General features: G+C 36.6%; 8 protein-coding genes across 10 annotated transcripts; 6 read left to right on the top strand and 2 right to left on the bottom strand.

Annotated features, from left to right (window-relative positions):
- The first annotated feature begins 4,050 nt into the window (after window positions 1-4,050).
- On the top strand, window positions 4,051-8,738 carry LOC100891507. Its single transcript, XM_003725300.3, has 4 exons — window positions 4,051-4,961; window positions 5,789-5,983; window positions 6,594-7,019; window positions 7,434-8,738. The coding sequence occupies exons 2-4, from the start codon at window positions 5,806-5,808 to the stop codon at window positions 7,463-7,465; spliced, it is 636 nt and encodes a 211-aa protein (XP_003725348.2). The 5' UTR covers window positions 4,051-4,961; window positions 5,789-5,805; the 3' UTR covers window positions 7,466-8,738.
- A 3,171-nt stretch (window positions 8,739-11,909) lies between these two features.
- On the top strand, window positions 11,910-14,285 carry LOC105441671. The gene is made up of 2 exons (XM_011673031.1): window positions 11,910-12,115; window positions 13,521-14,285. The coding sequence occupies exons 1-2, from the start codon at window positions 11,914-11,916 to the stop codon at window positions 13,964-13,966; spliced, it is 648 nt and encodes a 215-aa protein (XP_011671333.1). The 5' UTR covers window positions 11,910-11,913; the 3' UTR covers window positions 13,967-14,285.
- A 2,771-nt stretch (window positions 14,286-17,056) lies between these two features.
- On the bottom strand, window positions 17,057-32,521 carry LOC589522 (tetratricopeptide repeat protein 30A). Of its 2 annotated transcripts, XM_030984616.1 has the most exons (16): window positions 32,424-32,521; window positions 32,308-32,386; window positions 30,175-30,240; window positions 29,497-29,706; window positions 28,583-28,639; window positions 27,971-28,106; window positions 26,161-26,265; window positions 25,409-25,537; window positions 24,927-24,976; window positions 24,106-24,258; window positions 22,934-23,196; window positions 22,085-22,292; window positions 21,582-21,653; window positions 20,775-20,957; window positions 19,643-19,772; window positions 17,057-18,797 (listed from the first exon to the last, which is right to left on the bottom strand). In XM_030984616.1, exons 2-16 carry the CDS (start codon window positions 32,359-32,361, stop codon window positions 18,673-18,675), a joined length of 1,941 nt encoding a protein of 646 aa, XP_030840476.1. In that variant the 5' UTR covers window positions 32,362-32,386; window positions 32,424-32,521; the 3' UTR covers window positions 17,057-18,672. The 2 variants fall into 2 exon arrangements, with proteins under 2 accessions (XP_030840476.1, XP_030840475.1); XM_030984615.1 differs by having other exon boundaries at window positions 32,308-32,507.
- Window positions 32,522-74,446: 41,925 nt separating this feature from the next.
- Window positions 74,447-75,304, top strand: LOC115923827 (histidine-rich glycoprotein-like). The gene has a single exon (XM_030985182.1). The coding sequence runs from the start codon at window positions 74,447-74,449 to the stop codon at window positions 75,302-75,304; it is 858 nt and encodes a 285-aa protein (XP_030841042.1).
- Window positions 75,305-77,592: 2,288 nt separating this feature from the next.
- Window positions 77,593-90,672, top strand: LOC115918164 (aqualysin-1-like). The gene is made up of 9 exons (XM_030984614.1): window positions 77,593-77,615; window positions 78,188-78,325; window positions 79,393-79,509; window positions 80,789-80,930; window positions 85,079-85,188; window positions 85,785-85,926; window positions 87,993-88,177; window positions 89,510-89,681; window positions 90,083-90,672. Exons 2-9 carry the CDS (start codon window positions 78,218-78,220, stop codon window positions 90,220-90,222), a joined length of 1,116 nt encoding a protein of 371 aa, XP_030840474.1. The 5' UTR covers window positions 77,593-77,615; window positions 78,188-78,217; the 3' UTR covers window positions 90,223-90,672.
- A 4,434-nt stretch (window positions 90,673-95,106) lies between these two features.
- On the top strand, window positions 95,107-106,665 carry LOC115918193 (aqualysin-1-like). The gene is made up of 9 exons (XM_030984612.1): window positions 95,107-95,157; window positions 95,847-95,972; window positions 96,764-96,880; window positions 98,494-98,635; window positions 100,527-100,636; window positions 101,489-101,630; window positions 104,362-104,546; window positions 105,539-105,710; window positions 106,134-106,665. Exons 2-9 carry the CDS (start codon window positions 95,865-95,867, stop codon window positions 106,271-106,273), a joined length of 1,116 nt encoding a protein of 371 aa, XP_030840472.1. The 5' UTR covers window positions 95,107-95,157; window positions 95,847-95,864; the 3' UTR covers window positions 106,274-106,665.
- A 9,871-nt stretch (window positions 106,666-116,536) lies between these two features.
- On the top strand, window positions 116,537-125,613 carry LOC756278 (aqualysin-1). The gene is made up of 9 exons (XM_030984611.1): window positions 116,537-116,559; window positions 117,266-117,391; window positions 118,194-118,310; window positions 119,091-119,232; window positions 120,422-120,531; window positions 121,393-121,534; window positions 122,661-122,845; window positions 124,027-124,198; window positions 125,025-125,613. The coding sequence occupies exons 2-9, from the start codon at window positions 117,284-117,286 to the stop codon at window positions 125,162-125,164; spliced, it is 1,116 nt and encodes a 371-aa protein (XP_030840471.1). The 5' UTR covers window positions 116,537-116,559; window positions 117,266-117,283; the 3' UTR covers window positions 125,165-125,613.
- A 7,814-nt stretch (window positions 125,614-133,427) lies between these two features.
- Window positions 133,428-143,813, bottom strand: LOC577139 (aqualysin-1). Of its 2 annotated transcripts, none has more exons than XM_011678411.2 (9): window positions 143,785-143,813; window positions 142,685-142,810; window positions 141,943-142,059; window positions 140,329-140,470; window positions 139,176-139,285; window positions 138,146-138,287; window positions 135,580-135,764; window positions 134,785-134,956; window positions 133,428-134,013 (listed from the first exon to the last, which is right to left on the bottom strand). In XM_011678411.2, exons 2-9 carry the CDS (start codon window positions 142,790-142,792, stop codon window positions 133,874-133,876), a joined length of 1,116 nt encoding a protein of 371 aa, XP_011676713.1. In that variant the 5' UTR covers window positions 142,793-142,810; window positions 143,785-143,813; the 3' UTR covers window positions 133,428-133,873. The 2 variants fall into 2 exon arrangements, with proteins under 2 accessions (XP_011676713.1, XP_782481.2); XM_777388.5 differs by lacking the exon at window positions 143,785-143,813 and adding an exon at window positions 143,697-143,758.
- Window positions 143,814-144,179: the final 366 nt, after the last annotated feature.

The following is a 144,179-nucleotide window of genomic DNA, read 5'->3' as shown; positions in this document are numbered from 1 at the left end:
TAATAAGTAGTTTTATATACTTCGTGGCAATATATTTACAAATCATTCAATTCTTACAGAATTGTTCAATTCTTTGTAACATTATTATATAGGGTGTATTGCTCTGTGCTGTGGAGATTACTAGAAGAAAAAGAAGAAGAAGGAGAAGAAGAAATGGTTTTGATGATTGATTAAACTTTCCCTTGTACTCCTTGTAATTATGTAAATTGCGGCTTAATTGAAATTTGAGACTTTAGGAAAGATTGATGAAAGCTAAAGTTTTTGAAAAGGCCTCCAAGAAATCCCAAGGTTCATGCATGCTTTTGACCTTGCAGCCGCCATACGTTTGCACGTAAAACAGGTTCTTTGAGATTGATTATAATTTTAAATTTTGTAAAATGTGAGTCACATAAGATTTCAAGACTTTAAAACGTTTTATTGAGGCTCAATGAGTTCAATAGACCCCGCATAAATCCCAGGTAATATGTATGCTTTTGACCAAAACGTTTGGTTTTTCTTTATGACGGAATGTTAGCCTGTACATAGCATAATACCACTATGTTCGCGTACTTATTTTCTGGATCAGCCACTCTTTGATCTACGTAAACTGACGCACCCTTTTTCTAATTCTATTGGTATTTTTTTTAAACGTCTGATATTGCCACCAAACACTATACAAATACCAGTCCCATTGGTATCTTGATACAACGCAAAAAATCCCCAAACTACTACTGCATTGCGAAATGCCTCTCTGTAAATTCCCGATTAGGCAATGTTATATGGTCTGATATTCATATAGACCATTGCGTAAGGATCTTAAAATAAAACAACTTACTTTTCACAGATGAATAAATGATGGGGTGACCTTGCGATTGTTCCATTCACGAGATCGTTTACCACGCTAGAGCAATGATTCCAGGAAACGTTGTGGTAGCCAGCATCATGTTATAGGCATCATATAGGTTACATAGGTTACATGTACATGTAAGTTACCCGCACTGAGCAAGCTGTTGACATGGAATTCGGAACTTGAACGAGCTCAGAATATACCCGTTAAAGGGGCGATGTGTTATACACGATACCACGAGCAATGGTCTTTTGCACGACAAGATGGGTGTAATCATTTTTGTTGGTTGTCAGATTTGAAATTTATTTTGTACAATAAAGAAATACATCTTGGCTTCAATTGCTGATGCAGTGTTTATGGAGCTTTTTCATTGCTGTTTATTAAAGGTTGTTGAGTTGGTATATATATATATATATATGTAGATATTTTTCTCATGTTGTAATTTTATAGTTTAGAGTTCGGAAAAAAACTTGCTCAAATGTTATACAAAAAAGGGAGAAAATGGTAATCAACTTTTGCGATTTACCAACACGACTGGAAAAAAGGGCCGAATTGACCGATGAAAAAAAAAATAATTGGGATACATTGAGATGACACAATAAAATTGTTTAAAGTCTATTCCAAATTCAATCTGCCTAAATTGCACTTTATGAAATATCTACATTTGATTGATATAAAAAATGAAGATAATCACATTTGCATCACATAAACACTGAATATGTAAATGGTATGTAAATAATCGTATTGTAGATATGTTATTAGTTTATAAGACCCTAAGCTGCTGGTCACTATTTATGTACCAACAAAAAAAATAAATAAATAAATGACTAACAGGGGAACAACGAATTGAGTATGGATAATGTTTCGAACTGAATGTATAATGTATACTATGATGCATTACTTTGGTCTTGCAAGCCCTTAAAAACTTATCTCAAAATCGATCTGTAGCAGCAAGAATTAATATGTGCAAAAATTTCATATTTAAAACTCCGTGTTTTCTCTCTAAGATTGAATATTTTAACGGCTCATTTTGGACACAACAAATGCGGTGAATAAAACACTGTCAGTTGCGAAATTCAAATTTTAAAATAAACATGACCGCAATTTCATTAAATTTTTTGCCACCATACTTTTCAGGACAGTTTTCAATTAAGTTTATTTTACAACATGTTGGCCATTTTACAAGTTTTTATATTCCTACCGTGTAAATCCCTGCAACGCCCTTTAACCATTTGTTCATGACACGACCCGTGGTAATGGCCTACGTACGTGTGTAGTCTAGATACATTGGATGATTCGGAATAATAGCGCGCAAGTGAACAAAGAATATCGAATATCTGAATAAACAACCTGTAGTAAAAGAGTGCATACCTGCTGAGATCAAAGGTCATGACCGGAGGCGGCGCACCCGGGGAGGGGCGGGGCGGCACATTGCCCCCCCCCCCCGCCCAATTTTCAAGTACATCAAAAGTGCTCTTTTTTTACTTAACATAAGTGGCCCCTTTTCTTCTTAACCATATACCCCTTCCCCTCTTTTAAGTGCCCCTTTTCCTTTAGTATTAAGTGCATTTCTCCTTTCTTTTAACTGCCCCTTTTTCGTCTCTGACGAGTGCTCATTTTCACATTCTCATATGTGTCCCTTTTCCTTTAATAATTAGTGCCATTGCCCTTTCTTTTAAGTGACTTTTTTCACCTCTGACCTGTGCCCCTTGCAGGTATGAGAAGTGCCTCTTTTCATTTGATAATTGCCATTTTTCCTGTAATGTTGTGATAAATAAGTGTCCGTTTTTCACTTCTCGGATAATTATGCACCTATCTAAATCTGATAGTTGACAAGTGCAATAAATGCGTATTTTTCCTTTGGACTGGACATTAGTGTCTATTCTTATTTCTCCTTTAAGTGTCCCCTTTTGGCCTCTGACGAGTGCTCCTTGTCAGGTACAAGAAATGGCCCTTTTCTCCTCAGATTACTGCTTCTCTTTAAGTTTAAAGTGCCCATTTTCACCTGTTAAAGAAGCCTTTTTTTAAAAAGTTGACACCTATCTTTTTTTCTTTTTTAATAAGTACCCATTCCCAGTTGCTTCACCACTTATAGATGCTCCTTTTCCGATTCTGATACGTGCCAATTTCAAATATGAAATCTTTCCTTTATCAAAAATGTCCTTTTTCATTCAAATAATTGGCTTTTGATGAGTGCCCCTTTTTACCTCCATTTCCCACATTCGCTTACAAACCATATCCAGGTAAAGAATCGGAGCAACATTGTGATTGTAACAGGTACCCTATTTCTACCACCACTATGAAAGGCAGTATCCCGGGGGGCAAAGGGCCCAATGCCATACATTTTAAACAAACCAACTATACGCCCATTTTTGGAATATAACCGCGCTCTTTCCAGGGCTATCCCTTAAGTCATTTCAATTATATAATTATTGCTATGGCACATTCTACTAAACTGCTGAAAAGGGCATTTTCCAACCTTCAAATCTTCCTTTAACCCTAATAAGACAGGGGGCCATAAGGTCCCCCCCCCCCGTCGATTTTTTGCCGCTGCATCAAAACCCTGAACCTTTGGCGCTGCAATTTCATGAGTTTTTTCCCCTCACGTCTCCCGCACATTTTTATACCAAATTTATTATGGGCGGACCTATGGTTCGGGTGTTAGGTGACAAAATATTATCACATGTTCATCAAAATATGTAATTCTCACAAATGTGAGTGTGTAAGTATATTCCCCCCCCCCCAAAAAAAAAAAAAAAAATATATATATATATATATATATATATATATGTATTCTTGCCTGACTGCACATGAGTGTTTTTAACTTCGCCATGATTGTATTATGTATTTAGTTACTAATGAGCCTTCTGGCGAAACAGTCTGTATAACTCGTACCAATAAAGTGTAACCTTCCAACTCCTATATCTACATTTGCTCCTACAGTTGAGCACTGTCAGAAATTGCAGTTTCACTTAACTTGCTTATATATATATATATATATATATATATATATATATATAATAATAATAATAATTGCATATTGTCATAAAAAATATTAATACAAAATAAATAAATAAACATAAAAGAAAATAAACATTACCATCTTATTCAATATACTTCAATCTATTACCATTATAATGTTCAAATTAATTGGAACTTCCTAGGCCGAGATCTAAGGGGGAGGGGCATAATGGCCGTATTAAGACCTCAAATAATCCGGCCTTTTTAGGGTTAAAACCTCATGCCCAAGGTATTCAATTGACCTTTGCTCAATAACTAGGTTTAACAAAGAAGAGTTTTCAAACTCGAGGCCACTGTATTTGAATTACCAAATATCATTTATGTTATTAAAAAAGGAGACATAATAACCATATACTATGAAAAGCAGTAGAAGTATCATTGCTTCCCTAACATGCCTCTCATTTAAAGCGACTGAGTGCATTTTTGTTTCTCGAATAAAAGAAATAAAAAACCCTCTATCGCTAGGATATTTACATCATTATCATTATTAAAATTATTATTATTTTAATCGTCATTGTTGTTGTTCTTCTTCTTGTCGTTCTTGTTCCTTTTATTCTCTCCCTGACTTCACGCTCCTCTTAGTTTTGTAAGGGAGAAAATATACGTGAGTTCAAAAATTTACGTTATAAATTCTTATATTCCATTTTTTAAAGCTTTTAATATTAATTCTTGTCTTTAATTTAACTCCCCTTGATATATTACGCAACGTATACAAAAAAAGTCCCTTGGATCAAGGCCAACAAATCCAAAATAGTCAACCACCTACCCACAAAAAGTATTATTTCCTATCTATTGTTGAAGATAAAAGGTGTAAATAAAAGCAAGATATGGTATTCGGGTGGGGCAAGTGATGAGTCATTAGTGGTAAATTCCATCGCGTAATGGGGGATTCCCCCTGAAGTCACTGTCCGTGTCTAAAGCGGCTAGAGGGATCGTAGCAAATCATTTCACGAAAAGACCTTGCCCGAGAAGGAACTTTTTAAAAACGGCTCTACTGTCGGCTCTACCTTATCGGGGATTTCAATTTGTGGTGTTGTTCAAATGCAGATTGTGTATACTTTATACTACAGGTTCTATTTTTCAAGAGTGAGCTAATCGTAAACTTATCATTTGGGTAAGTAAATTCTATATTAATTTCAAACAATATTTCCTTCGACATGTACTTTTCTGATACACCCAAACATAAACCCACTCACACACACACACACACACACGCACATAACTAACATCGAAACTTATCCAAATGAAACGGTATGTAAGACCTTTTAAAATTTGGAGTGGACTATTAGGTTATTATTATTATTATTATTATTAATTGATAATTATAAGTAAAGCTCACTTGTGCTTTTAAAGAAAAATGTACAAAACCATTCAGGGCAAATGATTTACATTTGGTGCGGTACATTTTTAAATAAAAGTGCAAACAATTTAACTGGAAATAATACTGATACCATCAGTAAAGTGTGAACCAGTGCCATTGATTGGGAGAGTTTGCCCAACCCGCTTCGAGTTGGGCAAAACAATGGTGAACTCTGCTTTGTTGGGCAAGCACAAAACAAAAGAATACCATGTATACGCCATGTTGAGTCCCACTGAAACCAAATTGTCAAAACTCGATGTATAGGTGGCTCCAATGGGAACTATAATCTGACCCCTTTACAGTTGCAAGTCTGTCTCTATACGATATTTACATTAAAAGATATTTATTTGCCAGTGGTATAAAAATGTATTGAAAGTATCCGCGGGTGGCCCGATGGGGGCGATTTTTTTTAAACGTTTGGTTTTTAGCAATTCAAATCAAGAGGTTGGCTTGGGATCTTAATAAAATAATAAGACACCTTGTCATGAGTATTATACACAAGTCCATGGCATCATACATAATGCATTCCAAATTCAGTACCTTTTATATAAAATCATCTTAAACCTTTTTCATTTATTCAGAACACGGATAATTAAGCATGCGGGAAATAACGACGCCCATCGGGCTTATTGTTATGCTATGGTGTTCGCAATCTAGAGCAGGATCAAATGATCAATGCCTGGGCAAGTGTGACCCGTACGAAAACTACGATTGCAACCCATTCTTTGGGATTTGTGAGCCCTGTGTATCGGAAGATGACTCGCCAAAGTGTAAAGGTGAGTGTGATTGAACAACACCAAGCTTTCTCTGGTCGAAGGTGGAAGGGGGAGGACAAAAGTACAGTTATCTCAAAGTGCTTAAAAGTTGGAAAGGATCTCACATATTTACAAATCATCTCTGGCAAGCAAATAAAAAGCTAAGCAAAGCCAAACAAAAACGAACACTATGGGAAATATTTTTCTCGCTGCGGGAGATGGGGACCAGATATATATTTTTGGACGTTTCTACTTTGGCTAATGTTACAATGATGCAGTTTAGCCAAGGAGGCACGTACATAATTTTCCCACTTAATAATATTACTTATTTTAATAAGATTATACTCAGATGAATACTATTTCTTATTGGAGAATTAATTTATATTACTATTTTTATGCGACGTTAGTTTCTACATTGAAATTCTCTCCTTTCATCTACGTGATTATCATTATTTTTGTGGTCTTATCTCATGGAATTGTGTTTAAATTCTGAGCACAAGACAATAGTGATAACTTGTAACAAGGCATCATGGCCATCGTGCACACTTATCTGACATAATATGGAATATATATAATTGAATATAGATAAAAAAGAAACAATAACAGTAATTCTTGTGACATACACTAACAGAATATTTCGACAGCATGAGAAAGGAACCAACAAAAAGTACACCGCAAGAACCTACCGAAACCACTACGCAACAAATCAACGATACAGTCCTCCCAGAGCTCATGGCCGTAACGGAATCGAATCCTGACGAGACAGCGGAGATCCGTGACGGGGGACGAAACCATCTGGGTCAAAATGAACGGGGACGAAACCATCTTGACCAAAAAGACCAGCAAATTGATCTCAAAAAAGATGGAGGCGGCAAGGAGGAAAAACATACTAATGTCATCATCATAGTAGCCACTGCTTGCATGGTAACACTCTGCGTAGTAGGCACTGTCTTCCGATTGCATCGTCGGTACCGTTCACCTCCTGGACGAGGCACGACAACTGTGATGGAGTCTGGCGAGAACGAACTACTGGATGTAGTCGTCCATCCAATAAATGGTATGAAATGAGACTGGCATGTTAAATCGTGTTTCATATTGTGTTCTATTGTGTTGTGTAGTGTTGTTTTGTTTTGTTTTGTTCGAAATATATATATATATATAATATATTTGTTTATTTGATAATTTTGGTCTTAATTTTAGCATCAGTAGGCCTGTGGCTCTGCTTGGGACAGGATCTTTACGTATATCACGATTTCATTGTGTAAATTCAAGTTAATGTTTTATTTCAAACATAATTTTGTTATCGCTGCTTCGTAATAAATTTTCTCATTATTGAAAATCCTTTGTAAATAAAGAGGATCTGTTCATGATTAATTATTATTCAGTATTTTATGTGTGTTTATCGTAGTTTTATTCTTAATAATAAGCCATTCCAAACCTTATTATTGTTTCTCTTGTCTTTATTACACAGGAGCAGAACCCGAGGAAGAGACGACCCTGTAAAGATATCTGTCTTCCTCTCTGTTCCTTACTCTGACAGTATAGGTCTAAATTCTACATGCTACATTTCCCCAAAGATATGCAAGACAGTATTTAAGTGTATATAGAAACAGTATAAACAGTAAATCGTTCAACTGCTATTTTTTTTTTTTACAAATAATGCAGGAGCATTTAGTTCAGTTATAACTGATAACACATTGCTGGTAATTTTACTTTGAATTCAAGATTGTATATCTATATGATGTTTATTATGTTGGGGAATTATCCAGTGATGGTTCTAAAGTATGTGGGAGCACAGGGTGCACCCCCTTTGCCAAATTCGGATTGTATTTGATACTTGCTGTGCTCAGCCCCCCTTCTCACATTTCAATTCAAAATGTCCCTCGCTTAGATGAGAACTTCAAATTTGCTAGTCTGACATTTTTAAAGCAAATTACTTGCCCCCTCCCCCTCCCCAGAGTCAGGGAATCTTGGATCCGCCACTGATAACACAATTGGTTAATTTTCTAACTAGCTCTGCTAACCAAAATACTGTTGAAGCTACTGCAAGACTTACTGTTGTTATATTCAGTATTCACTAAACGCTCCACTTGCTCCTTTTATTTGCTCAAACAGTAGGCCTACGCTATTCTCACCAGCTACGATAGGCTCTCACCATGGCCATTCCAGGCACAACGGTTCCTTATAATATAGAAAATAAATAATTGTACAAAGTAATACTTACACCGGACTGCCTGCAAGAGTCGCTTCGACATAGCAACCAGAACATTTCAATATCGGATAAACCCACACTGCTATGATTTTAATAGGTCGAACATAGAACTAAACGACAACCGTTCATTATTTCGCGGTATCCTAGTAACCACGTGACCAATGGATGAGTCATAATGGGAGATTAATATCTTTGAATCAAAAATTCATGGATCGATGATCACTCGAAATATGACAGTCACGTGATACTTCTTTTGTCCATATTGTACGATCTGATCATGATATTTTTCGTGCGTCTGGCACTAATTTAGAGTGTAGTCTTATTAGTGCCTATACACAGACTGCTATAAATAACTTTCGAATTTGGTAAAGTGTAGACGTAAATAGGTTTAAAACTTGTTTTTAGGATACAGGGAGTACAGGGAATATTTTTATTCGATTTGATTTAATGTTTATTTATTTCGAATGTTCCATACATATCATCATCGCTGGTTTATAAAGACTCATGAATTTTGATGTATGTTTTTTTACTTGAATATATTATTTATATATCTGTATATATATTTTGTTTTAAATGTACTGTGACAATTATAGTGAATACAAAATGTATTAAAACAAAAATTGTTCCGAACTGCCGTGAATTTATCTGTAATGTAATTATATTGCAACAAGCAGGAGATAGGCCTACATAGAAAAGGAGAGAGAGAGAGACAGACAAAAATTGGAGAGAGAGAGAGAGAGAGAGAGGGGGGTGAGGGAGAGAGGTAGAAAGAGAAAGACGGGTGAGATAGATGGATGAGAGAGAGAGATATATATATATAGAGAGAGAGAAAGGTGAGAATGAGAGAGATGAGGGAGATAATGAGAGATAGAGAGAGAGAGAGAGAGACGGATGAGACAGACGGTGAGAGAGAGAGAGAGAGAGAAAGAGAAAGAGAGAGATCAAGGGAGAGAAGGGGGAGAGGGGGAACACGATAAAGACAAATCTTACTAAAAGTAAATGTAATCTTAATAAACTTTTCAAAATTTTGCAATATTACACATTTCAGTTGATGAAGATTGTCACACTTCTGAGCAATACACGCCATGTCATGTATACCAAGAATTTTCTACATTATATCATCATTTACAATATTCTTACTCAAAACGCCAAAATACATGAAAAAGGGTCGCTGGTAGCAAGAGTACGAAGTGATGTAAACGTAATGCGGATAACCAGGCTTGCTGCTGTGATTGGGCTTGAACACACGAAAACCGGGCGAAACTTCTTGACCACGACTTATTGAGCACCGAAGTGTGAAGTTTTCAAGGGTGCTAGTTTCACACAACAGGGACTTTTAGATTTGCACGTCGACAGCTTTGACTGCAACGTGTGACGTCATTTTAAGGCACTGCGCATGTGTCACGTCGTTTCAGTCGGCGATCGAGATTGCGTCAACCTTGATTTTCCTAAATCTGGTACGGTACTAGTATGCCGCGTGCGCATAAAATATACAGTTCCTCAGGTAGACAAAGGGACATCGATCCCTTCCCTGCTATTATTTAAAAATGTGTAGAACAGGTGTCACATGCATATTCACCTGTTCTACACATTTTTACATAATGATTAGCAGTGAAGGGGTGTTCTTTTGTCCTTCATGTTCATAGTGTTACTTCCTGCATGCATGTTTATCGTCGAGTGCAATCTAAGATTTCTAATTGTAGTCAACATGGGCAGTTGAGTACGTTGACACGCATGATCAGTCGGCGTTCGTCGTATTCTCGTCCACTCAATCTAAAAGTCCCTAATCTTGTGCTAGTGGTGAACACACCAGCGCCAAACATTGAATTCGCCCTTCTCCAGTCCGTTGCTTGAATGGTGTGGCGGTGAACCTTATGCGTAGGCTCTGTTGTTTGGAACCAGTAACCTGAACAACAAGCAATTATATGACGTTAGCACTTCGGCACCCACACATGAGAGTGGAACATACTGAAATTAGAATCATTATCAAAACAATTTGTATGTGAACACACCATGTGAACATTACATTTGTGTGAGAGATGTGACAGCCTTTCTTACGAAAATGTATTATTATGTATCTACACAGTGAATTAGAATTAAAATTGCGTAGAAAGAATTGCAAAAAAAAACAAAAATTCAGTGTTCAAGATCTCTCCTCAAAAAAGGAGAACATTATATATTAAAAATATTGATAGGTACATTTTTAAAGCAGTTTTGATCACCTAACTCAAATTTTTATCTAAGCAGTGAATTCGAATTGCGTAGAACATTAGCGGAAAAGTTTAAAACTGATAAAGTAACCTTGTGGTAGCCTTCGGTACATAGCTAGAGCTTGCAAAACATGACACTGCCCATAATTGAGATACAATGGACAATTGACCTGTAGATGAAAGCAGTGAAGAAATCTCTAAGGATAGCCCTTTTGAAAAACTAGTGGCGTTAGTGAAAATGCCCTTGCAGTGCGATTAGCATCAGCAAAAGGGCACTAGCTGATATTGTTTCCATAGTCTGGCCCCCTTCGTCATGAAGGGACTTCCCTTCTTGTATTGCGCAATGAAACCATCGTCATATAATTATGGGTCTCTAGCGCTGTCAATAGGGTCAACCGAGCTTGGTATCGTTTGTGTTCATCACACGGGGACCTGGAATAACATTGCTGCAAACTCTTTCACTTTTTCGGGCAGATCGAGAAACGTCATGATGAATAAATACCTACCAGGTAAGGGAACTACTTATTTCATTATTATATTTTCTTCAGAAATGCTTAGCATGTAGCTTGATAATTATCTAGACATATAGCAGGCAGTTCGTTACATCTTATTTAATGTCGTCATGATCGACCTTACATTAACACCAAGTTTGATATTTTAACAAGATAATTATTTTGTTCAAGAAATAATTGCTATTACGGTGACATATTGTTTGAATTCATAATCTAGCTAATTCTATCCCACCTTATTTCTTTTGTATTCTACCACCGAAATGGCCGGCATGACAAAATAAAATGGGCGAACCAACACTATTTAGGCAACCATCACCTCGTATTCGCGCAGAAAGGTTGTCGTCATTTTTACTAACAAAGTGACAAAAGGATATGACCTTCAGTGCATTATGCCTATTATAATGTCAACACATTTTTCTATCTCGCTTCGCTCGCTCGCTGCAAAATTTAGAAACTGGAAATATGTGATACTCGGGCACGGAACCTCAGATCCCTGTAGACATGATGCACTCAGCAATGAAATTTGTATCGACAAAATTAAAGATAATAATGTTGAGTACTGATCATGTGATCATGATTTGAAAGAAACTAAAAAACAAATGGAAAGGCTGATTACGTAGCACATACAAATTGGTGTATATACTGAGAGATTTGGAATCATCAATACGGAAAGAAATCTTGACCCAATCTTCCTGAAATCACATGCACTGTATACACAGAAATGGGCACATTGGACTACACAAACACCAATTTTAAGTCAAACTTTTAAGGTATTTTTTCATATTTCGAACACATTGAATGAGGGCATACGGAGAGCATTCAAAGGGATATTTAGAACATGATATGCTTCCAAACTTACTTTAAACAATGAGAAAGCTCACGAATCAATTTATGTCACCTTCACTACTATTCAATCTTCTTTAAGGTAAAACAGTCAATGGCTGCAATTAATTTGTTGATGAGAGATTCAATTTGTAGCGTTTTTTCGATACTTTTCTTACCGCAGTCCTTATTCTCATGATACCCATCATGATCGAAGCGGGAATCGACAAGGAGAGCGTCCAGGTTGATAAACCTAATGAAGCTGGAGACGGATGTCGAGGATTTTGCGACTATCTTGATGGATATTTCTGCCTGGATTTCTTTGGAATCTGTGAGCCTTGTAGCCAAGCAGACTGTGAGTCTCGCGACAAGTCATTCTGTCCACCGAAGTGCGAAGGTTAGTTTTCAATTTATTTGATGACTTGTTCACGTCATAGCAGAACACTGTCCAGCAATTGATTAGTCTATTACCATGGAAACCCATTGTTTGTCTTTCAGAGAGTTTGAGTTGAATGGAGTGGTTCCCTTTCATACATTAATTATATTTTATTAAAGGAAAACTCATCCCAAATAATAAGTATAGGTATTCTGTAAAAAGAAGATGTATTCCTGCCCTTGGGTGTAAAATATTCCGTACTAAAGTGTACAAGAGATATATATATTAAAATGAAGATATTCTTGGCATGATGTAATGCCTTTTAGTATGACATTGGCGCAGCCATTATCAAGATAATATATACAGAGTAAAAAAGTTGTATTGTTTGAAGTATGAATATTTAATCATGGGTTTCATGATATGTCTTGATAGAGTTATCCTCCCAGTACATTTAGGTACCATTTTCATTTGAATCTCTGCATGCATGACTGAACATCAGACAATCTTTACAAGACTGTCAGATCTCACTTGCGCCAAGTTGCTGGGTGAGGAATAACATAGTGTTTTGAACAAAGACAGTCACACAGACAAAAACATACACACTCTCTCAGAATAAATGAAGTTATTTCTTGCATATGGGGTGAGGTTTCCTTTAAATTTACTGTAGACAAACATTTGTGAATTACGAAATGAGTGCCAATTAGGCCCATGCCATTTCATTTATCTTTCATCTCGCACTTGATCTGTAGATACGAATTAAAGGGACTTGGTAACATTGTTCAGATGAGAGATAGTGGTTCTAAGGTAGTGACTTCAATGCTAGATATACAATTATAAAGATAATCTGAAAATTTGAGTGAAAACGGACCATTATTCATGGTACAAATTGGGAAAAACTGATCTGATCGATTCCTTAATTCTCCCAACTAGGTCTAGATCTAGATCTATAGAACAATTTTATTACATTTTAGGTGAATGGAAATCTCACAAAGCAATAAAATGGCTCTACATTCCTTTCCAGACATTTAAGTGTTGACAGATTTTTTTTATAGCCTGTTTTATGTCTTTTTTTCATGGAAAAACGATTGGGAAAATTCAAAAATGGTTGGGAGAATTTACTGTTAATCACTGTTAGAGGGTGCCTCACATCGACGCCTTCAAAGAAAACCATAGATATCTTCGTGGTTTGAGAATTTTTTTCAGGATTTTTTGCCTGTCAGAGGGTTAGTACAGTAGAAGGAATATAGTAAGTAACATTTTATACAAAAATTAAGCAATTTTTTTTCATCAACCTTCAACAATGTTACCGAGTCACTTTAAATGTAAATGTTTTAGATCACGAAAGTGAACATTGCATTAAGATATTATTAAATATTGCTCCCTTTTTTTTCTTCTTAATTCTTATCATATGGTCATCTCACTCTAGATTACTTGAAAAGACAACAACCCACCTATACTTCACCTACAAGAACGGCGTCCAAATCGACAACACCAGACTTTCCTCAGGGATCGCTATCCTCCACAGCTTCGTTTCAGCATTCCTCTTCATCAGATTCGTTAACCATGTTAACTGATGAACTTACGCAGCCACACTTACGATTCACAAACATCTTTGTCCCAGTAATAGCCACTGGGGCCATTCTTATCCTGATACTTTTATGTACATGTATGATATGTGTATACCCCCGGGCGATGTTTTTTCTCCTGAGTACTATGAGGATGAGGCAAACACGACGCGATGCCTCACCAGCAGTCACGGCGAAGATGAAAGTCAGATCAACGTTTACTCCTGCGAGTCCTAACCCTTGCACATCCGTCGCTATGCCATGTTTGCCGCCTGATCTTATTAACTCACTTTCAACGAATGTGTGACTTCTCTATAATTCCACCTTCGACATGAATGTCACTGGGATACATGATTAGCGGATAATTCTTTTCTTCGAAGAACTGAAGTTTGTCATCACTGAGCTTAATTAGGTATCTCGCTAGGCTGCGACAGATAGCGACTAGTTTCAGACACAGAATTGCGAGAAAATACGCGAATTGGCGACGATTTCACTTGGAATCACACTGAATTGGTACTTTCGGTACATCTGTTGCACGAACTCTCAGCAAATCGTTTAGAGTTCGCATACATGTCGTGCGATATTTGCACATCAGTCGAGTGACATTCGTGCAAATATCGTTCAAATTAGTGACTTTGGTATGTTACAATTTTTTCTCAAGTTATATTCTCAATTGATTCACAGTTTTCGCGGGCTCCGGGGGTCCCGGGGCATTTCGCGCTGTCTCAAGCCCGGAATATCAGATTACCATTGTCTCTATTAGTCACAAGTTAGTTTCATATAGGTCGCCAACCCCTCACAAATCTCTCTCAGATATCTCGCGCTTTCCTACTCACGGAAACTTGATTGAGAAGGGTTCGATGCACCCGCAACGTCTCCGAGAAAATGTGGGGAGAAAATTTGTCGCCCAAATTTTTTGAGCATGTTCAAAATTCAAAAGCGACACGAGAGCACTGCGACTCACGTGAAGAAATTGAGAACCCACGTAAAGGTTTCGAGACATTTTGGCATTGCCCCGCGAATGCCGCTATAGTAATTTGTCGCCAACAGTCGCAGCCAAGTGAGATAAAAGCTGTATATGTGTATATTTATTCAAATACGATTTGTCATGGCCGTCACTTTTATCATGGACCTATTACGGATGGACATTCATCGTTTTCTTAACGAATTCATTGGGATTGTCTCTGTCAATGTCATCTCAATAAAATTCCGTACATGTTTCGTCACTTTGATCTCATTTGGTCACCGCCAAAAAGCCGGGACAGAATCAAGATAGTGATTTTACACATGTTAATCTACATGCGCAGAAGATAATAACTAGCCTAAATCATGGAAAATCGATGTGCAGTTCTGACTTATAATCGGAAATTGTTGTTCCGTGTACTACTGTACACGTATTTTATTTTGAAAAACATGTTGATATTACAAGATAGAGGTTATTTTTGGATTTTGGGGTTATGATTTAAAATCCCATTTCCCCCTATTTCCTCATAATATTCCAGAGTTACAAAGCACATTGCTTATAAAGATCATGGCCTTCTAACTGTTTTATAAGGTCATGGGTGTGTGCGAAAGTGTGCGAATCAGGAATAATACATTTCATATCACCAAAATCGTCTGCTTTTCAACTTTACTGCTCCCCATTGGGGATGCTTTTATTTAAGACACACTCTTACAGAGCACACCATCCAAACAAAACCCAAGAGAGGGAAACTGCTCCTTTGTCAATGACCGAAAATGCTTACACAGTCGTTACTGTTAAAACAGCTGAATGTTCTCATTAAGATGCACATAATCAGAAGGCGGCGACTATCATTGGATCAAAGAAAGAATCACGTTGAATGTCCAGCCGTAATAGGTCCATGCTTTTATAAACGGTTCTGGAGGCGACGCATAGATGCATATATTGGTCTCGAGAAAATTGGTATTTTTGTTGTCTCGTGGACCTTCTAATGCGTGGAATGTCTTCGGGGGATAACATTGAAGTGAACATTGCACTTAATTGGAACAAACTCTCATGAACCTTCTTTGCTTTCCTATAATTCTATCTCCACCACAAGAGCATGTCTTGTAATTAGCTGGTAAATCTGTACAATTCGATTAAAAAAATAAAAGCAGTGGAAGAGCATTTTTATCCTCTGAATTGATTTATTTGAGTTAAATATCATCTTTGAAGTTAAGTTCATGAACATCATAAAAAGAGGTGGTACTCTTTTGAATCAAAGGAACAAAAAAATAGCATAGTGTACAAGCGTGACCGTGAAAGCTGAACTTGGTACCAAGAAACCAACTTTTATAATTATTTTTATTTCCAAACGTAAATACATTTATCGTAAAATATCGTTTGGTTATAGATTGCCTCATCATAAAGGTAATGATTTCACAAGAAACGGAGACCCTAAACTTGTAGTCACGGATTCAGAATGTTTATCAAGTTACAATTAAGCATACACGCTTTTATAGTTTTTCATTCACTCTTCTTGATTTGAAAAATCCAGATGAAACATTCACAAAAAGTGTGTGTGGGTGTGTCTCTTTCTACCTCTCTATCTTTCTTTCTCTCGTTTTATCGTATCATTTCGCTCTAAATTTGTCCATCTCTCTCCACCAATTAACCCACCATTTTCTTTCCACCTTTTCAAAAAAATCTCTCTCTCTCTTTGCCACACTCACTTTTGTCTTTGTCCTATTTTGTGTGGGCTATGGTAATTTTTGGTAATTTAAAAACATAAAACAAATATGCTAAAACTCTCCCCTTTCTTTCTCTCTCTGTCTTTAGCTCTCTCTTCATCCTCCGTCTATATATCACCCCTCCCTCACTCACTCTTTCTCTCTCACTGACTCCCTATCTTTCCACCTGCACTCTCTTTATCGCCCTCTCTCTTCCTTCTATGCTAAAAAACCTACTTAATTTGTCTCCACCTATTGTTACCTCGTAGTACTATACTCTGAAATGTAATGTATTGGCTGTCATCACAGGGCGTCCTTGTAAGCCTTATAATTAGCCTAAATGATTAAAACAAATATGTTAACACTTTCTACCACTTTGATTCAGATTTCGCACAAGTGTCTGTCGAGCCTATATCTTCACAGATTTTGGTAAAAACTAACTTCGTTATTCCATTGCCGTAATCATGGAATTGCCCAACTGAAACATTAATAATCTAGGCCTTTTTGAAACTCACAAAGGTAGAATAGATGGCAAGTTCCAGGAAAATTTACAGACAGAGGCAGAAGGTGAAACATGATAAGAAAGATAAAGAGCAAATAGGTACATGTACAAGAATATGAAAAAACCAGAGAGTCGTGGCAAGCATAATAAATTGTACACATAACTTACCAGTAATGAATTCATGCCATAATTAATACTGGGAGAGAATACACAAATAAAGATGTAGTTTTTCAGCAAAATATACTTTTATTATGAAAAATTGTAGTGATGCGTTTTATATATTCATTTATATTGATGCATTATTTAAAGTGACTATACCAGATTAATCATGCATTAAGCTTCTTCTTTGTTTTTTTTTGTTTGACAATCAGACAAAAAAAATCGACAAAAATTTACAGTACATGTAGTCCATGGAGATATGCTTTGATTCTGATCACTGATTTCTCACTCTAAAAAGTAGCATTAGTTCAAGGTTTAAATTCTGCTCACTACTTCGGTACGGCTAAAACTTGCAGATACATTAAAACATTATTGACATTAATAAAATTACTTTACTAGGAAATTCTGCTTAATAAATTAGACTTAATAAATATAATGAATTCTAAAGAAAGAATATTTTTGGAAAATGTGTTAGAAAATGTATCAATTCTCATCTAGGGAATCTTTATTTTTTAATTGGGGAGAGGTGTACAAAACTTATACATCTACCATATAACTTATTTTAATTTGATTCATTCAGCAATTCATAAGAGCATATATACTACATGTAAACAATGATATCACAAGTAAGTTGAACATCCCTCACTTATGCTCAAGTATAACTGAAAGTCAATGAGATTACCTCGAGGGATATCTGTACTAGTCTATGCTTAACACGTCAGTTAAATATATATGTAAAGCACTTAGAGACATTTCAGATGTATTAAGCGCTATATAAAAGTGAAATATTATTATTATTAGAGTTAAAACTAACATTGTAACAAGATATTCAATTAGAAATTTGAATATGAATGACATAATAAAACTAAATATGATCTTCATAAAAATCTGCCCCTCAATGATTGATTTGGGGATAAGGATTTCAACACACTCTTTTTACACTTCACAACTTTGTACCAGTACAAAGCCCTTTCTTATACTCCCCCTGCCTGGGGCATATACCCTCACGACCCTTAATTAATAACTACGGATCCTATGGAGTGTATGCTTCTGATTGAAATGCCCCCACTTCACATACAGTCTTTACTGAATAACACTAGTAAATAACATTAGTGAAAGAGTACTACAATTGACTTGGACTGGGATTGACATTGATTCAGAAAAGAGCCGCTCAGATTTAGCAATCCATCTCTTTCAGCAATAGCAGAACATACCCTTAATATTAGACAGAACATTGGACGGGATGATGCCCACATTATTGACTTTGAAACTCACTTCTGGTCAAGAAAGGTGAAGAAAGAATCCATCTGGATAAAAAAGATTAATGCATCACTGAATAGGAACTCTGGCTAGTCAATGTCTCTTATCTTCGCTCCAGTGATCTCAAGGCAGCAGACAGCAAGAAACTGTGTTAATAATCACTTAGTTTGAGAAAGTCCACACGAGTGGGCCAAAGCTTGCCCGTCTAAATGTTAAGGTTTGTAAAAGTTAACACTACCTGTAGTTCTAGGATTTCTTATATTCATAAAATTGATGCAATATTCATAAAATTAAAAGGTCATTGACCACTCTAACCTTTGAATGGGGGGGGGGGGGGGGGGGTAAGAGATATTTTTGTATGATCAATTTCATCCCCCAAGGATCACCAATGTTCAGTACATGTACATGAATTGAGTGCAAGTCTATATGACTTCTTGAAGGAGATGCTTAAGAAGCCTTGCTTCATAGGTGACTGTGTTCTTTCCTTCGTGCAGGGGGTCTTCCTCAAGGGGCTGTTCAACAATGGCCACTACATCTCGTCCGTACACTGGATGGGAAATACAATGATGAAAAAATAAAGAAAACATAATAATCCAAAATAGTTTCATCAAAGAAGACAGGGTATTTTACTGACATTGCTACTACTGCAGCTGTAATGTATTTTTAACTGTTCCATCTTTTGGTGACGGCTTAAATACAGTGATTTCTGGTTCTTGTACTCAAGCAGCATCATCATGCGCTCGTCATGCAGTTGGTGATAAATTGTGGAACGTGGCTTTCGACACATCTAGACATTGTGAGTAGCAGTATTCGTCAATCAGAAGTAGTGTCATTAGAATACCCTATCTGTAAGAAGTTGGATGTCACAGGCTCTAAACATACTGACTGAAAATACTGCCCACTCTTTCCATGCAAACATCGTTGTCCTGCACATCTACCTTTACATATTCTTTCTTCCATTTATGACACTACTATACTTGTAATTCCAAGATGGAAATCTTTCTACTACTGCAAGAAGATTTAATAATAGTAATTGCTTCTAGATTCTTGAACCATGTTTTTGTTATTTTCTTTCTTATTTTCCCCTATTGTCTTTAATGGAGGCAGTAAATAAATACATGACATATATGTTCAGTGTTTAGCCTTATGAGCCAAAGGAAGAAGGATCCCTTTTTAACAATCAAAATGGCCAATGAATAATACTTCTATGAGCTTGATGGAACAAAACAAAAAAGAAACCAAAATGTTATTATGCAGAACCAAATTTGTAACATTCATTACAGTCATTATTTATTAAAAAAACTAAAAATAACAAACATAAGGAAAAAGGCAAGTGGCATAAAAGAAAAACGGGCAAGGCCACAATGCATTAATGTGTCAAATTGTCCTTACCTTCGCAGTGTTCTAAAAAGTGAATGCATTCCTCTATGACAGCATCCCTCAGCATGATCATGTGCTTAGCCATGTTCTCTAGAAGACTCAGGAAACAACGCTTGGCGTAGAACCAGGTGTCCGTACCCAACTGTAGAATGTGAATGAATAGTAACGATGATTACAATTATTATTATCACGTTTTTGGCATCTAATGTGCATAGGAGAAATTATTTAGGTTAATTGAATCATTGTGACCCTCGGGTATAACCGGTATAACTGATTGGGGATGCGCAGGGATGACTACACCAGGGTTCCCCCTACTCTTATACAAATAGTGCAGTGGGTTCTTAACAGTAGTAATTCCCCTTTACATTAGGCTGCCATTTAACATCCTATCCACGGGACAGTGTTTTCCACTGTAATGTAGCCTGCTCCTATGGAACAGGTAAGGGCACATTAGCACTCGACACAGACTCCTGATGATGAAGGAAGGTACAACAGAAAGGGAGGATGGGTAAGGATTAGGGACCAAGAATAGAGTAGACAAGAACAACAGCAAAAGGGAAAAAAAGAAGAAAAAAAAGATAATTCTACAAGCTCAATGGGTATTTTGAAGTTATGTTATTAAGTTGCTAAAAATGCGGTTTGATGTGTGCAAATGCAATGAAAAAGTGGTAGATAGATTGCCTTTGGTGTGGATTGGAACTAGCACTGATGATTACAGTAATTATAGTTACGACCTTGTGTTTTGACAACCCTTGAACATTCCAACAATCTATCAATGAAAATATAGTAAAATAGCACTGAAAATGGGCCTGCAAACTAAGTATGACCAGTATCCTGCAAAAATGTGCAGTTTCATAGTGATTACTTGCCGCCCCCCCCCCCCCCACTAACCCCACCTTTAGTCTACAACTTACAGTTTATAAATTTGTATATTTCTTATTCATAAGTACCTGCAGTCTGTGATCGTAATTAACATTTTGATACATTGTTAATCTATTTCCAACTTATTTCCATTTCGTACCTTTCATATCATCATGTTTAGTCTAAATCTTATGTTCATGTATAAACAAATTTGAATTTCCCTCTAGCACAAAATGTTGGCAGATATTTGGTAAACACGTTTTGAAAATATTCAGTTAAGTACCTTCTTCTGATAAGGTTCCAAGCTCTTCATGACCCTTGAGATGCCAAACTCATAGTTGCCCTTGGCACAGTACAGGGTTCCAATCACCAGGTTGACGATGCACAAGTGGTAGATCTTTTTGTCGGGTTCATCATACGCTATCTGCTCTTCCTCCTTCTCAATCTTCCTCATTAGCTCTTCAGCCTGTTTCATGAGAAATAAAGGTGTTTTAAGGTCATGTACATGCAGTAATTGCAAGAATCACAATATTAAGTTAATACAGTACTTTAATCTTAAAGATACACATACCAATTTAAAGAAAAAATACTAATTTGAAAGATAATTCCCTCCACTGGTGGCATTTTCACTGTCTTGTAACTGTTTCATGTTATATGCTCTGTGCTGTCATTTCTATTCTATTTATACCTTGAAATTAAATAATTTCTAAAAATCTGACGATGAGTACAAAGCCAGAGGAGGTGGGTTGATAATAGTGATATAAAAACTTGAAATGCTCATATCCGCCATGCACTGGGTGCTAATAGTGCTCCAGTATAGACCAGCTTTACATAGGCGACCATCAGAAGTTCAAAGCATCCACGGCACTCATGCACTACACCTTGGTGATGAGCAACACATGATGATTACTGTCTTGCCAAAGGACCTTGGACTGGTATGAGCCTGAGGCTAGGACCCTAAACCCATATCTCCTGACACAAATTGAATAAACCACTATACCATTACACTGATACAAGTATTTTTTGTCAATATCCTACATTTATTGTACTATCTAACACAATTTGTAGGAGTAATTATATGAATACATACCTCTTCGTTTGTGGTGTTCATGATGTAGGAGACGCAGATGTTGGCTAGAACAATGGCACTCACACTCAAAATCTGAAAAGAGAAGCAAAATGTTTAACAGAATTACTTCAACTGCAAAAGAATATAAGTAGACACTTAAGAAATGGGCAAATTTACTTCACATAAAAATGTACAAAATATCATTCAGAGCACCATCTTATTAACAGTTGGCTTTGACCCAAATTGATCTAAGAACAACTTAAGTTTGATATCAATTGCAACTCCTAACATAAGAAATGAGTAATTGTAACTTTATTATTAATTGGAGGATTTGGATTCGGATCAATTGCAGTTCTTTTAAAACAGAGGCCCTGATGGTACTTCTCTACCCAAGATATATTTCATATCAGATGGCTAAAGAAGTTCATATTCCCGTCTCTAATCAATACTTGTTAAAATCACAAATCACATCATCCCATCTGATCAAAATAAAAATAAAAGTAATATCATACTGCAAAACTCACGTTGTCATAGTTCTTCTTGACGATAGGCTCGTAGAACCCGATGGCCTCCTTGTACTTGCCCTGCATGAAGAGCACATGGGAGACATTGAGTTTCCAAACCTCATGCTCGTTGCAGAACTCCACCGACTTGCGGAAGATCTTCTCCACCTGGGTGTAGTTCTCCATGTCCCAGTAGATCTTAGCCTGCTGCATCAGGACAGGGATGTACCTGAAGAAACAGAGGACAATAATTATAGTTGACTAGTAAAGGGTATTTTATTTGACACAAAAGCATGATAACATCATTTGTGTAATATTCAACTAGAATGGACTCACAGGTACTTTGGGAGATGGCATTTTCTATCATTTTGGTATCATCAAGATTCTACTCCTCTGACTGGTTGAAGTTGCAGGTATATAATTGGATATTGAATGCTATGTCACAATATCAAATGGCCCTAAGTGGGATACACAGGTATCTCCCATGAGCTCACAAGTAAAGTTGATGAGTGGGCAGACATACATGTCAAATGCAAAAGACACTATAACATACTGGATAACAATGTGCAACATACAACATGCACACTATGCATACTCATTGATCAGCAAATATTCCAAAGCAATATTTTTACAGGCATAACTTTATAGAATTAAATTGAGGGATGCAATATATAAAACAAGGTTTAAACATAACACCTCTACCCCTGTGTGATGTTAAAACTGTACTACGCCGCCGCCCCCCCCCCCCCCCCCCCGCCCCCTTCATCTCAAGCATATGACAGTTTTCAAACCACCTTGGCAATTAAAAGAATAAGTAGGTGTGTAATCAACATTGGTACAGTGCTACACATTTATTGAATCAATGCCTACCTCTCCAAGCCCTCATCGTACTCAATGACCGTCTTCTTGACGGTATCGTCGTCCCGGACTTGCCGCGATTCCTGCACCTGCTTGGTAAGCTTACGCAGCTGTTCAGTGTGACGTGTCGCCATCTCATCCAGCTTACGATAGGCCTCTTCCTTGGATGTCTGCATGGTGATGACGGCATCTAGGAAGTCATAGAGGTACTGGCTGAGGTACTTGAAGGTGAGATGGGCGTTCTCTGCTAGCACATCGGCAGCCAGGTCATAGTACTGTAAAAAGGATGGATCATAACAAAAGGTGGATTGTGCCAATCAGGGCCCCGTCTTTTAATAAAGTGTTACGATTTATCCAAAAGTGTTACGATTTATCCAAATCAATCGTAAGCTCGCCAATCAATTGCAACTTTGCAGTCTCCTATCTCTTATGTACATAGTTGCGGTTGATATCAATTGCAAATAAGTTGCGATTGAAATCAACTCTTTATAAGTTGCGATTGATATCAACCCTTTACAAGTTGCGATTGATATCAACTCTTTATAAGATGGGGCCCAGGACTAAACGCATAGAAGCTTAAATCATTACTAATACTTTATTTGGGGGACATATAGTAAAGAGTGTGAGTAGGGCACTACACAGACTGATTTATAAGCTGGTCATTTGAAGGCTATAAAAAGAAAAAGGAAAGGATCATTCTAAAGTCCTATATGTTATTTTTAAATTTGCCATCAGTTTGATTTCTAAAGGCTTGTTTACACATGTGGCAGTTTATCGAAGAGACATGTAAAAGTGTGTTGTGCTTCACATTTTTTTAATCTCCTAAAACTCAAATAAGTGATTATGTGCAAGACTTTTGTTCTATGCAGCATATACTTGCCTTTCAACTAGTACACACAAAAAAACACTATGGTACATCCTAGTGGTTTACTGCAACAGTTGTGAGCGAGCGTAAAGAGGTCATAATGCAAAATAATTGAATCAAAAGTGAAACAGCCATCAATTTTTGCACTTTAAAAGCCATAAATTCCTTGCTGCAAAATACTGTTGTCTACAAGTCGCAAAAGTTCAAGGTCATCAAATTTCCTGGATCTTCAATAACTTTCTCATCAGAACATTAGAATGCAAGATGCTACACTGATTTCCTCCATTTTAACAAACTAAAATCTGATGAAATATTTTACCTCATATTTCACATAAAGCAGGAGCAGGTTGCCAAACGTCTCTGGAGGGAATGGATTTTGTTGAAGAAGGAACTGAAGTTTCTCAAATCCTTGTGTTGGTTGAGCCTCCATGTTCATTAGGGCCTGGTTGTGTAAGGTCACAGGGTCAAGTTCCTGTTACAAGAGAAAAGATAAAAATACAATGACATATTGAATCAACATAGGTACATGTGAATAATCAGGAGAGAAGCTTTGATGTTTATCTTGATTTCTAATGTTACAAAAATTTCTATAATTACAAAATAAAATTGAATTAACAAATTACAAAATAAAATTGAATTAACAATTTACAATTAGTAGCTGACAAACATTTATTGAGTGGACTATGGATGTACATTTCTAGGAGAATGCATACCAAACCTTCATCTACACAACCCATCATAGTCTCATTGTCTAAATTGTTAAGACAGTTCATTACCTCAGTGATCTAAAATTGTTTAGAAATTTGACCTACAAAATGCCTTTCAATCAAAGTTTAAATGAACCTTTATGAATACCTACTAACGTAGCTTCACACTTCCAATTTTATTTTCATCATTGACAATATATATTTGAAATTTTCTATCTTTCTTTATTCACTTTTGTTTACTGATTGCAATGTGTTTATATATGAATTTTATTTTGTTTTGTTTGTATTCTGTATGTGCTGGTTCACTGTTATGATCGTAAGGGGGGCCACTGTGTGTTTTGCAAACCATTGGGTTTTTAATGAAACTAATATATAATTGAGTTTTATATGTTGAAGAAAAAAAAGAACCTATGAATGATCTTGTCATGATTACCTCTTCTGCTCTAGGTGGCATATCTGTCAATGCTTCTTGAGACGCTTCCACTGTAAGCAAATTAAATACATAACAAATATGAAATACTAAATCATATAAGCTTACATTTCTTCTCTTCCATAACTCATTAATTTGCTCTGATATATTCTCTCTCCCAAAATTACTGGAGAAACGACAGAAAATGAATAACTCACAGAATCAAACAAAACTGACACTTAAAGCTGATGTAACTGTAGTGGGACCTAACATATCCATCTATGTATGTAAAAATAGTAACATTAAAATTGGAAAGAATCTGATAGAAGAAGAAGATGCATTAGTGTGCATGCATTTCTAAAACTCATCAAAGTAACTCAAATAAATCCAGATTTATCTTGCAATCAGAGATCTCAGCAACCACATAGAAAATAAAGCTGTTGAATACATTTATGCCATATTTACACTTAAAATAAGAGAATAATTAATGCGATATGTACGCTTACAGTTTTTAAGTTGGTACTCTATGGCAGCCTTGAGGTTAAAGGCCTCTATCAGAGCAGTCTCATGGAGTATCAGGGTGTTACCAACACTCCGCACATCAATGCCTTCAGTCGTCATCCCCACACTCAGTTCTGTGCAAAGGATAGAATGGAAAAATTAGCTCAGTACACCTTTTATGAATCAGTAATATCAATGAAAAGACAATGTTTAGGTTTCTGAACGAGTATAAAACCCAAAGACGTAATATTTTCAAAACATTTATATGAGCCATTAAATTGTATTTTTTCGTCAATCCCAGCTCCACACTTTTAGATTCTGTATGTACAGGGCCAATGTAAAAAAAAAAAGAAGATAATTTGGAGGGTCTGGACGGAGATTTTCAGCACATGTTTCCTGAGCATAACATTTCCAGGTTTTCTTCCCACAGATGTTCTATATTTGTATAAAAAGTAATCTATTATCTGCATATAGTGTCAAATTTGCATATCAGTGAAACAGATAAGAAGACAACAATTTAGTCTCCACTGATAAAGCATCTGAAGACTTAATTCATTTGAAACTCTACAAATTATGGGTCGAGACTAAATTGTTAGCCAAACATACGTGCAGAAACAAAACAGAACATAAAATGTAATTTAGTAAAAAATCTCTTCTTTTTTTCACTACCTGTACAGCAGATATATAATAATGCAAAAAAAGCAAAAAAGTTCTTTAATTAAAAATAAGCATTTTAACAGCATCATCTAAATCTCACCTGGATGTTCTCGTATGCCACGCTCAATGATTTCTGCAATGTTGCGAAGAGCTGGAGCATACTGCTTCATACTGTAGTAGCACAGGGCAATATTATATGCCAAATCTGGTATTGAAGAAAGGATGGAAAAATCACTTCAACTAGGGAGCACTTATTATGATATGTTCAAAAGAGCAATGGTGCTTTCAAACAGACAGTAGTAGTCATTATTACATGAATGTTTGTTCCTTCAAAAGTATTTTTATTCAACTTGTGATTGTTTTCAAAGTTAGAGAGTCTGCAAAACAGCTACGATATTAAGAAATGGCTGCATATAATAACAGACTAACTGACATTATTGCTGGACTTTATAAAATATGCAAGTACAGCATTTAGATATACAGTATAGATTTATTCTTAGATGGGGTATATTCAATATACCCTATCTAAGAATAAATATTGACAAGTTTGTGAAAGTCCCATTTTTACTTGCATCACAAAATAAGTAGTAATACATAATAACTGCAGAATACCCAAGTAAAACAGTATACCCATCACATCAAACTTCCAAATAATCAATCCAACTTAATTTATAAGTAGAAGAAAGAATTCACCAAAAGAGAAACACAAAATTATACCAAAAATTGCATTCTCAGTTGTTCAATTTAATGACATATTTGAACCTAAATTCAGAGTTTCCCTGAGTGATGTTATTTTGCCGAGGCCAGATGCTGAGGTTGAAATATAATGGCACGAGGGAAATTCTGAATATAGAGGTGAATATATATATATCATATTGAACTAAAAAATGCATGCAATATTTGTTATGTAAATTTTAGGGTATTTCTGGTCTCATCCATTCCTCATAATGGGCACAGCTAAGACAATGACAACAATGGATGTGCGCAATTTTGAATGCATTACAGTGCCAAAAAGGTTGCTTTATCGCAAGGTTGTGCACATAAAAACAAAGGAGTCCAGTGTCAAGTGATAGCTTCTCAGCATTCTCTCAAACAAATAACTTATTTCATATGTTCAGATATGGGCTGTCATTTGCCCAAATCAATTGAAGTAGAAGCTATGGAGAGTCTTGGAGACATAGTGCACCCAAATGATACAGGATTGTTTACCAGGATAGAAGGAAGGTACACAGAACCAAAATCTTTGCTGTCACATCATCCATAAACTTACCAATGCCCTCTTCTAATAATTGTGAATAAAAGAAAGTTTAAATGTATGATATCAGAGACTTATAAATTTTTAAATAAAACTATGATCAGGCTGACAAACTTGTTACTTCACAGATTAGAATTAGGATAGATATTTTTGATTTAATTGCTTCCATAGTATAAACTATAAAAAAAAACTAAACCCTAAAGGCATCCAATAGTTCAGTCACAGATATGAGAATTTCTGCAACGTGGAAGCCGATATATTTTCAAACCGGACAGGCAACTAATTTTTACATTAAAATGGCATCTCAATATTGGGTCAGGAAAAAAAAAATATGTTGTTTTGTTTTTATTTTTTTACCACTGGAATGATGCAAACCCTCGTTAGTTTAATCTATTTCATTAATTCATGATAAATAAAAGATGGTGACAAATGTTAGGAATCAAAAGAGATTGCATCATTTCCAGTACAAAAAAAAATGTTTGATTTTTGTTCAAGCATACACATGCTTTCTTAGCAATTGGGTAAAACAAACCATCATTCCTATTCATCCTAGCTAGTGTCTATATGTATCCCATTTTCCCATGTTCACCGTGAAGGTACTTAGCTCAACAATTTCAGGGTACATTATTATTTCTAATAAATGCGATGATCTTACCTGCTCTATAACCCATTATCTGCATGGCAGTAGTGAACTTCTGACATGCTTGCTCATAGCGACCCTCTTTGAAGAGAAGACAACCAAGGTTGACCTCTGTGTCAGGGTCATCGTTGGGACACTGCTCAACTAGACTCTGATGTCATACAGAAAACAATACATTTGATTACATACAGTGTGGTTGAACCACAGCTGAATCAAATGAAGTTCTATTCAAATACATTTGTCAATACATTAGAGAAAATGCAACAATATGGTTTCTTTGTAGTAATGGTCAACAGGACAACTCTTTGTTAAATCTGTTTTACACTTATTATGACAATACTAAGTGCACAGCAATTCATGAATGCCCAAACTGCAACTTAATTTTCATCTCACGGAAGTATTTCATGTTTTGGCCACAAACGTGGCAAGAAAATTGCAGTCGATACTACCTTTAGCTGTTACTTGTCATATTTGGAATATGTGGGCATTTGAAGAGATATCCCTTCAGGGACATATTTTTCTATGAGATTCTTCCACACTAGCATACAAAGAAAGATAAAGGTCACAAATTTTTTGTTCATCTTTCCAAGAACTCAACCTTCTCTTTAAGACCAAACTAATACATACCTTTGCTCCAGGCAAGTCTTCTTCTCCATACTTGATTGCAGCTTGTAGCTTTGTGATCTGGTCATATCAAATGTAAAGAAATGAAAGAAAAGATCTTTTAGAAACGTCATAAAGACAAAGAATATTAGAAACACAGTAGAATCAATACACAAGTAAATAAAAAAAACTTTAAAAAAACTACCGATACATAATGATATTTTTCATGGAGGACACAATCACAATGTATACATCTGGCAAGTCTGAATAGAATATCAAGCATTGTGCTTGATGAAATCTCATTGCAAGGTGAAGTTGGTGCCAGAATCGACTGCCTGGAGAAAGAATCTTTGGAAAAAATAGAAAAGATAAAAGCTTCAGAACTCACACATATCACCTCTATGACAATATTTCAGTTTAAAATATATTTAATGTACCAATTAGCTGCATAGCACCTGTTCCCATGGAGGAAATTAATTATTAAACAGAAAAAGAGAATGAAATCTTTAAAGATTAAATTCTAAAATTTAATTTGTGATAGTTCTCCATAGGCATGGATAAATAGAATTCCAAATCCTCAATGAACTGACTCATGGTCTAGTCTGTGCTTTATTTTGTCAAAGGTATAAGGTTAGAGCGGCAATTGCAACTATTTTTAGGATTAAGATTTAAGCCACATGTACATGTATGTGTTGTGCTAAGTCCAGGGTTAAATTTAAGAATATGGTTAATGAATAAAAGGATTGTTGAGTAATTGTTCACATGCCCATGCATCACATCATCGTTATCTTCATTTAACAACCACTTTCCCCATTTTGTTCATATTAATGGCCTAATTCCTCTAGGGCTTCCAACCTTCTGAATCCACCAGGCTGAGGCCAAATACTCTCATATCAAATATGATCCCCATGAGGGCTATAATGTCCTATGGTGCATACCTTGGGCTGGTACTCCTGGTTTTCCACCTGGAACGTGGCCTTCATGGCCTCTGGGTAGGCGCAAGCATGGTAGAGTGCCTGGGCGTAGTACAGCCGATAGGTGTCCACCTCTGGGAAGAACTGACTCAGCTGCTCATAGCACTCGGCGGCGTTAGCATAGTCTTGGACATGAAAGTAACAGTAGCCGAGCAGAGACAGAGCTGCACGGGACTGCAGAGTAAACAAGCACAGAAATGCCAGCATCAGTTTACATCGAAGTTTAAGAGGGTCAAGATTTTGTCAGCATGCAGATGCTATCTAAACTAGTAATAGCACATATTGAATTGTTTGTTGTGCCCACAATAACATTCTCATTACTAGAAGCTCTCTTAACACTGGTAATTATTTGATTACAAATTCACTCAAAGACAATTTAAACTTTTAAATAAAACCAAAGCATAACAAATTTGGACCTTAAAGACAGAGTTCCAATAATACATATGGAAATATTTCTTCCACCCTCAAGCAGGAGGAGAAGAAGAACAAAGAGGAGGAAGAAGAGGAAGAACAACAAAGAAGAAGAAGAAGAAGAAGAAGAAGAAGAAGAAGAAGAAGAAGAAGAAGAAGAAGAAGAAGAAGAAGAAAAAAGAAGAAAAAAGAAGAAAAAGAAAAGAAGAGGGGAAGGAGAAGAAATCTTACTCTTGGATGATTCTGTAATTCCTGGGAGAGGATGTGTATGGCATCAATGTACTTCCCTTCTTTGATCTAAACATACAAAGGAAAGAAGTCAAGAATATTAAACAGACAAATAAGACTATTAGAAAAATTCTTAAATCACATTTCCATCTCCCTTCTTTGATCACAAACTAATCTGACAGAGTTAAAATCAGAATCCAATTTTTCAATATTGCACTGGTTACCTTGCCTTTCATAAAGGAGATGGTGGCAGCAGAAAGCAAAGGACTAGGGATGAGTCATGTCGGGACTTTTATAAACCGGGTCCCGACGGCCTCGCACCGATCGGGACCCGGTGTCCCGAAATCAGCTAGCAGGATTTGTCACTTGCCTCTATAAAAAAGCGCATATCATCATCAGTATGTCCCTTAAAAGTGACCTTTTTATCAATCAAATAAATCAACACATGCATACCTTGGCTCAGATTGGTATATTTTCCCATTTGACATTATTTTCATTCATGTTTGGCGATGTTTAATGCCATTATCATGCCTCTAAAATTTTGATTCATGCAGGTTGAATAAATCGGGTCAAAAAATATGAATGTTAGAATTATAAAACGGTCCTACAAAGGACCATAATATAGTATAAACACCATGAAAACTTTCAGATCAAAGACATAACCTAGACTAGACTCTAGGCCTAATTAGATCTAAATACAAATCTAAGATTGCAATCGATGGATCATAGATCTATATTGAAAATGATTACTCTATGTACATGTGATGTACTGATCATCAGGCCTGAAGACAAAATCCATATTTTTGTTACTCTTTGTTCCACAGTTATTGAAATAATAAAAATACATTTTGTTACTTTTTTGAAAAATCCAAAAGAGAAATAAAAATTGCCATGGCAAATCAATTTCATTTCTGAAGACTGAAGTTTCAGTGGTGGTTTTTCGGCATAGCGGCAGTGGTTTTATCAGCTACATGTACTGGGTCAATTACCTGACCAAACACCCAGCATTGAGCCTGCAACAAATGCAGAATGGAATTCTGCTGAGGAGTGAGGGGACCCGGAGGCAGAAGGTCGCATAACCTGCAGAATTCCATTTCTGCGGTGGCAAACCCGGACTTTAGTGCCCAGCTGAAAATCTCAGTTTATTATGGATTTAATATCAATAATATTAATTATGCTAATATATGCAAATATAAACATACCAAAACTTGATGATTTTTAATCATTTGACGTCATAAAAAGCAATTTTAAGCCAAAAATAGCAGCGAAGTAGGGGATCTCCTCTTTGCTTGATGCGAGATACTAGCGAACTGAAATAACCGAATAAAAACTATGGTGAACTAAAAAAAGAAAAGAAAAAATCAAACCACCTCTGAAATTACCTTTGAAATGTTTATTAATTTTTTCTTCCGATATGCGCACATGATAGGGGCAGGTTGGGATGGCCAGTTGCCCTTTTACCCCAAATTTGGCGACTATTGAGCACCCCCCCCATCCCATCCCAACCTGCCCCTATCATGTGCGCATATCGGAAGAAAAAATTAATAAACATTTCAAAGGTAATTTCAGAGGTGGTTTGATTTTTTCTTTTCTTTTTTTAGTTCACCATAAGTCTAGTTTTTATTCGGTTATTTCAGTTCGCTAGTATCTCGCATCAAGCAAAGAGGAGATCCCCTACTTCGCTGCTATTTTTGGCTTAAAATTGCTTTTTATGACGTCAAATGATTAAAAATCATCAAGTTTTGGTATGTTTATATTTGCATATATTAGCATAGGTCTAATTAATATTATTGATATTAAATCCATAATAAACTGAGATTTTCAGCTGGGCACTAAAGTCCGGGTTTGCCTCTGCGGTTTCACAAAATGACATCACAATACAAACAGAGCTATCGAGTGTGTGTCTCACAAGTTGATTGCTACCACTGTACCAGTTCTAGAGATAGATATTAATAACTTAGGTCTTTCTAGTTAAATTTTATACCCGACCCCATGCCCCACCACCACCACCACCAGCAATCTAGCGGTCCGAGTCCGCTCCCCTCTCCACGGCCACTCGCCTCCGACCAGTAGGCCTACCCGACCCGGTAACCTTTTTGGACGACTCAGTCAAGTGTGCAATTTCAGCTCTCTTACCATCGTATATATTGAGGCCGTATATTCTCCGTCTTTAATGTTTTGGGCTGCCATCTTTCCTCAGTATGATCTTGGCCAACTTCAAATGAATCCACTCCTTTTTAACTAATTATAAACTGAGATATAAACAAAGGAATATGTCTGTAGTCGCACGGTCACGGCGTCATTTCACCAAGACGACGAGATAAAAATGAGAAGGAATTTACCTCGTGCGCATGCGCAGTGCACGCAGAGCTGGCTAGCTAGAGGGCGCTAGCGCATTTACATAGAAATCGTGCATCACTGCACTGCATGCATTTATTTTAGGAACATTCATTCTTAGTATACAGTTCATTTGTATCTTCCCAGATCATTCAACTCGGATGTTGACATTTTTTCCCACAAATTTCTATAAGCTGTCATTTTAATACACTCACGCAGTGTCATTCCGCTTCAAGTTTTTAAGTTCTCCTCGAAGATGGTTTTCGGCTTCCCTCGACAGTATCTTAATTCTACTATAATAGTTCCTATAATTCTAACGAATCTCTCAGATCGAGAGACTCTTGTGACCAGGCGCGGATCCAGGGGGGGGGGGGGGTGGGGCCGAGCGGGCCTTGCCCCCCCCCCCCCCCGCAAAAAAAAAAGGAGAGAGAGAGAGAAGGAAAAGAAGGGAAAGGGAAAAAAAAGAAGATGAGGAAAAAAGAAGATGAGGAAAAAAGAAAAGAGGGAAGAAGGAGATCGGGGGGGGGGGGGGCAAAAGGACTTGCCTCCCGGGCTGTTGCCTCCCCCCTCCCCCCTCAATCAACAAATAAAAGAGAAGGAAGGAAAGGGAAAGAAAAAGAAAAAGAGGAGATAAAGGGAAGGACAAAAGAGGAAGAAGAAAAGAAAAGAAGGGGGATATCAGTTGCAATTTTCCCGCCAACAAGTTGTGGATCCGGGGGGGGGGGGCAAAAGGCCCTAGCCTCCCCCCCCCCCCCGTCCCCGCTAAAAAAAAAAGAAAGAAGGAAGGAAAAGGAAAAGAGGAGAGCTAAAAGGGAACACTAAAAGAGGAAGAAAAAAAAAAGAAAAGGGAGAAAAGAAGCGGAGATCAGTTGCAGTTAATCCCGCCAACAATGTGTGGAGCGGGGTGGGGACAAAAATGACCTTGCCCCTCCCCCCTCCCCCCAGCAAACCTAAAAGAGAGATAAGGAAGGGAAGGGAAAGGGAAAGAGGAGAGAAAGGGAAAGAAAAAAAAAGAGAATGAAGAAAGGTAATTAGGGATATCAGTTGTAATTTTCCCGCCAACAAGGTGTAGATCGGATGGGGGGGGGGGGGGGTGCACTGGCGTACTGATAGGGGAGGGGGGAGCTATGGAGAAATAGAATTCAAACGTGGTTTATTTCTAATTCCATAACGGTGGTTTACAAATAATGCTGAAATGAGATAATTTTCCGAGATTTTTCCTCACTTTATGCGTTTGTTGGAAAATGACAAATTCCTAAATTTACAGCCAGGCAAGAACATGCTTCTTGAGATGCCTTCATATCAGGGCCCACATTTCTGGGGGCTCTGCCCCCTGGTCCCAACCAAGAGCCCTTAGGCGGGCCCCTTGATACTCATCTGACCGTAATTGAGTGCCTAAAACCCTTGAGATTCCGGGGCTCTGCCTCCTGAACCCCAAGCCAATTAGTGACCTGCCACTGTAACAATTAGGTATCAAAATAATGTTCATCTGACCGTAATTAAATGCCTAAAACTCCTGAACTTCCGGGGCTCTGCCCCCTGGACCCCGCCTAGGGCCCTAAGGCGGACTCCTGAATGCTAATCTGACCGTAAATTAAAACCTTAAACCCCTGAGCTTCCGGGGCGGACAAGGTATCAACATATGTTCATCTGACCGCAGGCGCGTAGCCAGGGGGGCGGTGGGGTGGTCCCCCCCATAAACACCGGCCATAAAAAGAGAGGAGTGAAAAGGAAAAGGACGTAGGAAGAAAAGGGAATAGACAAAGAACATTTTTGAAATTCAGACAAGGATTAAGAGTCGAGAACGGTACAACGAATCGTCTTCTTTCTCTAATGAATTAATGAAACGTCAAAGCTTCCGCACTTCGCGCGGGAGGGGGAAACTGAAATGAGACGAGGATTAAAAGTCATAACGGTATACGAATCGTCTTCCGTCTCTAATGATTTAATGAAACGTAAAAGCTTTCGCGCTTCTCGTGAGATGGGGGGAAACGTCTTCTTTCTCTCATAATTTATTGAAATGTCAAAGCTTCCGCGCTTCGCGGAGGAGGGAGGGGAAAAATCGCCCCTCCCGGCACCCACCCACCCCTAATTACGTCACTGCTGGTCACCATTACGTACCAATATTTGGCTCGCATAATTTCAAATTTGGGCCTTCCCCCCCCCCCCCCCCTAAGAAATCTTGGATCCGCGCCTGCTTGTGACTGTCTTAATTACGACCAAAAGTTTTACCTTTCTTTCTTAAACTATTCCTATGAGGATATTTTGTTTAATTAAGCCCTGTCTTATGCAATATTTCTCTGTTAGTTTACAAATCTTTCCATGATATTCTCATTCTCTCGTACACCCAATTTTCGAATGATGGGATTTTTGCATTTTTCTCATAGTTGGGCATGCCTATAGGCTTGGTTATAATAATCATGTCCATGTTTCTGCTTCATGATACCATGACCATTAATTTTAATTAATTGAACAGACCAGACATAGCCATTCATCATTCCCATTCTAGGGCCAAATTTCACTTCATTGCCAAGAATGTATTCCGTATTCCCTTCTTTTCACAGATGCGTCGCACCCCTGCGCCTGCCATCATCAAGTCAGCTACAATATTTGTGCTAGATCGGTCATAAGTATAAACAGGATTAAGAGTCGAGAACGGTACAACGAATCGTCTTCTTTCTCTAATGAATTAATGAAACGTCAAAGCTTCCGCACTTCGCGCGGGAGGGGGAAACTGAAATGAGACGAGGATTAAAAGTCATAACGGTATACGAATCGTCTTCCGTCTCTAATGATTTAATGAAACGTAAAAGCTTTCGCGCTTCTCGTGAGATGGGGGGAAACGTCTTCTTTCTCTCATAATTTATTGAAATGTCAAAGCTTCCGCGCTTCGCGGAGGAGGGAGGGGAAAAATCGCCCCTCCCGGCACCCACCCACCCCTAATTACGTCACTGCTGGTCACCATTACGTACCAATATTTGGCTCGCATAATTTCAAATTTGGGCCTTCCCCCCCCCCCCTAAGAAATCTTGGATCCGCGCCTGCTTGTGACTGTCTTAATTACGACCAAAAGTTTTACCTTTCTTTCTTAAACTATTCCTATGAGGATATTTTGTTTAATTAAGCCCTGTCTTATGCAATATTTCTCTGTTAGTTTACAAATCTTTCCATGATATTCTCATTCTCTCGTACACCCAATTTTCGAATGATGGGATTTTTGCATTTTTCTCATAGTTGGGCATGCCTATAGGCTTGGTTATAATAATCATGTCCATGTTTCTGCTTCATGATACCATGACCATTAATTTTAATTAATTGAACAGACCAGACATAGCCATTCATCATTCCCATTCTAGGGCCAAATTTCACTTCATTGCCAAGAATGTATTCCGTATTCCCTTCTTTTCACAGATGCGTCGCACCCCTGCGCCTGCCATCATCAAGTCAGCTACAATATTTGTGCTAGATCGGTCATAAGTATAAACAAATAGTGGCATATCAAATATTTGTTCTAGAAATTGAATTGAATATAAATCAGGATCGAGTATGGACCGGGGTGGCAAATTGGCCATCAAGTTACAACAACACGAATCAGAAGTTTTGGTATGGGGTCATGAATTGGAAGCATATGCGATCCTACTTAACGGGAGGTTTTTTCATAAACCGGGATATTCTCGAAGCGGGAGGAAGCTAGGGCGTGGCCGGTCCACCACCATGGTGGCGGGAGGCCGCTATACGAGCTGCAGTGGGACGGCGAGAGGATGAGCGTGGTGGTGTTAGATTCCCTCCCAAAATTAATGCGGGAGTAGAGGGTTGACAGCCTGATATAGCTCAGCGACCTGACTATATTGACCTATACCTAGCTCTTCTTTCAGGAAAAGCTCAGGTAAATTGTTATTCGTTTTCATCTTCAAGTTATCATATCGCTACAAGAGTACAGCTACAGATAGATAGATACAAGACAAATACAACGGTTAACGGCCACCTTCTCGTGAGTATTTCCTCAGTTGTAATCATAGGCGCCGGAAGTGGGGGGGGGGGGGGGGCAGGGGGGGCAGGGGGGGCAGTTGCCCCCCAGTCAAAAAAGTTGGGGGGGGGGGGGCAAAACGCATTTTTGCCCCCCCCCCCAAAAAAAAAAAAAAAAGAATAAAAAAAAAAAAAACAGTAAAGAAGTAAACATGGTTTGTATTTTTAATCCAAAAGAACGTAACAATAATAAAAACCTGAATTAAATCACATATACAATTCCATTCAAAGAAAAAGGAAAGTTCACAGGAATTAAATTTCATAAACATTGCGCATGCCACCTATACGGTATTTAAAATGGAGGTCTCTATAATAGCGATACGCGCATATCGTGGACATATTTGTGCGAGAATGGGAAAGCGTGTCCGTTTTTTTTGTTATAGGGGTGAGAAGACATGAGCCCCTGAACGCTGGCGTACTGATGGGGAGGGGGGGGGGTATAGTACAGGCGCGGATCCAGGATTTCTTAGGGGGGGCCCAAATTTGAAATTATGCGAGCCAAATATTGGTACAGAATGGTGACCAGCAGTGATGTAATTAGGGGGGTGGGTGCAGGGAGGAGCGTGTTTCCACCCACCCTCCTCCGCGAAGTGCGGAAGCTTTGACATTTCAATAAATTATTAGAGAAAGAAGACGATTCGTTTTACCGTTCCCAAAAATAATCCTCGTCTGAATTATGTCCCCCCCCCCCCCCCCTCGCGCGGAAGCTTTAACGTTTCATTCAATCATTAGAGAAAGAAGACAATTCGTTGTGTCGTGTTATCGACTCCTAATCTTCGTCTAAATTCAGTTTCCCCCCTCCCGCGCGAAGCGCGAAAAATTTTTTAGAGAAAGAATACCAATCGTTGTAACGTTCTCGACTCTTAATCCTTGTCTGAATATCAAAAATGTTCTTTGTCTACACCCTTTTCTTCATACGTCCTCTTCCTTTTCACTCCTCTATTTTTTTGGCCGGCGGTTTTTGGGGGACCATACTGCCCCCCTGGCTACGCGCCCGCGGTCAGATGAACATAATATGTTGATACCTTGTCCGCCCCCGGAAGGTCAGGGGTTTAAGGCAATAATTTACGGTCAGATTAGCACTCAGGGGTCCGCCTTAGGGCCCTAGGCGGGGTCCAGAGGGCAGAGCCCCGGAAGTTCAGGGGTTTTAGGCATTTAATTACGGTCAGATGAGCATTATTTTGATACCTAATTGTGTCACTGGCAGGTCCCTAATTGGCGTGGGGTTCAGGGGTCGGAGCCCTTGGAAGCCCAAGGGTTTTAGGCACTCAATTACTCTACCTCATCGTATGGGAAATGTTGTTTCCACAGAGTTTTTGGATAATCTAATTACACAAATAATGATAGCATTCAAGAGAGTGCGCTTCTATCTACTAGTGGGTGTTTTTAAAGTTTTTAATTTAGGCACAGGCTTTGGAGTTATAGTTTAATGGATTTTGTCTGACAATTTTTCTTGGGTTATGTAAAATGGATTTCAAGTTTAAAGATAATAGTCACGTTTGTATAGAGCTCCTATGTGTCTAAACGCCTTACATATTACCCCGGTCATTGGATTCCATTGCTAACAAAAAGTCGTGTATAGGTTTACTAGGAGATCCTCTCCGAAGCCGCTATCAATGTTATTGGAGACAGTCGAGTTATGGTACGTTGTTCCTTAATCATGGTCTATATAGCTTTTTGAGCAAATGCTGAACCGTGTATAATATTTTGATTATGATCTACGCGTAAAAACACATACACATATCAACATATAATTTAATTCGTGATTAAAAATGTGGATTTTCTATACCTTCACATTTTGTTTCATTTACATATAGATAGAACTTTTCTTGGCCACAGAAACATACTCTCCTTTAGACACAAGTGCCATATGGTATTACTTTATCTCCCATGTAAATGAGACAAAATGTGAAGGTATAGAAAATCCACATTTTTAATCACGAGTTAAATTATATACACATATCAACATATAATTTAACTCGTGGTAAAAAATGTGGATTTTCTATACCTTCACATTTTGTCTCATTTACATATAGATAGAACTTTTCTTGGCCACAGAAACATACTCTCCTTTAAACACAAGTGCCATATGGTATTATTTTATCTCCCATGTAAATGAGACAAAATGTGAAGGTATAGAAAATCCACATTTTTAATCACGAGTTAAATTATATACACATATCAACATATAATTAAACTCGTGATTAAAAATGTGGATTTTCTATACCTTCACATTTTGTCTCATTTACATATATATAGAACTTTTCTTGGCCACAGAAACATACTCTCCTTTAAACACAAGTGCCATATGGTATTACTTTATCTCCCACGTCATTGATGGCTATTAGGTGGTTATTTTACCTGACTGCTTAAAAAGCATAAATGCTTGTAAGTAAGCAACCAGACGGCCGACCAGGCGCGGATCCAGGATTTCTTGGGGGGGGGGGCCCAAATTTGAAATTATGCAAGCCAAATATTGGTACGTAATGGTGACCAGCAGTGATGTAATTGGGGAGGGGGGTGGGTGCAGGGAGGGACGAGTTTTCCCCCTCCCTCCTTCGCGAAGCGCGGAAGCTTTGACATTTCAATAAATTATTAGAGATGGGAGACGATTCGTTTGTACCGTTCCCAAAAATAATCCTCGTCTGAATTATGTTCCCCCCCCCCCCCTCCTCACGCGGAAGCTTTTACGTTTCATTAAATCATTAGAGAAAGAAGACGATTCGTTGTGTCGTTATCGACTCTTAATCTTCGTCTAAATTCAGGTTCCCCCTTCGCGCGAAGCGCGGAAGATTTTACGTTTCATTAAATTATTAGAGAAAGAAGACGAATCGTTGTAACGTTTTCGACTCTTAATCCTTGTCTGAATTTCAAAATGTTCTTTGTCTACTCCCTTTTCCTTTTCACTCCTCTCTTTTTTTATTACGGTCAGATAAGCATTATTTTGATACCTAATTGTGACACTGGCAGGTTACTAATTGGCGTGAGGTTCAGGGGTCGGAGCCCCCGGAAGCCCAAGGGTTTTAGGCACTCAATTACGGTCAGATGAGTATCAAGGGGCCCGACTTAGGGCTCTTTGTCGGGTCCAGGGGGCAGAGCCCCCGGAAGTTCAGGGGTTTTAGGTGTTTAATTACGGTCAGATGAGCATTTTTTGATACCTTATTATTTTGTGACACAGGCAGGAAACTATTTGGCGTGCGGTCCAGGCGGCAAAGCCCACAGAAATCAGGGGTTTTAGTCATTAAATTACCAACAGATGAGCATCTAAGGGCCCGCCTTAGGGCCCTAGGTGGAATCCAGGGGGCAGAGCCCTCGGGGTTTTAGGCATTTAATCATGGTGAGATGAGCATATTTTGATACCTCATTATAATGTGACACTGGCAGTTAACTATTTTTTTTCTTTCTTGCTCTCTTTCTTTCTTTTTCTCTTTAATATACTTTTTCAAAAAAGTGGGTGGTGGGGGGGGGGGGGGTGGGGGTTCGAGGATCCCGATCCCCGCCGTTCCTCGAGCCCTGACATGTAGGCATCTCAAGAAGCATTTCCTTGCCTGGCTGTAAATTCAGGAGTTTGTCATTTTCCAACAAACGCATAAAAACAGTATAATATACTTAAAATTATGTCATTTCAGCATTAGTTGTAAATCACCGTTATGGAATTAGAAATAAACCACGTTTGAATTTTATTTCCCCCCCCCCCCGATCTACACCTTGTTGGCGGGAAAATTGCAACTGATATCCCTTACCTTTCTTCATTCTCTTTCTTTTTCTTTCCCTTTCTCTCCTTTTTTCCTTTCCCTTCCCTTCCTTCTTTCTCTTTTATGTTTGCTGGAGGAGGGCAAGGTCATTTTGGCCCCACCCCGCTCCACAATCTGTTGGCGGGAAAATTGCAACTGATATCCCCCTTCTTTTGTTTTCTTCTTCCTCTTTTTTCCTTCCCTTTATCTCCTCTTCTTTTTTTATCTTTCCCTTTCCTTCCTTCTATTTTTATTTTTTGATTGGGGGGAGGCAACAGCCTGGGAGGCAAGTCCTTTTGCCCAACCTCCCCGATCTCCTTCATCCCTCTTTTCCTTTCTTCTTCGTCTTCTTTTTCCCCTTTCTCTCCTCTTTCCCTTTCCCTTCTTTTCCCTCTCTCTGTCTCATTTTTTTTGCGGGGGGGGGGGGGGGGGGCAAGGCCCGCTCGGCCCCCCTTCTGGATCCGCGCCTGGTAAAGTATTTCTTATTCGAAAAAGTGATTTACACATGTTGATGTTGTGACATGATTTTCCGGCATTTTTTCTCCATTTTTTGTGTAAGTCATACCTTTTTATGCGTTTGTTGGAAAATAAGAAATTCCCACATTACAGTCAGGCGAAATGTAACGTGTAAGACTGGTGGTGAAGCAGATTTTTCGTCTGCCCCCCCCCCCCTTCCGAACTTTTTTTCTCATCACGTCACTGCCCCTGGAAAGTGAGCCCCCTGGAGTGTTTGCCCCCCCCCCCCCCCAATTCCAAACTGCTTCCGGCGCGCCTGTGCCTGCATACACCTTCATTGAAAAAATAATGTTAAATTTAAGGAGTTTATTGTAAGCCTAAAGACATTGCAAGCATTAAAGTCAGCCATAACCTGAGAAAAGTCTTTTCAGCAGCTAAATTGAGTAGATGGTTACCGGTATGTATTCCTAAACTAAGATTTCTTTCCTTTGAACAATTTGTATTGATGTCTGTAATTGGCTCTGCTGCCTTACAGATTGTTAAGCACATGGATGCATTTGAACACTATAGAGCTTGTAAAATTTTGTAGCAGCTTTTTAACTTGTTGGCAAGTCGTACATGAAGCTATTTTGTGTTATACGTTTCACCAAAAACATCAAGAATTTTAGTATATAGCCCTACTAGAGGTAATTCAGACAAAACACCAAATAAAATGGTATTTTTGTTTTAACTAACACTGCTTCGGATTTCGTATACTGCCATCTGCTGCTCATAATTTCCCGATGTGTCCACAGCCATGGCATACAATGCTTCACCAACTTAATTCATCTACATAATACTTGATAACGTATGGGGCATACCTTGGACCACCTTCCCATGTCAATTTATTTTGTTAACATTTTGCATTTCATTTCGTTTACAGGTATGACTATACTCTTGGTATTTGAAATAATACATGAAAACGATTCTAGAAAAGCTGTGATTAAGTTGTTTGTCATGTGATTATTTTTCTCATCCCTTTTCCATTGTACATTTTGTAGAAAGTACCTTCAAGGTAGAATAAGTTCCCTTTTTGTAATTAAATTCTTGATGGTGAAAAACAAAAATCTAAATTAATGTTTCTTGTTTTTCATTCCTTTCTAGCTGGGCAGAAGTTGTGACATTCTGCACACTGCTTTCCCAACATTAGTAAGATGACATATTGTGGGAATGATAGAAATACAGTCTTGGTGACTATTTTAATTAAGAGAGAGAGAAAAAAGGGGGGGGGGGTTGGGAGGGGGAGACTATTGAACTAATATATATATAGACAGACAGAGAGACTAAGGAGAAATAGAGAAAAAGCTAGTGTATGGATGAGTGAGAGTGGGGGGGGGGGTAAGATTGAACAGGGGAGAGAGGTCTAATATAGATAGAGAAAGGGGAGGGGCGCGCTTAGAAACAGAGAGAGAGACAGAGAGAGAGAGAGACTAAGGAGAAATAGAGAAAAAGCTAGTGTATGGGTGAGTGAGAGTGGGGGGGGGGGGTAAGATTGAACAGGGGAGAGAGGTCTAATATAGATAGAGAAAGGGGGAGGGGCGCGCTCAGAAACAGAGAGAGAGAGAGAGAGAGAGAGACTAAGGAGAAATAGAGAAAAAGCTAGTGTATGGGTGAGTGAGAGTGGGGGGGGGGTAAGATTGAACAGGGGAGAGAGGTCTAATATAGATAGAGAAAGGGGAGGGGCGCGCTTAGAAACAGAGAGAGAGACAGAGAGAGAGAGAGACTAAGGAGAAATAGAGAAAAAGCTAGTGTATGGGTGAGTGAGAGTGGGGGGGGGGGGTGTAAGATTGAACAGGGGAGAGAGGTCTAATATAGATAGAGAAAGGGGAGGGGCGCGCTTAGATACAGAGAGAGAGACTAAGGAGAAATAGAGAAAAAGCTAGTGTATGGATGAGTGAGAGTGGGGGGGGGGGGGGGTAAGATTGAACAGGGGAGAGAGGTCTGATATAGATAGAGAAAGGGGGAGGGGCGCGCTTAGATACAGAGAGAGAGAGACTAAGGAGAAATAGAGAAAAAGCTAGTGTATGGGTGAGTGAGAGTGGGGGGGGGGGTGTAAGATTGAACAGGGGAGAGAGGTCTGATATAGATAGAGAAAGGGGGAGGGCGCGCTTAGAAACAGAGAGAGAGAGAGAGAGAGAAATAGAGAAAAGCTAGTGTATGGATGAGTGAGAGTGGGGGGGGGGGGGGGGGGGGTAAGATTGAACAGGGGCGAGAGGTCTAATATAGATAGAGAAAGGGGGAGGGGCGCGCTTAGAAACAGAGAGAGAGAGAGATAGAGAAAAAAAGCTAGTGTATGGATGAGTGAGAGTGGGGGGGGGGGGTAAGATTGAACAGGGGAGAGAGGTCTAATATAGATAGAGAAAGGGGGAGGGGCGCGCTTAGAAACAGAGAGAGAGAGAGATAGAGAAAAAGCTAGTGTATGGATGAGTGAGAGTGGGGGGGGGGGGGTAAGATTGAACAGGGGAGAGAGGTCTGATATAGATAGAGAAAGGGGGAGGGGCGCGCTTAGATACAGAGAGAGAGAGAGAGAGAGACTAAGGAGAAATAGAGAAAAAGCTAGTGTATGGGTGAGTGAGAGTGGGGGGGGGGTGTAAGATTGAACAGGGGAGAGAGGTCTGATATAGATAGAGAAAGGGGAGGGGCACGCTTAGAAACAGAGAGAGAGAGAGAAATAGAGAAAAAGCTAGTGTATGGATGAGTGAGAGTGGGGGGGGGGTAAGATTGAACAGGGGAGAGAGGTCTAATATAGATAGAGAAAGGGGGAGGGGCGCACTTAGAAACAGAGAGAGAGAGAGAGAGAGATAGAGAAAAAGCTAGTGTATGGATGAGTGAGAGTGGGGGGGGGGGTAAGATTGAACAGGGGAGAGAGGTCTAATATAGATAGAGAAAGGGGGAGGGGCACGCTTAGAAACAGAGAGAGAGAGAGAGAGAGAGAGATAGAGAAAAAGCTAGTGTATGGATGAGTGAGAGTGGGGGGGGGGGGTAAGATTGAACAGGGGAGAGAGGTCTAATATAGATAGAGAAAAGAGAGAGAGAGAGAGAGAGAAAGAGAAAAAGCTAGTGTATGGATGAGTGAGAGTGGGGGGGGGGGGTAAGATTGAACAGGGGAGAGAGGTCTGATATAGATAGAGAAAGGGGGAGGGCGCGCTTAGAAACAGAGAGAGAGAGAGAGAGAGAGAGAGAAAAATAGAGAAAAAGCTAGTGTATGGACGAGTGAGAGTGGGGGGGGGGGGGTAAGATTGAACAGGGGAGAGAGGTCTAATATAGATAGAGAAAGGGGGAGGGGCGCGCTTAGAAACAGAGAGAGAGAGAGAGAGAGAGAGAGAGAAGAATGAAATTAAAAGAGAGGAGAGCGTAATGATAATGTACATACATGTAAAACAACCATGAAAACAATTTAGTCAGGGGTATAATATATTGTCAATATCGAAAAACGTATGTTTTCGTTTTTACTATAATTGTGGATGAGTATAAGTAATGGTATGAGGCTGTTTTCACTCTGTTTGTTCGGCAACGTAGTTCAGGTTATTTCTTAGTATGCTAAAAACTCTTTTTGAGTAGTCTGAGGTAAGATGTTTTTTAACTGGTTACTAGAAATCCATTTTCCAATGAAAGATGTGCAATCGGCTAAGTACACCTTGATTGAAATTCAAAACTAAAATTAGTTGCGAATTGTTCAGGATCATGATTCCATGACATGGACCAATTGATATTGTTGATAATCTACCTGCGCACAGATCTTGAGACGTATGTGACCTGATTGATTTGATTTGATTGATTAATATAGTTTACAATCTATTTGTAATTTAACTTGATAAACCGATTACAAAATTGGACACAACTAATACGACTGATTATCAAAGTGAAATAATTACATTAAAGCGTTAAGGAAAGTAAATCATCAAGAAGCATTGTCACATAGTCGGAGTTTGATGGCGTAAAAATCTTTTACAAAACATAGGAATTACTACATGTATTTACATAGGAGGGATATCAGGAAAAGGTGTTATGGGACGTGCTCTCAGTAAAAAAAATAATCAGTTATGTCGGAGAAGATTTCAAGGGCAGATGGTAAATATAATGATAAATGTGATAACTGTGTAGAACAGACGGCAGATAAAATTTAGAAATTAAGTAAAGAAAGAAAGTGCGGGTATCAACTGGACTCGTTGCAAAAAGCTGTGGTTGCAATCTGATTACAACTTTGATTGTCAAAAGTATGGATACAAAAATCATTCTGCTAGATCGAAGCCTATCATTCGGGCAAGAGTAATATCAGCATCCAAGTCGGATCTCTCATCTCCTCCGATAGAGAACTACTAAAAGTCGCCAATCTACACTATAAGGTAAGCTATTTCTCTACGATGAAATATACATTGAGATTTTTTTTTTTAAACAAGGTGATTCCATTTGGGTATTTTTATTACTTTTGGAATTTTAAAGAAAATACACATTGTAAACTGATCATGTTGATCCAGCTTTTCTTTGTTTCTATTCACCTCATTTTTTTTCTCCATTCAACCTACTTTTAAAATTTCAATTGAAAATATATATCTTCTCGGAGCTTAACGGTAAGCAAGAATTTTGATTTGATATTTGAACTCTATCCTCTTGCCTTGAGCAGAGTCCAGCTCTGCCAATCCTTGGATGTGTACAACAGATTTGTCAGAAGCAGCTTAAATACACTATGGAGTGCAGTAGACAGTGCAATGTTTTTTAAAATTCTTATTTCGTTTATTACCTGCAAACTACAATAGCTATAATAGTCCCAATCAATCGAGGCAAGCGTATACCATAGTAATGATATCGTTCCCTTTCAAAGGAAAAATTGATCAAACTGGGTTAGCATAACTTAAATAGACGGATGACCAGGAAATCAAGCATCAAATGAAATATGTAATTTCTTTGAACATGAAATTTGACTCTGATTCTAGCAATTTTGGCTATGTACGATGAGTATGATACAAGAAATAATCAGTTTTATAATTGTTTTTATCAGATATCAATGGAAAAGGTTTTTGTATTTTATATTTAGCAAAGCAATCTCACATACAAAGTCACTATCAAGTGTCGTTTGATCCGCCGCTTGCCGTCTGCTATATACGTTCTATAGACGGCGAACTAGCTCCGGAGCAATATGAGAATGTAACTAGTGAATGATGGCTCTAATTGGAAAAATATGTTTAGATACTGATCAGATATACTAGGGGATTCATAACTTTGTTTACAGTCCAATTATAATATACAAGATATGAATTTATTATGCTCTAAACATTATTTGCCAGAATTTTAGGTAGATCTTTCTTGTATACTTGGTCAGAACTAAGATTCGTTGACAATTCATTGGAAAAAGGTAATATTACCTTTAAGAAAAAATATGGTTTTATCGAGAATGGCAAGATTAATTAATAAAAAAGTGAACCGACTCACAACAGCTCTTACTTGATTTTAAATATACAAAGTTTAAAAAAACATTTCCGCAGTGTTAGATAGATTAAGTGATGTCAATGACTTTTAAGATGCATGTGATATTTCGAATCTTATAGAAATATAAACAGGGGATAAAGTAAATGCTTTTGTTATGAAAGTGAAAGATTACTATTGTTTGTTGATACGGAAGAAGCCAAGAGAACCAATTGTCATTTATATTTGTAATTCCTTTCTAGATTTAGATAATGACTCTGTTTGGAAGGATGTATTTTCCTTTAAAATAAAGCAAATTCGTAATAATAAAGTTAAACAATTTTATTTCAAGATGATTCACAACATTATTGTCTCAAAAGAAAATGTATGATAAATTGTGAACGATAATTATGCAAAACCTGTGGGCAAGTTGATTCAACGTTTCACTTCATGTCATATTGCAATTGCAAGGATGTGATTATGTTTTGGAAAATGATATGTAATTTGATATTTCACTCATTCATTGTAGGTAACTACAAAGGAAACGAGAGTTCCTGAACATTATTTTGAATTATGCGCAATATGCAACTTATAAATGTTACGTTAAAAAAACTGTCAATGGTTCTGTTATTTACCCGCATGCTTGTTGTTGTTGTAATTCAAGTCGTTGCTTAGGTTTTTGTTAAGGTATAAATGTGTCAGCTAAGAAAATACGACTAAGCTAGAACATTTGTGAATATACTTTAATTTTTAGCTATTTTTTAAAAAATTCAATCATTGAATTTAAGGAAATACAAATCTTACTTGAGGAAAAGAGAAAGAAAAAAATAAACCTAGTGAATGTAGTTTCACTCAATTACATGTCAAGTTACATAAGTTCTTCCCTTTAAGTTCACTTATTATTTTAGTTTTTTAACATATTTTTGTTGTTGGTGTTCTGGTTCTTGTAGAAGTTCTCGCCTTTTTACTTTTGTTATAGTCTGATTGTTTGATCACATGTATATTATCAACCGTATGGAATACCCATACATTTACCAATTATCTGAATCAATTCTTAGGACCCCAGTTGAAACTTTATATTTTTACTTCTTATATTTCTACACCGACAGTCCCACCTACCCATGAATAGTTAAATCAAAAGTCAATCAATCAAGTATAGAAGGTGGGTGAATATGAACAAAACTGAGAGGAAACATGATTTGAATATACTTTTCTCCCGGGGATGAGTAGACCCTCATTTTGGTTATAATTAAATGAGAAACGTGGAATAGCTCTGCTCACTCGATCGCTGAAACATATCAATTTATTTTGTCGAAAACACTTTTCAGTTCATTGTTCCTAATTACCCTGTATCCCAGTATTTGCACTTGGACACGGTTGACTGCACTTTTTAGCACATATTGAAATATCTGTAACATAAAAATGTAATTTACGTCAGGTTTCCGTGATTTTTCACGGATAAGAATTACACACTCGAAACATAGAAGGATTAAACTTCGCCTGCATTATGACAACTGTAAAGAATTATTCTAGAGGCTAACAGTTGGAGCTCATTACAATCATTTTCCCTTTCGTTTAAGGTTAGCTCATTATGGCATCGAAGACCACCACCGCCCTGCTCCTTCTCATCGCTCTCATTGGCGTGGCGAGTGCTTCTGTAAGCTCTGAAAGTGAACGTGATAACGAGTTAAACATCGAGTCTCTCACAAGTGATGATGATATGATGAATGTAGCTGAGGAATTTTGCGAATTTGAAGGCAAAATGTGCACAGCCTGCTTACCTGGCCATGCAATAGGTTGTGAGTAAAGAGAGTAAGTATTACTCTCATGATGTTCTTGCAGTGACTCTAAGTCCTCATGAGCGATAGGAATCAATAATCAACCCATAAATGACATTTGCAATGAGACAAAAGTTGTGTTGGTATTATATGGCGATGTGACTTTTTAATGATATGAATTAAATGGAGTCATACATTTCAAGCCATAACGATTTTGCTATAAAGCCCCACAAATTAGATTTATTTCACGATTAGTTGATAAATAAATATATAGTAAGCTAAATAGTAGAGAAATGAATGTATTGTAGGTTTTGCTGTTTGCTTACATTTAACAAGTGAGAGATGTAAAACTAGTTTACAATGTAGGCCCTGGAAATTGTCTCGTGCGACAACCATGCACGTGGTAATCATATAGGGGGTAGGGAGCACTAATTTCTTTGGGGGCCCTCGAAAATTTGAAAAATCGCACACACACACACCCCCCCCTTGAGCGCCAGGAGAGGGGGCCCATCTCCCATAAAAGGTAAAATTAACGTGTTTTTACACGTTTTTTTCCCCCAGGCCCCCCTGGATCCGCCACTGGTGTCAGGCATACAATACTACACTTAGTAAGTAGCATAAATATCGAGGATTTTAGTGCCCGGAGCAAGCAATTGACCCCCTGCCAAAACATATGTACTAATGACCATTTACATATGACCCGTTGGGCACATCACATGTGATTGACCTGTCATGTATCTGGTCGGGCAAACGACTCCAAATCATTTTGCTTATGTTACGTGAGTTTCAAATTTAAAAAAAGCATCCAATATCCCTCTTTTCTTCCACAAAAATAACGTACCGTATCTTAAAAATTATTTTCGTCTTTATAATATCCTTATTCATAATAATTCTTTTGCCAAGTTATGTGGATTCATTTGAATTTGTGTGAGCAGAGAAAAACAATACCAATGCCGACAAAAATTAACACATCACATGTAATTGACCTTCTAAAATTAGAAAAGTAATGCCTTTTTTTTTCTCGATCGTTAAAGCATGATTTTTTTTTACAACTCCGCTCACTTTGTTCGCTCTATTAAAAATTTAATCTAAACTATTAAATTGAAATATTTCGGTTAAAAAAAAGAAAACCTGATCACCAATGGTAAGTAGGCCTACTTCGAGACTTAAAGGTACTATGTCCCATTTGCAGGCCAAACAAATGAAAAAGTTAAATTCCAACTGCATTTGAAAGATAATACTAATTTAGAACTTCCCTAAAAAAGGTGGGGCTTGAAAATGTCTTCAAGTGGAAAAATAACGACTATTAGTTGTCAAATCGACTTTAGGGCTATAGAGCCCAAAATTAATAGTCTTGATTTTCAGACAATTGTACCGAATGGTCATACGTTTTATGCTGCGCAGAGATTCAATCAGTTTAATCTTGGCAATCACAAGAAGTGGGTTATAGTAGAAAAATGCGCATGTACCCTTTACATCTTTTTTCATGTATGTTATTACCAAAGAAGAAAAAAGCCATTCAGTCACTCAATAGTGTCTGACAGTGAAGTCTAGCAATTAAACGGGTTTCCTTGCATAATTTGAATATGAGGACACTGCTATCGTTTAAATTTCACAGATAGGACATACATGACATATTCATAATTCCAGCAAAGTTCTACAGCATTTGAGGTTGGCTGCAAAAGGGACATAGTACCTTTAATGGTGAAAGCTTCTTCATACAAAAAAAAATGACAAATAGTTATTTGAAATAATGTTATTAATGAATCACTACGATGTGAATAATGTCCCGAGTACCAATGAGTATGGAATGGAGACAAGATTGTCGTGACACGATAACCGATATACATCTTCCTTATCTTACAGGAACGTGGCATCTTGTGTTGGAGATTCAAAAGCAAACACGTACTTGCACACCCGGGATTGAATGGGCTTACTCAATCATCTGACTTCGCAAATCAATTTCATAATTATTATTCTTGTCATGAATAGATGGTTTAGGTACATGTGTATGATATTTTTCACAATCTCTTATCTCTCGTAGATATTGCCTAAGGGTATGATTGACTATTCAAATTTCAACCATTGTAATCGTTGTGTCACCCTTTAATATACCTTTAAAAATAAAACATCTAATTTCCAATGTAAACATTGATATAATATACTTTCATATACGACTATAATCATACGGTAACATTTGTTTGTATCTTATTGGAGGTATTGTCCGAGGAGACATGTTATTTGTTTCCGGCCCGCAAAGGAAGGGTTATAAAGATTAAATACATCATACATTAATGTTGGTCTGTTAAATCCATCAGGCCTTGGCGGGTGGGGGAGGGAGGATGGACGTCTTAGTTTATCACATATATCTATATTTGCGGGTTAAATGCTTATCAACGAATTTCACACATTAAAAATATATATATATATCATCCAGTGTTATGCATTGCCTAATCCTCCCTAATAAAATCAAGTAATATGACATCTAGCAGCTCAAATGTCCCGTTTCTGTATCTTTTTATTTCTTAAGATTATAACTGCATGGCTTTCTTTCTAATATTCAATCCCTTTTTCTCTCTCCTTCCCTAAGACTTTCCCTCTCTCTCTCTCTCTTCATCTCACTCTCGCCTATATTTTCATCCCCCACCCCCTGCTTATTCACAGGCTGGCTGAGTCGTTGCGAAATTTTCGGCGCGATTTTCAGATTTTAAAACCCCACCTTGGAAAATATCCTGCGTACGCCCCTGTAAGTTGGTATAACGCTTATACCATTTAGTGCCCTGTTGGTTGGTATATAACGCTTATACCATTTAGTGCTCTGTAGATTGGTATAACGCTTATAGCATTTAGTACTCCTTAGATTGGTATAACGCTTATACCATTTAGTGCTCTGTAGTATACAAATATACACTGTCTTGGGAGGTTCTGGTTAAACCTATGCGCAAGAGGTGACTCCAATAGTACTATTTGCTCAAGGGTATCATGCATTACAAATCTATTTATTTTTTTTTATTTTTTTTTAATCCTATTTTTTGGAAAAAAAATAAAATTTAGAATTAGGTTGGTATAACGCTTATACCATTAGTGCTATGTAGATTGGTATAACGCTTATACCATTTAGTGGACTGTAGGTTGGTATAACGCTTATACTATTTAGTTCTCTGTTGTTTGGTATATTGCTTTATATACCATTTAGTACTCAGTTAATAGATGTAGCATTTATCATATCCCATCAATGTTACTATATTAATAAGAGTCATATGTCTTGTAATTTTCTTTTTGTGTTTGTATTTCTGACATTATTATGTTATTTGCACTAAGCATTTTTTAAAATACTGAATGTTTTGCCTTACAAATCAAAATAAAATTACCAACACAAATGATTGAATGCCTGTTTTATTATTTGTGGCTTCTGTAATGCATTAACAATTCATGTGTAATTTATTAATTGATGATTTTACAATTCATGAACTTATTTAAGATTAAGCAGAACCATCACTAAAAGGGTAACAATAAATTGATTCTGGCTACTGGTATCTTTCACATAGCCTTGAAGAAAAGTAAAAGAGAAACCCAGAACCTGAAAATTAAACAATTTTGGTGTAAATCTGGATCTCTGCTGTCCAGATTGAAATACTTTGTTGTTTATTATACATCTACATGTATGTCGATTATCTACATTTTTATTTCCATTTCTTCATCCATCAAGTAGGTCGAAAGAGATGGAGCGAGAGAAAGAGGGAGAGAGGAAGAGAGAGAGAGAAAGAGGAAGAGAGAGAGAGAGAGAGAGAGAGAGACAAAAAAGTTTTTAATATTATGAGAGCAAGGGGAAAATATAGAGATCGGTTAAGAGACGGGAAGTGGAAGAAGAGAGAGAGAGAGAGAGAGAAAAAGAAGGGGTTGGGAGGGAGAGACTACTTAACTAAGAGAGACAGAGAGAGAGAGAGAGAGTTGTAGAACCCATCTAGAAAGGCTACTTGTCTACAGGGGCCACTTTCTCCGTTTCCCTTGGATGGCCTTAATATACAGGTTTGACTGTACGTGTAGACATTTTGATCAAATATTTATTTCTTTCGTGTGTAATACGTTAGCAAAGAACTTCCAAGAAATTAACCAAATGCAACTCTCGTGTGAAATAATGTTTGGATGACGTCATTGTATTATCTGCGCGAAATTATTATTTTTGTAACTTCTTATTTTCTGTCTTTTGCGACTCTTACGATTGATTAAAGCAATCACACGCATACAATTTTGTCTTTAAAGGTAAACATACTTTATTTCGATAAAATCCATTCTTATTTTACCTCACGATTTACAAAGGTTCATGTTCAGGTCGTGACTAAGATGTGCTCTACGTTTCACACATATCGGTAAAGTCGGTAGAAAAAGGAGATGGTACACATTTCTAAGGAATTATGTAAACTTTGCAAAATATACACTGTACAATAGTTGACATAACTTCTATCACTAACAGAGCCAATGGTGTTTTATTTAATAAAGAGAGCAAGTAGAAAATACGCAAATTACATTAAGGGTGAAATATATATTTTGCCAGCAATAATTAAGGTATAGGTTTAGTCCGGCCAATAATTGTATTGTTCATTGTATACACTGTTGGTCATAATGGTGGAATAATTTTGTCTAAATAGTGATAATAATGATATGATGATGATGATTATAATGATAATAATAAGCCGGAGAAACACTAGCGTACGGGGGGGGGGGGGGGGGGCACGGGGCAGAATGCGGATAGGGAGGCAGACTGCACCCATAATGGGTGGCCAGTGAAGAAACAAAAGAGAGGGAGAAAAGAGAGAGAAAGAGAAGAGAGGGAGGAAAAGAGATAAACAGGAGCAAGAGAAAATATTTTTTCTTTGGAGAGGGCTTTATACCAAGTACAAAGAAAAAAAATATTTAAAACCTTCCGTAAAAGTGTTTTGCCTCTATGTTTTGCCTAAATGACAATGGAATAGCATAGTCTCCAAACAAGAATTCATGAATCAACACATTGGCTTTATGGCCAGCACGCAATTGTTTATACCGGCGAGAGAGAAAAACAAACACTAGTCTTTAATATTTCCATGAATTGCTGGAGAATTAAATTTGAATGGGTCTCCCATAACCCGTGTGTCTAGATTGACACCTCCAAGTTACCTCCCCGAAAAAAATCTACTTTTTAAATATTCATTCGGTTATTTATACACAGATAAAACGTTGTTTCAAATGCTAACAGTTCATTACAATACAACAGCTTGTTGAATTTTTTAAACAGGTCTTATTATTTGTAAACAACCCCTTTAAACTGTGTTTTGATTGTGCATAATGATCCATTCCAAACATACAGAATACAGTGCTAATTAGACACGAACTCAAGCTAAGATAAAATAACGTAGTATAGCCGCAGAGGGAGCTAAACAAGTATGACGAATCTTTCAATAGGTTGAAAATTAATCGCGGTTTTTCTGGCTTGAAAAAGACGTCACGGTCTTCGGACACACACAATGCGGCATTTCGTGGGCAAATCGCGCATCCGGGTTAACTCAATACAGTTTTCATACATGCGCTCTCAGGTTAAAAGGCTGCAGCTTCTCGCACATGAGAATTAATCCAATGCGCCTTAAATAAAATGAATAGATCTTATTCACCTGAATGTCGATTTAAATCATACAGGTTATCATACGTTATACATAACTTTTTTAACTGTTTCAATGTCCAAGAAGAGAAGGACCATTTGCCTATGATCCGTTACATGCGAGGCGTCATTTTCCCGACGTAAGCCTGTGTAATCAACTGACATGTTATTTGACGCGCTGTGTAATGGTGGAAAACGTACACAAGTTAAATGCACCATATACTAAGGGCAGGATTAGCTGGAGAGACAAACACATAGACAGAATCGGCGAGAGAGACACGTCAACATGAAGGCAGACAGAGACAGTGTGTGTTATGTGATTGAGAGAGAGAGAGAGAGACAGACATGCAGACATATAGAGACAGAGAGAGAGAGACACACACACACACACGCATACGCGCACACACACACTTACACAGAGGCAGATAGAGAGAGTAAGAGAGAGAGAGAGAGACAGACAGAGATACAAACAGAGAGACACACACACACACAGAGTGAGAGACAGAGAGAAAGAAAGCTGTATGTATTTTTAAATGAAAACAATTCAGATCTTCGTAATATAAAAAAAATAATGGCGTTCCACAAGTAGTATATTGGGCCCACTCTTATTTATTTTATATATTAATGACTTTTGTAGATCATCTAATATTTTGTCTTTCGTGCTGAGGACACAATATTTTTGTCTTACAAAGACTCGCACAGATTAGTTGAAATAATTAATATTGAAATGTGTAATTAGGTGGTCTGTCGATGACAGATCACCTATTGATTTCGTTAGAATTTTCTTTCTTTATTCTTTATTCTTTATTCTTTATTCTTTATTTATTTTTATTTATTCCGTACACTTTTTTTGTGTATACGTTTACTCGAACTCGACCTGGTCAATTTCCTTCAAATTTCTGCTAGTCATCAGGCCCTATGATATGAAGTTCCCGAAACCTTTTTTAAGTTCATGGGGTCATCGTGACGTCATCCAGGCGCCATTTTGTAAAAATCAAGTCATTATCATATCTCGATAACGAGTCTTCAAAAATAAACCATATTTGGTATACATCAACTTCAGGTCAAAGTTCAACTAAAAATGTCAACAAAATTTGCGCGCGCACCTCGACGCGCACGTACGCGCGCATTAAAATTTTAAAATGCTCAAATTCGTCCCAAATTTTTTTTGCACACGTTTCAGGCCATTGTAAGCATTTTCAAGATTTTGCGCGAGAGCACTTTTTTGCGCGCGTTTCCGCGCGTAAGTGCGCGTACTGACATTTTACAACATGGAAACGCCAAATTTTCTCTATCATATCAACCACATTTTTCCAAGCATTTTGATACCTTGTTCACCTTTTTCTGACCAGTGATAACGCAATGAGCGTCCGTCAAAGTTTACAGCACACGCGGATCTGCATTATCCCTATCCACATTACATGTGCAAAAACAAGCCTATACAAAATTCATTTTAACTCTTCAGAATGGATAGATACCCCCAATTTTTTTCATATTTAGATAGATCATGAGTCGGAGATATGATTTCATGTCTCATTTGACCTTCAATTAACTCATGACGTCATCATAATGGCCTCCGAACTTAAAATTTCAATTTGCATATTATGACGTTAGCAGATTTTTGGAAAATTGATTGTATCTCTGTAAATATTGATCAATTTTCTTTCAAATTTTGATATGTTTTAGCTGAGAATATTCTCTACGAATGTATTCTCCACGATATTTCATTTGAACAATGGCATCATGGCGTATTTTTGCGATTAAAGGAGGCATGTCAATTTTTCACATTTTGCGTGTATTCTCTATGGGACATGACTTTTTCTCAAAACTGGTTTCTACATTCTTGTCTTTCGCGAGCAATATCTCCGTCGTTTTATCTTCGTTTACGCTGAGCTTTGAGTATGTTGTAGCTGAGTCAATATGCTATCGTAAGTGTGCCCTTTAATTTTCGATCAGATGCCGGGATCATGCTCATATTTCACTTACAAAGTGGGATTTGATAATTCCATTTTCCGTTTACGTGTAATCTCTATGGGAAATATTTTGGTACATCGGTAACGCACTTGACTTCCGACCTCGAGGTCCCTGGTTCGAGTCCGGGCGTCTCCAACAATTTTTTTCTTCACTTTTTTTTTCTTTTTGACCTTTCACTGTACCTTTTCCTTTGCTTATTAAAACACGTAGAATCACAAATAATGTTATAAACAACCATGTTTACTTTATTATTCCCCTATTATCACTTGATCCATTACTTTTTGAGTGTAGTCCCTATGGGAGATGACTTTTTCTCAAATCTGGATTCTACATTCCTGTCTTTTGCGAGCAATATCGCCGTTATTTCCGTTTGGTTTTTGTTGATTTTGGAGTATGTTGTAGCTGAGACTATATGCTATCTAAATGTTCCCTCATTTTTTTCAATCAGATGTCATCATGGTCTGTTGATGATCATCATCAACATCATCATGATCATCATCATCATCATCAACATCGTCATCTACATTACTATCAAGATCATCATGATGATCATCATTGTTTACATGTCTATATAACTTCTCCCTTTCTCAATATAGTAAGTATTATAATCTATCATAAGACTTGAAGACAGACCACCTTAATCGTCCTCGTGACGATTTAAATTCTAGTTCTTTATTCTTTCTTTATTAGGTGGTCTGTCGATGACAGATCACCTATTGATTTCGTTAGAATTTTCTTTCTTTATTCTTTATTCTTTCTTTATTAGGTGGTCTGTCGATGACAGATCACCTATTGATTTCGTTAGAATTTTCTTTCTTTATTCTTTATTCTTTATTCTTTATTTATTAGGTGGTCTGTCGATGACAGATCACCTATTGATTTCGTTAGAATTTTCTTTCTTTCTTCTTTATTCTTTATTTATTTTTATTTCTTCCGTACACTTTTTTTGTGTATACGTTTACTCGAAATCGACTTGGTCAATTTCCTTCAAATTTCTGATAGTCATTAGGCCCTATAATATCAAGTTCCCGAAACCTTTTTCAAGTTCATGGGGTCATCGTGACGTCATCCAGGCGCCATTTTGTAAAAATCAAGTCATTATCATATCTCGATAACGAGTCTTCAAAAATAAACCATATTTGGTATACATCAACTTCAGGTCAAAGTTCAACTAAAAATGTCAACAAAATTTGCGCGCGCACCTGGACGCGCACGTACGCGCGCATTAAAATTTTAAAATGCTCAAATTCGTTCCAAATTTTTTTTTGCACACGTTTCAGGCCATTGTAAGCATTTTCAAGATTTTGCGCGAGAGCACTTTTTTGCGCGCGTTTCCGCGCGTAAGTGCGCGTACTGACATTTTACAACATGGAAACGCCAAATTTTCTCTATCATATCAACCACATTTTTCCAAGCATTTTGATACCTTGTTCACCTTTTTCTGACCAGTGATAACGCAATGAGCGTCCGTCAAAGTTTACAGCACACGCGGATCTGCATTATCCCTATCCACATTACATGTGCAAAAACAAGCCTATACAAAATTCATTTTAACTCTTCAGAATGGATAGATACCCCCAATTTTTTTCATATTTAGATAGATCATGAGTCGGAGATATGATTTCATGTCTCATTTGACCTTCAATTAACTCATGACGTCATCATAATGGCCTCCGAACTTAAAATTTCAATTTGCATATTATGACGTTAGCAGATTTTTGGAAAATTGATTGTATCTCTGTAAATATTGATCAATTTTCTTTCAAATTTTGATATGTTTTAGCTGAGAATATTCTCTACGAATGTATTTGCCACGATATTTCATTTGAACAATGGCATCATGGCGTATTTTTGCGATTAAAGGAGGCATGTCAATTTTTCACATTTTGCGTGTATTCTCTATGGGACATGACTTTTTCTCAAAACTGGTTTCTACATTCTTGTCTTTCGCGAGCAATATCTCCGTCGTTTTATCTTCGTTTACGCTGAGCTTTGAGTATGTTGTAGCTGAGTCAATATGCTATCGTTAGTGTGCCCTTTAATTTTCGATCAGATGCCGGGATCATGCTCATATTTCACTTACAAAGTGGGATTTGATAATTCCATTTTCCGTTTACGTGTAATCTCTATGGGAAATATTTTGGTACATCGGTAACGCACTTGACTTCCGACCTCGAGGTCCCTGGTTCGAGTCCGGGCGTCTCCAACAATTTTTTTCTACACTTTTTTTTTCTTTTTGACCTTTCACTGTACCTTTTCCTTTGCTTATTAAAACACGTAGAATCACAAATAATGTTATAAACAACCATGTTTACTTTATTATTCCCCTTATCACTTGATCCATTACTTTTTGAGTGTAGTCCCTATGGGAGATGACTTTTTCTCAAATCTGGATTCTACATTCCTGTCTTTTGCGAGCAATATCGCCGTTATTTCCGTTTGGTTTTTGTTGATTTTGGAGTATGTTGTAGCTGAGACTATATGCTATCTAAATGTTCCCTCATTTTTTTTCAATCAGATGTCATCATGGTCTGTTGATGATCATCATCAACATCATCATGATCATCATCATCATCATCAACATCGTCATCACCATTACTATCAAGATCATCATCATCATGATCATCATGATGATCATCATTGTTTACATGTCTATATAACTTCTCCCTTTCTCAATATAGTAAGTATTATAATCTATCATAAGACTTGAAGACAGACCACCTTAATCGTCCTCGTGACGATTTAAATTCTAGTTAGGTGGTCTGTCGATGACAGATCACCTATTGATTTCGTTAGAATTTTCTTTCTTTATTCTTTATTCTTTATTAGGTGGTCTGTCGATGACAGATCACCTATTGATTTCGTTAGAATTTTCTTTCTTTATTCTTTATTCTTTATTCTTTATTCTTTATTTATTTTTATTTATTCCGTACACTTTTTTTGTGTATACGTTTACTCGAACTCGACCTGGTCAATTTCCTTCAAATTTCTGCTAGTCATCAGGCCCTATGATATGAAGTTCCCGAAACCTTTTTCAAGTTCATGGGGTCATCGTGACGTCATCCAGGCGCCATTTTGTAAAAATCAGGTCATTATCATATCTCAATAACGAGTAATCAAAAATAAACCATATTTAGTATACATCAACTTCCGGTCAAAGGTCAACTAAAAATGTCAACAAAATCCGTGCGCGCACCTCGACGCGCACGTACGCCCGCTTAAAATTTTTAAAATGCTCCAATTCGTCCCAAATTTTGTTTGCACACGTTTCAGGTCATTTTAAGCATTTCAAAATTTTCCGTCCGTAAGTGTCCCCGCGCGCGTTGCGCGCGCTCACAGCGCGCGTAAAAAGTCAAATTTAATTTTTTTTACATGATTTAGATTCCTCTTACCGTAAATGACAATTTACATTAATTTCAGTCACTCTTGACCTTTCATAAGGCCGTGAGCGCGCGTCAAAGTTCAAAATCCGCGCGTGCTGCTATGGGCAATATAATGCAAATTTGATCAAAAACATGCCATTTTAAAAATCAAAATAGCTCTTCAGATAGTCCATTGACCCCCAATTTTTATATCATGGTTGGAAAAAGCATGAGTTGGAGATATGAATTCATGTCTCATTTGATCCTCAATTAACTCATGACGTCATCATAATGGCCTCCGAACTCAAAATTTCAATTTGCATATTATGACGTCAGCAGATTTTTGAAAAATTGATTGTATCTCTGTAAATATTGATCAATTTTCTTTCAAATTTTGATATGTTCTACCTGAGAATATTCTCTACAAAGGCAGTTGACACAATATTTCATTTTGACAATGGTATCATGGCGTATTTTTGCGATTAAAGGAGGCATGTCAATTTTTCACATTTTGCGTGTATTCTCTATGGGACATGATTTTTTCTCAAAACTGTATTCTACATTCTCGTATTTTGCGAGCAATATCTCCGTATTGTTATCTTCGTTTACGCTGAGCTTTGAGTATGTTTTAGCTGAGACAATAAGCTATCACAAGTGTGCCCTTTATTTTTCGATCAGATGCCGGGATCATGCTCATATTTCACTTACAAAGTGGGATTTGATAATTCCATTTTCCGTTTACGTGTAATCTCTATGGGAAATGTTTTGGTATATCGGTAACGCACTTGACTTCAGACCTCAAGGTCCCTGGTTCGAGTCCGGGCGTCTCCAACAATTTTTTTTTCCACTTTTTTTTCTTTTTGACCTTTCACTCTACCATCTCCTTTGAATATTAAAACACGTACAATCGCAAATAATGTAATAAACAACCATATTTACTTTATTATTACCCTATTATCACTAGATCCATTACTTTTTGCGTGTAATCCTTATGGGAGATGACTTTTTCTCAAATCTGGATTCTACATTCTTTTCTTTTGTTAATATCGCCGTTATTTCGGCTTGATTTTTGTTGATTTTTGAGTATGTTGTAGCTGAGACTATATACTATCTAAATGTTCTCTCATTTTTTCAGTCTGTCATAGTAGTCTGTTGATGATAATCATCAACATCATCATGATCATCATGATCATCATCATCGTCATCACCATTACTATCAAGATCATCATCATCATGATCATCATGATGATCATCATTGTTTACATGTCTATATAACTTCTCCCTTTCTCAATATAGTAAATATTATAATCTATCATAAGACTTGAGGACAGACCACCTAATTCGTCCCCATGACGAATTAAATTTCTAGTTTTTATTTATTCCGTACACTTTTTTTGTGTATACGTTTACTCGAACTCGACCTGGTCAATTTCCTTCAAATTTCTGCTAGTCATCAGGCCCTATGATATGAAGTTCCCGAAACCTTTTTCAAGTTCATGGGGTCATCGTGACGTCATCCAGGCGCCATTTTGTAAAAATCAAGTCATTATCATATCTCGATAACGAGTCTTCAAAAATAAACCATATTTGGTATACATCAACTTCAGGTCAAAGTTCAACTAAAAATGTCAACAAAATTTGCGCGCGCACCTCGACGCGCACGTACGCGCGCATTAAAATTTTAAAATGCTCAAATTCGTCCCAAATTTTTTTTGCACACGTTTCAGGCCATTGTAAGCATTTTCAAGATTTTGCGCGAGAGCACTTTTTTGCGCGCGTTTCCGCGCGTAAGTGCGCGTACTGACATTTTACAACATGGAAACGCCAAATTTTCTCTATCATATCAACCACATTTTTCCAAGCATTTTGATACCTTGTTCACCTTTTTCTGACCAGTGATAACGCAATGAGCGTCCGTCAAAGTTTACAGCACACGCGGATCTGCATTATCCCTATCCACATTACATGTGCAAAAACAAGCCTATACAAAATTCATTTTAACTCTTCAGAATGGATAGATACCCCCAATTTTTTTCATATTTAGATAGATCATGAGTCGGAGATATGATTTCATGTCTCATTTGACCCTCAATTAACTCATGACGTCATCATAATGGCCTCCGAACTTAAAATTTCAATTTGCATATTATGACGTTAGCAGATTTTTGGAAAATTGATTGTATCTCTGTAAATATTGATCAATTTTCTTTCAAATTTTGATATGTTTTAGCTGAGAATATTCTCTACGAATGTATTTCACACGATATTTCATTTGAACAATGGCATCATGGCGTATTTTTGCGATTAAAGGAGGCATGTCAATTTTTCACATTTTGCGTGTATTCTCTATGGGACATGACTTTTTCTCAAAACTGGTTTCTACATTCTTGTCTTTCGCGAGCAATATCTCCGTCGTTTTATCTTCGTTTACGCTGAGCTTTGAGTATGTTGTAGCTGAGTCAATATGCTATCGTAAGTGTGCCCTTTAATTTTCGATCAGATGCCGGGATCATGCTCATATTTCACTTACAAAGTGGGATTTGATAATTCCATTTTCCGTTTACGTGTAATCTCTATGGGAAATATTTTGGTACATCGGTAACGCACTTGACTTCCGACCTCGAGGTCCCTGGTTCGAGTCCGGGCGTCTCCAACAATTTTTTTCTTCACTTTTTTTTTCTTTTTGACCTTTCACTGTACCTTTTCCTTTGCTTATTAAAACACGTAGAATCACAAATAATGTTATAAACAACCATGTTTACTTTATTATTCCCCTATTATCACTTGATCCATTACTTTTTGAGTGTAGTCCCTATGGGAGATGACTTTTTCTCAAATCTGGATTCTACATTCCTGTCTTTTGCGAGCAATATCGCCGTTATTTCCGTTTGGTTTTTGTTGATTTTGGAGTATGTTGTAGCTGAGACTATATGCTATCTAAATGTTCCCTCATTTTTTTCAATCAGATGTCATCATGGTCTGTTGATGATCATCATCAACATCATCATGATCATCATCATCATCATCAACATCGTCATCTACATTACTATCAAGATCATCATCATCATGATCATCATGATGATCATCATTGTTTACATGTCTATATAACTTCTCCCTTTCTCAATATAGTAAGTATTATAATCTATCATAAGACTTGAAGACAGACCACCTTAATCGTCCTCGTGACGATTTAAATTCTAGTAATTTAATTGGAATTGTACAAAAACTCGATTTTTTTTTATTTCTTCCGTACACTTTTTTGTGTACACGTTTACTCGAAATCGACTAGGTCAATTTCCTTCCCATTTCTGTCAGTCATCAGGCCCTATAATATCAAGTTCCCGAAACCTTTTTCAAGGTCATGGGGTCATCGTGACGTCATCCAGGCGCCATTTTGTAAAAATCAGGTCATTATCATATCTCGATAACGAGTCATCAAAAATCAACCATATTTGGTATACATCAACTTCAGGTCAAAGGTCAACGAAAAATGTCAACAAATTTTGCGCGCGCACCTCGACGCGCGCGTACGCGCGCATCAAAATTTTAAAATGCTCCAATTTGTCCCAAATTTAGTTTGCACACGTTTCAGGGCATTTTAAGCATTTCATAAAAATCGCGCAAAACACGCATTTTTTGCGTTTTTTCGTTCGTAGCGGCCAAACGAAAAATAATTCCCTAACCCGAACTTTTGACAGGATATTCCTTAACTTTTTCCGAACAATTTGATACCATGTTTATCTTTTCATGACCATTATTGACGGAATTAGCGTCCGTTTAAAATACACGTCCGTACGCGCGAGATCTTGTAATACATAGCATATATGGGCAAAAACATGCCTATACAAAATCCATTATAGCTCTTTAGGAAGTCCACAGAACCCCAAAATTGTTCTCATATTTGGATAGAATATGAGTTGGAGATATGATTTTAGGTCTCATTTGGCCATTATATATATCGTGACATCATCATAATGGCCTTGGAACTCAAAAAACGAATTTGCATATTATGACGTCATCATATATTTAGAAAATTGATTGTATCTCTGTAAATATTGATCAATTTTCTTTCAAATTTTGATATGTTCTACCTGAGAATATTTTCTACAAATGCAGTCACAACGATATTTCATTTTGACAATGGTATCATGGCGTATTTTTGCGATTAAAGGAGGCATGTCAATTTTTCACACTTTGCGTGTATTCTCTATGGGACATGACTTTTTCTCAAAACTGGTTTCTACATTCTCGTCTTTCGCGAGCAATATCTCCGTCGTTTCATCTTTGTTTACGCTGAGCTTTGAGTATGTTGTAGCTGAGACAATAAGCTATCACAAGTGTGCCTTTTATTTTTCGATCAGATGCCGGGATCATGCTCATATTTTACTTACAAAATGGGATTTGAGAATTCTATTTTCCGTTTATGTGTAATCTCTATAGGAAATGTTTTGGTATATCGGTAACGCACTTGACTTCCGACCTCGAGGTCCCTGGTTCGAGTCCGGGCGTCTCCAACAATTTTTTTTCTTCACTTTTTTTTCTTTTTGACCTTTCACTGTACCATCTCCTTTGAATATTAAAACACGTAAAATCGCAAATAATGTAATAAACAACCATATTTACTTTATTATTACCCTATTATCACTTGATCCATTACTTTTTGCATGTAATCCTTATGGGAGATTACTTTTTCTCAAATCTGCATTCTACATTCTTGTCTTTTGCGAGCAATATCGCCGTTATTTCGGCTTGATTTTTGTTGATTTTTGAGTATGTTGTAGCTGAGACTATATACTATCTAAATGTTCTCTCATTTTTTTCAGTCCGTCATCATGGTCTGTTAATGATAATCATCAACATCATCATGATCATCATCATCATCATATTCGACATCACCATTACTATCAAGATCATCATCATCATGATCATCATGATGATCATCATTGTTTACATGTCTATATAACTTGAAGGCAGACCACCTTATTCGTCCTCGTGACGATTTAAATTCTAGTTTTTATTTCTTCCGTACACTTTTTTTGTGTATACGTTTACTCGAAATCGACTTGGTCAAATTCCTTCAAATTTCTGATAGTCATTAGGCCCTATAATATCAAGTTCCCGAAACCTTTTTCAAGTTCATGGGGTCATCGTGACGTCATCCAGGCGCCATTTTGTAAAAATCAAGTCATTATCATATCTCGATAACGAGTCTTCAAAAATAAACCATATTTGGTATACATCAACTTCAGGTCAAAGTTCAACTAAAAATGTCAACAAAATTTGCGCGCGCACCTCGACGCGCACGTACGCGCGCATTAAAATTTTAAAATGCTCAAATTCGTTCCAAATTTTTTTTGCACACGTTTCAGGCAATTGTAAGCATTTTCAAGATTTTGCGCGAGAGCACTTTTTTGCGCGCGTTTCCGCGCGTAAGTGCGCGTACTGACATTTTACAACATGGAAACGCCAAATTTTCTCTATCATATCAACCACATTTTTCCAAGCATTTTGATACCTTGTTCACCTTTTTCTGACCAGTGATAACGCAATGAGCGTCCGTCAAAGTTTACAGCACACGCGGATCTGCATTATCCCTATCCACATTACATGTGCAAAAACAAGCCTATACAAAATTCATTTTAACTCTTCAGAATGGATAGATACCCCCAATTTTTTTCATATTTAGATAGATCATGAGTCGGAGATATGATTTCATGTCTCATTTGACCCTCAATTAACTCATGACGTCATCATAATGGCCTCCGAACTTAAAATTTCAATTTGCATATTATGACGTTAGCAGATTTTTGGAAAATTGATTGTATCTCTGTAAATGTTGATCAATTTTCTTTCAAATTTTGATATGTTTTAGCTGAGAATATTTTCTACGAATGTATTTCACACGATATTTCATTTGAACAATGGCATCATGGCGTATTTTTGCGATTAAAGGAGGCATGTCAATTTTTCACATTTTGCGTGTATTCTCTATGGGACATGACTTTTTCTCAAAACTGGTTTCTACATTCTTGTCTTTCGCGAGCAATATCTCCGTCGTTTTATCTTCGTTTACGCTGAGCTTTGAGTATGTTGTAGCTGAGTCAATATGCTATCGTAAGTGTGCCCTTTAATTTTCGATCAGATGCCGGGATCATGCTCATATTTCACTTACAAAGTGGGATTTGATAATTCCATTTTCCGTTTACGTGTAATCTCTATGGGAAATATTTTGGTACATCGGTAACGCACTTGACTTCCGACCTCGAGGTCCCTGGTTCGAGTCCGGGCGTCTCCAACAATTTTTTTCTTCACTTTTTTTTTCTTTTTGACCTTTCACTGTACCTTTTCCTTTGCTTATTAAAACACGTAGAATCACAAATAATGTTATAAACAACCATGTTTACTTTATTATTCCCCTATTATCACTTGATCCATTACTTTTTGAGTGTAGTCCCTATGGGAGATGACTTTTTCTCAAATCTGGATTCTACATTCCTGTCTTTTGCGAGCAATATCGCCGTTATTAGGTGGTCTGTCGATGACAGATCACCTATTGATTTCGTTAGAATTTTCTTTCTTTATTCTTTATTCTTTATTCTTTATTCTTTATTTATTTTTATTTATTCCGTACACTTTTTTTGTGTATACGTTTACTCGAACTCGACCTGGTCAATTTCCTTCAAATTTCTGCTAGTCATCAGGCCCTATGATATGAAGTTCCCGAAACCTTTTTCAAGTTCATGGGGTCATCGTGACGTCATCCAGGCGCCATTTTGTAAAAATCAGGTCAGTATCATATCTCGATAACGAGTCATCAAAAATCAACCATATTTGGTATACATCAACTTCAGGTCAAAGGTCAACGAAAAATGTCAAAAAAATTTGCGCGCGCACCTCGACGCGCACGTACGCGCGCATTAAAATTTTAAAATGGTCAAATTCGTTCCAAATTAATTTTGCATACGTTTCAGGCCATTTTAAGCATTTTGCAAAAAAACGCGCGCACGGACATGCGCGCGCGTTTTCGCGCATAATTGCATCTTCCAACATAGAATCGCCAAATTTTTTCTGTCATCATATTTGGCACATTTTTTCAAGCATTTTGATACCTTGTTCAACTTTTTCTGCCCATTAATAACGGAATGAGCGTCCGTTTAAGATAATTACCGTGCGTGCGAGCTCTTGTAATACATAACATACATGTGCAAAAACATGCCTATACAAAATTCATTGTAACTCTTCAGGATGGATAGATACCCCCCAATTTCTTTCATATTTAAATAGATTATGAGTTGGAGATATGATTTCATGTTTCATTTGACCCTCAATTAACTCATGACGTCATCATAATGGCCTCCGAACTCAAAATTTCAATTTTCATATTATGACGTCAGCAGATTTTTGGAAAATTGATTGTATCTCTGCAAATATTGATCAATTTTCTTTCAAATTTTGATATGTTCTACCTTAGAATATTCTCTACAAATGCAGTCACCACGATATTTCATTTTGACAAAGGCATCATGGCGTATTTTTGCGATTAAAGGAGGCATGTCAATTTTTCACATTTTGCGTGTATTCTCTATGGGACATGACTTTTTCTCAAAACTGGTTTCTACATTCTCGTCTTTCGCGAGCAATATCTCCGTCGTTTTATCTTTGTTTACGCTGAGCTTTGAGTATGTTGTAGCTGAGACAATAAGCTATCACAAGTGTGCCTTTTATTTTTCGATCAGATGCCGGGATCATGCTCATATTTCACTTACAAAGTGGGATTTGAGAATTACATTTTCCGTTTACGTGTAATCTCTATAGGAAATGTTTTGGTATATCGGCAACGCACTTGACTTCCGACCTCGAGGTCCCTGGTTCGAGTCCGGGCGTCTCCAACAATTTTTTTTCTTCACTTTTTTTTCTTTTTGACCTTTCACTGTACCATCTCCTTTGAATATTAAAACACATACAATCGCAAATAATGTAATAAACAACCATATTTAATTTATTATTACCCTATTATCACTTGATCCATTACTTTTTGCGTGTAATCCTTATGGGAGATGACTTTTTCTCAAATCTGGATTCTACATTCTTGTCTTTTGCGAGCAATATCGCCGTTATTTCGGCTTGATTTTTGTTGATTTTTGAGTATGTTGTAGCTGAGACTATATACTATCTCAATGTTCTCTCATTTTTTTCAGTCTGATGTCATCATGGTCTGTTGATGATAATCATCAACATCATCATGATCATCATCATCATCATATTCGTCATCACAATTACTATCAAGATCATCATCATCATGATCATCATGATGATCATCATTGTTTACATGTCTATATAACTTGAAGGCAGACCACCTTATTCGTCCTCGTGACGAATTAAATTCTAGTTTCCGTTTGGTTTTTGTTGATTTTGGAGTATGTTGTAGCTGAGACTATATGCTATCTAAATGTTCCCTCATTTTTTTCAATCAGATGTCATCATGGTCTGTTGATGATCATCATCAACATCATCATGATGATCATCATCATCATCAACATCGTCATCACCATTACTATCAGGATCATCATCATCATGATCATCATGATGATCATCATTGTTTACATGTCTATATAACTTCTCCCTTTCTCAATATAGTAAGTATTATAATCTATCATAAGACTTGAAGACAGACCACCTTAATCGTCCTCGTGACGATTTAAATTCTAGTATTTTATTGGGGATTGGAGAGTTTTTCAAAGGAGTCTTTTCAGAAAAAAACACATTTACAATATTTGTAAAATTATTTACCTAAATATTGGTATTAAAGACATGTCTTCCTCGTTATTCATTAATTATGCTTAGAAGTTCTTTGATAATCCCATACTTTACCTATGGTATCTTAGTTTGGGGTAACACACATCAAACGTCATTAGATAAAGTGTTGTTATTACAAAAGAAGATTTTTCGTATTATTTGTAATTCCCCTTTCGCTCCCATACAGACTCTTTATTTTTTGAAGATAAGATGCTAAAGGTAAAAGACTTATATTTTTTCCAACTGGGTCAATTTATATACAATTGTAAAATTAATATGTTCCCATCCGTTTTTCAAGTAATGTTTTTTTTTATTAGCTCAGTTCTTAATCACCCAACAAGATATTCGGACGATTTTCCTTTACCTCTCCTGCGGACACTCTTAGCCTAAAAAAAAAATATTGTTGTAAGTGTTTATAATCGATTTGTAATGTTTTGTTGGTAACAGAAATAAATTGAATTGAATTAAACTGAATGTGTGAGACAGAAAGAAAAACACACACACACACACGAAGGAAATAGATAGAGAGAGAGAGTGAGTGAGAGTTATAAGGGCCCAAGTATGCCTTTCTCGCTCTTAGTTTGCTCATAAAATAACATAATGTTAAAAAGAAGGGAGAAGGGTTCTTAAATGCACCAAACAAAGTAAACTTCAATGTCAGATTTTTAGAATCTTCGGAATGTTCCTACAATCCTCCACAATAACATTTTGTTAAATACGACAGCGTATAAAAATACAATGTTTCCGACGGAAAACAATTATGGAGATGTCACTGGGGAAAAAACACTTAATTTTGTTGTCAAAAAGAACGAAAAAACCGATATAGTATTGCAACACATCGCGGTCATTGACTAGTGGTAAAAGACATGACAAACTAGCACTTGTCTCTCTATAACACTTTTTGCCACCAACATCACCAAATAACTCCTGAACTTTTCGTTTGTTTGTATATTTCTAAGGTTTTCCGGCAAGTTATTCTATAAATCGGTGGCTGCAGTCTGGAAATGACCTTTCCCCGTAAGATTTTGTCACAGTTTGTGGGACATAAAATAATGACTATTTTCCTGGAACGCAGCGTTCTGTCTGGTTTATACTCTTTTTACTATGCAATAAGATATGATGGAACAAAAAGATGGAAACATTGATAAGCTAATAAAAGTCCTTTAACCTTGATACGGGACTAGATGGGTAGCCAATGTCAATTTTTAAGAGTGGGAATATTGATTCATCTTTCTTTATTCGTGTTACTAGTCGCACTGCTGAATTTGGAATTAGTTGTAAGTCTACTTAAAACACCCAGTAAAAAAAAATGTTGTTAGCAGTGTACATGATCAGACGCCAATTTGATTATTTTGTCTCCCTCGATCTGTGTAATTAATTTAACTAGCGCCCTATCATAGATGTAGCACGTCCAACCAACGCCCTGGTCACGAAGTATACTGATAACATTAGTACACGCTTGCAGTTGATTTCTTTTACCATTTCAATTCCCTTTTATAGAGATCGATGCGTTTGTAATAATACAGTCACACCGGAAGACCAACTCCAAACCGATCGATTTTTGGACGCTCAGGGTGATGTAATGTTTTTTTTTTGCTCGGTGCGTTTCAGTGTGCTTTCGGGCTCGTTAGTGTGACAGGGGTATGTTAATATAATATCATGATCCGATATCCATTATGATATAGGGCCCATCTGTTGATGAATCGGAACGTTTAACTACTTAGGACAACGAGGCAAAAAAGTTTTAAAAACAAAGTACTCCGGCATAATAATGATAATAGGCCTAGCAAAAATAATAATAATATTGATAATAATGACAATAATGATAATATTGATAATAATGATACTAATGATAATGATAATAACAACTATGATAATAATGATGATAATAATAATAATAACAGTGATGATAATAATGACAATACTGAAATGCAATCAGTCAGCACATTTAAAAGAAAATTGAAGAAATTTGTATTAACAATTGTTATTCAATCATTATACTGCTTTATGTCTTTTGTGTATGGTTTGTATAGGTAAATGTATTTCTTTATTTGTTTGTATGTCCTTTTTTATGTTATGATGGTTATTATAAAGTAATATTTTACACCTATTCCTATTGTAAATAAAAAAAAGCATGTCAAACACGTCTTGCCATATACTTCATTTACACTTTGTTCGGTTGGCCGTCTCGATAAAACCCTCAGTTTTTTTAAAAGGCCATCCTAATTCCTATACTAATGTTTTTTTCTAATTTGTACTGTAGGTCTATTATACCGAATATATATATTTTTAAACTCGTATATGTATGAAAATATGTCTTATATTTACCTACATGTAAATATTTGTAATGTCTTTGCTGGAATTGATATAAACGGATTGAATTGAATCTATATTGAATGTATATGTGTGTGTGTGTGTGTTTGTGAGTGAGAGAGAGAGAGAGTGAGAGTGAGACAGGGGTGATAGAGAGAGATAGATAGAGAGTGAGAATATGAGAGGGGAGAGAGGAAGAGTGAGATGATGTATTGATATCTTGGATTAACAAAAACCGTTTTCCTCAAATGGGAAAAAAAATCTTAGCTATCAGGGCAACAGTCGTTGATATTATTTACATGGTTCAAAATGAATGAATGGTAATTAACCAGGAATATTATGTCTACGGGTAATTTTGTTCAGACTCGCCCTGGCGACCCCCTCCCCCCCCCCCCCCCCTCCCCTATCCCTCTCCCACCCCTATCCCTTGTATTTGGGTGATTATTAGGTCCTTTTACATGCAGATTTGGGAATTATCAAAGCTCTGCATGTTTATGCAAACCATTAAAAGAAGTACCATGAATATCTTGACCGGTCGTTGTAAAAGAATAACATAATTAAAGAGAGAAAGACGAATATAAAGGCTTGATTCCATAACTACATTCAAGAATATGAAAACGTTGATACTGTATCATGCATGAAAAAAGGAGAATGGGGTTTTGAGAAATAGTTTACCATTACCATGAATACACAGGATAGTTCGATATGCAACCATGCTGTATATTTCATATCTATACTCTTCGTTTGTAATACTCATTACATATTGCCAATCTTATTGAATTGGGAAAAGAAATTAATTTAATGTTTTATGGTATCCAACCATCATTAATTCAAGCTCAATAAAGATGTTTTCCTTTAATCATGTTACACATGAAGTTATATTAATATGAGAATTCTTCTCACACTGTTATAATCCTTGCACTTTTTAAATGTGAAATATGAACAAAATAGATTAAATAAATGTACATCATGAAACAGGATGCCTAAAATCAATTGGCAATCTCAATGCTGACACTCACAACAATAATCAAATTGTATGCTGTATTTTATCATACTTCATCAATGGTATTTATGCTCAAAGGTTATATAAAGTGGCTTTGTGAATTAGGTTTAATATGTATTCACCTTATCATAAATAAAAGAGAACCACAGTCAACTCCTGAATTATTTCCTTAAAGGGATAGTTGAGTTCTGTTGCAGAGGGCGCTACACAAAATAATTTTTTTGTGAGATACTGAAAAACTGAGTGTCAAATTTGAAAGAACATACATTTAAATGACAAAATCATCTTTGTTTGATCAAAATCGGTTCAGAGACGGCTGAAATATAAAGATTTCTAATACTTGTGTACCACAAGAAATATTAGATATTTTGAAAAACTTGAAAAAACCGTTGGAAAAAAACGAAATAACGCCTTTTTACGTCGTATTTCAGCCAATGCTGAAGTTGGCATTTTCGTGTTGCTTATATTACCCACAAGTATCTGGCTCATGTATTGTAATTTTTAATTAAATGATTAATTAACGGTCACCATGTTTTTTGGAAAGTGGAGCTGAATTGGTATGATCGTATTGGCTAATTTCACAAATTTTGGTGTCTAAAATGACCTTCAAAGCAATTTTAGGTTCTAAAAGGGCACTATAAATGTCATGGATAAGAATAAGAGCAATAACCATGCACTTTGAAGGCATTTGCGGTCTGAAAACAGAACTCAACTATCCCTTTAACAACTATCCAACAACGTATCTGGTAGACTTACCAGAAATAACAAGTTATACAGGATTATTTACTACATATCTTTTTAGATTATGAAACTAAATGCATTTGAAATATCCTCTGTACTATGCATCTTTAAACTTGTAATCTTGTTATAATTATTTCTGTTTCCATTTGTGATATTTCGTTCCTATATTAAAAAAACAGAAGATAAACTGAGTCCATATATACCTAACTTCCTTAGTGCATGGAATGTTTTTCATGATATGCATATTCACATATTTTGCTTTAAACTGACTATACACACATTTTATAGTAAATGAAGAAAGAAAAAAAAAAGAGAGAGTTTGAACTTACAGTTGATGTGAGTGAATGAAGTCGAGGAGGCTTCTCCTGTATTCAGATGCATGGCTGTAATTTGGAGGGAAAAAACTGTGACCACATGCACAAAGGGTTTGCCTTCTCCTTGGTACCTTCAACACGACACTGGACTATGTGTATAATGCCAGACGATAGAAACAATTGAGCACTTTTTATTATCATGCCCAAAATATGAAAGACAAAGAAGGAGAAGGTACAGAGCACTAATGACCCAAAATCCAAATCTAGGTCATTTACTAGGAAACGAGGAATATATAGGAAAGGTGGTAGCTTTTTTTAAAGGCAGTGGAAAGTACAACGAACTGTGATGCTCAGCTATACACATACAGTATTAATTACGTTTCGCTATATTATCTATTAGTGACAGTGGTACTATCCTCGGTATAAATTGCTACATTATATGAATTGTATAAATTGCTTCATTATACGGAGAGAGGGTTTAAACTAACGTCCTCACATAATGAACTGATCGCAACTATTATTCAACCACTTCCTCCTTTCCTTCCTAATGAATTCTATAAAATAACAAGCTGCATAGCGATACAGAAAATAACTACTAACAATTTACTGACATTGTTAATTGCACAAACACAACGCCACTAGGCTATCGTCGATCCAACAGCAAAAGTACTAAGAGAGGACCAGTAACTACGCCCTCTCACATTGCCTGGCGAAAATCATCTAATGACGATGGAAACGACATTAATGACAACAAAAAAAACAACCACCTCTCAAGCTCTTACACCACAACTTCGAATCTCCCACACCCGAGCTTTAAAAAAAGCTTTTTAAAAAAGTAATCTAGAGAATATAATAAATGAATTAGAATTTGTTGGCGAAGTCGCAGGCCCAAAGTGTCTGAAGAAATTGAATTAATTAGTATTCAATTTTGTTTAGATTCCAAAATGCAAGATAAAAAGTTTTACCTTACTCAAGATTATGACCGATGGGGGGTTACGTACAATTAACACTGAAAAACAGATATTGAGTTTTGTATAAGATGGCTTGGTAGATTATTGGATGGCAGTAAAGGTCCATGGAAAGATATGTGTAATTATTGGTTTGCTTTGCTCGATGGGTAAATTTTCTGTTAAACTGTAACTATGACCATCAATTATTCAAAGTCCAGAAATGGCAACTTTCAGTTTTCTACTTAGAAATATTACTAGCCTGGAAATATATTTTTTTTAAAGTTGTACTTGTTGTGAAAATTATCCTGCACAAGATAAATGTTTTTATATGCAAATAATATGGTATTACAGAAATATTGCTTTAAATATGAATTCTGTGTTTTACGCAGATTGATTTAGTTGTGGAATAATTTATATAAAGGTCCTCTTAGGAGAAGGACTTTTTTGTCTGTTAAATACCTGACATTACTCCTTGAAACAAGGAAAAACAAGCAAAATATTTTACTCATTTATACTAAATTAAAGAAAGCTATTACAAATATTTGGTTCAGTGATTTTATAAAAAAAGAAACTGAACCAGTAGATCCTATTAACTCTTTTGAAAACCTTTTTTTTAATTATTTTGGAGAGTGTCTTTACCTATCAGTGACGTAAGCATTTCTACAATCTGGTACTTTTTAAACAGTCACTTACCAGCCAACAGCTGCTGTCTTATTGGGGAAAATATGATACAAAGAAACTGGTCTTTTAATCTAACGTATACAACGTATTTTAACATAGTTCAATTTCAAGTTGCTGTAAAATATACTAACTGTTGGAAACAATCTTTACAAATGTGGATTAGCAGACGACAGATACTGCCCCCAGTGCCACGTCATAGAGGACATAGTGCATGCGTTTAATGAATGTGAACAGAACAAACATGTTGTGAAGTACACTTTTGATATTGATATTTGAATGGATATCTCTTGTTTACTTAAGATTAATATTGACAGAGAGATAGACGTTGTAATAACCATCGCAATCGGGTGTATATACAAAATGTTAGTCTTCTGTTATAAGTATGGTTTTAATGAAAACCGCTTCAAACTAAAAATACGTCTTGGAAAGAGAAATAAAAAATGTTTTTTTTGTAATTCAGGAACTAAATAGAAACAGTCAAAAGGTTGCCAAAGAAACTGGCAATGAAAAGTAGCAAAATATTGTACAGTTCAGAAAAATTGATAACATTGTACTTCAATAACATTTTTTCTCACAATTATATTTTGATGCTTGAATGCAAATAAACACCTCATTTCAGGCACACACACATACACACACCAACAACAAATTATCACCACCAACGCCACCATGCATCACCACTACTCCAAGCACCACACCGAACTCCAACACCAACACCGCCACCACCAACGCCACCATGCATCACCACTACTTCAAGCACCACACCGACCTCCAACACCAACACCAACACCGCCACCAACACCGCCACCATGCATCACCACTACTTCAAGCACCACAACGACCTCCAACACCAACACCGCCACCAACACCGCCACCATGCATCACCACTACTTCAAGCACCACAACGACCTCCAACACCAACACCAACACCACCACCACCGCCACCATGCATCACCACTACTTCAAGCACCACACCGACCTCCAACACCAACACCGCCACCAACACCGCCACCATGCATCACCACTACTTCAAGCACCACACCGACCTCCAACACCAACATCACCACCAACACCGCCACCATGCATCACCAATACTTCAAGCACCACACCGACCTCCAACACCAACACCGCCACCAACACCGCCACCATGCATCACCACTACTTCAAGCACCACACCGACCTCCAAAACCAACACCGCCACCACCACCGCCACCATGCATCACCACTACTTCAAGCACCACACCGACCTCCAACACCAACACAAACACCACCACCACCGCCACCATGCATCACCACTACTTCAAGCACCACACCGACCTCCGACACCAACACCGCCGTCACCACCGCCACCATGCATCACCACTACTTCAAGCACCACAACGACCTCCAACACCACCCCCATCATTGCTATCGTCATCCCCATCATCACAATTCACATCTACAACCGATTCGATGTATCATTTTCGACGTGTCACGAGTCAACAAGAGTTACGGATTTCAGTTTACTATGTTATTACGCATTATAGTAACTATACGAGTGTACACAAAGTTTGGGGAGAAGGAGAAGGAGGCAAGAGGAATGGACAATTTTTAGAGATATTCCCGAATGGTACGAGGAGAAAAGTTTGTTATCCTCAATAGCTTTAGCGTGAGAAATTGAGAAGATGTTAAGAAGACAAACATATCAAACTTATGAAGTTAATTTGCAGTCACCAGACGGTGCACGTCTTTATATTTTTGGTAACTGAAAAGATAACGGAGGATAGTAGTTTATGCCGAATCATATTGGGACTACATTACATGATAACGTTATTTTGTTAGAATCATTAGAAATATTAGAAATATACCCTAACTACATAAACGTGTTATAGTGCGTTACAACTAAGATCATAATTTGTGCCGATTGTAATACACTCCCTGTCAGGTGTTACCTTTCACTGTTTGATATAGTAAGCTAATTGAATGATATATATGTTCGATTCCATAGCTATGTTCATAAGGAATAAGTCAATAATATGAAAATGTGTTGATACTGTATCATGCATGAACAGGAAAGGGGTTTTCAGAAATAGTTTATGAATACACAGAATAGTTGAATATGCTACGATTATGTCTATTTATATCTATACTTTGTCAATTTTTATTCCTTAAACAACTTTTATTTCCGATTTAAATGTAATTCTCATTATATATTGTCAATCTAATGGAATGGGGAAAAGAAAATAAATTTCACGTTTCATGGTATTCAGTCATTATTAATGTAACCTCAACTATGTCATTGTGATATCCCTAATGTCACCTGAATATTCTGTTATCTACTCTGTGCAAATACTCGCTTTAGGAAAGCAGAGACGTTGAACGTACGTGGCACGTTGTGTCTCGACGGGGAAGGGGGTCGGATTACAAAACGGCTTTCTTCAATTTCGTATGTTAAGACGGCCTATTGAAAAGGTAGATAATTTGTGCTTCCTCTCTCACAGTCATCTTAATCATCATCATCATCATTATCATCATCATCAACAACATCATCATCAACATCACCACAATCAGCTTCATCATCATCATCATCAACACTCTTTTCGTTACATCCTCGTCACCATCATTACCACCACTACCCCCATCATCAACGCCACGATCATTGTCATCGTCACCAATATCATCATCATCATTACCAACGACCTTATTTCCACCACTACCACCAAAATCACGAAGAAAAAAAAAGGGGAAAAGGGAGAGATGATAAGAGAGATTTAAAAAGGGACAGAAATGACATGTACACGTCGTACGTTTTTGTTTTAACAGAAAAAAGGGAGGGGGTTACGAAACGGCCATCTGGGATGTTAACAATTATTGAAAAGACAATCACTCTCAAAAAAATGAAACAAAAATCCTCTTTTGTCATTATCATTATCATCATATAATCACTTTATCACCTCCATCACATCTTCATCACCACCACCACTACCACCACCATGCATCGAACTACTTCAAGCAACACAACCACCTTCAGCACCACCACTATCACTACCATCATCATCATCATCATCATCACAGAGCACATCTAAAACCGATACGATGCATCAGTTTCGACGTGACACGTGGCAACTGGATGCAAGAGGAATGGAAAGATATCCGCGAATGGTACGAGAAGAAAAGTTTGTTATCCTCCATAGCTTTAGCGTGAGAAATTGAGGAGATGTTATGAAAACAAACATATCACTATGATAAAGTTAATATACAGCCTCGAGACAATGCGCGTCTTTAAATTCTTTGGAATAATTTACCATTTAATTTGAGAATTATAACTTCCTTAGAGACCTTTAAATCCAAGCTAAAATCTTTATCTTCTTTAACAATACCTGCACTTGGCACTATGACACTCATCCGAACTTTCTCGTCCAAACTTTCTCATTCTTTCTATTTTTCTTGTGCGCCTCGGAATAGCATTGTCTAGATAGACGGCGCTATACAAATGCCTATTATTATTATTAAACGGAAAATACTTCATATCATCAATTGTTCTTTTGATTTACATTAAAATCATGATGCAGAGGCAGATACGGAGAGGGGGGGGGGGGGGCAAGAGGAAAGGAAAAATTTTTAGAGATATTCGCGAATGGTACGAGAAGCAAAGTTTGTTGTCCTCAATAGCTTTAGCGTGAGAAATTGAGAAGATGTTATGGAAACAAACATATCAATCTTATATGGTTTATATGCAGCCATTGTCCTTTTGATATACATTCAAATTATGATGCAATATCAAATATAATTCATGAAGGAAAAAAATGTGCAAAGATGGACAGGTGTCGATGTCCCATAGGGTTGTGTATATGGAGGCAACCTCTATAAATAGAGGACGATTCTAGCATATCCAATCAAGTTCGTCTCATCCCTTCAGAAGTAAGGTAAGAGCTGGCAAGACATCGGAAGGAACACCGCACACCTTCACCATCCTAATCGACAAGATTTGGGAAGACTTGAGCATTTAAAAAACGGTGAAATTTTCCTGATTGAGGTTCCGCAAAATCAAGGCGATAATAAAAATCGAAATAGCTGAGTATTGTATGCTTTTCAGTCAGATTTTTTGTATCGGCTAGAGGATGGGAACTGTCTCTCAACACAATTATCTCAAGTTTTCTCAAATCCTGTCGCAATGGATTGTACGGTGTGAGGTGACCTCCGGACGATTGTTCTTGGCATTTCGCAGTGAGGCAGTATATTCTTTCCTCAATATTATTTATTGTTATTTCTCTACGTTATGGACAAGTCCAATGTCGTTCTATTTCGTCATTTGTTCTTCCATATATTACCGAGTATCCCGGTATTGATAACATAAATTGGTTTTAAAAGAATAATTCATCTTGATATTCAGTCTGATCCAAACTTAAGTCAGGCTTGCAACATTATTCGTCGGGTGTTTATTTTAAACTCGTATTCATAAACTTCATCTTTCTTGTATTTTGTTTGTTTTGAGAAGAAATTAATCTAGACAAACCACTCAACCAAGATGCAAGCTCTCCTTGTTCTCCTCTTCGCTGCTGTGGCTCAGAGCCGCCTTGCGCCTTTCTACCGAGTTGAGCCCAACATTCCTGGTCAGTACATCGTTGTCCTTGAGGTAAGATCATTGTCAAAGTAGTTGAATCGACTGATTTCTATAGTTTTGTCAATGAATGTATCTACATTATTAAAGCAAAAGCACCAGGTAATTTTTTTTGACGATGGGAATTCTTTTGATGCAACTATTGTAGGACAAATGGACTTTTTCCCACCAAATTAATTGTCATCAGATTCATGCAAGGGTAACTTAAAGGGATAGTTGAGTTCTGTTGCAGAGGGCGCTACACAAAATATTTTTTTCGTGAGATAATGAAAATCTGAGTGTTAAATTTGAAAGAACATAATATTTAAATGACAAAATCATCCTTGTTTGATCAAAATTGGTTCAGAGAAGGCTGAAATATAACAATTTCTAATACTTGTGTACCACCACAAATATTAGATATTTTGAAAACTTGAATTTGAAAAAACCGTTCGAAAAACCGAAATAACGCCTTTTACGTCGTATTTCAGCCAATGCCGATGTTGGCTTTTTTGTTGGCATTTTCGTGTTGCTTATATTACTCCCAATTAGCCGGCCCATGTATTGTTATTTTAATCAAATAATTAATTAACGGTCACCATGTTTTTTTTTAAAGTCGAGCTCAATTGGTATGATCGTATTGGCTAAATTTCACACATTTTGGGGTCTAAAATTACCTTCATAGCAATTTTAGGTTCTATAAGGGCACTAGGAATGTCATAGAGAATAAGAACAATAACCATGCACTTTGAAGGCATTTGCTGTCTGAAAACAGAACTCAACCATCCCTTAATTGATGATACTACTACTTGCTATTGCTATAACTTTAACGTTCCTGCTGGATAAAGAGATTTTTTGATTCAAAATAATTAAATATAGAAAGAATGGACCTTGCCTCCCACCTGCACAAATAGAGAACCTAAGTGCTAACGTCATCGTCGTCCATGTTACTGGTTCCAAACAACCAGAGTTTTTAGTGGTCCAGAGGAAGTTTTGTTCAAATGTTATTCATACAACATGTTTATTGCCAAAACTAACTTTCAAAGCTGACTTAGGGTCGCTTTGATTATAATTATTACTATTGTGTAAACTTTTTGTTACAGGATGGCATCAATGTCGGTAACTTCGCTGCCTCCATGCAGTCAGGGATTGTCCGCAAGACCCTGACCGGTCTCATCAATGGAGTCGTTCTCACCCTCGATGGCGATTTGCTTGAAAAGGTGAACAAAATACTATGCTAGAAAGTTGTATGATGATCTTGATGATACGAATAATTCACCTGTATTTGGACGCATGTGTGCGTGTGTGTGTGTGTGTTTGTGTGTGTGAATTTGTAAGTGTGCGGGTATGGATATAAACATTTACAGTCATACCTGCCTTAGTGGCCACCTCTCTGTAAAAATTTACCTGTGTATAGTGGCCATGCATTGAGAAATGAGAGAGAAAGATTATGAGACTATTATAGGACGTACTTGTTATCACCAGTTGTTTTATTGTATCCATGTTTTCGGCATTATAGCATATACAAAGAGCCAAAGAAAATTATGAGTTTTATAAAAGTAATTCTTACCTTTTCATATGGTAGAAGTAATGTGTTTTAAATTGTTCCTTGATTACACTAAGGCAAACACACCCCATTGAGCAACTTCTTTTTTTTTTAATGGCATGTCGGAATCCATTTGTTCCAGATTTTGGTAACACTTTGAAAATGTTAGTATCACATACAACATGATGTTAAGGAAATGTAGCTTTAAAAGATTATTATACAAGATTGTTATCGGCTGATGATTCGCTTTAAAATTAGCAGCTACCATAGGGAGAATACCCATTTCCGGGACTACGCGGGTCGTCCAAACCCAGGTTTTCCCAAACTCAAATAAAATATCCCTCGAGCAAAGAAAAAAGTACCCCTTTACTGATTAGAAATGGTGACAATCCTGAAAGGAAAAATAAATAGTTTCAATGGTTCTTGTTCTGTCACAATGTGCCCATTGGACCGTATCTTTCTACATTATCAAAATGTAAGGTCCCCCTTACTTTTATTCTTGTGGAAAATTAACCGGACTATCTGCTTTACTCCTTTGAATATTTGCAATTCTGTAAAATGCTACTGTTCATAACAATAAATTGCAGATCCGATCAAAAACAAATTATGCCTTTTACCACCGGGGCAGTAGATACTGCCCCCCCCCCCCCAAAAAAAAAAAAAAAAAAAAACTTGAAAAATATTATGACAGTTTAAAACATCCTTAAACGTACCTCAAGAAAATAATTTAATATACTTAATGAGCTACTTTAATGTAAAGAAACTACCTTCCCCCACAAAACGACAATGATGCATATGTGATGTATTTATATACCTATTTATGATGCGTATTCATACCTTGTTAAAAATGAAGCACTTTCCATAATTTAACTAGTTACAAGTAAGTATTAATTCTTTCATGTAATCACGCCATGTGTAATACTTTTTTCACTGAACATTATTTTGGTCTATAGGTACGTGGTCTGACTGGCATCAGTTACATTGAGGAAGATGGGCTGGCTACTGTACTTGGTAACCGAAACGCTGATGATTACTGGGGGCTTGACCGAATCGATGAGCGTTATCTACCTCTTGATGGCAACATCAACTTTAGCGGTAAGCAGAATCCATAGGGTTCATCCTAAGACATATGCAGGCCATGAGACCGACAAAGCAAAGAGAAACATAAGAAGTTTTTTGTTTAATCCAAAAGATGTCGGTCTCATGGGCTGTTGGTCTCATACGCTGTTGGTCTTGTGAGCTTTTGCCGATCTATGATAATTATGAGCCATAATGAGTGCCGAAGTGCTAACGTCATATTTGCTCGTCGTCCAGGTTACTGGTTCCAAACAACAGAGCTTTTGCATGGGTTCACCGCGAAATCATTTAAGCAATGGGCTGGAGCATGGCAAATGCAATGGTTGTCGCTTGTATGATCACTACGCCATTGCTTGGCATAAATATGTTTGGAATCGGCAAACTTGACAACTTAGCTAGTACTACTTTACACTTTGGTACTCTATTATAAAGCTGACAAATGATTGCATAGTGCCATATGCTGTTTTTGTAAGTTTCTGAATATATTATGGTCGTATGTATCGATGAATTCAAGCAAGGGTGTCGATTTGTATCCGTGGTTGGGGGGGATGATAGGTGCCAAAATATTTTCGGCAATGGATCAAAGCAACCAAAGTGGTAGAAGCGTGTGGCAAGTTGCGCCCCTCCCAAGCGCGTAGCCAGGATTTAATTTCAGGGGGGGCGGTAGTGAGCACGCGAAGCGCGGTTCCTAGGGGGTTGGGTACAGGGAGGGGGAGTCCCCCCCCCCCCCGCGCAAAGCGCTCAAGCTTTGACGTTTCACTAAATTATTAGAGAAAGAAGACGATTCGTTGAACCGTTCTCGACTCTTAATCCTTGTTTGAATCAAATTCCCCTTCCTCCACGCGTAGCGCGGTAGCTCTGACGTTTCATTAGATTATTAAAGAAAGAAGACGATTCGATGTACCATTCTCGACTCTTAATCCTTGTTTGAATCAAATTCCCCTTCCTCCACGCGTAGCGCGGTAGCTCTGACGTTTCATTAGATTATTAAAGAAAGAAGACTATTCGATGTACCATTCTCGACTCTTAATCCTTGTTTGAATCAAGATCCCCTTCCTCAGCGCGTAGCGGAAGCTCTGACGTTTCATTAGATTATTAAAGAAAGAAGACGATTCTATGTACCATTCTCGACTCTTAATCCTTGTTTGAATCAAGTTCCCCTTCCCCCGCGCGTAGCGCGGAAGCTCTGTCGTTTCATTAGATTATTAAAGAAAGACGATTCGATGTACCATTCTCGACTCTTAATCCTTGTTTGAATCAAGTTCCCCTTCCCCGCGCGTAGCGCGGAAGCTCTGACGTTTCATTAGATTATTAAAGAAAGAAGACGATTCGATGTACCATTCTCGACTCTTAATCATCAATGTTTGAATCAAGTTCCCCTTCCCCGTGCGTAGCGCGGAAGCTCTGACGTTTCATTAGATAATTAAAGAAAGAAGACGATTCTATGTACCATTCTCGACTCTTAATCCTTGTCTGAATTTATTTTTGCCCATTCCTGCGCGAAGCGCGGAAGCTTTCACATTTTATTACATTATTAGAGAAAGAAGACGATTTGTTGTATCGTGTCCTTCATGAATTCGGTTTCCCCCCTACCGCGCGAAGCGCGGAAGCTTTAATGTTTCAATAAATTATTACTCTTAATCCTTGTCTGAATTCATTTTTGCCCATTCCTGCGCGAAGCGCGGAAGCTGTCACATTTTATTACATTATTAGATAAAGAAGACGATTTGTTGTTTCGTGTCCTTCATGAATTCGGTTTCCCCCCTTCCGCGCGAAGCGCGGAAGCTTTAATGTTTCAATAAATTATTACTCTTAATCCTTGTCTGTATTCATTTTCGCCCATTCCGCGCGTAGCGCGGAAGCTTTCACGTTTCATTAAATTATTAGTAAAAGAAGACGATTAGTTGTATCGTTTACTTTGACGTTTCATTTGATTATTACCCTTAATCCACGTCTGAATTCAGTTGCCCCCTTAACAGCTTTGCCCTGTTCGCTAAATTATTAGAGAAAGAAGACGATTCGTTGTACTGTTCTCTATATTAATCCTTGTCTGAATTCAGTTTCCCCACTGAAAATAAGTTGTGTCACAAATAAGTTGTGACATAATAATCTTTCTCCAAAAATGAAAAATGTTTTAGGAAATATCAGGAAATAAAATGAGTGAAAAAAATAAAAATAAAGAATTTTAAAAAGGGTGAACGGAAACAACATAACAACTAGTGAACTATTTTATAAGTCATACTAACGTCCGAAAATCTTTCTCCTTGTCTCCGATCTCATCACGAAATCATCACAGAGTTCATCTATGTTTACACTGTCCAGGATTGTCTGATGTGCATTGCAGATTGCTACTTTTGTGCTTCGCGCTTAACATTTAGCTCGTTGCTTTTGATGCTGCGTCTCTGCATTTGGCGCACTGCATTTCTATGATGCTGTTGATTGAACAAATTGAATAAATTCATCAATTCCTGATGAAGCCGTATGAGCGAGAATTCAATTTATTGTTGTCTCATAATTATACGGTTGTCTTATTTACTTCGTATATATGTATGTATTATGAAAATGAGATAGCAAAATGTGTATATTGATGGTCATCTTGCGAGTAATAACCATTAACTACTCTCATCGGACTCTCATCATTAATTTTTCTCTTCATTTTTAAATATTTTTTATGGTGAATTATTGGGGGGGGGGATGATTGTACAGGCCATCCCCCACCTGAAATATTGGGGGGGGGGGGGGGGATATATCCCCCCATCCCCCCCCCCCCGGTATCGACACCCATGAATTCAAGTGTTATATCTTTACACAAAGGAAACGTTGTGTGCAGCAGCGGTTCGTAATAAAATAATAATATATCTTTTTCTTTTGTAGAACCGCTCCTCTTTGTGTGCACATTCATCTAGATTTTCGTTTAATTGAATAAATAATGATTCATTTCACAACATGGATGAGTGAGAATCAAGTCGGACCTCGAGTCAAAAATTCACCAACGTCCATTTCTATAGAGAACACCCGCTATTAAAAGTGACCGTTTTTTTTGTTTACCTTTAATAGTATTTTCAATTAAAACGTAATTTTGAAGGCTAAATTTGTCAACAGAGAACACTTACTTTCTTCACATGAGCGCTAGAGCGGTATTCAATTTTATTTTGGAGTATATGGGTTTCCGCTGTACGACACGTTTTTTTTTTTAGTCAGGATCATTTACAGGAATCTATGCCACTCCGCCTCCTTTTAATAATGTCTTTCAGTAAAGCAAATGGAGTCCTCATTGACAGTGCGACACTTAGCATTTTGATCGGGTTTCTTTCTTATTTCTCGAATCTATATTTATATTGCTGACCCGTCTTTGTAATACAAACAATTTATGTTTCGAAGCTCATGCATTAGTGCACTGCACAAGGTAGAGTCACAATGAGCCGGAAAAATGAAATTGGCGAGCCTCGTTAATAAACCGACTGTGACTTAACCTGCTTGCAGTGCATGTTCAGTGATGCACTCGCGAACATGAACTCATTGGCCCGAATTCACAAAGCAAGGTTTGAGCTCAGACCAAGGTTTGACCTCAAACCTCCTTTTGTTTCGCCAAACCTCCTTTTGTTATTTACAAACTGGTTTGTAAATAACAAAGGGAGGTTTGGCGAAACAAAAGGAGGTTTGAGCTCAAACCTTGGTCTGAGCTCAAACCTTGCTTTGTGAATTCGGGCCTACATCGGTAAGCCTCTGGGATTAAAAACAAAATTAAGTTTATTGGTACACTTAGTTTAAGTCAGGCAAATGGGGAGGTGCTCATTTTTCCGAAGGTTCGTAATTCAACACCACAAACTTCCCATACCCGGGGTTTATAATTTCTAACATTAGTTGCGTTATTCCGAAGGTTCTTTTATCCCACGTTTCGTAATTCCGACAAATAGGGTTCACCGTTCAGAAAATATAATAGGATTCGTTAATATTCGAAAGGTTTGTAATTCCGAAAACAATGTAGGGCTCCATGTGATTTTAGGAATTATGGGCCCTATTTTCGGAATTGTGAACCTTATTTCATGTTTATTTTCGAAAATACGAATCTTCGGAACTGTGAACCTTTGGAAAAAACGATACTTAACCTGCATATAATCTCTCGTGCATCGAATATTTCAATGATTGTCATCCATCCACTACAGGTACGGGATCAGGGGCAAATGTTTTCGTCATCGATACCGGAATCACCTACTCGCATGAGGACTTCAACAGTAATCGTGCCCAATCATTCTACGATTACGAAGGGGGAGATGTAGGTGACATTTTTCATTTTTCCAACAAAGTTCCTACCAATATATATTCTCTTTAGAGACATAAATATTTTCGATACGTCTGCCATACACTCTCATCCTGAGCATTATCTCTCTATGTGTCCCCATTATCTTTTTTCTCTCTCCCTTTCTCTCCCTCTGTCTTTCTCTCTCTCTCTCTCATATTTTTCCTGGATCTCCTGTGCTGTCTGTACTTTTTCCTCCCTACCTCTCTTCTACATTTCCCTCCGGCCCTTTCGTTCTATTTTCTCTCTTATTTCGAACGATCTTTTCATATATGATTGTGCAATATATCTAAGCAATTGTTACTTGTTTAGCAAATTTTATTAATTTGTATATAGGTGTACACTTATTTATTTAGAAAATGCAATTACTTTTTGATATCTCTTAATACGATTTGCTGGATAATTTTACTGTAGTTTATTTATGTTTGTATAATTATTTTTATGTTTTTACAATGTACACAATTCTGCAATTAAGCCATATGGCTGCAAATGGTATTTTCCATAAAACCATTACCATAACCATTACCGTTACCATTACCATTACCATTACCATTACCGTTATATATTTTAAGGGTGCTGATTGCCATGGTCACGGAACTCACTGTGCCGGAACAGTCGGAGGACAATATAGTGGTGTTGCCACTAATACCAACATCTACAACGTTCGTGTGATGTCCTGCACAGGATCTGGTTCTACTTCTAACATCATAGATGGTAGGCTTATACTTCGTAGCCAATCGTAACGAATGATTTTTGAAGTATCAGATGGGATTCTTTACTTACCATATTTGGACCCGTTTTATATTCACAGGGATTATTAATATCAATGATATTAATAATTATTCTAATAACAATAATAATAATAATCATAATACTAACTTCTACCATCAATAATAATTAAAAAAAATAAATAGAGTAAGCAAATATTAACCGACTACGAGGGTAATGGTACAAACTATCACCAACAAGGCGATGATAGTTTGTATCCATTGCCCGAGTAAAGGAGGTTAATATTTGTTTTATATCCCACATCGGCAATCGGCAGGGTGATAGTACTCTGAGCTCACGGCCACGAAGTGATGGTAAATCTATCATTGATCATGTGACCTCGTTTTAGACCAATCAGATTGCAAGATTATTAGTATGCGGGATATAATAATAAATAACACGAGTAATAAATAGTAATTATAATAATTATAAATAGTGGTATTAATAAATGAATGAACAGGTACAAACAAATATATAAATACAGGATTTTTCGGCCTATACAGCCTTTATTTTTGCAACTGATTTTCAAGATGAAATTCCATTGACTTTTCCTAGTCTCCGAAATGTTTGGGGACGGATGCATTTTGTTAAACCTATTACTGGGGCGGCGGCCGTTTCGAGCCCTGGTAGGTTATTGGTATAAAGATGGCAGATAGCGTCTCAAGGTACTGCCTTTAACCTTCTTTCCTATGAGTCCGGTCAATATAGGCTTTGACCCCCAAAAAGAATCAACGAATGGCTTTACAAAGGTTTCCAGTAGTTTTTGACATCAGGAACAACATACTAAAACTCTAAGGAATACGGACCCCGGAAAGCGGTATTTTCAAAATAGCATCCATGATGGCCGCCAATACCTTTAAATAGCCATACGCCATGGTATATCTATCTTAGAGATATGATTATGGTGTCTATAATTTAGGTTTAAGGCTTCGAGAAATTCATTCATACCACTAACAATGGGTTATAGCCACCGCGAAACCTGGAAATCCAAGATGGCGTCCAAAATTGCCGCCAGTCTTATAAATTACCGAAAGTGAGTTACTAGTCTTATGATCCAAGGTAGAATCCAATATTTTTTACTTTTTGGCATTCAAGATACTTCCCTTTTTCTAATCAAGTGACTGGAAGAAGCACTTTTCGGTCGTAGCGGCTGCTCCTTGAGTCACTGTTCAATTAACCGGTCATGGATGCCATTGTCTGTATAAAAAAATGGACTTGCGTAGTGCATTCATATTTTCATCATCGTAAACTTCTCACTAACAAAACCCCCCCCCAAAAAAAAAAAATTCAAAGGAATATGGAGACATGACTATATGTAAGACCAAATTAAGCATTAAAGTATCCTTAGAAATGTTAGCAGACCGGCAGCTCATACATATCATAATACCGATCCCTAATTAGGATGGCATTGAAGAAAGTGATTAACATTTTGCACTAGGTCGTAATTAACACCTGTTATATCTCTAATCGTGTTGGAGAAGTTATAAGAAAATGTGACAATAAATGAAACATCACCCGAGAAAGCCCCATCGATTAGAATATTCAGCGTCAGACTGGTGCACGTATCCCACATAACAGAGAAGAGATATTTAAAAGAAACACTTTAGTAGCACCGCGGTCTCCAGTGTGCTTTAGGTTTTTCGGATATTGGATTGAATATTTCAAAAAAACATGAGGGGCATGCAAAGATCCCTACCCCTACCTCGTGTGAATATCTGGGGATAACAAAATCCTCGAATTTATTACAAGACTTTCGTGAAGAGCATACAGGAGGCTTATCAATACTCATGAAGCTACCCTGAGTACATCAAACCATATATAACCATTGTTAATCTATTCAAAGAGAGAGGGGCAACATACCTTAAAACAAATCTACGAAAAGTTAAATCTTCGCGGATTCCTTAAAACCACCCCCTTTTTTCTACGCGAAATTTTGAATTATCATGCATAGACTGTACTTAAAGTCAACATTAAGTGATACCACTTGGGCTTTTTCTCTTCGACTTCTAAAGGTCTGAATGCTGTGGCGGATTCCAGCAGGTCCCGAAAGATTGCTTCCATGTCCGTTGGCGGAAGTTATTCGTGGTCTATGAATAACGCCGTTGCAAATGCCCATGATGCAGGTGTAACTGTCGTTGCAGCAGCCGGTAACAGCTACCAAGATGCCTGCAGCTACTCCCCAGCTTCTGCTCCGGATGTAAGTAATATCATTTCATAATCCTACAGTGCTTGATTTTTCCTTATTCGTAATGATGTAATAAGTAAATTCGAGAAAGAAAAAAATCTTAGCTGATTGTGCTACAACTATTTCATTTTCATACAAGAAAATGCGGCCTTGCATTTTTGGCATTACAAAAACAAAGATGCCCATGTCTGCACACTCATTCAGTTTAGACGCAGTTCTTGATTTTTCTTAAAAGAAAGATAACATTTTGATGCTTATGCATACAATTGCTGATAATAGACCTTTCTCAATATTTGTGGTTTTACTCCTTTTTGCATGAATACCTATTTATTGCTAAAATAGAGACGATAAGTTTGTGTTCGCAACAGGGGCGTAAATCCCGGGGGATGGGGGGAGGGGGGGGGGCTGCATCCCCCCTGGCTTGAAGTAGGGGGGATGGCCTGTACAAACATCCCCCCCCCCTGATATCATCCCCCCCTGAAAAAAATGCTTATTCAGCGGTCGGCTGAGTCGTTGCGATTTTTTGGAGACCCCCACCCCCCCCCCCCCCAAAAAAAAAGGATCCTCTTACCCCCCCCCCCCCGGTTATTCAGCGGTCGGCTGAGTCGTTGCGAAATTTTCGGCCCGATTTATAAATGTTAACCCCCCCCCCCTTGAAAAAATCTTGCGTACGCGCCTGGCGTGTAGTATGTGATGGCTATCGCCGATCATCCCCCCCCCACTCCTCTGTACGGATTTACGTCCCTGGTTCGCAATGTATTTTGTACGCCTGATACCAGGATCGCTCAATGGACCGGTTTCTTTCTTGGGGACCTAATGCCAATTTATTCCATTTATTTGTTATTGATGACTAGACTACAGTTCTTGGAATCCAGTCTTCAAAAAAGTACTTGTTTTTATGTCGTACAAGCCTCGGGCAAGCTTTCAAGTTCTCTGGAACAACCTTTTTTAACTTGGGAGTATGCATAACATGTGAATTATGTTAGTAACTAGTAAGCCTATGTATATTAAGCGTGTGCCCAGGCATAGGCGCTCCAGCCATCTGGCCATTATCCTTCATTTTGATATTTCATATCCAGTTACCTATGCTTGTTCGTTAGCAGTAGATTTTTAAAAATCGTATTGTATATACGTTAGTTGCTCTGTTTAGTGTTTTAGTAATGTTTTGTTTGATGCATATTGTAAAATGTATCTTGTTTGTATTTTATTTATGTTTATATCATTTTCCTATACATTACAGGGTTTCATAGAAAAATTAATTAACCTTTGTTTTTATAGGAGAAATGACTAACTAATTATAAACAAACGAATAATAAAGTAACCCCTCCTGTGATCCATCAACAGGCTATCACTGTTGGTGCGACCTCCGTTGACGACTCTAGACCATCTTTCTCAAACTACGGCTCATGCCTGGACATTTTTGCCCCTGGTGACGATATTAACAGCGCTAAATATGACACATCAAGCAGCTACACAGAAATGAGTGGTACCAGCATGGCATGCCCTGCTGTTGCGGGTAAGGATAAACAAAATTAATAACAGAAATTGTAAATAATTATCAATTACTAGTAATAACTAGCGGTAACAAATAATTGCTAGTAGGCTAATTACTAGTAGTAATAATCATTATTATGTCTACAGTTTAAAACCATCTGCAATCATTAGCCTATCAATGATCGAATACTAGATTATGAATAATACTAACAAATATTGATGCTATAGCCTCATTTCTGCCACGTCATCATCATGATCATCATTCATAATTGAGTAAGCTGTAGACCATAATATTCGCATAACTATCGAAATGTCTCCTTAAGATTCCAATGCATACTTGTCTTCAAATATTATTTAATTATGGAAATACTAATTTGGCTGTGTCCCCCCTCCCCTTCTTTGTTTTAAATAATAAATAAACAGGCGCCGCTGCAGTCATTCTCGGAAACAATTCCGGCTACTCTCCTACTCAAGTGGCATCTAAGTTGGTCAGCGATGCTACTTCAGGCCAACTCTCTAACACTGGTTCAGGAAGCCCAAATCTTTTACTGTACGTCGCATAGACCCTTCAGTAAAATGTTCCATCTCCTTTCACTAACTCGTATTTGTGCTTTATCAAAAACGACCTTAATCTTTTCTGTTCAACTGTGAGTTTACTTTCTTTTTAAAGAGGGGGCGGGGCTCATCAAAATAATCGACATACTAATACCTGGTACAGTCCTTTGCCAGACTTCAGCATGAAAGTAATCGTGATAGCTATAAAAACTAAACATCTATTTTGAATCGTGGAGATGAGTGTTTAACCCGAAAATTACCCTTTTAAGAATAGACACAAATAGGGACGTCCAATGTACAAACAGTTGTAAGTGATGATAGGAAATACATATATTTTAAAATTAGGGTTCTCTGTTGCAGAACGGTATGGTAATCTATATTTTGGGATGTAAAGATTTTTCAAGTCACCGGTGCATAAGGAGATGATGAAATAAAAACAAGCATTAAATATAATCATATATTTGAGTCCATACTTTGTTGTTGTTTGGTTTGTGGCAATAAAGTAAACCAATGTGAATAGGCAAGAGGAAATACGAAACGAATTTGAGAGCTAGAGAACATTATCACTTTACCCGAGAACAATAATTATACATAATTTTGATTGAAGGTACAGAATTATGCGATAAGAAACTATAACTAAAGCCAAGGGGGATTAAGTATAGTTAACACTGAGAAACTGATATTGAATTTCGTTTAAGATGGCTTGGTAGAATATCGGATGACAGCATGGACCTATTACGGATGGACATTCATCGTTTTCTTAACGAATTCATTGTGATTGTCTCCGTCATCTCGATAAAATTCCGTACATGTTTCGTCACTTTTATCTCATGATGGTCACCGCCAAAAGGCCGGGACAGAATCAAGATAGTAATTTTACACATGATAATTTACATGCGCAGAAGATAATAACTTGCCTAAATCATGGAAAATCGATGTGCAGTTCTGACCTATAATCGGAAATTGTTGTTCAGTGTACTTTACATGTATTTTATTTTGAAAAACATGTTGATATTACCAGATAGAGGTTATTTTTGGATTTTGGGGTTGTGATTTAAAATCCCGTTTCCCCCTATTTCCTCATAATATTCCAGAGTTACAAAGATCATGGCCTTCTAACTGTTGTATAAGGTAATGGGTGTGTAGAAAGTGTGCGAATCAGTAATAATACATTTCATATCCCCAAAATCGTCTGATTTTCAACTTTGCTGCTCCCCATTGGGGATGCTTTTATTTAAAGACACACTCTTAAAGAGCACACCATCCAAACAAAACCCAAGAGAGGGAAACTGCTCCTTTGTCAATGACGAAAATGCTTACGCAGTCGTTATTGTTAAAACAGCTGAATGTGCTCATAAGATGCACATAATCAGAAGGCGGCGACTATCATTGGATCAAAGAAAGAATCACGTTGAATGTCCATCCGTAATAGGTCTATGATGACAGTAAAGGTGTATAGAAAGATATGTGTAATTATCGTTTTGATTTGCTCGGTGGCGTAAATCTTCTGTTGAACTGTAACTATGACCATAAATCATTCGATGACCAGAAATGGCAACTTCGCGATTTCTACGAAATATTACAAGCCTGGAATTATGTGAAGGGTTATACTTGTAGTAAAATTATCCTGTACCAGATAAATGTTTTCATATGCAAATAATATGACATAACAAATCTATTGTTTTTAATACAAAGTCTTTTTTACGCAGATTGGTTTAGACCGGTCAGTACGCCTTGAAACAAGGAAAAGCAAGCAAATCCTTTTATTTGATTATACTAAATGGAAGGAAGCTATTCTAAAGATATGGTTTAATGATTTTACAAATGAAGAAATTGAACCAGTAGATCATATTCACTCTCTCGAAATTCCTTATTTTTAAATTGGAAGAGTTTGATTTACATATCAGTGACGTAAGCAGCAAACTTTTTTACACTTTGAAATATAATATTTTTAAACAGACACTCACCAACAGGTGCTGTCATTTTTGGGGAAATATTGACTGGTATTCCGTGTTCAAAAGGAATTTAATGTATACTTTATTTGATTTTATCAAACATGTTGTGAAGTACACCTTTAATATTGATTTTTGCATGGATATCTAATGTTTAATGAAGATTAATATTTACAGAGAGATAGGCGTTGTAACAACGATTGCATTCTGGTGTATATACAAAATGTAAGTCTACCGGAATAAGTATGGTTTTAATGAAAACCAATTCAAACTAAAATACATTTTTTCAAAGAGAAGTAAAAAAAAAAAAAAAAAAAAAAAAAAAAAAAAAAAAAAAAAAAATTGTTGTAAATCAAAAGCTAAACAAAAAAAAAACAAATTAAAAAATCTGTTACAAGCAATTTAGATGAAAAAGAGCAAAATATTGTACAGTTGAGAAAATTGTCAACATATCTTCAATTATATTTGTTTTCACAACTATATTTTGATGCTTGAATGTAAATAAATTTAAAAAACACCTCATTTGATGCACACACAAAACAAATCATGACAACCACCACCATCCACCATCACCACGCATCGCCACTATTTCAAGCACCACAACCACCTCCGACACCACCACCATCACTACCATCATCATCATCATTATCATCACAATTCACATCTACAACCGAATCGATGTATCATTTTCGACGTTTCACGAGTAAACAAGAGTTACTTATTTCATTTTTGTATGTTATTAAGTACGCATTATCTTGAATAAACGAGTGTACACGAAGTTTGCGGAGAAAAAGAAGGAAGCAAAAGGAGTGGAAAACTTTTAGAGATATTCCCGAATGGTAAGAAAAGAAAAGTTTGTCGTCCTCAATAGTTTTAACATGAGAAATTGAGAAGATATGAAGACAAACATATTATTCTTATGAAGCAAATAGGCAGTCACGAGACGATGTGCGTCTTTATAGGAAGAGATAGTCATTTATGCTGAATCATATTCGGACAACATTACATTACAAAATTATCATGTTAAAATCATTAGAAATCTAAGAGAACTGGTGGCTATACTTGTATTTACACGTATTATTTGCGTACCCGAACTACATAAACGTGTTATAGTGCGTTACACCTAAGATAATAATTTGTGCCGATTGTAATCCACTCCCTGTCAGGTGTTACCTTTCACTTTTTGGTAAAGTCAGCTCATTGAATGATACATAATGTTTGATTCCGTAACTATGTTCATAAGAAATAAGTCAAAAATATGAAAACGTGTTGATACTGTATCATGTATAATCAAGAAAGGGGTTTTCAGAAATAGTTTATGAGTACCATGAATCCACAGATTATTTGAATATGCTACGATTACGTCTATTTCATATCTGTACGCTTTGTTAAGTTGTATCCCTGTAACGACAACTCATACTTTCCAATATAGATGTAATTCTCACAACATATTTTCAATCTAATGGAATGGGGAAAAAAAAAAAAAATCATCATTCATAGTGTTCAGTCATTATTAATGTAACCTCAACTATGTCATTGATAGCCCAAATGTCACCTGACTATTATGTTATCTACTTTGTGCAAATACTCGCTTTGGGAGAGCAGAGACGATGAACGTAGGTGGCACGTGTTGTCTAGACTGGGAAGGGGTCTGGTTAAAAAACGGCTATCTTAAAATTTCGTCTGTTAAGACGGCCCATTGAAAAGGTAGATAATTTTTGCTTCCTCTTTTACAGCCATCTTAATCACCACCACCATCATCATCATCATCAACAACAACATCACCACTAACCCCATCATTAACGCCAATATCATTGTCATCGTCATCAATATTATCATCATCATCACCAACAACAACCTCATTTCCACCACTACCACCAAAATCACACAAAATAAATGTGAAAAGTGAGAAATGACAAGAGTTAAAATAGTGAAAGAAATGACATGTATACGTGGCACGTTTTTGTTTCAACAGGGAAAAGGGGGTTCAAAATGGCCAATTTGGATATTATTTTGAATTTAAAGTGTTGACAAACATTGAAAAGAGAATTACCAATTCCTAAGTTTTGTCATCTTCATCATCATCATCATAATCACTTTTATCACCCCCCCCCCCTATCTTCGTCAACATCATTAAAACCACCACCGCCACCACCACCACAATGCAACGAAACTACTTCAAGCACCACAACCACCTCTAACACCACCACCACCATCACTTCCATCGTCATCATCATCATCATCATCATCATCATCATCATCACAATTTACATCTACAACCGATCCGATGCATCACTTTCGACGTGGCACGTGGCAACAGGACTTACTGAATTCAGTTTATTATTTTATTAAGTACCTGAACACGCATTGTCGTGAATAAACGAGTGTACACAAAGTTTGCAGAGAAGGAGAAGGAGGCAAGAGGATTGGATTTTTTTTATAGAGATATCCGCGAATCGTACGAGAAGAAAAGTGCGTTATCCTCGATAGCTTTAGCATGAGAAATTGAAAAGATGTTATGAAAACAATCTTATATAGTTAATATGCAGCCACGAGACAAATGCGTGTCTATATATTTTGTTGTAACCGAATGTAACTTCAAGTCAATAATGGTCCTTTTGATTTACATCAAAATTGTGATGCAGAGGCAGGGAAGGAGAGGCGGGCAAGAGGAATGGAAAACTTTTAGAGATGTCCGCGAATGGTACGAGAAGAAAAGTTTGTTTTCCTCATGTAGCTTTAGCGTGAGAAATTAAGAAGATGTTATGAAACAAACATATCAATCTTATAAAGTAAATATTCAGCCACCTTCCTTTTGATATACATTCAAATTATGATGCAATATCAAATCTAATTCATGAAGCAAAAAAAATGTGCAACGATGGACAGGTGTCAATTTCCCATAGGGTTATGTCTATGGAGGCATCCTCAATAAATAGAGGACAATACTAGCACATCAAATCAAGTTCGTCATATCTCTTCAGAAGTTCGGTAAGAGCTTGCAAGACATCGGACGGAAGACCTCACACCTTCACCACCCTAATCGACAAGATTTGGGAAAACCTGAGCATTTAAAAAGGTGAAATTTTCCTGTTTTAGATTCTGAAAAATCATAGCGAAAGTAAAAAATCGAAATAGCAGGCCTTTCAGTCATATTTTTGGTTATCGGCTAGAGAATGTGAACTGTCTTGCGAAAAATCCTATAGGTTGGAAGCCTGACTTACAAAACTTTAAAATATTGATTTTACTATTCAAATGACTTTCCAGAGCTACTACTGAGCGGATTTCAAATTTTCATCTCTCAACAAAATTATCTCAAGTTTTCTCAAATCCAGTCGCAATGGATCGTACGGTGTGAAGTGACCTCCGGACGCCGATTGTTCTTCGCATTTTGCAGTTGGGTAGTATATTCTTTTCTAAATATTATGTATTGTTATTTCTCTATGTTATGGACAAGACCAATGTCGTACTATTTAGTCATTCGTTCTTCCATATCTTACCGAGTATCCCGGAATGGAGAACATAAATTGGCTTAAAAAAGAATGATTTATCGTAATATTTAGTCAGATCCACAATCGAGTCAGGCTAGCAACATTATTCGTCGGATGTTCATTTCAATCTCGTACTCATTAACTTCATCTTCTTTGTATTTTGTTTGTGTTAAAATGAAATGAATCTAGAAAAACCACAGAATCAAGATGCAAGCTCTTCTTGTTCTCCTCTTCGCTGCCGTGGCTCAGTGCAGCCTTGCGCCTTTCTACCGAGTTAAGCCTAACATTCCTGGCCAGTACATCGTCGTTCTTGAGGTAAGATCATTGTCATATTAATTGAATCGACTGATTTTAGTAGTTTTGTCAAAGAACTAAACTACAGTGAAGCTCTAGGTAACTTTGTTTCGACGGTGGAAAACCTCTCGTTGCAGTTTTTTTTAGGGCAGGTGGATTTTTCCCCACCAAAGTAATTGTTGTCAGATTCATACAGTACAAGGATTAGTTAATTGATGATACTACTACTTGCTATTACTATTACTTTGACGTTCCTGCAAGATAAAGAGATTTTAGGCTTCAAAATAATTATTACATAAATAATGGACATGGCTTCCCCACTGCACAAATAGAGGCCTAAATGCTAACGTTATATTCGCTCATCGTCCATGTTTAATACTGGTTCCAAACGACAGAGTCTGCGAATAAAGTCCTCCGTGAAATCGTTTAGGCAACGGACTGGAGAGAGCAAATCCAGTGTTTGGGGCTGGTGTGATCACCATGCCATTGTTTAGCACAAGTACTCTATTTTCTTGCTGACGTATTGCAATAGACCTCTTTAACAATGCATTTCAATTGATGCATGTTTCTCTCCTGAACCCTGGCCACCTGCTATGCACTGTGGCATCTCTATAAATGGAATCCACTTTGCATACATCGGTTGTTACTATGTAGGGCGAGCCTTTAACAAGCTTTTTATTTGTCAAGAGAAAATTTTGATCGAATGTTACTCATAAAATCAGTAAACAGTTTTATTTTCAAAGCTAACTTTCATAGCTGATTTAGGGTCGCCTTGTTCATAAATATTACCATTGTTATAATTGTGATTGCAGGATGGCATCAATGTCGGTAGTTTCGCTGCCTCCATGCAGACAGGGACCGTCCGAAAGACTCTGACCGGCCTCATCAATGGAGTCGTTCTCACCCTCGATGGCGATTTGCTTGAAAAGGTGAGCAAAACATTATGCTAGAAATTGTTATGATCATCTTAATGATATGAATGTGTGTGTGTGTGCGCGCGTGTGTTTGTAGCAATATAAACATAAACAGTCAAACCTGCCTTAGCGGCCACCTCTCTATAAAAGCTACCTGTGTATAGTGGCCATGCCTTGAGAAATGAGACAGAAAGATTATAAGACTATATGACGTTGCTGTTATCACCAGTGTTATCGTGTGATGATGGGAATTAAATAAGCAGCTACTAAAAATAGGGGAGAGTACCCGTTTCCGGGAAAACAGGGGCATACGAACCCAGATTTTCCAAAACTCATTACAAATATCCCTCGAGCAATGAAAAAAGTGTCCCTTTACTGATTGAAAATGGTGGTAATCCTGTGAGGCAAAATAGATAGTTTGATGGTTTATGTTCAGCCTTTTGTGCACATTTAATCATATCTTTCCTCATTATCAAAAGGTAAGGTCCCCCTTACTTTAATTCTTGTGGAAATACTACCAGACTGTCTGCTCTACTCCTTTAAATATTTACAATTCTGGAAAATGCTAACAGTACTGTTCATAACAATTGCAGACCTAATCAATTAAAAAATTATGCACTTTACAACCGGTGCAATAGATAGTACCCCAAACAACCACCTTGAATCATGTGATGAGATAGTTTAAGACATACTTAATCATATCTTTAGAAAATATTTTAATATACTTAATAAGCGACTTTAATGTAGAGAAATTAGCTTCCCTAAAAGACGGCAATGTTTCTAAATTTTCTGATTTATTATCTTCCCATAATTTTAGGAATGCTGAAAATTTCTGTCCCAGAAAGGCATTAAAAGACCATGGATGACTAAAGCAATAGTGACATCTATCAAGAAAATAAATCAACTTAATATATTATCTATTCGCAGTCCGTCGACTCGAAACATCAATCATTTCGGGTCTAAGTACGGCAATGCGTTAACAACTAGAAACAAGTTAAAGGCACTATGAAATCCACATAGAATATATAAAATAATATTATTGGGAAAACAAATTACTTAACTACCACACATCTATGAGAGTTGCCGTGAAAACTCAGACCCTACGGAGGCGGCAAATCGGTTTGATTTGTACTTTATTAATATTGACCTAAAAGTGTCTGCCAAAATCGATAGCAATAACACAACTTAAGCGATTTCTTTCTAATCCAATTAAAAAGAGTATACTGATACTAGTACCAAAATAATTCGCATAGCTAAATCATTAAAGCCTAGCAATTCATCCGGTTACGACGAAGTTAGTGCGAATCTCATTAACAAAATTAATGTTCCACATTTGGCTCCAATCCGGTCATCTTTAACGATGCAATTTCCTATCTGTCCTTTAATTAACTCCACATGATTGTTATACTCTCTTATAGTTAACAATTATCTCTTAATCTTATAGATTTACTTTGTTACCTTGATTAATGGGATTTATTCATATACCTATTTGTGATGTGTGTTTATACTTTGTTTAAGATGTAACACTTTCGAGAGTTCGACTTATTACAAGTATATAAGTATTAATTTGTTATGTAACCACCCAATGTATATTACTTGTTTTCACTGAACATTGTTGTGGTCTAAAGGTACGTAGTCTGACTGGCATCAGTTACATTGAGGAAGATGGACTGGCTACTAAGCTCGGTAGCCGAACCGGTAGTAATTACTGGGGGCTTGACCGTATCGATGAGCGTTATCTACCTCTTGATGGCAACATCAACTTTAGCGGTAAGCAGAATCATTTAGGGGTCATCCACGTACATTGTCATTATCATGAGATCGCAAAACAAAGAGAATCATGGGGATTTGTTTGGGTTTTAATCCAAAGGATATCGGTCTCATGGGCTTTTGGTCTCATGCGCTGTCGGTCTTGTGGGTTGTGGTCATTCCATGATATGAGCCATATAGAATACAAAAGTGATTTGCTCGTCGTCCAGGCTACTGGTTCCAAACAACAGAGCCTGCGCATTAGGTTCACCGCGAAATCATTTAAGTAACGGGGTGGAGCAGGGCAAATCCCAACAAAAAGTGAAAACCCACGACTAAAAAGTGATGGGCCTATATATCTTAAAGCCCAAGTCCACTCCAAAGATAACTTACTTTCAATAGAAGCAGAAAAATCAGACTAACCAATCAAAAAAAGTCTGAGCAAGATCGGATAACTAATAAGAAAGTTATGAATTTTTAATGACATTACAAACTTTGAAAATCACTAGACAAATTGGCAACTCACTCATGAGTCTGTGACGTCATGTTCTCACTATCCACTAATTATTTCTTTATATTGATGATATAAATTTCCTATTTTCTCCTTAATAATCTTTTTTCTTCACACCAGCATCCAAGTTAGATTAATAGTAATATATGTTTGTATGTGGTGTGGATGCACTTTTAAATATAGAGTAGTTTTTTCCAGATAAATCATGAAAAATTCGAATTTTGATAAATTATTGACATAAAAATCAATAATTATGAATATACAATGTTCAGAAAATAGTATAAATTCTTCAAAGTTCATAAAATATTTTGTGAAATGTCATGCTCGCAATATGATACAAATCATATAGCCTGGGCAAAGGCATGGGGAAATCAAGTTTTGAGGAATAAAAAGGGAAATTAATGGGATTAAACCATACATAGCAATTGGTAAATAGTGAGGACATGACGTTACAAACTAATAACCATCTTGGCAATTTGCGTTGTGAGTTAGTTATCCGATTTTGCTCAAACTTTTTTTTTAATTGTTTGTCTGATTTTTTTGCTCGTATTGAAAGTAAGTTATTCTTCGAGTGGACTTGTCCTTTAACGCACAGCTAATTTGTGCGTTTATTTGCTAGCGAGTACAAATTATGTTTTAAATGTAAAGGACATCGATGGGCGCACTGAGACTAGACGCGCATTGTATTGTTTGGCTTCCCTGTAGCCAGACGACGATCATATTGCGCCACCCCATTTTAATAATGTCTTTCAGTAAAGCTAATGGAGACCTCCTTGACAGTCCGACACTTGGTATTTTTATCGGGTTTCTTCCTTTTTTCTGGAATCTAATTTCATATTGCTGACCCGTTTCGTAAAAACAAATAATTTATGTTTTGAAGATCGTGCATTAGTGGTATGAATTGCACTCGATTAAGGCACAATGAGCCGGATAATAAACTCGACAAGCCTCGTTAATTATCCGATTGTGACTTAACCTGCATGCAGTACATATTCAGTGATGAACTAGCAAACATGAACTCATAATCCGTAAGCCCTTGGGATTAAAAAAAATAAGGTTATTGGACGGGTACACTTTATGGGGAGGCGCTCAATTTTCCGAAGGTTCGTAATTCCAAACCACAAATTTTCCTTCCACGGGGTAAATATTTTCCGTTTATCCCCAGTTTCGTAATTCCGACAAATAGGGTTTATCATTCAGAAAAACAAATAGGATTCGTTATTTCAAAGGTTAGTAATTCCGAAAAACGATATGATCCTATTTTAGGAATTATAAATCTTATTTCAATTTTATTTTTCGGAACTACGATTCTTCGGAATTGTGAACCTTCGGAAAAACGACTCTTAACCTGCATATAATCTCTCGTGCAACGAATATTTCAATGATTGTCATCCACTACAGGTACGGGTTCAGGGGTAAATGTTTTCGTTCTCGATACCGGAATCACTTACTCGCATGAGGACTTCAACAGTAATCGTGCCCAATCATTCTGGGATTACGATGGTGGAGATGTAAGTGACTTTTAACACTTTCGACACAGTTTGTTTGTTTGCTTTTCTTTCCATCACAGTAGGCATAATAACATGGTAAATTATAAATATATATAACCATGGCGGATAGCCCATTTCACTTGTATTTACATATTACCACTGCTCTTTTCCTGGGGTCCTATGAACATGATAAAAAGGCACACACATGAATAGAAATTGTAATAAAACAGGGGGGGGGGGGGAAATCTAAATCATAATTACATACACACAGGGGTATACAAAAAAATCCTGGAAAAATATAACAAAAAGGAAGAACATGTTTACAACAAAATATAAGGAGTTATCGACATAAGCTAGTACATTAGATTTAAAATTAATGAACTGTGGAAATAGTACTCAAATGAAATGGCTGTTGATGATACTGATTACACATCGAAGTCCCCAGTTCAACTATTGTGGTTTGGCTCTATAACTTTTAATTCAGACCTAATATAAGTAGGGGCTGATGCATAGAAAGAGCAACAATATCTGCATGCAATGTGTCCTTTTTTGATGCATGGCCATATTTCGTTTCATACCAGGAACTTTAGATTAAATAAGCCTTGAGGTCTTTAAGTTGGCAACATGATCATCAATATATAAAAATATTTTTTATTTTTTTATAAACAAAATTGAAGACATATTCTATTCAGACATATTAGTCCACACTATTTTATTCCGAATATAATCTGGCCTTAAAGGAAGAAAAAAAACGTTGTGTCCAGTTTAAGAACATGTGATTAATTGTTAAATCTCTCTCTTTCTCTTTTTTCCTCTCTCTTTCTCTCTCTCTCCCTCTCTCTCTCTCTATCTCCCTCTTTTATATATCATAAGGGCTCTGATTGCGATGGTCACGGAACTCACTGTGCCGGAACAGTCGGAGGACAATATAGTGGTGTTGCCACTAGTGCCAACATCTACAGCGTTCGTGTGTTGGACTGTACGGGATCTGGTTCTTATTCTAACATCATATCTGGTAGGCTTATACATCGTAACCCATCTTAACCAAAAATATTTGAAGTATCAAATGGGATTATTAGCTTACCATATTTTGACCAGTCTTATATTCACAGGGATTATCAACAATGTTATTAATAATAGTAATTATAATAACATGGATAATAATAATAATAATAATAGGCATTTCTATAGCACCATCTATCTAGATAATTCTATTCGGAGGCACATTTATTATTACCCCGGCTTTAGCCTAGCAGCCGTTTATAATAATATTTATAATACTTATTATCACCATTACTTCTATACTACTACTAATAATTACAATTATGATATTAATAGTAATGATTATAATAACAATCATTATAAGTTATAACTATCAATCATGATAATATTTTTTATAATAATAACAATTACAATGACAATGATAATAGTAACTAAATTAATGATGATGATAGTTAAAAAATAATAACGATATTAATAATGATAACAATCATGATAATACTATTAATCCAAATATATATAATAACTATAATTGTAATGATAATAATGATAATAACAGATAATAATATTAATGAATGAATAAAGAAGTTTAAAAAAATAACATTATTTTATATGAGGTTTTTTTTTCCCTCTTTTTTGCAAATGATTTTCACGCTGGAATTCCATTGACCTTTCCTAGTCTCCCAAATGTTGGTAGATAGGTGCATTTCTTTTTACTCATTAGTGAGCCCGCGGTTGTTTCGAGCACTAGTAGGTAATTGGTATTATTATCAAAAAAAGGTCAACCTTTGTACAAGGAATATGTTTCCTTTCACGTTGCAACCTATTCATTTTTTGTATGTCCTTGTCCAATGTGTTCTTCATGTGTTTTTTATGATATATATCTGATTAGTATATGTAATGTTGTCTTTTTAACTGAATGAAATAAAATTGAAATAACATTGGTATGAAGCTGGCAGATAGCAATATCAAGGTACTACCTTTGACCTTCTTTCCTATGAGTCCGGTCAATTTAGGTTTTTCTAAGGTTCCCGGTAGTGTTTGACATCAGAAACAACATACAATAGTTCTTCAAAAATCGGACCCCCGAAAACGGTTATTTTACAAAATGACTTTAAAGATGGCCGCCAATACCTTTTAATTGCCATTACTCATGGTATAACCGTCTTAGAGATGTGATTTTGGTTTCTATACCTAAGGTCTGAGGCTTTGAGTTCTCCATTCATACCACTTACAATGGGTTATGTTAACCGAGAAACCTGGAAATCCAAGATGGCGCCAAAAATGGCCGCCAGCCCAATAACCGAAATGATTTACTGTTTACAGGAAAGCTGTAGTTAGCAGGATTTGGAGTATGTGCAAAATATATTAATATTCATTGGCATGCTTTGAATTATTATGAAGGTTAAGAGTAGCCTCATACTCAACACAATAGCAAAGAGGGCCACCGTTTTGTAATCAAAGATGGCCACCGGAACCTGAAATTAACCATATATCGTGATAATTTTGTATATCCGTTTTAGAGATGTAATTATGGTATCTGTACCTAGGTATCGGGGATCGACAAATTCACGTAGACTGTTTAAAATGTGTTATGGCCACCAAAAAAATGTAAATCAAAGATGGCGGCCAAAATACATGACATAAGACCGATCCTTGAGTAGGATGGCATAGAAATTAATAAATATTTTGCACTAGGTCGTATTTAACACCTGTTATAACTATTTTCATATTAGACAAGTTTTATGACAATGTGGAAATGAATGAACGTTTCTCTCGGGGAAAACCCCATCCAGTGGAATATTCAGCTTAGGGCTGGTGCACCCATCCCACATATACAGAGAAAAGATTATTTAAAACAAACACTTTAGTAGCACCGGTCTCCAATGTGATTCAGACACTGCAAAGATCCCCCACCTTGTGTGCTGTGAGTATCTGATGGAAACAACATCCTTTAATTAATTGCAAGGCATTCGGAAAGAGCATAGGAGGCACATTAATACTAATGAGGCTACCCCGAATAAATCAAACAATTATGATTGTCAATCTATTCAAATCTTTGATGTGCTTAGATTTCCTGGAGAATATTGCGTATGACGATTGAAAAGCTTTCTCAAAGCCACGTATTTTACTAAGATTTACAGAAGAAACCGTTCCTCTCTTTCCAGGGGAACAAGAGAAAGAGAGAGAGAGAGAGCGAGAGAGAAAGAGAGAGTGAGGGAGAGACAAAGAGAGAGAGAGAGAGAGAGAGGAGGGTGGACATACCTTTAGAAATCCCCGAACAGTTACATTTTCGCGGATCCCTTAAAACTACACTGTGAAAAATTTGGGCAATATTTTTCGACCCTTTGCCCAACGTTGTGCCAATAGTCAACCCAACCATCTATTGGGCAATATTTTTCCCAGTGGCCCAACAGCTGGTCAAGATTTTCCCAACAAGTGGGCTACCGTAGTCGGGCAGTTGAAAGGTCATATCTTTGCTCAAATTTTGGTCAAAATACGAAACAATTATGCACGTGTGAAGTAGGGTGCTTACGTTTACCAATACCACTGGGCAAAATATTGCCCAATAGATGGTTGGGTTGACTATTGGCACAACGTTGGGTAAATGGTCGAAAAATATTGCCCAAATTTTTCACAGTGTACCCCCTTTTTGCTACGCGAAATTTTGAATTATCATGCATAGACTGTACTTCAAGTCAACATTAAGTGATACCACTTGGGCTTTTTCTCTTCGACTTCTACAGGTCTGAATGCTGTGGCAGATTCCAGCAGGTCCCGAAAGATTGCTTCCATGTCCCTTGGCGGAGGTTATTCGTGGTCTCTCAATAACGCCGTTGCCAGTGCTCATGATGACGGTGTAACTGTCGTTGTAGCGGCCGGTAACAGCTATGACGATGCCTGTAATTACTCCCCAGCTTCTGCCTCGGATGTAAGTCATATCATTTCTTTTATTATTCATCTTTGCTTGCTTTTGTATAATTCCTATTAGTCTGAATAGTAAATTTGAAGAAAAAAAAAGTTATAAGCCGAATGTGCAAGAACAATGTCGTTTCATATAAGAAAATGCGGAAGTGCATTTTTGGCATTGCAAAAACAAAAATGCCCACGTCTGTGCACTCATTCAGTTTAGACGCAGATCTTGATTTGAAAGGTAACATTTCTGCTGAAAATATACATTTTCTCAATATTATTTTGTTTTTCGCTTTTTTGTACGAATACGTTTGTAATGTAATAATACGGACTAAAAAGGTGTGTTCGTCACGTATTTTATATGCCTGTTATTAGGATCGCTCAATGGACCGGTTTACAAATAAATGTTAAATGTATGGATGTTCCTTTCCTGGGGACCTAGTGACGAGTTATTCTATTAACCTGTTATTAATGAATGAACTACTCACATTACTTGGAATCAAGTCTGCAAAAATTACTTGTTGTTATATCAGGCAAGCTTTCAAAATCTGAAGAACAACCTTTTTTTTAAAGTATGCCTAAAATGTGAATATGTTAGTACGCCTATGTCTATTAAGAGTGTATCCAGACATAGGCGGTCCATCCATTTGGCCATTATCCTTTATTTTGATATTTCATATCAAGTTCCAATTTTATTGTTTGTTAGCAGTACCTCTTTTCAGTTGGTTTCTTGTTCAATTCCAACTTTTTTTTTGTTATCCAACTTTAAAAAAGAAATCGTATTATATATACGTTAGTTGCTCTGATTTGTGTTTTAGTAATGTTCACTTTGATGCATAGTGTAAAAAGTTTCTTGTTTGTATTTTATTTGTGTTGATATCATTTTGTTGTACATCACAAGGCTTCATAGAAAAAATAAATAAATAACCCTGGAGTTTTTATAGGCAAAATAACTAACTAACTTTAAATAAGTGAATAATAAAGAAAACCAATCCTGTGGTCCATCGACAGGCTATCACCGTTGGTGCGACCTCCATTGACGACTCTCGACCACTTTTCTCATGCTACGGCTCATGCCTGGACATCTTCGCCCCTGGTGACGATATTAACAGCGCTAAATATGGCACATCAAGCAGCTACACAGAAATGGATGGTACCAGCATGGCATGCCCTGCTGTTGCGGGTAAGGATTTGTTTGGCTTATAACAGTAATTGTAAATAATTATAAATTACTGGTAATAACTAGTAGTAAAAATAAATACTTGCTAGTAGGCTAATTACTAGGAATAATATTCATTATTTTGTCTACACTTTGAAACCATCTGCAAGCATTAGCCTATAAATGATCAAATACTAGATCATGAATGATACTAACAAATATTGACGATTAAGCCTCATTTCTGGCACGTAATCATCATGATCATGATTCATAATTGAGTATTATAAGCTGTAGACCATAATATTAGCATAACTATCGAAACGTCTCCTTATGATTCCAATGCATACTTGTCTTCAAATATCATTTCATTTTGGAAATACCAATTTATGACATCTAATCTGGCTGTGCCCCCCCCCCCCTTCTTTGTTTTAAATAATAAATAAACAGGCGCCGCTGCAGTCATTCTCGGAAACAATTCCGGCTACTCTCCTACTCAAGTGGCAGCTAAGTTGGTCAGCGATGCTACTTCGGGCCAAATCTCTAACCCTGGTTCAGGAAGCCCAAACCTTTTGCTGTACGTCGCATAGACCCTTCAGTAAAACGTTCCATCTCCTTTCACTAACTCGTCGTTGTGTTTTATCAAAAACGACCTTAATCTTTTCTGTTCAACTGTCAGTTGACTTTCGTTTTAAAGAGGCGGCGGGGGTCATCAAAATTATTGACATACTAATACCTGGTACAGTCCTTTGGCAGACTTCGGCATGAAAGTAATCGTGAGAGCTATAAAAACTAAACATCTATTTTGAATCGTGGGGATGAGTGTTTAACCCGAAAAGTACCCTTTTAAGAATAAACACAAATAGGGACGTCCAATGTACAAACAGTTATAAGTGATGATAGGAAATACATATAGTTTAAAATTAGGGTTCTCTGTTGCAGAACGGTTTGGTAATCTATATTTTGGGATGTAAAGATTTTTCGAATGACCGGTGCGTAAGGAGATGATGAAATAAAAACAAGCATTAAAAATAAACATATATTTGAGTCCATACTTTGTTGTTGTTTGGTTTGTGGCAATAAAGTAAACTAATGAGAATAGGCAAGAGGAAATACTAAACAAATTTGAGAGCGAGAGAACATTATCACTTCCCCTTTCTCATTTACCCCAGAACAATAACTATACATAATTTTGATTGAAGGTACATAATTATGCGATGAAGAAACTATGACATACTATGTTTATGATTAGAGGTATGACTTTTCTATGTTTTACGCAAAATATCCATCGATATTGTTTTTGTTATTGATATCTAGGGTAGGAGGGATAGAGAGAGATAGATAGAGAGAGAGAGAGAGAGAGAAAAAAAAAGGGGGGAGGGGGATATATATACACTGTTGCTCATAACGGTGGAATATTTTTTTTTATCCCAATTTATGGAATTATTTTAAAAATAATTTAAAAATACTAGATCTAGATAATAGTATACAGTCTCAGATTTTATTGAATAATAATTTGCCAATATGTGTTTTGCGTGACTGCTAAAGCATGTATATTATGCTACTATGTTTACCAACTAGGGGACCTATGCCCTTAAGTCATAAATGACAGTAATGAGGATTAATGCCTCACAAAAGGGCACTAATGTAGCACATCGACACGGTGTTGATCCTGGGGCCTCACAGTTACGGGGCCATTGCTTTGTCACTGAACCATGACTGTACGCAGCGGGGGCTAGGGTAGGGGGCAGTTTCCATAAATTAAAAAAAAAAACAGAAAATGCAATAAATATTCCAATAATTTATTGCATTTTACCCCGGTCCCCAACATAAAAAAATACTCTGGACGGCCATGCATTATGGCTCAAGGCATGGGCACACAGAAGATTTTTTTATGTTGGGGACCGGGGTAGAATGCAATAAATTATTGAAAATTTATTGCATTTTCTGTGTTTTTTTTAATTTATGGAAACTGCCCCCTACCCTAGCCCCCGCTGCGTACAGTCATGGTTCAGTGACAAAGCAATGGCCTCGTAACTGTGAGGCCCCAGGATCAACACCGTGTCGATGTGCTACATTAGTGCCCTTTTGTGAGGCATTAATCCTCATTACTGTCATTTATGACTTAAGGGCATAGGTCCCCTAGTTGGTAAACATAGTAGCATAATATACATGCTTTAGCAGTCACGCAAAACACATATTGGCAAATTATTATTCAATAAAATCTGAGACTGTATACTATTATCTAGATCTAGTATTTTTAAATTATTTTTAAAATAATTCCATAAATTGGGATAAAAAAAAATATTCCACCGTTATGAGCAACAGTGTATATATATATATAGAGAGAGAGAGAGAGAGAGAGAGAAGGAGGAGGAGAAGGTGGACAGATAGATTCAGGGGCATCTTTAGATGGGTACGTGAGGGTGTAACACCCCCCCCCCCTCCTACTCAAAATCCATGTGCGCAAATGTGCCACCTCTGTAAGAAAGATGAGGAGAAATGAGGGAGGCGACAAATTAAAGGAGAAGGGAGCGGAAGAAAAGAGATAGGACAGTGAAATTGAGAGGGAAAAGGAAGGAAAAGGAAAAAAGGAAAGAGAAAGGAAAGGAAAGAATGCAATGACAGAAAGACAATGGTAAAGAGAGAGAGAGAAGGGGGTGGGAAAGGTGAAGTAAAAGTAAATGAGGGAATGGGGATAGAAAAGAAGGAAAGAAAAAGAGGCCAAGAGAGATCTAAAAAGAAGATGAAGAGGAAAGAAAATGGAGTTAGGGAAGCCGAAGAGGGATATGAGATGAGGGATGAAGAGGAAAGCATTAGAAAAATGATGACGAAAAGGGGGAAAATAGAAACAGGAAAGGAGAGAATTGATGGGATGGAGAAAGACTTAATTAAAAGGGAGGGGAGGGGAAAAGACGCGAGAGAGATGAGAAAACGAGGAACAATGTCGCCCAAGTAAAATCATTATGTCTATACGATGTGTCTATGAAATTTGGCTATGATGAGTGCCTACAAGGAGTTTCTGTCATGAGTGGCTACGACGAGTTTATGACGAGTGTCCATGCAATGTGGCTACGATCACTGGCAACTCGCAGTGGCAACGAGCTCTGGCAACAAACAGTGGCTTATAGAGGTGTAGCTTCGAGGGGTGGCTACGAGGACTAGTTTCGAGGAGTGGCTATACAAGCCCAGCTAAGAGGAGCGGCTACACAAGCCCAGCTCGTACCTCATGAGTAGGGTTGAAATCAAACATACTTAAGGATATTCCCTATACACATATTAATAAACCAATTCATAAGGTCATAATTATTGCGCTCACAATAAGATTTTCGTCTAAAAACATTTTACGAATAAAATGTTATTAAAATGAGAATTCTTCCCAAACTGTTATAATCCTTGCATTTTCTAATTGTGCATTATGAACAAAATGTATGGATTTTTTTTTTTAGGATTTTTTTGTTCAGGGGTGGTAAAAATTTTCACATTGTGATACAATTTTAGTCATTGTAAATGGATGGATATCAGAAACGTTCCCAGTCAAGAGAAGGATACGACAAGGATGCCCCCTCTTAGCATTACTGTTCATTTTGGCAGCTGAAGTCATAGCTAATAGAGGAAGGAAAAATAATTCCATTTTAAAATTTGATTTGAAGGTTGCAACTCTACACTTAAACTTTTACAATATGCTGACGACACCTTATTCTTTGTTAAAAATATAAATTCTCTAGAGAATATAATAGTTGAATTAGACTTATTTGGAAAAGTCGCAGGCCCGAAATTAAATAAAGAGAAAACTGTTCTCTTCTGGATAGGAGATGACGAGAAAAGTTGGTCTTTCTCCGACCTTGATCTTAGTAGGTCAAGAGAACCTGAGGGGTGTTTCACAAAGATCCTAAGTTGAACGTATCTCTAAGTTGGACTTAACAATTATGGAAATCCGTTAGCATCTTTGAAAATATTTTGTAAAAGTTATTTTAAAAGGCATAAAATGTTGAATGAAATCATTTATATTTTCTATTATCAAGGAGACTTCATGTTCCTGATGTAAAATTTATGAAAAATGTAAAATGCTTGAATTTTGGTTTTGAATATATTTTATTTTAAGGCTTCAAATGGCTCTCCATGATTTTTAAGTCCAACTTAGAGTTAAGTTCGACTTAGGATCTTTGTAAAACACCCCCCCCCCCCCAGTGCAGTATTTAAGATATATATTTATATATTATGTCTATATATAGCTTATATATATATTTTGTATCTGCAGACTTATACAATGCTACAAAATTGAGTTGGGAAAATAAATTGACCAAACTACAGAAACTCCTGTACAACTGGAGAATAATAACAATATTTATAAAGCGCAACATATCCATCTCTAAAGATGCTCAAGGCGCATACAAATAATTTAAATTAATATTCAACATACTTAAGATTAAAGAAATATTAAATGTTAACTTGCATTAGATCATACAAGTTCATGGTGCCAAGGTATATACAATGTGGCACAGTGTTATTGTTTGTTTTGCATGCATTGTATAAAAAGAACATTGAAATTTAACAATATGCATTGAGCATCAGGTGAGTTTTAAGCCCAGTTTTGAAAGGAGAGAGAGTGTTGGCCGTCTGAATAGAGAAAGGTAACTTATTCCACAAAGAAGGAGCTGCTGATGCAAATGCTCTATCCCCCCCAATTTCTTTTGGTACGTATTTCTTTAAGTCTATTATTTTGTGATGAACGTAAACCAGAACGACCTGCGGAGTGTGGTGATAGAAGGGATGAAATATATTCTGGAGCTAGATCATTTAGTGCACGATAGGTTAAGAGTAGAATTTTATAGATCACACGCTGTTGAACAGGGAGCCAGTGCAGAGATTTCAAGATAGGAGTGATATGTGATGATTTTCTGGTGTTAGTTACAAGGCGAGCAGCAGCATTCTGAACTTTTTGCAATCGGTTAATTTGGTTGGCGGGTAGCCGAAAGAGTAATGAATTGCAATTATCAAGGTGCGAAGTAACAAAAGCATGTAATAACTGTTGGGTGGATTGAGGTGAGAGATATTGCCTAATTGCACGGATATTACGAAGATTACAATTTGCCAGTTTAACACAATTTGAAACATGGGTTTCAAGTGACATGGCAGAATCAAATATTACACCAAGATTCCTAGCTTTTATGTACAGGAGATACAGGGGCAGAACCAACTTGAACATGAGAAACCTTAATTTTACTGAGCTGTCTACTGTTGCCAAGCAAAATGAATTCTGTGTTTGCATCATTTAGTTTTAAGCGACTCTCAATCATCCAGTTCCTTACATCAGCTATACAGTTTTCAATTTTCTTCACATTTTCATCTATTTCTTTCTGGACAGGTTTGCAAATAAAATAAAGCTGTAAGTCATCTGCATACATATGATAATTGATGCTGTGTTTTTGAACAATATGCTGTATGGGCAGAGTATAAACATTGAACAATTGCGGACCGAGAACAGATCCTTGGGGGACTGAAAAATCTAAACTAACTGAAGCAGAGGTAGCATCACGGATACAAACTTCTTGTGATCTACTAGAAAGATATGACATAAACCACTTCAATACAATACCCTTGAGACCTATTTCCTTTAATCTATTTAGCAAAATGCAATGATCAACGGTATCAAAAGCACTGCTGAGATCAAGCAGTACTAAACCAGAGACATTTCCATTATCCATACCAATTAATACATCATTGTTTACCCGTAACAATGCACTTCCCACGCTAATCATCTCCCTGTATGCTGACTGGAAAGGATTTTGCAAACTATTATTCTTTAAGTGAGACTGTAGTCTACCGGAAACAACTCTCTCTATTACCTTGCCTAAGTATTTTAGATTTGCAATTGGTCTGTAGTTTTTTAAATCCTGTCTGTCTAGAGAGGGTTTTTTAAGAAGAGGTTTGATGAGGGCATGTTGTAGACATTTGGGAAAGAATCCACACTTTAGGGATTTATTAACTATCTGAGTGATATAGGGAACAAAGTCATTGACAAATTCTTTAATTAGACAAGTTGGTATCGGATCTAAATCACAAGAAGTCACAGGGGAATTCATGATGATTTTTCTAATTTCAGTACATGTGGCGAGAGTGAATTCTGACACGCCAGTAGAAGGGACAGGAACAATTTCTGAAAGGGTGTCAGTACTTCTGTAAGAACTTAAATCAGTTAACTCTTCTCGAATACTTCTTATCTTATCTACAAAATAATCACAAAAACGATTAGCAAGATTATGATCATTATCAGTGTTGGGATATAATGGATCCTTCTTCCTGTCTAATAACTTTTTAATAATCCTAAACAGACGTTTCTGGTCTCCTGAACAATCAGCAATGGAAGAAGAATAGAAGCAGAAGCCTCACATTATTTGGAAGAATCACAGATGTTAAATCACTTGCCTTAAATCAAATAGTTCACTTAATGATAGGGGACACGATTCCTCCACAGTGTCTGAAGAAATTAAATCAATCAGTTTTCAAATTTATCAAAATCGACAAGATAGAAAGGTACATCCTTACTCAAGACTAAAGCCAAGGGGGATTAAGTATAGTTAACATTGAGAAACTGATATTGAATTTCGTTTAAGATGGCTTGGTAGAATATCGGATGACAGCATGGACCTATTACGGATGGACATTCATCGTTTTCTTAACGAATTCATTGTGATTGTCTCCGTCATCTCAATAAAATTCCGTACATGTTTCGTCACTTTTATCTCATGATGGTCACCGCCAAAAAGCCGGGACAGAATCAAGATAGTGATTTTACACATGTTAATTTACATGCGCAGAAGATAATAACTTGCCTAAATCATGGAAAATTGATGTGCAGTTCTGACTTATAATCGGAAATTGTTGTTCAGTGTACTTTACATGTATTTAATTTTGAAAAACATGTTGATATTACCAGATAGAGGTTATTTTTGGATTTTGGGGTTGTGATTTAAAATCCCGTTTCCCCCTATTTCCTCATAATATTCCAGAGTTACAAAGATCATGGCCTTCTAACTGTTTTATAAGGTTATGGGTGTGTGTGAAAGTGTGCGAATCAGTAATAATACATTTCATATCACCAAAATCGTCTGCTTTTCAACTTTGCTGCTCCCCATTGGGGATGCTTTTATTTAAAGACACACTCTTAAAGAGCACACCATCCAAACAAAACCCAAGAGAGGGAAACTGCTCCTTTGTCAATGACGAAAATGCTTACGCAGTCGTTATTGTTAAAACAGCTGAATGTTCTCATTAAGATGCACATAATCAGAAGGCGGCGACTATCATTGGATCAAAGAAAGAATCACGTTGAATGTCCATCCGTAATAGGTCTATGATGACAGTAAAGGTGTATAGAAAGATATGTGTAATTATCGTTTTGATTTGCTCGGTGGCGTAAATCTTCTGTTGAACTGTAACTATGACCATAAATCATTCGATGACCAGAAATGGCAACTTCGCGATTTCTACTTAGAAATATTACAAGCCTGGAATTGTGTGAAAGGTTATACTTGTAGTAAAATTATCCTGTACCAGATAAATGTTTTCATATGCAAATAATATGACATAACAAATCTATTGTTTTTAATACAAAGTCTTTTTTACGCAGATTGGTTAAGACAGGTCAGTACGCCTTGAAACAAGGAAAAGCAAGCAAATCCTTTTATTCGATTATACTAAATGGAAGGAAGCTATTCTAAAGATATGGTTTAATGATTTTACAAATGAAGAAATTGAACCAGTAGATCATATTCACTCTCTCGAAATTCCTTATTTTTAAATTGGAAGAATTTGATTTACATATCAGTGACGTAAGCAGCAAACTTTTCTACACTTTGAAATATAATATTTTCAAACAGACATTCACCAACAGGTGCTGTCATTTTGGGGGAAATAATGACTGGTATTCCGTGTTCAAAAGGAATTTAATGTATACTTTATTTGATTTTATCAAACATGTTGTGAAGAACACCTTTAATACTGATTTTTGCATGGATATCTATTGTTTAATGAAGATTAATATTTACAGAGAGATAGGCGTTGTAACAACGATCGCATTCTGGTGTATATACAGAATGTAAGTCTACCGGAATAAGTATGGTTTTAATGAAAACCAATTCAAACTAAAATACATTTTTTAAAGTGAAGTAAAAAAAAAAAAAAAAAAAAAAAAAAAAAAAAAAAAAATTTTGTAAATCAAAAGCTAAAAAAAATAAAAAAAAATAAAAAAAACTGAAAAACTGTTACAAGCAATTTAGATGAAAAAGAGCAAAATATTGTACAGTTGAGAAAATTGTCAACATATCTTTAATTACATTTGTTTTCACAACTATATTTTGATGCTTGAATGTAAATAAATTTAAAAAACACCTCATTTGATGCACACACAAAACAAATCATGACAACCACCACCATCCACCATCACCATGCATCGCCACTATTTCAAGCACCACAACCACCTCCGACACCACCACCATCACTACCATCCTCATCATCATCATTATCATCACAATTCACATCTACAACCGATTCGATGTATCATTTTCGACGTTTCACGAGTAAACAAGAGTTACTTATTTCATTTTTGTATGTTATTAAGTACGCATTATCTTGAATAAACGAGTGTACACAAAGTTTGCGGAGAAAAAGAAGGAAGCAAAAGAAGTGGAAAACTTTTAGAGATATTCCCGAATGGTACGGAAAGAAAAGTTTGTCGTCCTCAATAGTTTTAGCGTGAGAAATTGAGAAGATATGAAGACAAACATATCATTCTTATGAAGCTAATAGGCAGTCACGAGACGATGTGCGTCTTTATATTATTGGTAACTTAAAATATAAAGGAAGAGATGCTGAATCATATTCGGACAACATTACATTATAAAATTATCATGTTAAAATAATTAGAAATCTAAGAGCACTGGTGGCTATACCTGTATTTACACGTATTATTTGCGTACCCCACCACATAAACGTGTTATAGTGCGTTACACCTAAGATAATAATTTGTGCCGATTGTAATCCATTCCCTGTCAGGTGTTACCTTTCACTTTTTGGTAAAGTCAGCTCATTGAATGATACATAATGTTTGATTCCGTAACTATGTTCATAAGAAATAAGTTAAACATATGAAAACGTGTTGATACTGTATCATGTATAATCAAGAAAGGGGTTTTCAGAAATAGTTTATAAGTACCATGAATACACAGATTATTTGAATATGCTACGATTACGTCTATTTCATATCTGTACGCTTTGTTAAGTTGTATCCCTGTAACGACAACTCATACTTTCCAATATAGATGTAATTCTCATAACATATTTTCAATCTAATGGAATGGGAAAAGAAAAGAAATTTCATGTTTCATGGTGTTCACTCATTATTAATGTAACCTCAACTACGTCATTGTAATAGCCCCAATGTCACCTGACTATTCTGTAATCTACTCTGTGCAAATACTGCTTTAGGAAAGCAGAGACGTTGAACGTACCTGGCACGTTTTGTCTCGACGGGGAAGGGGGTCGGGTTACAAAACGGCTATCTTAGAATTTCGTCTGTTAAGACGGCCCATTGAAAAGGTAGATAATTTCTGCTTCCTCTTTCACAGTCATCTTAATCAACACCATCATCATCATCATCATCAACAACAACAACATCACCACGCTCAGCTTCAGTATCATCTCCATCACCACGTTAATCATTGCATCCTCGTCACCATTATCACCACCACTACCCCCCATCATCAACGCCAATATCATTGTCATCGTCATCAATATCGTCATCATCATTACCAACAACCTCATTTCCACTACCACCAAAATCACACAAAATAAGGGTAAACAATTAGAAATGACAAGAGTTAAAAGAGTGAAAGAAATGACATGTATACGTGGCACGTTTTTGTTTCAACAAGGAAAAGGGGGGTTCAAAACGGCCATTTTGGATGTTATTGTGAATCTAAAATGTTGACAAACATCAAAAAGAAAATTACCAATTCCTAAGTTTAGTCATCATCATCATCATCATCATAATCATCAACATAATCACTTTTATCCCCGCCCCCCCCCCCCCCCCCATCTTCGTCAATATCATTACAACCACCACCACCACCACCACCACCACAATGCAACGAAACTACTTCAAGCACCACAACCACCTCCAACACCACCACCATCACTACCATCGTCATCATCATCATCATCATCACAATTTACATCTATAATCGATCCGATACATCACTTTCGACGTGACACGTGGCAATAAGTGTTACTAAATTCAGTTTATTATGTAATTAAGTACCTTAACAGGCATTATCGTGAATGTACGAGTGTACACGAAGTTTGGGGAGAAGGAGAAGGAGGCAAGAGGGTTGGATTTTTTTATAGAGATATTCCCGAATGGTACGAGAAGAAAAGTGTGTTATCCTCGATAGCTTTAGCGTGAGAAATTGAGAAGATGTTATGAAAACAAACATATCAATCTTATATAGTTAGTATGCAGCCACGAGACAAATGCGTGTCTATATATTTTTTTGTAACCGAATATAACTTCATGTCAATAATGGTCCTTTTGATTTACCTCAAAATTGTGATGCAGAGGCAGAGAAGGAGAGGCGGGCAAGAGGAATGGAAAACTTTGAGAGATGTCCGCGAATGGTACGAGAAGAAAAGTTTGTTGTCCTCATGTAGCTTTATTATGATGCAATATCAAATCTAATTCATGAAGGAAAAAAAAATGTGCAAAGATGGACAGGTGTCAATTTCCCATAGGGTTATGTCTATGGAGGCATCCTCTATAAATAGAGGACAATTCTAGCATATCCAATCAAGTTCGTTACATCTCTTCAGAAGTACGGTAAGAGCTGGCAAGACATCGGACGGAACACCTCACACCTTCACCATCCTAATCGACAAGATTTGGCAAAACCTGAGCATTTAAAAAGGTGAAATTTTCCTGTTTTAGATTCTGAAAAATCATAGCGATAGTAAAAAAATCGAAATAGCAGGCCTTTCAGTCATATTTTTTGTTATCGGCTCGAGAATGGGAACTGTCTTGTGACAAATCCTATTGAGCATGTCCTCAGCTTGGAAGCCTGACTTACAAAACTTTAAAATATTGATTTTATTATTCAAATGACTTTCCAGAGCTACTACTGAGTGAATTTCAAATTTTTAATCTCTCAATACAAATATCTCAAGTTTTCTCAAATCTTGTCGCAATGGATTGTACGGTGTGAAGTGACCTCCGGACGCCGATTGTTCTTCGCATTTTGCAGTTGGGTAGTATATTCTTTTCTAAATATTATGTATGGTTATTTCTCTATATTATGTTCAAGACTAATGTCGTACTATTAAGTCATTTGTTCTTCCATATCTTACCGAGTATCCCGGAATTGAGAACATCAATTGGCTTTAAAAAAAAAATCATTTATCATGATATTTAGTCTGATCCACAATCGAGTCAGGCTAGCAACATTATTCGTCGGATGTTCATTTCAATCTCGTATTCATTAACTTCATCTTCTTTGTATTTTGTTTGTGTTAAAATGAAATGAATCTAGGAAAACCGCAAAACCAACATGCAAGCTCTCCTTGTTCTCCTCTTCGCTGCCGTGGCTCAGAGCCGCCTTGCGCCTTTCTACCAAGTTAAGCCTAACATTCCTGGCCAGTACATCGTCGTTCTTGAGGTAAGATCATTGTCATATTAGTTGAATCGACTGATTTTAATAGTTTTGTCAAAGAGTTAAACTACATTGAAGCTCCAGGTAACTTTGATTTGATGATGGAAAACCTCTCGTTGCAGTTATTTTAGGACAGGTGGAATTTTCCCCACCAAAGTAATTATTGTCAGATTCATACAGTACAAGGATTAGTTAATTGATGATACTACTACTTGCTATTACTATTACTTTGACGTTCCTGCCAGATAAAGAGATTTTAGGCTTCAAAATAATCAATTACATAAATAATGGACCTGGCTTCCCCACTGCACAAATAGAGGACTTAAGTGCTAACGTCATATTCGCTCATCGTCCATGTTTAATACTGGTTCCAAACGACAGAGTCTGCGCATAAAGTCCTCCATGAAATCGTTCAACCAACAGGCTGGATTGAGCAAAATCGGTGTTTGGGGCTGGTGTGATCACCAAGCCATTGTTTAGCACAAGTGTTCTATTTTCTTGCTGACGTATTATAATTTTCATTGCATTTCAATTCATGCATGTTTTTCTCCTGAACCCCTGGTTATTAACCATTTTCATCCACCTGCTATGCATTATGGCACCTCTTTATAGATCGAATCCAATTTGCATACATTAGTTGTTAATATGTCGGGCAAGCCTCTAACAAGCTTTTTAGTTGTCAAGAGAAAATTTTGATCGAATGTTACTCATAAATCAGTAAACAGTTTTATTTTCAAAGCTAACTTTCATAGCTGAATTAGGGTCGCTTCGTTCATAAATATTATCATTGTTATAATTATTTTTGCAGGATGGCATCGATGCCGGTAGTTTCGCTGCCACCATGCAGACAGGGACCGTCCGAAAGACTCTGACCGGCCTTATCAATGGACTCGTTCTCACCCTCGATGGCGATTTGCTTGAAAAGGTGAGCAAAACATTATGCTAGAACATTGTATGATCATCTTAATGATATGAATGATTCACCTGTATGTGTGTGTGTGCGTGTGTGTGTTTGTAGCAATATAAACATAAACAGTCAAACCTGTCTTAGCGGCCACCTCTCTATAAAAGCTACCTGTGTATAGTGGCCATGCCTTGAGAAATGAAAGAGAAAGATTATAAGACTATAGTACGTTGCTATAATCCCCAGTGTTATCGTGTGATGATGTGCATTTAAATAATTAAGCAGCTACTTAAAATAAGGGAGAATACCCATTTCCGAGAAGACAGGGGCGTACGAACCCAGATTTTCCCAAACTCATTACAAATATCCTTCCGGCAATGAAAAAAGTGCCCCTTTACTGATTGGAAATGGTTTCAATCTTGAGAGGCAAAATAGATAGTTTGATGGTTTATTTTCAGCCTTTTGTGCACATTTAATCATATCTTTATGTTCCACATGTGGCTCCAATCCGGCCATCTTTAACAATGCAATTTCCTATCTGTCCTTTAAATAACTCCACATGATTGTTATACGCTGTCATGGTCATTAATTTCTAATAATTATCTCTTAATCCTATAGATTTACTTTGTTACCTTGATTAATTGGATGTATTCATATACCTATTTGTGATGCGTGTTTATACCCTGTTTAAGATGTAACACTTTCGAGAGTTCGACTAATTACAAGTATATAAGTATTAATTTGTTATGTAACCACGCAATGTATATTACTTGTCTCACTGAACATTATTGTGGTCTAAAGGTACGTAGTTTGACTGGCATCAGTTACATTGAGGAAGATGGACTGGCTACTATGCTTGGTACCCGAACCGGTAGTAATTACTGGGGGCTTGACCGTATCGATGAGCGTTATCTTCCTCTTGATGGCAACATCAACTTTAGCGGTAAGCAGAATCCATAGGGGTCATCCTAATACATTTGCAGCCCATGAGACCAACAAAGCAAAGAAAAACATGATAATTTGTTTGTTTAATCCAAAGGATGTCGGTCTCATGGGCTGTTGGTCTCATACGCTGTCGGTCTTGTGGGTTGTGGTCAATCAATGATATGAGCCATATAGAATACCTAAGTGATAACGTCTTATTGGCTCGTCATCCAGGTTACTGGTTCCAAATAACAGAGCCTGCGCATTAGGTATACCGCGAAATCATTTAAGTCACGGGATGGAGCAGGGCAAATCCCAACAAAAAGTGAAAATCCACGGCTAAAAAGTGGTTGGCCTATATATTTTAACGCACAGCTAATTTGTGCGTATATTTAACCGTGGGTTAAATTTAAACCTCCTTCGTGAATTCGGGCCATTATGTTTTAAATGTAAAGGACACCAATGGGCGCACTGAGACTAGAAGCGCATTGTTCTTTTTGGCTTCCCTTTAGCCAGACGACGATCATATTGCGCCACCCCCTTTCAGTAATGTCTTTCAGTAAAGCTAATGGAGACCTCCTTGAAAGTACGACACTTGGTATTTTTTATCGGGTTTCTACCTTTTTTCTGGAATCTAATTTCATATTGCTGACCCGTTTCGTAAAAACAGATAATTTGTGTTTTGAAGCTCGTGCATTAGTGGTATGCATTGCACTCGATTAAGGCACAATGAGCCGGATAATGAACTCGACGAGCCTCGTTAATTATCCGATTGTGACTTAACCTGCATGCAGTACATATTCAGTGATGAACTAGCAAACATGAACTCATAATCCGTAAGCCCTTGGGATTAAAAAAAAAAAAGGTTCTTGGACAGGTACACTTTATGGGGAGGCGCTCAATTTTCCAAAGGTTTGTAATTCCAAACCACAAATTACCCATACCCGGGGTACATAATTTCCGTTTATCCCACGTTTCGTAATTCCGACAAATAGGGTTCATCATTCAGAAAAACAAATAGGATTCGTTATTTCAAAGGTTAGTCATTCCGAAAAACGATTTGACCCTATTTTAGGAATTGTAAATCTTATTTCAATTTTATTTTTCGGAACTACGATCTTCGGAATTGTGAACTTTCGGAAAAACGACACTTAACCTGCATATAATCTCTCGTGCAACGAATATTTCGATGATTGTCATCACTACAGGTACGGGTTCAGGGGTTAATGTTTTCGTTCTCGATACCGGAATCACTTACTCGCATGAGGACTTCAACAGTAATCGTGCCCAAAACTTCTGGGATTACGATGGTGGAGATGTAAGTGACTTTTAACACTTTCGAAGACAGTTTGTTTGTTTGTTTTTCTTTCCATCACAGTGGGCATAATAACATGGACAAATATAAATAGATATAACCATGGCGGATAGCCCATTTCACTTGTATTTTACATATTGCCACTGCTCTTTTCCTGGGGTCCTATGAACATGATAAAAAGGCACACACATGAATAGAAATTGTAATAAAACAGGGGGAAAAAATCAAAATCATAATTAAATACACATAGGGGTATACAAAAAAATCCTGGAAAAATATAACAAAAAGAAAGAACATGTTTACAACAAAATATAAGGAGTTATCGACATAAGCTAGTACATTAGATTTAGAATTAATGAACTGTGGAAATAGTACTCAAATGAAATGGCAGTTGATGATACTGATTACACATCGAAGTCCCCAGTTCAACTATTGTGGTTTGGCTCTATAACTTTTAATTCAGACCTAATATATGTAGAGGCTGATGCGTAAAAAGGAAATTGTAAAAAACAATTTATACATGCAATGTGTCCTTTTTTGATGCGTGGCCATATTGCGTTTCATACCAGGAACTTTAGATTAAATAAGCCTTGAGATCTTTAAATTGGCAACATATTCATCAATATATCAATGTATATCTTCTTTTTTTTTTATAAAACAAAATTGAAGACATATTCTATTCAGACATATTAGTTCACACTATTTTATTCAGAGTATAATCTGGCCTTAAAAGAAGGAGAAAAAAAACGTTGTTGGCAATTTAAGAACATGTGATTAATTGTTAAATCTCACTCTTTCTCTTCCCCCCTCCCTCTCTCTCTCTCTCTCTCTCTCTCTCTATCTCCATCTTTTATATATCATAAGGGCTCTGATTGCCAAGGTCACGGAACTCACTGTGCCGGAACAGTCGGAGGACAATATAGTGGTGTTGCCACTAGTGCCAACATCTACAGCGTTCGTGTGTTGTCCTGTACGGGATCTGGTTCTTATTCTAACATCATATCTGGTAGGCTAATATACACCGTAACCCATCTTAATCAAAAATATTGGAAGTATCAAATGGGATTCTTATATTCACAAGGATTATTAACAATGATATTAATAATAGTAATAATATTAACGATGATATTAATAATAATAGTAATAATAATAACAATGATAATAATAATATTAGTTATATTTATAATACTTATTATGACCACCACTACTACTACTACTACTATCACTACTACTACTACTACTAATAATAATAATAATAACAATAATCATAAGTTATAACTTATATTCATGATAATAATAATTATACTTATAATAATAATGATATTAGTAACAAATTAATAATAATGAAAGTTAAAAATTAATAACAATTACAATGATAATGATAATAGTAACTAACTTAATGAAGATGATAGTTGAAAAGTAATAACGATATAAATAATGATATCAACAATGATAATACTATTAATAATAATAGGAATAACAATCATAATTGTAATTATATTTTATTTATGATAATAGTATAAATGATTTAATGTTATGTTATAATAATAATAATATAATAATAGTGATAATATAATAATAATGATAATAATAATAATATTAGTAAGAATAATAATGATTATAAGTATGATAGTAACATAATCATATGGATGCATAAATAAAGAAGTTAATCAATAATTAATTAATTGCAAGGTATTCGGAAAGAGCATAGGAGGCACATTAATAATAATGAGGCTACCCTGAATAAATCAAACAATTATTGTTGTCAATCTATTCAAATCTTTGATGTGCTTAGATTTCCTGGAGAATATTGCGTTTGACGATTGAAAAGCTTTCTCAAAGCCACGTATTTTACTAAGATTTACAGAAGAAACCGTTTCTCCCTTTCGAGGGGAACAAGAGAGAGAGAGAGATGCAGAGGGAGCGAGAGCGAGAGAGAGAGAGAGAGAGAGAGAGAGAGAGAGAGAGGAGGGGGGAATACCTTTAGAAAATCCACGAAAAGTTACATTTTCGCGGATCCCTTAAAACTACCCCCTTTTTGCTACGCGAAATTTTGAATTATCATGCATAGAGTGTACTTAAAGTCAACATTAAGTGATACCTCTTGTGCTTTTTCTCTTCGACTTCTAAAGGTCTGAATGCTGTGGCGGATTCCAGCAGGTCCCGAAAGATTGCTTCCATGTCCCTTGGTGGAGGTTATTCGTGGTCTCTCAATAGCGCCGTTGCCAGTGCTCATGATGCAGGTGTTGTTGTCGTTGTAGCAGCCGGTAACAGCTACGACGATGCCTGTGATTACTCCCCAGCTTCTGCCTCGGATGTAAGTCATATCATTTCTTTTAAAATTCTCCTGTGCTTGATTTTATATAATTCCTAATAGTCTAGATAGTAGATTTGAAGAAAAAAGTTCCCAACAGGAAAAATTCTTCTGTAGGGCCATGCATTATGGTTCAAGGCATGCCCGAATAGAAGATTTTGTTGTGTTGGGGTCGGGGCAAAATGCAATGAATTAATGAAAACTTATTGCATTTTCTTTGTTTTTTTTTTGGTTTTTGTGGGGGCGTCGACGTACCATAGCGCCCGCTGCGTACAGTCATGATTCATTGGTTAAGCAATGGCCTCGTTACTGTGAGCCCCCAGGATCATAACCGTGTCGATGTGCTATAATATTAGTGCCCTTTTATGAGGTATTAATCCCCATTACTGTCGGTTATGACTTAAGGACGTAGGTTCCCTAGTTGATAAGCATTGTAGCACACATTGCTTAAGCAGTCACGCAAAAAAAAACACTCCCCAATTGTCATTCAATAAAATCTGAGAATGTATACTATTATCTAGACCTATTAGGAAAAAATTAGGGGTAAAAACAATTATTCCACCATTATGACCAACAGTGTATATAGATGTTTCTTTCCTTAGGAACTAATGACGAGTTATTCTATTAACCTGTTATTGATGAATGAACTACAATACTTAGAATCCAGTCTGCAAAAAATGATTGTTGGTATGTCGGGCAAGCCTTGGGCAAGCTTTCAACATCTCAAGAACTATCTTTTTTAAAGTATGCCTAAAATGTGAATATGTTAGTACGCCTAAGTCTATTAAGAGTGTACCCAGATATAGGCGGTCCAGCCATTTGGCCATTATCTTTTATTTTGATATTTCATATCAAGTTCCCACTTCTTGCTCGTTAGCAGTACCTCTTTTCAGTTGGTTTCTTGTTCAATTCCAACTTTAATTTTGTTCTCCAACTTTAAAAAAAAAAATCGTATTATATAATACGTTAGTTCCTCTGATTTGTGTTGTGGTAATGGTCCCTTTGATGTATATTGTAAACAGTTTCTTGTTTGTATTTTATTTTTGTTTAAATCATTTTGTTGTACATCACAAGGCTTCATAGAAAAAATAAATAAATAACCCTGGGTTTTTTATAGGCAAAATAACTTACTAACTTTAAATAAGTGACTAATAAAGTGAACCGACCCTGTGATCCATCGACAGGCTATCACGGTTGGTGCGACCTCCGTTGACGACTCTAGACCATATTTCTCATGCTACGGCTCATGCCTGGACATCTTCGCCCCTGGTGACGACGTCAACAGCGCTAAATATGGCACATCAAGCAGCTACACAGAGATGAGTGGTACCAGCATGGCATGCCCTCATGTTGCGGGTAAGGATAAACAAAATTAATAACAGAAATTGTAAATAATTATCAATTACTAATAATAACTAGTATTAAAGAATAGTTGCTAGTAGGCTAAATACTACTAGTATTTTTCATTATTAGGTCTAAACTTTAAAACCATCTGCAAACATTAGCCTATCAATGATCGAGATCATCGAATACTAGATTATGAATGATACTAACAAATATTGACGCTATAGCCTCATTTCTGGCACGTCATCATCATGATCATGATTCATAATTGAGAATTATAAGCTGCAGACCATAATATTAGGGACTTTTAGATTTGCACGACGAGAACGTAGACTGCTACGTGGACATCCTTTTAAAGGCACACTGCCATACTTGTAGCTACTTGCTCCCTCTATATAGAAAACTTCCCCAATCGGTGCCTGTTGGTCCCCCATGATCCTCTTTTTCTTATGTTAAATGAAAGCTGAGTTAATGAGATAGCCACCTGTCACAGTGACCTCGATGGCTCGCTGTGTGGTCTATTCCCTTCTTGCCCAGTAGTGGTGACGGTCTTTAAGGCAATGTGACGTCCTTTTAAGGCACTGGCAGTGCCCTGGCAGTGTGCCTTAAAAGGATGTCCACGTAGCAGTCCACGTTCTCGTCGTGTAAATCTAAAAGTCCGTCTTTGGTAGGCAGAGTGTACAGATGCCGGTTTACAACTATTAAAGTGTGTCCTAATAATGATACATGTACATACATGTTCAAATGTTATTTGATTTTGAAAATACAAATTAACGACATTTATGACATCTAATCTGGGTTTGTCCCCCCTTCTTTGTTTTAAATATTAAATTACTAGGCGCCGCTGCAGTCATTCTCGGAAACAATTCCGGCTACTCTCCTACTCAAGTGGCATCTAAGTTGGTCAGCGATGCTACTTCAGGCCAACTCTCTAACACTGGTTCAGGAAGCCCAAATCTTTTACTGTACGTCGCATAGACCCTTCAGTAAAATGTTCCATCTCCTTTCACTAACTCGTCTTTGTGCTTTATTCAAAACGACCTTAATCTTTTCTGTTCAACTCTCAGTTGACTTTATTTTTTAATGAGGGGGTGGGGTCCTCAAAATAATCGACATACTAATACCTGGTACAGACCTTTGGTAGATTTCGGCATGAAAACCTTTTCTTTGAGGCGTGGGGATGAGTGTTTTACCTGAAAATTACAATTTTAAATATATATTCTTGAAGGATTGACACAAAAAGAGACATCCACTTTACAAACAGTTGTAAGTGGTGATAGGAAATATTTCATATTTAAACAAAAAACAGGGTTCTCTGTAACAAAATGATATGGTAATCTATATTTGTGGATGTAAAGATTTTGCGAGACACTGGTGTATATCAAAGGAGATGATGGAACATTGAAAATAAAAAGCAATAAGCATAATCATGTATTTGAGTTCATAATTTGTTGTTGTTTGGTTTATGGCAATGAAGTAACAGGAGTGAAATATGGAATATATAGAGAGAGAGAGGGAGAGAGAGGGAGAGAAAGGGGAGGTTGATAGATAGATATAGGGGCGTCTCTAGAGGCGGCTTGTAAGGGTGTTACATCTCTACCCCCCCCCCCCCCCCCCACCCCCTCCGACACAAAATTCATGTCGGCAAATGAGCCACCTTTGTAAGAAATATGAGGATAAAAAGGGAGGCGAGAATATAAAGCAGAAGGGAGAGGAAGAAAAGAGAAAAGAAAGTGAAATTGAGAAATCTAGAAAGGAGACGAAGAAGAACGAAATGGAATTAGGGAAGCGAAAGAGGGATTAGAGATGAATGATATAAGTGATGAAGAGGAAAGCGTTAGAAGAACGACAACGAAAAAGAAATAAATCGAAAAATGAGAGAAAAGAATTCGAAGGAGTGGAGAATGAATACATTACGAAGGAGAGGGGGGAATAAAAGAAAGAGAGATCAAAAAACGAAGAACAATGCGCCCAAGTAAAATTATTACAATATAAAATTCATATCCAGGACTTATACAGTACTGGCGCACTAGCGGAGGGAGAGGGGGCTTGGAGACTGCCCCCCCCCCCCCCCGAAAGAAAAAAATTGCCCATGCCAAAACGAACAGGGAAAACAAAAGAAAATTGAAAAATAAAGAAGAAAAACTAAAGAAAAAGGCAAGGAGAATGGAAGCTTGACAAAAACCCTACCGGTTCAAGTTTTTTGATAATGTACATGTACATGGGTCATAGTTCGTACATTGGGGCTTATTTATGAACACAATTTAATGTGTTCTATCCAGTTAGTCTATAATTAACAAATATATTTAATGATTACAGGAGAAGGTCTTAGAATTATATCTAAATTGCTAAATTGTCTTGATATCTCCTATCTAGTAGACCATTGTCTAATAAGCCGACAAGCCCCATTTTAAGCTTATGCAATATCATGAAACTGTTTTCTACACTGTAAAAGGATTACTACAAGTAGGGGCCAAAATCCCGTCACGGAATCTTGAAAAATAGAAACGAACAAACAAACAATAAAATGTACAGAGGAAGTGATAGCTCAAGGCTATATAGGGCAATAAAGAGAGGCACAACAAAAAATAATAATGTTTAACGCTGCCTATCCCAATAATAGAAGAAAGTGGCTGGTAAACTCTGATTTCTGATGAAAGGTGCTTTAAAATGCACAGTCCCAAACTAAAATCGTGAACTTATATAACTCGGTCGCTACACGACCTCGCGAAAGAAGATACGAGTCATAATCTAAAGTTACTGAGGGCGTCGTGAGAAAAATATTCTTTACCGATAGGCACAACATTTATAAATGATGATAAGAAATATCTTAAATAAAATCAAAGTTTTCTGTAGCAGAACGATATGGTAATCTATATATTGGAATGTCAATATTTTGCGAGGCACCGGTCTATAAGGAGATGATGGAACAATGACAATTAAACCAAAAAAAATAGAGGTGCTTTCCCTCAAGTCCCCGATTTAAAGCCATGATCTACGATTTCGATTTACTATTGATTTAGATAGGACTTTAAAAGTGTGTTCATATCTTATGAAGATTACTGCAATATCTACCAATGTCGGATCGCAGTCGAATCGTATATTGTGTGGTGTTTTTTAAAGGTACAATTAAACGTTTTAGCGACGCTCCTGGATAAATAAATAGATCTACAGATATAAAGTAAGCTAAAGATTACTAAAGGCGTCATTAGAGGGTATTTGAAGTAAAAAAATGAGTCATTAAATTAGACATTGTCATTAGGAGGACAATTTGGGGTCCTATTAACGTTTTTTAAGTTTTATTTCTCATAGAAGGCCCAATTTTGTTATATATCTCTCTCTATATATGTAATAACCCTACGTGGACATCAAAAAATCCTAACCCTAACCCTAACCCTAAACCTAACCCTTACCCTATAACCCTAACCCTTATGTCTACGTAATGACTCATTTTTTTTAAACTCCAAATGTCCCTCCAATGACGCCTTTAGTAAAATTACATATAAAGAGAGAGATATATAACAAAATTGGGCCTTCTATGAGAAATAAAACGTAAACACGTTAATAGGACACCAAATTGTCCTCCTAATGATAAGTTTACTTAATTTTTTGTTTTAAATGATATTTTATTTCCTTCCTCATAATTTCACATAACAAGAAATTCACATAACAAGAAATTATCAAAATAAGCAATATAACACAAGATCTTTGATACTAGACACTTCATGAGTTACATCAATCAATGAACATAGAAAAAAAAACTAAGATTCTACATGATTCTACATTTTTTTCTTGCATATAACAGTGCATAATCAAAATAACAGTAGAGGAAGGTTTAAAGTTTAATAGTACTATCCTGTCACATACTCTCACATCAACAAACTCATGACACCCCCCCCCCCCTCTAGCCCACCCACACCACACCCCCTTTCGCACACATAAACATAAATACAACACACACACACTGCATGCAACCTGTTCCGGAGATTTCCTTCCTCATAAATTCACATTACAAAAGAATTATCACAGTATGTAATACAAAGAAAGATCTACGTACGATACAAAAAAAAATTATGAATTACAATGAACAAAGAAAAATCTCAGATCATACATGTTTGTACATTTGTTCTTGCATATAACAGTTAATAATTAAAATAATCATAGAGGAAGGTATGAATTTCACCTAGCCCGACCCAATCACACACTCACAAACCCTCAACTCACAACACACAAACTCTTCACCCCCCCCCCCCCCCACTCTAGCCCAACCACCTCACACCCCATTCACGCCGACACACACACTGCATGCAACCTCTTCCGGTTTGTCCACCTTTACAAGAGAGAGAATTAATAGTAATAATAATACTAATACCCACATCCATTAAAGTAAAAATGCATCGATTTGTTCCCATTTTTGTAAGTTCCTTCTTTTCTAGAAAATAAAAATGATATACTTTACTAGAAATATGACACAATTTATTACAAATATTCTAGCAGTATTGCCGGATATTCCCATAAAAATGGGTTTCCAATCATCAATGTCAATTTCGATTAAATGTAACTTTTGAATTACCTCCTGCCACAATCTTTTAACTTTAAGACAATCTAAAAATAAATGTTGATATGTCTCTACTTCTTTTCTACAAAAGGAACAAAAATGGTCTGACTCAAAACCAAATTTAAAGAGCTCTCTTTTCGTATAAACAGCCCCTTGTAATTGTTTGTATTGAAACTCTCTATGTTTATTACATAGCATTGCACATTTCGTCCTTGTGAATGTTTCTTTTAACTCCGTCATTCCAAGATCAAATTGACAGATGCCGTCTGTAACATGTAATGTATACCCTTTTTGAAGGGCTTCAATGAAGTAATCATATAACCGCCTAGACTTTATATCACATAGTTTCTGTAAACGTCCAAATATCATCAATTCTATTTCAAAATTTTCAGTGTCCACTTCCATAAAATCACTTTGTATCCATTCTTTTCCTATTGCTGAAAAGATCTTTTGAATTCTAAGCAAGCTTTTAGTTGCAAAACCCAAATTTAAAACATGTAAGACCGGTTTTAAATGACCTCTGACAATTATATCTGATGCTTGAAGTATACCTTTCTGAAATAGTTCGATATCAAAAAATGTTTTATTGCTGAGACATATATACTTATTGCTAAATATAATCGGATTATTCTTATTTTCTTCAAAGCGTCTGCATTTATCTAATTCTTGCCATGCTTTCAACATGTCTTTATAAAACAATGGTATACCCTTCAAGTCCATTTTATCTATATCATAATTACAAGGAAATATAATTCGACCCCCCCCCCCCCCCCCCAGTGATCTGAAAAAGTGGTCAAAGGTTACTTTCCAACCTTAATGACTCATTTTTTCACTCCAAATGTCCCTCTAATGACGCCTTAAGTAAAATATAGGTTTCCTTGCACAATTTAATAAATAGGACACTGCTAACGTTTATCTTTCACAGATAGGACATACGTGTCATATTCGTAATTCCTGCAAAGTTCTACAGATTTTGATGTTGGCTGTTGATATTCTACTTTTAAGACCTTCGAACAACTTTCGAAAAGACGGTCCAAAGTTCAATTTTTCTACACAAAAAATGTACAAATAGAATATCAACAACATCAAATTCTACCAGTGAAATCTACCATCATAATCGATCCAGTTTAACTTTTTCTTCTCTATATATGCAATAATGTCTTTTGTTAATTGACCATTATGAGTCGCAAAACGACATCTTATATGCCCAGTTTAGTTTGGGTCAATAATTTGTGTAATAAAAGTTGTTAACCTACGTGCTAAAACAGCTGCTATGACTTTGTAATCACAGCTCAGGAGTGTTATAGGCCTCCAGTTTTCAGGCTTAAATGGTCTCCTTTCTGTATATAATTATAGTGTAATGTGTCCTTTCCTGTGAGTCCTTGTCATAACTTCGCTGGCATAACATTCACTTTATTAGTTGTGTTCATGTTGGTGATGATAATGACGATGACATTGATTGTGATGGTCAAGATGGCGATGATGTCTAGTATTAAGTATAGCACACCAAAAATAAGTACAACAAACACATGTTATTTGAAGATTGCAAATGATCAAGCTTTATGAAAGCTTCGAAGAAAAAAAAACAGAATTGAAATCGGTCAATGCGTTGTGATTTTATACCATTTTTTTGATATCGCAAAATTACCGAAAAACCTGCCAGAAATGGTCAAATTGGCAAAAATGGCAAAATTCGACAAAGTTGACAATTTAATTCATCACTTTCTTGGACGCAAATAATAAATTAAATTATCAGACACCAAAATATCATCTTTGTGGTAAAAAATACAAAAAAGAAGATTCATATATCTATTACCGTTTTGAAAACAAAAGCAAACAAATTAAGTCATTTTTGCCATTTTTGTGAATCTGCAGATTTGAAAAAGTTGTGAAAATAACTAAGTTCGTCTAATTAATGTGCGCATACGTAATAAAATCAAAACCGACCATGATACATCAATGAAACCTATGTATATCAGACAGGTATGGAATTGTTTTGTTGTTTTTTTGAAGAAAAAAAAAATTATGAATATTCATCAAATATGCAAATTAGGTCATTTCAGCTAATTATATATATAGGAAGGTCAAACTGTTTATTTTGTTGGCATTTTTTAAAATCATATATTTATAGATCATATTTACACCTAATATTAATATTAAATTCCAAATATTTTTGCAATGCCAATAAAATATGGCGATAAAAATTACTTGGATCACCGTTACAGCTATTTCCTCATATGTTTCACAAATTATTCAGAAAAACCGAACAAATGATAAAAATTTGCAGACTTTCAGCTACATCACAGTATATTATTTTTTTTAAATGTCAGATTTGAGGATTTATGACGATTTTCCGAGAAACCATTCAATTCAACAGGCCATAAGCTTCCACAAGGACTGAATTTCAGAAGAAAAAAAATTGTTGGTAACCCCAGTACAGTTGTGGCTACCTTGAATGTTACTAACAAATTGATTCAAAAAGTGAAACCCATGAGGATATTGCATTTTTGTAGGGGAGTTTTATACATTGAAGTGCATTTTCACCAGGCAGAATAACAGTCAATGGGCGATCAGCGGGCCATGTCACACATGTTTAATTGTCATTGTTCCATCATCTACTTATAGACCGGTGTCTCGCAAAATATTGACATTCCAATATATAGATTACCATATCGTTCTGCTACAGAAAACTTTTAATTTTATTTTAAAATATTTCTCATCATCATTTATAACTGTTTGTATAGTGGTTGTCCCTATTTGTGCCTATCGTTAAAGAATATTTCTCACGACGCCCTTGGTAACTTTAGATTATGACTCGTATCTTCTTTTGCGAGGTCGTGTAGCGACCGAGTTTGAAAAGTTCACGATTTTAGTTTGGGACTGAAAAGTTTGGGACTGAAAAGTTCACGATTTTAGTTTGGGACTGTGCATTTTAAAGCAACTCTCATCAGAAGTCAGAGTTTACCAGCCACTTTATTCTCGTATTGGGATGGGCAGTGTTTAACATTATTATTTTTGTTGTGCCTCTATTTATTGCCCTATTTATCCTTAAAGGGATAGTTGAGTTCTGTTACAGAGGGCGCTACACAAAATAATTTTTTGTGAGATAATGAAAAACTGAGTGTCAAATTTGAAAGAACATACAGTTTAAATGACAGAATCATCTTTGTTTGATCAAAATCGGTTCAGAGACGGCTGAAATATCCATAAATATAACGTCTTCTAATACTTGTGTATACCACCACAAATATTAGATGATTTGAACCAGCCGTTGGAAAAACAAAATAACGCCTTTCACGTGGTATTTCAGCCAATGCCGATCATGGCTTTATAGTTGGCTTTTTCGTGTTGGTTATATTACGCACAACCAGCAGGCTCACGTATTGTTATTATTAATTAATTAACGGTCACCGTATTTTTTAAAGTGGAACTGAATTAGTATGATCGTATTGGCTAAATTTCACAAATTGTGTGGTCTAAAATTACCTTCAAAGCAATTTTAGGTCCTAAAAGGGCACTAGAAATGTCATAGATGAGAATAAGAGCAATAACCATGCACTGTGAAAGCATTTGCGATTTGCTACACTTCCTCTGCACATTTTATTGTTTGTTTGTTCGTTTCTATTTTTCAAGATTCCCTGATGGAATTTTGGCCCCTACTTGTAGTAATCCTTTTATTTTACAGTGTAGAAAACTGTTTCATGATATTTCATAAGCTTTAAACTGTGCTTGTTGGCTTATTAGAAAATTGTCTACAGGATGAGAGATAACAAAAAAAAATTAGTCATTTCGATCTAATTCAAAAACTTTTTCCTTTCATCATGAAATATATTTTTTTATCTATAGACTTACTTGATAAAACGCATTAACTTATATTCATTAATAAGCCCCAATGTACGAACTATGACCCATATACAGTATCAAAGAACTTGAACCGGTACGGTTTTTGTCAAACTTCCATTCTCCTTGCCTCTTTTCTTTCGTTTTTCATTTCTTTTAATTTTCTTTTGTTTTCCCTGTTCGTTATGGCAGGGATATTTTTTTTATTTCGGGGGGGGGGCAGTCTCCAAGCCCCCTCTCCCTCCGCAAGTGCGCCAGTATTGTATGAGTCCTGGATATGAATTTTATTTTGTAATAATTTTACTCGGGCGCCACTGTTCCTCGTTTTTCTCATCTCTCCTTCTTTTATTCCCCCCTCTCCTTCTTAATTTATTCATTCTCCATCCCTTCGATTTTTTTTCTCTAATTTTTCTATTTCTTTCTTTTTTTAGTTATCGTTCTTCTAACGCTTTCCTCTTCATCCCTTATATCATTCATCTCTTATCCCTCTTTCGCTTCCCTAATTCAATTTCGTTCTTCTTCGTCTCCTTTCTAGATTTCTCAATTTCACTTTCTTTTTTCTTTTTTTCCTCTCCCTTCTGCTTTACATTCTCGCCTCCCTTTTTATCCTCATATTTTTTACAAAGGTGGCTCATTTGCCGACATGAATTTTGTGTCGGAGGGAGTGGGGGTGGAGATGTAACACCCTTACAAGCCGCCTCTAGAGACGCCCCTATATCTATCTATCAACCTCCCCATTCTCTCCCTCTCTCTCCCTCTCTCTCTCTATATATTCCATATTTCACTCTTGTTACTTCATTGCCATAAACCAAACAACAACAAATTATGAACTCAAATACATGATTATGCGTATTGCTTTTTATTTTCAATGTTCCATCATCTCCTTTGATATACACCGGTGTCTCGCAAAATCATTACATCCAAAAATATAGATTACCATATCGTTTTGTTACAGAGAACCCTGTTTTTTGTTTAAATATGAAATATTTCCTATCACCACTTACAACTGTTTGTAAAGTGGATGTCTCTTTTTGTGTCTATCCTTCAAGAATAATTAAAATTGTAATTTTCAGGTTAAACACTCATCCCCACGCCTCAAAGAAAAGGTTTTCATGCCGAAATCTACCAAAGGTCTGTACCAGGTATTAGTATGTCGATTATTTTGAGGACCCCACCCCCTCTTTAAAAAATAAAGTCAACTGAGAGTTGAACAGAAAAGATTAAGGTCGTTTTTGAATAAAGCACAAAGACGAGTTAGTGAAAGGAGATGGAACATTTTACTGAAGGGTCTATGCGACGTACAGTAAAAGATTTGGGCTTCCTGAACCAGTGTTCGAGAGTACGCCCGAAGTAGCATCGCTGACCAACTTAGATGCCACTTGAGTAGGAGAGTAGCCGGAATTGTTTCCGAGAATGACTGCAGCGGCGCCTGGTTATTTTTTTTTTAAACAAAGAAGGGGAGACAAACCCAGATTAGATGTCATAAATGTCGTTAATTTGTATTTTCAAAATCAAATAACTTTTAAACATGTATGTACATGTATCATTATTAGGACACAAGTTAATAGTTGTAAACCGGCATCCGTACACTCTGCTTACCAAATAGGGACTTTTAGATTTGCAAGACTAGAACGTGCACTGCTACGTGGACATCCTTTTAAGGCGATGTGACGTCCTTTTAAGGCACACTGCCGGGCACTGCCAGTGCCTTAAAAGGACGTCACATTGCCTTAAAAGGATGTCCACGTAGCAGTCTACGTTCTCGTCATGCGAATCTAAATGTCCCTAGTAATATGGTTTACAGCTTATAATTCTCAATTATGAATCATGATCATGATGATGACGTGCCAGAAATGATGCTATAGCGTCAATATTTGTTAGTATCATTCATAATCTAGTATTCGATGATCTCGATCATTGATAGGCTAATGTTTGAAAGTGTTATTAAAGTTTAGACCTACAAATGAAAAATACTACTAGTATTTAGCCTACTAGCATTGTACTTTAACTTATTACTGAATTTTAAAATCTACTGTTTTGTATGCATTTTTATATGATACATTGTAAGCCAATTATTGTTAGTCTTTGGACTTTTTATTTGGTATATTTGTAATAAAACCGAAATTGAATAGAATTGAATTGAATTACTAGTAATTGATAATTATTTACAATTTCTGTTATTAATTTTGTTTATCCTTACCCGCAACATGAGGGCATGCCATGCTGGTACCACTAAAATTTGTGTAGCTGCTTGATGTTTCATGTTCAGCGCTCTTAATGTCATCACCAGGGGCAAAGATGTCCAGGCATGAGCCGTAGCATGAGAAAGATGGTCTAGAGTCGTCAACGGAGGTCGCACCAACCGTGATAGCCTGTCGATGGATCACAGGGTCGGTTTACTTCATTATTCATTTATTTATAGTTAATTAGTTGTTTTGCCTATAAAAAACCCAGGGTTATTTATTAATTTTTTCCATGAAGCCTTGTGATGTACAACAAAATGATAAAAACAAAAAATAAAATACAAACAAGAAACTGTTTACAATATACATCAAAGGGACCATTACCACAACACAAATTAGAGGAACTAACGTATATGATTTTTTTTTTTTAAAGTTGGAGAACAAAATTAAAGTTTGAATTGAACAAAAAACCAACTGAAAATAGGCACTGCTAACAAACAAGAAGTGGGAACTTGATATGAAATATCAAAATAAAAGATAATGGCCAAATGACTGGACCGCCTATATCTGGGTACACTCTTAATAGAAATAGGCGTACTAACATATTCACATTTTAGGCATACTTTAAAAAAGATAGTTCTTGAGATGTTGAAAGCTTTCCAAAGGCTTGCCCGACATACCAACAATCATTTTTTTGCAGACTGGATTCTAAGTATTGTGGAAACCTTTTTCTTAAAAAATTTATTATTTAGACTATTAGGAATTATACAAAATCAAGCACAGGAGAATTTAAAAGAAATGATATGACTTACATCCGAGGCAGAAGCTGGGGAGTAATCACAGGCATCGTCGTAGCTGTTACCGGCTGCTGCAACGACAACAACCCCTGCATCATGAGCACTGGCAACGGCGTTATTGAGAGACCAAGAATAACCTCCGCCAAGGGACATAGAAGCAATCTTTCGGGACATGCTGGAATCCGCCACAGCATCCAGACCTTTAGAAGTCGAAGAGAAAAAGCCCAAGTGGTATCACTTAATGTTGACTTTAAGTACAGTCTATGCATGATAATTCAAAATTTCGCGTAGCAAAAAGGGGGTAGTTTTAAGGGATCCGCGAAAATGTAATTGTTCGTGGATTTTCTTAAGGTATGCCCCCCCCCTCTCTCTCTCTCTCTCTCTCTCTCTCTTTCATTCTCTTGTTCCCCTGGAAAGAGAGGAACGGTTTCTTCTGTAAATCTCAGTAAAATACGTGGCTTTGAGAAAGCTTTTCAATCGTCAAACGCAATATTCTCTCGAAAATCTAAGCACATCAAAGATTTGAATAGATTGACAACAATAATTGTTTGATTTATTCAGGGTAGCCTCATTAGTATTGATATGCCTCCTATGCTCTTTCCGAATGCCTTGCAATTAATTAAAGGATGTTGTTTCCATCAGATACTCACACAAGGTGGGGGATCTTCGCAGTGTCTGAATCACATTGGAGACCGGTGCTACTAAAGTGTTTGTTTTAAATAATCTCTTCTCTGTATATGTGGGGTGGGTGCACCAGCCCTAAGCTGAATATTCCACTGGATGGGGTTTTCCCGAGAGAAACGTTCATTCATTTCCACATTGTCATAAAACTTGTCTAATATGAAAATAGTTATAACAGGTGTTAAATACGACCTATTGAAAATGTTTATTACTTTCCATGCCATCCTACTCAAGGATCGGTCTCATGTCATGTATTTTGGCCGCCATCTTTGATTTACAGTTTTTTGGTGGCCATAACACATTTTAAACAGTCTACGTGAATTTGTCGACCCCTGATACCTAGGTACAGATACCATAATTACATCTCTAAAACGGATATAAAAAATTATCACGATATATGGTTAATTTCAGTTTCCGGTGGCCATCTTGGATTACAAAACGGCGGCCCTCTTTTGCTATTGTGTTGAGTATGAGGCTACTCTTAACCTTTATAATAATTCAAAGCATGCCAATGACTATTCATATATTTAGCCCATACTTCGAATCTTGCTAACTACAGCTTTACTGTAAACAGTAAATCATATCGGTCATTGGGTTATTGGGCTGGCGGCCATTTTTGACGCCATCTTGGATTTCCAGGTTTCTCGGTTAACATAACCCATTATAAGTGGTATGAATGGAGAACTCAAAGCCTCAAACCTTAGTTATAGAAACCAAAATCACATCTCTAAGACGGTTATACCATGAGTAATGGCAATTAAAAGGTATTGGCGGCCATCTTGGATGTCATTTTGTAAAATAACCGCTTTCCGGGGGTCCGATTTTTAAAGAATTTTAGCATGTTGTTCCTGATGTCGAACACTACCGGAAACCTTTGAAAAACCTAAATTGACCGGACTCATAGGAAAGAAGGTCAAAGGTAAGTACCTTAAGATGCTATCTGCCAGCTTCATACCAATTACCTACGAGGGCTCGAAACGTCCGCCGCCCCCGCACTAATGAGTAAACACAAATATGCACCCCTCTACCAACATTTGGGAGACTAGGAAAGGTCGATGGAATTCCAGCATGAAAATCATTTGCAAAAAGAAGAAAAAAGGCCCCTATTGGCCTTAACTCTCAGAAAAAAATTATTGTTTAACTTCTTTATTTATGCATCTATATGATTATGTTATTATCATTATTATAATCATTATTATCATCATTATTATTCTTACTAATATTATTCTTATTATCATTATTATTCTTACTAATATTATTATTATTATCATTATTATAATATTATCACTATCATTATATTATCATTATTATAATATAACATTAAATCATTTATACTGTTGTCATAAATAAAATATAATTACAATTATGATTGTTATTCCTATTATTATTAATAGTATTATCATTGTTGATATCATTATTAATATCGTAATTGCTTTTTAACTATCATGATTATTAAGTTAGTTACTATTATCATCATCATTGTAATTGTTATTAATTTTTAACTTTCATTATCATTAATTTGTTACTAATATCATTATTATTGCAAGTATAATTATTATTATCATGAATATTAGTTATAACTTATGATTATTGTAATTAGTATTATTATTAGTAGTAGTAGTGGTAGTAGTAGTAGTGGTAGTAGTAGTAGTAGTAGTAGTAGTAGTAGTAGTAGTGGTGGTGGTAATAATGAGTATTATAAATAAAACTCATATTGTATATTATCATTGTTATAATTATTACTATTATTATTAATATCATGGTTAATATTATTACTATTATTAATATCATTGTTAATAATCCTTGTGAATATAAGACTGGTCAAAATATTGTGAGCAAAGAATCTCATTTGATACTTCAAATATTTTTGGTTAAGATGGGTTACGATGTATAAGCCTACCAGCTATGATGTTAGAAGTAGAACCAGTTCCCCAACAGGACAACACACGAACGCTGTAGATGTTGGTACCAGTGGCAACACCACTATATCGTCCTCCGACTGTTCCGGCACAGTGAGTTCCGTGACCTTGGCAATCAGAGCCCTTATGATATATAAAAGAGGAAGATAGAGAGAAAGAGAGAGAGAGAGAGAGAGAGGGAGGGGAAGAGAAAGAGAGAGATTTAACAATTAATCACATGTTCTTAAATTGCCAACAACGTTTTTTTCTCCTTCTTTTAAGGCCAGATTATACTCTGAATAAAATAGTGTGGACTAATATGTCTATAGAGAATATGTCTTCAATTTTGTTTTATAAAAAAAGAAAGATATATATTGATATATTGATGAATATGTTGCAAATTTAAAGATCTCAAGGCTTTTTTAATCAAAAGTTCCTGGTAGGAAACGCAATATGGCCACGCATCAAAAAAGGACACATTGCATGTAGAAATTGTTACCCTTTTAACGCATCAGCCTTTACATATATTAGGTCTGAATTAAAAGTTATAGAGCCAAACCACAATATTAGAACTGTGGACTTCGATGTGTAATCAGTAGGCTATCATCAACTGCCATTTCATTTGAGTACTATTTCCACAGTTTATTAATTTTAAATCTAATGTACTAGCTTATGTCGATAACTCCTTATATTTTGTTGTAAACATGTTCTTTCTTTTTGTTATATTTTTCCAGGATTTCTTTGTATACCCCTATATGATTATATTCGTTTCCCCCGTTGTATTACAATTGCTATTCACGTGTGTGATTATTTATCATGTTCATAGGACCCCACGAAAAGAGCAGTGGCAATATGTAAAATACAAGTGAAATGGGCTATCCGCCATGGTTATATCTATTTATAATTTACCATGTTATTAGTTTAACAAGTTACAGCATTATGGTTTCAGAGACACCGCACTCTCCTGTTATTACTGTTATAGAAATAAAAACAAACAAACAAACTGTCTCGAAAGTGTTAAAAGTCACTTACATCTCCACCATTGTAATCCCAGAATGATTGGGCACGATTACTGTCGAAGTCCTCATGCGAGTAAGTGATTCCGGTATCGAGAACGAAAACATTTGCCCCTGAACCCGTACCTGTAGTGAATGGAGGAGAAGCATTGAAATATTCGTTGCACGAAAGATTATATGCAGGTTAAGTGTCGTATTTCCGAAGGTTCACAATTCCGAAGAATCGTAGTTCCGCAAATAAAAATGAAATATGGTTTATAATTCCTAAAATAGGGTCATATCGTTTTTCGGAATTACTAACCTTTGGAATAATGAATCCTATGAGTTTTTCTGAATGATAAATCCTATTTGTCGGAATTACGAAACGTGGGATAAACGGAAATTATGTACCCCGGGTATGGGTAATTTGTGGTTTGGAATTACAAACCTTTGGACAAATTAGCGCCTCCCCATTAAGTGTCCAATAGCCTTATTTTTGTTTAATCCCAAGGGCTTACGGATTATGAGTTCATGTTTGCTAGTGCATCACTGAATATGTACTGCAAGCAGGTTAAGTCACAATCGGCTCAATCACAATTATCGGGCTCATTGCACTGTAAAGGAGGTTTCCATTAACTTTACTGAAAAATACTATTAAAAGGGGGTGGCGCAATATGATCGTCGTCTGGCTAAAGGGAAGCCAAACAGTACAATGAGCGTCTAGTCTCAGTGCGCGCATCGACGTCCTTTACATTTAAAACATAATGGCCCGAATTCACGAAGGAGGTTTAAATTTAATCCACGGTTAAATATACGCACAAATTAGCTGTGCGTTAAAATATATAGGCCAATCCCTTTTTAGCCGTGAGTTTTCACTTTTTGTTGGGATTTGCCCTGCTCCATCCCGTTTCTTATAATAAATTATTTCGCGGTGAACCTTATGCGCAGGCTCTATTGTTTTGAACCAGTAGCCTGGACGACGAACAAATATGACATTATCACTTTGGTATTTAATATGGCTCATATCATGGATTCACCACAACCCACAAAACCTACAGCACATGAGACCAACAGCCCTTGAGACCGACATATTTTTGATTAAAACTAAAAAATTCCCTATAACTCTCTTTGTTACGTCGGTCTCATGATAATGATAATGTACTTGGATGACCCCTATTGATTCTGCTTACCGCTAAAGTTTATGTTGCCATCAAGAGGAAGATAACGCTCATCGATACGGTCAAGCCCCCAGTAATTACTACCGGTTCGGCTACCAAGCATAGTAACCAGTCCATCTTCCTCAATGTAACTGATGCCAGTCAAACTACGTACCTTTAGACCACAATAATGTTCAGTGAGACAAGTATTATACATTGCGTGGTTACATAACAAATTAATACTTATATACTTGTAATTAGTCGAACTCTCGAAAGTGTCACATCTTAAAAAAGGTATAAACACGCATCACAAATAGGTATATGAATACATGCCATTAATCAAGGTAACAAAGTAAATCTATAAGATTAAGAGATAATTGTTAACTATGACAGAGTATAACAATCATGTGGAGTTAATTAAAGGACAGATAGGAAATTGCATTGTTAAAGATGACCGGATTGGAGCCAAATGCGGAACATAATTTTTGTGTTGATTGATGAACATTACGTTAAATTAGAAATTACATTGTGAATTAAAGATGTGATATAAGAACGATGATAATAGTACTATGTCAATACTGACGGCGGGAAGTAGCTGATATATGAATACAAATCTCAAGAACTTCAAAGAAACCACCTGTTGCCCATAGGAATCGTGTTCGGACTGTATAAGTCATTGGACTGTTAGGACATTTCAAAAGGTATTTATATACCAAGCAATATGCTTTAAAATGATACATTGATGGCATTAACCTGTACACGCTTCACTGAGCAACATGGTTTTTAAAATGGCATGTCAAAATCCATTTGTGCTAAAAATGATTGAAAACGTTAATATTACACGCGGACATGACCAAATGTGTCCTGAGGGAAACATAAACTCTAACACCCAATCCAATGAGAGGATCGTTGTCACGTGATACTGTTTAATGATGAGGGCAATGTTATGGACATCATCATAAAAATGAAGGATAGTTGAGATTCTTATTTGATTGATTGATTTACTTCTTATCATGGTCTTTTTCCAAATTTATAAACGTTGGTTACAAACAATTGATTAGTCTTGTATTTTGCAGAATTTACCCAGATCACATAGCAATATGATATGTGGTGGAGGATTAAAATATTAAAAAGCATAAAGAGTTGATCGTTTTTAAGAATATTCTTAAGATTGAATAAAATGCTGACAGCTTGTGATACGGTTCTATTGATATATGTATGTGTTGTTGCCTACTTAGGTTTTCGTCGATAGTGACTCCGTGACTTTTTTTTTTAAAACGATTCCTGTATGCGTTTTATTTGGAGTTCATTATTTATTTTATTCACCAATGAATCAAGCTCAGAATGAGAACAAAAGAGGGCAGTGTCGTCGGCTTATAGTCTATGATGTGAGATTAGTGGAGGAGTTCGAAATATCATTGATGTAAATGTGAAATAGAAGTGGGCCCAGGATGGATCCTTGGGGTACGCCGCATGTTATTTTTTTTTGATAGTTTGAGGATAAAGAGTTGTATACTACAAACTGTTTTTAATGTGTATGTTTATATTGCTACACACACACACACACACATACACAAACAAAAACATACAGGTGAATCATTATCATCACGATTATCATAAAACTGTCTAGCATAATGTTTTGCTCACCTTTTCAAGCAAATCGCCATCGAGGGTGAGAACGAGTCCATTGATGAGGCCGGTCAGGGTCCTACGGACGGTCCCTGTCTGCATGGTGGCAGCGAAGCTATCGACATTGATGCCATCCTACAAAAGAATTATAGCAATGATAATAACTATGAACAAAGCGAACATAATTCAGCTATGAAAGTTAGCTTTGAAAACTAAAACTTGTCCGACATAGTAACAATCACAATCACAGAACAATACAGTACCGAGATCTGACGTCATTCTGGCCAAGTTGTAAATGTTGCTGCTTTAAACAAAATGTTGTGCTAAACAATGGCATGGTGATCACACCAGACCCAAGCACTGAATTTGCTCTCTCCAGCCCGTTGCTTTATTGATTTCGCGGTGGATCTCATGCGCAGACTCTGTTGTTTAGAACCATTAACACGACGAACGAATATGACATTAGCACTTAGGTCCTCTACTTGTGCAATGGGGAGGCCAGGTCCATTTTTTTTGTACTGATTTATTTTGAAGCCTAAAGTCTCTTTATCAAGCAGGAACGTAATAGCAATAACAAGAAGTATCATCGATGAACTAACCCTTTTATGAGAAAAAATTCAACCTGCCTTAAAATAATTGCAACAACAAAAAGTTTTCCATCGTCAAAACAAAGTTACCTGGAGCTTCAATGTAGTTAAATCCAATGTCAAAAACTATATAAATCAGTCGATTAAACTAATATGACGTACGATGATCTTACCTCAAGAACGACAATGTACTGGCCAGGAATGTTAGGCTTAACTTGGTAGAAAGGCGCAAGGCTGCACTGAGCAACGGCAGCGAAGAGGAGAACAAGGAGAGCTTGCATCTTGGTTTAGTTGTTTGTCTAGATTATTTGATATCAAAACACACACAAAAAAGACGAAGTTTATAAAACAGGAGATGAAAATAATCATCCGACGAATATTGTTGCAAACCTGACTCGAGTAGATCAGACTAAATAATCAAGATAAATAATCTAGTTTTATTTCTTTTCAAAACAAACAATATACAAGGAAGATGAAAATTATGAATACGAGATTGAAATGAACATCCGACGAATATTGTTGGTAGCCTGACTCGATTGTGGATTAGACTAAATATCAAGATAAATCATTCTTTTTTTAAGCCAATTTATGTTCTCAATTCCGGGATACTCGGTAAGATATGGAGAACAAATGACTTATGCTACGGTCACAAAGGTTCGTATGAACGATAATTTCGTACGAATTTCCTGTTTTTCCATTGTCTTCCCGAATTTCCATTGTCTGAAAATCGTTCGTACGGCGTTCGTAGCAGTTCGTAATGGCATTTTTGACCGAGGCTTAAATAGTACGACATTGGACTTGTCCATAATATATAGAAATTACAATAGATAATATTGAGAAAAGAATATACTGCCCCACTGCAAAATGCGAAGAACAATCGTCCGGAGGTTACCTCACACCGTACAATCCATTGCGACTGGATTTGAGAAAACTTGAGATTTTTGTATTGAGAGATGAAAATTTGAAATTCGCTCAGTAGTAGCTCTGGAAAGTCATTTGAATAGTAAAATCAATATTTTAAAGTTTTGTAAGTCAGGCTTCCAAACTGAGGACATGCTCAATAGGATTTGTCGCAAGACAGTTCCCATTCTCTAGCCGATAACAAACAATCTGACTGAAAGGCCTGCTATTTCGATTTGTTACTTTCGCTATGATTTTTCAGAACCTAAAAAAGGAAAATTTCACCTTTTTAAATGCTCAGGTTTTCCCAAATCTTGTTGATTAGGATGGTAAAGGTGTAAGGCGTTCCGTCCGATGTCTTGCCAGCTCTTACCGTACTTCTGAAGAGATGTAACGAACTTGATTGGATATGCTAGAATTGTCCTCTATTTATAGAGGATGCCTCCATAGACATAACCCTATGGGAAATTGACACCTGTCCATCTTTGCACATTTGTTTTGCTTCATGAATTAGATTTGATATTGCATCATAATTTGAATGTATATCAAAAGGAAGGTGGCTGAATATTTACTATATAAGATTGATATGTTTGTTTCATAACATCTTCTCAATTTCTCACGCTAAAGCTATTAAGAACAGCAACCTCTCCTTCTCGTACCATTCGCGAATATCTCTAAAAGTTTTCCATTCCTCTTGCCCGCCTCTTCTTCTCTGCCTCTGCATCACAATTTTGATGTAAATCAAAAGGACCATTATTTACTTGAAGT

The sequence above is a fragment of the Strongylocentrotus purpuratus genome, unplaced genomic scaffold (genome assembly GCF_000002235.5).
Source record: "Strongylocentrotus purpuratus isolate Spur 01 unplaced genomic scaffold, Spur_5.0 spur5_scaffold_14, whole genome shotgun sequence".
NCBI classification, from domain to species: domain Eukaryota; kingdom Metazoa; phylum Echinodermata; class Echinoidea; order Camarodonta; family Strongylocentrotidae; genus Strongylocentrotus; species Strongylocentrotus purpuratus.
This window is presented reverse-complemented; position numbering and strand designations above follow the sequence as displayed.

Bases quoted from the DNA above. Each gene is read 5' to 3' on its own strand.
- LOC105441671 (XM_011673031.1), top strand. From the start codon at position 11,914: ATGATACCCATCATGATCGAAGCGGGAATCGACAAGGAGAGCGTCCAG. The intron at 12,116-13,520 runs GTTAGTTTTCAA...ATCTCACTCTAG, and splicing joins CTGTCCACCGAAGTGCGAAG to ATTACTTGAAAAGACAACAA.
- LOC756278 (XM_030984611.1), top strand. From the start codon at position 117,284: ATGCAAGCTCTCCTTGTTCTCCTCTTCGCTGCCGTGGCTCAGAGCCGC. The intron at 117,392-118,193 runs GTAAGATCATTG...TTATTTTTGCAG, and splicing joins AGTACATCGTCGTTCTTGAG to GATGGCATCGATGCCGGTAG. The intron at 121,535-122,660 runs GTAGGCTAATAT...CGACTTCTAAAG, and splicing joins TTATTCTAACATCATATCTG to GTCTGAATGCTGTGGCGGAT.
- LOC115918164 (XM_030984614.1), top strand. From the start codon at position 78,218: ATGCAAGCTCTCCTTGTTCTCCTCTTCGCTGCTGTGGCTCAGAGCCGC. The intron at 79,510-80,788 runs GTGAACAAAATA...TTTGGTCTATAG, and splicing joins ATGGCGATTTGCTTGAAAAG to GTACGTGGTCTGACTGGCAT. The intron at 89,682-90,082 runs GTAAGGATAAAC...ATAAATAAACAG, and splicing joins GGCATGCCCTGCTGTTGCGG to GCGCCGCTGCAGTCATTCTC.
- LOC577139 (XM_011678411.2), bottom strand. From the start codon at position 142,792: ATGCAAGCTCTCCTTGTTCTCCTCTTCGCTGCCGTTGCTCAGTGCAGC. The intron at 139,286-140,328 runs GTAAGCAGAATC...CATTCACTACAG, and splicing joins TGGCAACATAAACTTTAGCG to GTACGGGTTCAGGGGCAAAT. The intron at 134,014-134,784 runs GTAAGGATAAAC...AAAAATAACCAG, and splicing joins GGCATGCCCTCATGTTGCGG to GCGCCGCTGCAGTCATTCTC.
- LOC100891507 (XM_003725300.3), top strand. From the start codon at position 5,806: ATGCGGGAAATAACGACGCCCATCGGGCTTATTGTTATGCTATGGTGT. The intron at 5,984-6,593 runs GTGAGTGTGATT...ATACACTAACAG, and splicing joins TGACTCGCCAAAGTGTAAAG to AATATTTCGACAGCATGAGA. The intron at 7,020-7,433 runs GTATGAAATGAG...TTTATTACACAG, and splicing joins AGTCGTCCATCCAATAAATG to GAGCAGAACCCGAGGAAGAG.
- LOC589522 (XM_030984616.1), bottom strand. From the start codon at position 32,361: ATGGCAGCCCAAAACATTAAAGACGGAGAATATACGGCCTCAATATAT. The intron at 24,259-24,926 runs GTAATCATGACA...CTCTTGTAACAG, and splicing joins TGCCACCTAGAGCAGAAGAG to GAACTTGACCCTGTGACCTT. The intron at 18,798-19,642 runs GTAAGGACAATT...TTTCCCATCCAG, and splicing joins CTTTTTAGAACACTGCGAAG to TGTACGGACGAGATGTAGTG.
- LOC115918193 (XM_030984612.1), top strand. From the start codon at position 95,865: ATGCAAGCTCTTCTTGTTCTCCTCTTCGCTGCCGTGGCTCAGTGCAGC. The intron at 98,636-100,526 runs GTAAGCAGAATC...CATCCACTACAG, and splicing joins TGGCAACATCAACTTTAGCG to GTACGGGTTCAGGGGTAAAT. The intron at 101,631-104,361 runs GTAGGCTTATAC...CGACTTCTACAG, and splicing joins TTATTCTAACATCATATCTG to GTCTGAATGCTGTGGCAGAT.
- LOC115923827 (XM_030985182.1), top strand. From the start codon at position 74,447: ATGCATCACCACTACTTCAAGCACCACACCGACCTCCAACACCAACAC.